Source organism: Leptosomus discolor, chromosome 13, assembly GCF_034619465.1.
Source record: "Leptosomus discolor isolate bLepDis1 chromosome 13, bLepDis1.hap2, whole genome shotgun sequence".
Lineage (NCBI taxonomy): Eukaryota > Metazoa > Chordata > Aves > Leptosomiformes > Leptosomidae > Leptosomus > Leptosomus discolor.
This window is the reverse complement of record NC_141403.1, coordinates 8,737,960-8,880,915: the sequence shown is the minus strand read 5'-3', so window position 1 is coordinate 8,880,915 and position 142,956 is coordinate 8,737,960. Positions and strand designations below refer to the sequence as shown.

Genomic DNA, 142,956 nt, shown 5'->3' with positions numbered 1-142,956 from the left:
ATACGGATGTGTTTTACACTGATATTGGACAATTTGGCTTCAGATCACATGTGGTTTAAAGCATCCTAAGTAACAGCAGTGTTGTGCTTTTCACTGGATCAGGAGGTAGTGCAACATATAGAAAGCTGATTGATAGCTTGAGACAACTGGAATGGTCCCTTTTGATCACTTTGTAGACACTCTTCTCAGAGGTAAAGCAAGTGTTACTCATCTCTGGCCCGAGACTGTGCGATTTCTTTTAACATAATTTGGTATTTGAACTATTAAATTATACTAACTATCTGATATGTCTGTAATTTTATCACTGTGGGCCATGCATTCACCACTTATGTGTGAGCTCAGAATTACCCGATAATTAAATTGGTTCACTGTATCTTTGTTAAAGAGGTGTGTGGCAGCGTCTTTGTAGTCACAAATGAAATATAAGGATGTATCAGTATGTCACAAATAGTGCCGCAAGGGCTTTTTGATACCTCCTCGTCAGGAGGAATTGTTTAACTGATCTGCCTTTAGACACTTGAGGAGCAATTATCCCTGCTTGGACCAGACAGAGCCTGCCAGCTCCATCGCAGAAAGGCAAGCTGCTTTCAGGAGGGGGTCCTGTTCTCAGTAAAACTTCACATTTCTTGAGAAAGAACACAGCATCCACCTCCTTAATGTGCAAAGAGCCCAGGACACTCAAGAGAAGGGTCCTGACCGTGCTGCTAAACTAGGAAATCTTCTTCTGAATCTGAACTTTCGGCAAACCTGCCAGTCTGTGCTCCCATCCTCACGAGAGTGTCCTAAAAACACAACTGGGAAGAAAGGGGGGGGAATATTTCTCGTGTTGTCATGAACATTAGTGCAGTGTTCTAAAAATAATACCAAAAAAACTGGCAGATTTTGCACCTACTTTCAGGTTTTATCATTTACTGTCTGTGGGGTTTTTATGTCTGTATCTGAATCCTGCAAACGTGCCTATCGTATGTACTGCACGTGTGTGCACCCAGACGTGAGCAGAGCCAGGCAGATCCACAGAGGCAGCGATTTGCATTCATTTTATCATATTCATTTAGTTGTCCATAGTTTACTGGAGAAAACAAGGGGGTTTTGCTAATGGAGCTGCAGTTGTGCTTGGGGAAAATGAAGTGATCTTGCTCATCTTTATCATGGCATATAAGGAAGCAATTTCAGTAACGCGGGTGTCAGCAGATTGTTGGTGATGGTACATCCTTCAGAAGGAATACAAATAGACTTCACTGACCCTGGAGTGCTGAGAGTAACATGAAACTTACTCTGACTTGTAAACTGAGCAGACATGACATGGAGGTCACAGGATAAGGGCATATATGCATCTTTCAGCCCTTGTTTTGACAAAGTGACTTCTTTCTCCGGAGGGACATTTCTGCCATTTTTTTCCAGCATGTTTCACCTTTTACTGACTATTAATCCCAGTCTGACTTAACTGCAAATTATGGTTCCCACCTATAAGCTCATGGGAGTTAATTCTTGAATTTTTGTCATCATTTATTTGAGCACACAGGGTTAGCACTCAGAAGATGTAAGAAAATAAAGGAATGGAAAACAACAAATTGAGCTTAAATCAGATGTAACAAGCTATAAATATTAGACTGAAGAGTATTGTTAAAATTCACATTCATTAATGAAAAGGTTTTATTACTAGCAGCTTTAAGAAATCAGGGTAGACCATAATGGTTTTGAAAATCTGTGCATTTTCTAATATTCTATACAGTGTTCTTCCAGCTTCAGTAAGATAGCTTCCCTGTGTCTGATGCAGTCTAACATTTATATAGACATCAGTTTTAAACAGAGTTTTCAGAACTTCATGAACAGGATTAACAAAGGAAGTTTTGCTAAAAGTGAAGTTATTCAGAATATTCTTATTTTTGTGAATGCATGGCTCATGAAACATGTTTGATACAGGCATGGATAGCATCCCACTGCGAAATAAAGGTATTAACGCAGCAACTAGCATGTTTATTCAATGCAGCAGAACAGCTGTGGGTGGGGTTTAGCCTCTTCACCATGTGCTAACTGATGTAGCACTATTAGCAGTTATCAACGTGTACAGTAAAGGACACTGGAATTCTTATCCCTGGTTTGCAGATGGGAAAACGAGGCATGTCAAAGATCACTGCAGACTTTTGCTGGAACACACCCTCCTGAACCTTTGTGCCGTTAGGCCATCAAGTTTGAGGACAACAGTAGCGGCTGCTTATGTGAATAGACGTGACAGGCTTGGTTGTCTTTGCTGTGTAGGTTATTGGCTCAGTGATGCCAGTTCCAAGTTTGGACAAAGCGAAATGTCAGGCTAGACCAGGAAGCAGAGGAGCTAACTTCTTGTTTCACAATGTTGAAGAGAAAAGCTAAGGTAAAAGGGATTAATTCTTTTTCTAGTGTAATAACCAAACTCCATTTCAAGGACAATTTGATGGTCCAGAGAGGCATTTTCCCATGGTGTGACTCTTAAACAGTCTTCAGGGGGTAGAACAGCAGCATTTTATAGCTTCTAAGTATAATCTGGTTTTTGTTTTTCTCAACAGAGCTACAGTGAACCTGTTGACGTTAAAGCCTCCCCACAACCCCAGATGATGAATTCAAAGCAGTCGGTGTTTCATGGGCCCGCCCAGGCTCACTCTGCACTGTACCTCAGTTCCCACTACCACCAACAACCGGGAATGAATCCTCACATCACTGCCATGCATGCCAATATCCCCAGGAACATCGCGCCCAAGCCCAACAGCCAAATGCCAGTGACTGTTTCCATAGCCAACATGGCTGTGTCCCCGCCGCCGCCTCTTCAGATCAGCCCCCCTCTGCACCAGCATCTCAACATCCAGCAACACCAGCCAATTTCAATGCAGCAGTCCATTGGAAACCAGTTACCGATGCAGGTCCAGTCTGCTTTACATTCACCTACAATGCAGCAAGTAAGTTTGAGCTTTTCAGTTGTCTGGGGAATTTTTTTGGGGGAGTGGGGGGAAGTCATCCAGAAGTTAACATAGTGAGGGAGATTTAGAACTATGGATTATCTTTAATTGTGCAGAGTTCCAAAACCGCAGTGGTATTGTCTGAGGGCTTAGTCTTTCAGAGGCAAGAACAAGAGAATGACTTTACCTGCATGATGGGGAGCTTCAGCAGAACTGTTTGTGCTAGCGCCGGTGTTCATCCCATTCTTCTGGAAGCAACACAGGTTGTGTTAAACATGCTAGATGAAGTGGACATGAGTGTGTCAGTTTATGCTGCATTCATAACTTCATTTTGCTAGATGTACTCTTTTTTTTTTTACTAGAAATAAGTGGGCTGTCCCCCGTATCCCAGTGTGGTGGCTTTTTTTTTATTTTATTCTCAGTTTTTTAGGTAGTTGATTCTCAATCCAGTTCCTAGATCTGAATGAATGCAGGACAACCATGGTATTGCGAATTTGAGCCCAGGCCTACGGAGGGTTAGAGCAGATTAACTGCCGATTTCGTGAGAGAAAACTTCCTTTTATGTCGGATGAGATGTGACTATCAATAATAAGATCTTGCTTTGCAAAGAGGGAATAGAATGAAACTTTTTTTGGATGGACTTGCAAGAATCTACAAAATTTGCATACACAAAACTTGTCAGTTCTGGTTGTTAATACATAGTCGTGAACTCGCCGCATGTTTTGAATATCTCTATAAATTCACCTTTGCTAACAAGGCATTTGCATTTGCTTTCCAAGCTGGAAACATTTCATCTCAAGATTGGTCTGTAGAGATGGGAATACCTGAACACAAAACATTGCTTGTAGCTGGGAGATCAATTTGACAGGGAAAGACATTTTCCAAAGCAGGAGGAAAAAGAAAAAGAAAAAAAAAAAAGAACAAAAGAGTCAAAAGCAATCCGGACTGATAAATTTAGTTGTTCAGAAGGTAAACCAAGGTGTGCTCGGGATGGTCTGGATTTTTTCAGAGACTGATCATAGTCTCAAGAGTGATTTGGAGTAATAAGACAAGAAAGAAAATCTGTAAAGTGTTTACAAACTTTTCCTAGTCCAGTTTATTTTTCATGACCAGAGTAAACAAACTCAACAGGCTTATGACCACACAAATTTGCTGCCATATATTCCTGAAGGTTTTCCTGTTGGTTAGAAACCCAGTGTCCTGGTGTGAGTGTCCTGGGAGAGCCCATGCTCAAGTCTCAGAGAAACTCAGGAGTTAACCCCAAGCCTGGGCAGCTAGAATTAGCTGGGGGAAATCCCGGACAGTGAGCCAGGAGGGTCTGTCTGGAGATGCTAAGCCTGATGCAATCCTGGTTGAACCTGAAGGCTCAGAGCAAGGAGACAAAGCAATGGACAGAGGCCCAATGCAATACCCTGGTTCATTTACCAGACAAGAAAAACGACATCTGTGACAGCAGCCGGTTGAGATTATATAGTTATATTTCAGCGAGTTTTTATTGCAAAGTGATTCAGTTTTCTAAGATCAAATTGTTTGCCAAGTTCAGTGTCACTGGTACATTACTTGTCCAATGCAGAACCAGAGAAGATCAAACCCCTTATGTCTTTTCCAGAATCATTATTAGGCATAATTTACTGAACAGATTTGAAAATCTGGCTTTATTTATTGAATTAATAGTACGGTAGGGGCTAGCAAAAGATGTAATGCAGATGTTGGGTACTTACATAAGTTTACATGCAACATCGTCATTATTGTATGAATCCCAGCACTTGGGCATTATTCCAAACCATAACATACTACAAAAAAGGTAAGATAATATGAATATTCTGATGTTTTATTTTATCGAGGTGCACACTCGTGGGATATGGTGTGCATGTCAATGGCTTGAGAGTACTTTCACTCACCTGTGAGATGTGTAGTTGAGTTATTTCTAGCTTAAGAGAGAACAGAAGACACTAGGTTGTAGAAAACACGTCTCTAGAAGTCAGTACGTAGACCTGTACCATGGGGAGTCTTCTGCTTTACTAAGTACAAGTACTGAGTGAAGTAAAAAATGCTGCACCTCTGTGTTCCTGCTCGCCATTGTTAACCTCATGGAAGGTTAGGTTAAATACTTTTTACCAACTCATATTCCTTAGTCAGAAAGGCAGATACTTATAATGAAGATCCTATGGTGAGATATTTGTGAGCTTCACTTGGTGTGACAGGTGCTCACTACCATCGAAATGCTACACTGCCAATCTTAACTACATTTCTGTTTAAGCACTGCAGAACATCTGCAAGCCAGTTCATATTTCTTACACTTCTGCTTTTGGTTCAAACTTTTGAGCTCTGGAAAATCTATGTAATTTCTCTTTGGAATATTTGTAATTTTTTTTTTTTTTTTTTTTTTTGGCCTACAGCAGTTTACAGAGTTTGTGAATTGAGACTAAATATAGAATCCATTTCTTTTAAAGAGTGATGTTGGCAAAGACAAAGCAAGAAGTATGTTAAATATTAGGGCAACAGGTGTACTAAAGTGTTGAAGTTTTACTTTGTTAAAGTTTGTTTTTCTTCCATCCACTTTTGACACACTGGAAGAATCACAGTAGATTAGAAGAGTGTGATTTTTCTTTCGTGACAGGCTCATGTGAGCATCTTATCACTGTATTATTTTTTAACTGAATCAGATTTGCTTCTCTCCGGTCTCTTAGGTTTGACGGGATGTTTAATTTTCACTTTAGTTGGAATCAGATGATCTGAATCTTAACCCTTGTCATTTAAATCAGCATGATTTCTCCAAAGTTTGGGCTAAAACGGCATCTGAAGCTGCAACCTGTTTTCTCTTGCGAAGTTGTTCTGTCCTTTCTCTACTCACACAGACATTAGGGCTTCTTTCTGAGCATACCCCGCTCCCCAGCCTGTTGTACTCTGCTGGTTTGTGTGGAAATACCAAGGATTCACTCCCTCCCAAACATGCCCAGTGCTTGTTAAGGAACCCGTTTAAGGAGCCCTGCTGGAAGCATCTCCTTCTCTGCTCAGAATCCTTCACTCAAGCAATGGGTGGGGAGTGAGCCCCATGACAATCTCCATCCCACTTAGGTTCGCAGGTAGAGCAAGCAAAGCTAGGTTCTTAACATCTAGCATCCACGGCTGCAGTTGCATGCATAACAAAGAAGCAGAAGATTAATGTATGTCACGTTTTGGTTTTTGAAATAGTAACTCGTTTCAGTCTACTTTTACGTATTTCTTTCCTTTGGAAAATAAATGTATACAGCAAGATGATTGCATAGCCTGCCAAAAATAATAGCCTCATTTTTTCTGGTATATATTATATACAGTAAACTCAGGGACCTGCTGTATTTGTCCAGATTTCTTCCTCTTTTTTGTTAAGCTTTGTCTTCGAATGAGGTCAAGAGAAAAAAAAAATCATTAATATCTGTCAACTTCCTTTATAACCTTAAGGAAAAATCTTTGTATGATATCACACAGACAGATTTTCAATTTCCTTGTGTAATAAACAGATGCTTTAGGATTTGGATGTAATTTAAAGGTTTAAAATATCACATTGAGATTGATGAATAAATCAGTTGTGAAGACAAAAACATTGATGCCTGTTGAAAATACCTCTCCAGACAGGCAGGAAATGAAATTAGTTCCCAGTAAAGTGTGGAGATGAGGATCACTGTTTAGTTCTGCTGCAGGCTTTTTAGGACTTGCTACAGTGGCACAACGAAACTGCTAGGGCTACAGAAATCTAATTAAAGAGCAAATGTCCCTCCTGACATCGAATTAATCTTTATCAAGTTCCCCATTTTTATTTCAATCTGGAACAAGAAAATGAAATTTAAAATTCTAGGCATGTTTCAAAACAGTTGGTGATTTTCTCTTGAGCATTACAATGCAAAAACATTCGGCATTGTTTAATTAGACCTCGAAGCACTTGTTTTCTGAGCACTTTTTATTTCATCGTTGTTTGTCATCACATAAATAATACACAAATATTTACTACAAGCCTGGTGCAAGGCTGTCTCCCTCTGTTGTACAGATCTATATTTCCAGAGCTTTCTCTGTTGATGAAAAAGCTGAAGTAATTACATCTTAAACATCACCATACTTTGTCAGTCCTTCATATTGAGTTTAGGTTTCTTAAATTACTCTGCCTTAACAAGCATGCCTTCCAACACCCACGTCGCTGGTATTCTGGTAGCTCTCAACCCCAGCGAGACCACTGAGCTGCTTCTGGAGCTGGAGCCTGGCTCAGGTGCCTCTGCACCACGTTGAAATTTATCGTGTGAGCATGTCTTAAGAAACAGACCCCAATCCCAGTCAGTTACCCGCTAAACAAGACTGGCCAGGTACAAGATGAAAGCGTTGTTCCCCCTTATTTTGCAGACAGGAGAATTAAGTTTGGATCCATGGTCACGACCTTGACAGGAGAGGTGTCGATGCGGCCCAAGCCAAGTGCACGCATGCTTTGCTGGAGGAGAACCAAAGCAGTTTGATTGTGGTCACACAGAAAACCTGACAAAATATGAGAATAAGTCCCCACCCACTTCCAAGCTGGCACTCAACCCACAGGACCATCCTCCGACATCTAAGCCTGAGGATTTGGCCTAAGTCCAGAAGAAACAGGACAGATATTGCACTGATGGTCTCATGCTCTGATTTGGGGGAACTGTCCCTTCTTGCTGCATGAGTGCCTGTGTCTCTGTGCCTGCTCACTTGCATGCTCCGCTGCAGCACTGCTGGAGCTGCTGGCCCCGATGGCCCCATGTAGCCTTTTTCTCCTATGTGTGATTGTTTCATGAAGACTGATAAGAGATAACTCAGGGGCTTTGCTACCAAAGGAAAACCTGAGTGCCTGAGGGTAGGATGTGTTTCTCTGCTTTGTTTCCTCTTACAGCTAAATTAGAAAGGCCTGATGGGTGATGTTTTGTATAACAATGATGACGGTGATACACAAAACCAATTTTACAAAACCTCCTAATTGCAAAAAACTCCAATTAAAGTCATTGGGGTGTCTGCTCAATTCCAGTTCCCTTTGGATCCGTTGCAGGCGTAGGGGTTGTTTGTGCAGCCTGATGTGCGGGTTTAGAGCCTGGTAAGAAGGCAGTGTACAGAGCAGGGGGGGTTGCAGTCACCACGGCGGGTTTTATTTTACCTTATTAGCAGGGCAGTATGTAAGTTACGTGACAAGTAGATGCAGAATTCAACTGTGAACTTGCCCACTACTAATAATCTGTCTCTTGGAGTCATCAGGGACAAAGTGAAGCTTCAAAGAGCATTTGAGGTACTTGGGATATTCTCCATGTGGAAGAGATTATGGAGGAAAATTGCACTTATTTATGGCCTAGGCTAAAATCCGTGGTCAGGATGAGTGGAGTGAGGTGATGGTATACGCAAGAAGCACGACAGGGCAGAACACCCACGGGACCTCTGGGAGGGACGCGGTATAATGCACCAGGAAAGAGGGATGTGAAGAAGGAAGTGACATGTTCTGTCTGAAGGAAGATCGTTTCTGTGGATAGAGGGGGCCAGGCAAAAAGAAAATACTCATTTATCTTGATTAATGGTAGCATGGCTGACTTGTTTAACCTGCAGAAAAAAGCAGTCACACATAATGCACTAGAATTTAAAACTAAAAGCAATGAGCTTTAATTCTGTCTGTTCTGTATGTGGACCTTGGCCAGGAGTGGGTTTTCAAACTAGGTATCTTGGTTCAAGTTCGGTTTCTGATTTAGCAGGTACACATCCAGTTAGCTTGCGTGGGAGCTGTCTGCCTTTGCCCCAGGAAGGAGTCTGGTCTGGTTTTTTGTCAGCAGTATCAACTGCTTTCATACAGCATTCCCATACTTTTACCCAATGTAGTTCTAACTTTACAGGAACATGATGTCCATTTATAGAGGGTGAACCAGATACACTGGCCTTGAACTTTCAATTGTTCTCCTGGTTTTGAAACACAACATTTAAACATCCTCATGTATCAAAAGAGCTAAAAATTATTGTGACTTTTCATATGACAGATATTTCAGGGAGCAGGTTAGATGTCTCTTTGTAACTTCCACTTTTTTTTTTTTCTTATCTTCTTGGTTTCAAAAAGCAAGTTATTCTGTGCTACTTTCACTACATTAGTCCAACAACTGTTAAAAAGCTTTGGTTGAATTTCTGTTTAGTTGAGAGAGAAGTACAAATAAAAGAAGCAGCAGATGGTCCCTTTGTGACTGCATGAAGAAAAAGGGTTTTGAGAACAATATGTGAATAGGTGTAGTCTAATAAAACAGTCAGCCACCTGCTGCCTACATCCTTCAGAAAGATTCTGTTGCATATTCTCGGAATTAACGACTATGTGTATCCTTACGTTTAATCTAAATGGAAGCTCTAAGGAGCAAACAGACCTTTTTGCCCCAGTGCTGATTGAGTTGTTCTCTTGGTTTTGAATTGTTTCTGCTCTGTCCCTTTTAGTTCCATCCTGTGACTGTGTAATAGTGAACGACGATTTGTCAGTGTTTCATTTCTCGAACCAAAGCAAGATTTTAAAGCTTAAGAAGCACCTACACATTTTTTTTCCTATTTTAATTTTGATAACCTAAAGTACACCTGGAAAAGAAGTATTCTACCATTTCACGGTACCCACTGGGGGATTTTTAATCCACCCAACCTGTTGCTTGGTTTCTGTACGTTGTAATGTACTTGCTTTCTCCTCTAGGGATTTACTCTTCAGCCTGATTATCAGAATATCATCAATCCAACATCAACAGCTGCACAAGTTGTTACCCAGGCAATGGAGTATGTTCGTTCAGGGTGCAGAAATCCTCCAGCACAGACTGTGGACTGGAATAACGACTACTGCAGTAATGGGTAAGCAGCCAGTGAATGCCACCTTGTGTTGAACAACATTCACGACACAAGGATCTGATGGAGAATTTGGAAACGGCTCGGTTGCCTGTTTCCCTACGGTATTTCAGAAGTGCATCTGTGATGGCACAGCAGTTAGGCTGTTGCGGGAGAACGAGTTTTTGATGCATACGGTTATTAGACATTGTTGTCACCTTATCACAGCCCATACACTTTGGTCTTAGAGAACTTCCATTCCTTAGAAAATCAAGACTGAAATCTTAGGGAGAAGGTGTAGGAAAGAAGTTTGAAGACCACTGCCTCCTGCTTGAGAGGCAAATGGCATGAACTATTTTCTCCAAAGACTCCACTGAGGAGCAGAGCTTGCTGCCAGTGAAAACAACTAGCTTGGGTCATGAGATGCTGGGGTGATGCATGGAATACGCGATCCAAGGCAGGGAATGGCACGGGGATCACATGACTGTAACCAGAAATGAACCGCCGTACCTGCAGGAGCTCTCAGCCCCTGCCATAAGGTTAGTAGCCCCTTCAAGCCATCGACTCCTCTGTGGCGTGTTTTTTATGGAGCCATGTTACTGTCCCAGGAACTGCCTGGAAACATTTAAGACCCTGGACAGAAGGTATCTTTTGAGTTTTAAGTGATAGATGTTGTGCCTTGTGAACATGCCCACCAGTCTGACCTCCCCTGCACCTTGGCATGAATCCCCAAGGTAGAGGCAGATAAAAGCTTTTGGTTGCTGACAAAGTGTCAGATCTAGCCCAGACGAATGAACGGAAAGCAGAATTAAAGACCAGTTTCACCCATTACATTTACTCAAACTGAGAATTTCACTTGCATTATTGTTTTAAAGTGTTTCTGGAACTCGAACTAGAACTGAACACAAATCTTTTTCCGGTTACAAGTTCAGAATAACACCTTGACTAGAACCTGCTGATGCTGAGGCAGGCTTTAACCAGTCTGCACAGCAGCATCACTTTCCCCCGTACCTATCAGCTCTGCCCCGTCCATGACTTGCCCACTTGTTCAGCAGAAAGGTCTCGCTTCTGTGCCGTACCACCACCAGGTCTTGATCTGTGCTGCAGCCCCTTGCAGGAGCCTACCCAACCTGCTGACTTTATAGCCACTTACACTGAGCTCTGAAGAGCCTGTCCTCTGTCAAACAGGCCACAGCCACCTGTGGCTTTGATTCCCAGCCTTTTCTGGAAGAAGCAACGTGTGATCATTCCCAGCAGTGTCCTCTAGGTGCCCACTGGGCATGACTTTGTGGCAGCAGAAGCTTTCTCTCAGCACACCCTGTATATACCCTGCGTAGACACCTCTTTGTGAACCTGTGCGCGTGGACTTCACCTGTCTTTGCTGTAGCATTGGCCTAAACTGTCCATGCAGTGTCACTTGCTCTGTGCTGCTCTTGGACTCCAAACCAAGTAAGCTGTGGAAGAACAGAACTGGTGCCTGGGTTTTGGCAAGGAAGCAGAAGATGGAGAGTAAAGCCTCTCTCCCAGAAAATCTCTGCAGTGCGAACCAAGCCCTATCAGTGATGCTGCTTCTGCTTTAAATGATGTATTTTTTTCTGACTTCTACAGACTGTTCCACATAGAAACTGGACTCCTTTTTGCTCTGAACTGGTATGCTTCAGTTGAAGCTAAAACCCAGCCAGAACTGAATGTAGAAGTGTGAGGCATTGGTGGAAGGTCTCCTGTAGAGCCTGGTCTCTAGTAGAGAGTTGGTCTAGTTGGCTCTGCCAGAAGCTTCTGGTGTTCCCTTGCACGTGCTCACCCGAACCTGCCAACCCAACACATTCTGGCTGTGTCTGTACTTGTAAATCAGACAGGCCAGAGACATCAGCGGTTGGCACCCACGTTCACGTAACTGAGCTCTCCTGCCCTCTGAGGAAGTGGCCACACCGTACGGGGAGCTGATGGAGCACCGTCCCCAGAGCTGTGCTAAACCTGGAGCTGTACCTCTGCGGTGAGAGAAGAGGGATCGTCAGTGCCACCAGCCCCCTAGGGCAGGTGATCCCAAGCCAGAGCTCAAGCCCACGTCCCAGTCCTGTGTGGTTTAGAGCCAGGCAGGGTCTCCAGGTTGCTACACACCGCTACGGCACTGGGATTTTTCTGGTTGTTAGCATGGAAATGTCGCCGTACATCACTGATATGCTTGGAATTAATGGCATGCAGTAGGGTTGTGGGGGGTTCTTTCGGAGAATAGGACTAGAAATTTGACAATTTCTTTAAAAAATCACATTTGTTCTTTTTCTCTTTGAACAGGGGCATGCAGAGGGACAAAGCGCTCTACCTTACCTGAAAATCTGAAACACCTCTCCTTTCCACTGAGGAATGCAGGGAAGTCTTTTCATCATGGATTGCTTTATGCAGTCAAGGCAGTTCTGCATTTTGTTAGGAAATACAAGTTGCTAAGCACTTAGGACTATTCGAGCTTGTGGGTCACCCACTCTGGAAAAAATAGTCTTGCTTCTTTCTTTTTCTTTTTTTTTTTCCCCCCCATTTTTTTCTCTTTCTTTCTCCTTTCCACCCCTACCCTGAGATCCTTTAACGGACATTGCTTTTCTTCTTCCCTGAAGGAAACTTGGACCATTCAGATTTTATGTTGGTTTTTGCTGTGAAGTGCTGCGATAGTAACTGCCTTAGCAACTGTAGATGTCTCGGATAAAAGTCCTGGATTTTCCATTGGTTTTTCATAATGGGTGTTTATATGAAACTACTAAAGACTTTTTAAATGGCTTGATGTAGCAGTCATAGCAAGTTTGTAAATAGCATCTATGTTACACTCTCCTAGAGTATAAAATGTGAATGTTTTTGTAGCTAATTGTAATTGAAACTGGCTCATTCCAGTTTATTGATTTCACAATAAGGGTTAAATTGGCAAACATTCATATTTTTACTTCGTTTTTAAACAACTGACTAATAGTTCTATATTTTCAAAGTATCTGGAGAAAAAAAAATAAACTATTCCCAAATGATAGTAATTAAAAATATTGGCTTTGTCTGATGAAATGAACACAAAAAGCTAGGAAAAAAACTAATGTTGATAAAGAGCAAACACATTTATTTTGTACTGCCTAAAAAATGCTTCTTTTTTTTTAAAGAAAATCACTTTATGTGTACTGGTTAGTAAATGTCATTTAAGTCCGTTTATGTATAAAACTGCCAAATGCTTACCTGATATTTTATTAGATGCAGAAACAGATTGGAGACAGCTAAATTATAACCTTTACATATGCCTATGTATTATTGTTTCTTCATACTGTGTCTGTATTTAATCTTTTTTATGGAACCTGTTGCGCCTATTTATGAAATAATAAATATAGGTGTTTGTAAGTAAATTTGTTAGCATTTTAAAGAGGTTTCTTTGACGCTTTAACTTTTGCTGGCACAAATTGTTCACAACTGATGTGAATACTTTATTTAGTTTCTACAGTGATATATTATAACACCAAACCTGCTTTACTGGCAGAAAATGAAGGTAATCAATACTTATTTCTGTATGTCTTTGGTTGTTAAGAGGAAAAAAAAAAAAGGTATTTTAAATCATTCCCTTTTCAAAGCATTGTAGCAGGAAGTTGCCCAAAACTAAGACTTGATCCAACAAAGCTTACTGAATAGAACTCCATAATGCTGCTTCTTGAAACTTCATCACTTTTGGTTAATTAATCAGCTGGAATAAAAATATTACCAAATATGCTTCAGCCATTTTATTATACATGTGAAAGGTCCTACAGAGTTTGAGGGCGTGTATCACAAATACATCCTCAAGTGCAAGGTAAGTTCAAGAGCCACAGGGAAAGAGATTAAAAAAAAAAAAATCCAAAAGAAGATATTTCGTCAATGTTTTGGGTCAGGGATAGCTCTGAAAATATATTTCTGGAGGATTTCATCCTGGATGCTTGTCCAGCTAGTGGCAAATACCACTGATTTGTATTTTCTATGTGAAATAAAGAAAACAACTCGGATAAAATACACGTTATGCAACGCCATTGATTTTTCTTTAAAAACCAAACAGAAACAAAGGCATGCTTGCTTTGGAATGATTTCAGGCAATGTACAATCGGAATCACTTGGCATGTAATAACTAATAAATAATGCAGATCAGATGTGATTACTTAAATGACTGTAGCTGAGAGCTCTAATTTTCCTGTCTTGAAACTGTATGAGAACTCATGATTAAATTCACAGTTTATTGTTTGCCTGTTTAGTACTTTAGAAATATACCAGCACTAGTAATTACCCAATGTCTTCTATTTATTATATTATAGTAAACTACATTTTCCACTCATATTAATTCTAAAGTGAGAAGATAATTACTGGGGATGAGAAAAATCAACTTTGATTTTGACAGGCAGTTTTCCTTTTTCTTTTACGGGGCAGAACTGTGTTATCTTCATTTCTTTTAGAGCAGGTGCGCAGTCACATGAAGTTGTTGATTTCGGTATCCAAGCAGAGTTCAAAAAACAAGAAAACTTTAATGTAAATAAAAGAAAAAGTACATCATGAATAAAATACTTATTCTGTATGAACCTCTGGCTAGTTGGTGTCTCTCGGTCTGTAAGAAGGAAACCTGCGGAGCGTTGGCCGCGCAGCCCCTTGCCCATTGAGTGCTTTGGGTGCGGTTCTGTGCCTGGGCGCTGTTTGGGCGGGACAGCTATGCTGAAAGAGCAGCAGTTTTGGCCAAGGTTGTGCTGAAGCCCAAGGAAAGCTCCAACTTCAATGCATAAATGTCAGTTCTGGGTGTTCGGCCGTGGGAAAAAGCACTGGTTGCTTTTTTTTGTGTGTGTGTGTCTTGGCAGATACAAATTGTCAATAGATGGAGCCCAGACGGCTGAGTTCCTTTCGTAAACAGGTGAAACTCCCCTGGAGTTCCTGAAGGTGTGCCCCATCCTTCGCTGAAGCTCTGTGGCTTAGGCACCACGGTAACACATGCATGGGTTCTAAGTCCCCATCTGTCCTAACGGTGATAACGAGAGAGCACACGGGAACGAAACAACCAGCACGTTGAAGCAACACAACAGCAGCAAGTAAATATGATAACAACATCTGTCAAAGTGATAGAAACCAACGGAAATAATGTCTTCCATGAATTGAAATTAATATTTTTTTTCATTATTTTTATAAACTGGTAGGCAAAATGCAAGGTTAGCCACATACATGCTCTGCAAGGTGTAAATCCCATTTGCTTGCACCCAGGTAAGCAGAGGTTTTGAAAAGGAAAGGCTCTTCGAATTTACTGCTGCTCTTGGTATGTCCCGTTCTGGTGATGTGTCCCGGTCTTTCCATCACCAAACTCTGACAGACATTCAAGCAGAAATCCTGCCCGCCTGCCACCTCTGACCCAAAGGAGCTCTTCCCCTGCTGTGGGATTTTTCCCCCCACGTGCACCCACAGGCAGCAAGTACTGCATTCACAGAGGGCCCCAGCCGTGCACAGTGAGATGTAATGTATTCGTGCCCACTTCTCTCTCTCACCAAATACCAGTTCCTGATTCCAGTGGCGTCTCTGCCAAATATTCCCTGCGAGGCTCCTCTGGAAACAGGAAACCTGACAATAAAAGAGCTCATTATGGAAGGTAAAACATGCTCTTCCCACCTTCCTCAACCTTCTGAGACTTCATCTCAACTTGCACCACCCTCTCCAGGACTGTATCTGCCTATTTCTTACCCGCTCCTGTAAACATGGCAGATCCACGGAGATCTCCTCCTCTGCTCTGGGGAAAGGGAGTAGGTAAAAATCCTTATTTTGCAGACACGGTGAGAAGTAGCTAAAGAGCTGTATGTAACCCCTACAGGAGTTACTCCCCAGAACTCCCCTTGGTAGGTAGGTATAGATACAGATAGAGAGATAGATGATATAGATATATAGATATACATCGATCTAGATACAGGTATAGACAGATAGACAGGTATACAGCCATTGCCCTGTCAATTATTTATCTGGTGTCTTCAAGGGGTTTTTTGCATTCAAGTAAAATATTACTTAGTGCGCATATGCAGGAGGTGCTTCGAGCCAGGTCTTGCGCTTTCCTTTGCAGAGTCATGTATTTTATTATTACCCAGCAGCACATTAAATCACAACTCAAATGGAGTTCTTATTCCACCGACAAGAGGACAAGTGAGAACAATGACTTGTAGCATTTCAGAGTCTGTCACAGTTGCTGCCTAATTAGAAAAACCCAGTAGCAAATGTGCATCTGCATGGATCCTGCGACTGTCATCATTTCACATTCTATCAAGGGCTTGCTGCGAGAGACGCTTTACAAAGAAATTTTGTTCAGGCTAATACCAAGCTGGCAAACATGTAATTGGCTAGAAAATAAAACAGGAGGGGAAAAAAAAAAAAAAAAAAAAAAAAAAGAGAGGAAGGGGAAAAGAAAAGGAAACCTTCCTATTTGGAAAACAAGCTGTGTGCAAAAAATGCACAGTATACTGCGGAGAAGATCCTTACCCTCTGACAATTGTGTGTTTACAACGAGCCTGAGCATAATTGCTCTGATGGGCTGTCAAGGAAAAGATTAATTTGGCAAAGATTAGTATTGACTTGCTGTTTATTAAGGCTTTTAAACAGCTGTATCTGGCAACATTCCTGTAAGTGCCTGTCATGTCTGAAATCAGGCTCACACCCGGGTGCTTGCCAGCTGTTGCTAAACAATCTTACCACTTCAAGTATCTTTCTCCGGGCCAAACAGCAAAAGCAAAGGATTGCCAAATGAGTCTCTCTCGTCCTGCCACTTTTCAGGGGATGCGAGCGCTCAAATGTCAGTCGATGGCTCGATGGCTGAGCCGATAGCAGCTGCCGGGAGCCCGCGGGGCGGCCAGAGAGGTGCTACATCAACCTGGCCCCTGTGCTGAGGGGTGGCTGCTGCTGTTTGTCACCTCCCCAACCCAGAAAGCCACAGCTTGCCACTGCTGCCATGCGAAGGGGTTCTGAACCCCTCGACACCTGAGAGCAAAGTCAGACAGGAGGCAGAACTCCAGAGCGAGGGGTTCATCCCCCTGGGCCCTGATGGGTAAAGCCAACAGGCTAGGAGGGGTTTGAAAGTACAGTAGGCACCATTAAGCCTTATAAAATGAGCCAACTTTTTCTTCTATGATTCTTTTTTTTCCCCAGACTGCTGATAAACAAAAGTCGTAAAAGCCATGCACACAAACTACCCTGGGTCAATGGAAACCTGTAAAAGGAAAGATGTCAGCGGCTATTTTTGTTACGTTACTTAGAACATTTCAGCTTGCTTTGTAGGCTTTAGTAGTGAGCTCAGAAACAAATAATACCAATGGAAAGAAGGATAAACGGCTGCGGCTAAACGCCAATACAAATAGCCATGTGTTACAATTAAAGTTGATTTGGCCTTTCCAATAGAAGTCTGATTTTCTGGGATTAATCTCGACCTTTTCAAGTTGCATCAGGCTGAAATAAGTTGTCAGAACAGATGTGGATTTCGTTTGCAGAGAACAATTGTAATCCAGTAACCCTTAGACCATCGGCGTTTTCCAGCCAGCTGAACAGAGAGGATGCGGGCAGCAGATACCGAGCACACAGCAGGCAGAACCAGAGGACTCATCGCCATGTCCAGGGGCTGGAAGTTTAGGTCAGAAAATTTCAAACTGGAAGCAAAGTACTTTTCCTTTTAACTCTGAATTTACCAAGCGGCATGGTGGATGCACAACCCCTTGAAAAAAAAAAAGTTAGATCAAGGATGGGTGCCTTTGTAAAACGCATGTCCTTTAGCTAAATCAAACATAGAAGTAGGTGATATCCCACGCGCCACTGTTTCACAGAAGGCTGGGCACACATTTTGTAATACAGAAGTCTATGAAAGCTCCAGGAATCACACATTTCAGATGCTGCTCTAAAGTAGCTTTCTAAGAAGTTTTGCCTTACAATCTGCACAGCTCCAGTATAAAGAAAAGTGAAAAGAAAAGTGAAAAGTGAAACGTGAAAAGTGAAAAGAAAAGTGAAAAGTGAAAAGTGAAAAGAAAAGTGAAGAGAAGAGAGAAAAGAAAAGAAAAAACAAAAAGAAAAGAAAAGAAAAGAAAAGAAAAGAAAAGAAAAGAAAAGAAAAGAAAAGAAAAGAAAAGAAAAGAAAAGAAAAGAAAAGAAAAGAAAAGAAAAGAAAAGAAAAGAAAAAAGAAAAGAAAAGAAGAAAAGAAAAGAAAAGAAAAGAAAAGAAAAGAAAAGAAAAGAAAAGAAAAGAAAAGAAAAGAAAAGAAAAGAAAAGAAAAGAAAAGAAAAGAAAAGAAAAGAAAAGAAAAGAAAAGAAAAGAAAAGAAAAGAAAAGAAAAGAAAAGAAAAGAAAAGAAAAGAAAAGAAAAGAAAAGAAAAGAAAAGAAATAAAAATAAAACCTCCAGTGAATATTCAGTCTTCTCACACTTGGATCGATAGAGTCAAAAACTTCCCCCCCAGCTCTATGCGCAGCATCTGTGCTGACCTTGGTGCTCCCAAAAAGCCAAGTTTCAGCAGAATCAAAGAAGTCCAAAGCCCTTTCAATAGGGGTTAGGGGTGGGGGGCGGAGGGGCTATTCCCCTTACCATGCTAGCTCAGGAAGATGTAAGCCCTCTGCAGACACAAAGCCTGCAGGTTGCTTTTGTGACGCCAGATTTCTTCGCCATGAAACACCTGGATCTGTGTTTACGCCGTCCCTGCAGTCGTGTTGTTAAATATTGAAGGTGCAGGAGAGCTTTTTCCTGCTGTCTGTAGAGCACAGCTTAGATGGCAACATGAAGTTCCAAGGTTCATTCAAAAGCATGTCATCACTTGAATTAATAAGGCTACCTGATGCCCTAATTAGTAGAGTAAGCCTTCATGTTTTGGTACCTACTTCTGCTCAGAGTTCTGAAATAATGAGCTGAGCCTCTCCACTCCTCTGGCACACAAGCTTGTGTTACAGGGTTTTGTTAAAGATGAATATGAAAGAAGGTAAGTGATGTGCCCAGGGACACAGAGTAATTTAGAGGAAGAGTAGCTGAGATCTGAGAGTCTTCAAAAAACAGTCTTCTGCTTTAGTCATAACTGAGTTCAACAACCACAAAGCAGTGCTTAGAGCCACGAGGACAGCTGGGACTCAGGTGAGATTTTACAAATAATAAACAGGAGCGGGTTTCCAGGTTTTATTTGTCTTCAGTGGGTTTCCACTTTTAAGTCATTTGTGTACAGCTCAGTGCTGTTTTCAAACTTAACTGTAAACTAACTTTGAAAAGATTAAAACAACAAGCGAAAGAGGTCTGAATAACCTCTGGTCTCATGTTGCTGGAATTTTGGATTAGAATTTCACAACTCATATTAGACTGGAATTTTGACTATACTGTTCATATCCCTCAAACATCTTCATTTCTTTCTTTTTTTTTCTTTTTTTTTTTTTTTTTTCCCAGAATTTCTCCCTGGAACCCAGCAAAGTCCTTTACCTGTCAGACTGTGTCAGATCTAACAAAGCCCCATACACACACGTGTATCTGCACACCATGGAGGCTCACAGGACCTACAAGGAGAGAGTCACGACAGCTGAATGGGACTGTCCTGCGTCTGAGTTGCCAGCAGAAGCTGCCCTCTGCCAAGAGGCTGGAAGCAGTTGCCCCATGAGGTCCTCCAGGAAGGTCGTGCTTCTGCAGTACGTCAGTGATGGCTTTTCAAGGCCGAGCCTTTCTAAACTCTCCAGATATAATTTTTTTGAGAACAATTTGATCAAAAGCCAGAAACAGGCTATCCTGTCTTCTTGCACTGTTGTCACCTTTGGACTGGTGGGAGACGTTCCAAAAGTGACCCCAGTATAAGGAAACCATTGACATACTGGACTGAATCCAGTGGGGACCACCATGATGGTCGGAGCTGGAGCACAGGGCGCAGGTGGGGAGTGCTGGGTCTGGTTAGTGTCAAGGAGAGGGGGCCAAGGGGAGCTCTTACTGCAGTCTGTAACTGCCTAATGGGTCTTTATAGAGAAGAGAGAGCCCAAATCTTTCTGGAAGTGCACATGAAGGACAAGAGACAACAGACACAAGTTGCAGTGATGAAATTCTGATTACATATTAATTAAAAAAAAAAAAAAATCACCAGGAGGGAGGTTGGAAACACTGAGCAGGAGCCCAGAGAGGCTGTGGGATCTCTGTCCTTGGAAATATTCCAAACTTGACCACACAGCCCTGAACAGGCCCATCTAAGTTGCCCCAGCTTTGGCCGTGAGGACAGGGTAGACCAGAAAAACCTCCAGAGATCCTTCCCAATCTAGGCTGGTCTGTGATTCTGTTTCCCACCAAATCCCCTACAGGTGGGGTGGAAAGTAAGCCCAGCAGATCATGATTGTTTGGCCTCAAATTGGGAAAGGGAGTGTGAAAGTCTTTGTTAGTTACGTCCTGTTATACGCCTCATGAGCTACAGTAAATGGTGTTATTTTAAACTGAGGTTTCACAGTCTGATTTTACATGTACAGAAACAGCAAAAGTGAACGTCATTTGTATCTGAGTTTCCTGTAGAGGTTTATTTAAGTAAAAAAAAAAAACAAAAACCAACCCTTCCAAGCAAAATCATAAACCCTAACCCACTGATCGCTTTCCTGAAATGACTTGAGGTTGCATTATTTGGAGCGCAACCTTCATGCAAAGACAAGCAGGAGTGTATTGGTTGCCAAAGCAAAGCTGACTGGGTAAAGCTTGGACTCTGGGGAGCAAAGCCTCAGATAAATGGAGAAAAAGATACAGAGTTTTCCTCTTTTTTATTTTTTTTTTTGACATATAGCACTCAAAAGAAGTCTCTGGGGGCTTCAGTACGTGACTTTACATTTCAATGCTTTTCCTCCACCAGATGGTTTAGATAAAAACCTATTAGTTTCATTTGTGCAAAAGGTTTCATACCAAAAAATGTCTATTTTTAACATTTTTGCCTCAAGGCTTGGATTTAACATTTTTTTTGCAGAAGTGGAGAAGTTTCACTAGTGTCTAATACTTTAATCATCATCATTCTTACTATCAAAAAAGATTCATACCAGAATGTAGTTGATGAGCCCTCTAAAAGAAGTTACATCCAAAAAGGTGTACTGAAATTACTTCATAAACTTGATTTATGCATCTTTTCGTACAACTTTTACGTGTTTGCAGTTTTCCATGAGCTTAGTTACAATTATTTCAGTCTCTGCAAAAGTAGTGTGTATGTTCTGTCAAACATAATGATGCAGGTTCTTTATCATCCTTTTTTTGTCTTGATGTCATTTCTTTGGAGAATACATTCAGTGTGTGAAAACTGGAGAGGGTTCACTACTGGAAACCCTATACAGGCAAATCCACTCACATTTCTGGAGGTAGGGAATTCCCCCTAGCAATGAAATCAATGTGGCTCTGCTAGGCACATGCTGAGGGGATTGTAGGAGGGCGTACATGAGTAATTTTAATTCTGTGAGGTCTTTCTTTATCATCACAGAGCTCGTTTGGAACCAAGCGGAGCAGGACACGGGAAACACCAGAATCTCTTCATTAACATGATCATCACAGTTGAACCAGAACAGACACTATTTGCCATTTTCTCTCATTTCAGCAGAGCTCTCTGGGTGCTCAGGCGTGTCTGGCACCCAGCCCATCGGCTGTGCAGAGCACCAGGACCTAACTCTAGCACCCAATGGAGGCCCAGCGTTAGGAACCCGATGGCACTGGCCTCCCTCTGCAGCCAGAGGAGAAGGAACAGCACCTCCAAGGTGTGTACTATGTAGGACAAAACTCTTCTCTCCTTTGCCTACTTCTCTACAGCACTTGTCGAGCCTAAAAACCAGTGTCTACACTATGTGAGGAAGCAATTCCACCCATTAAGAGCTGATCAGCTGATTGAAGAAACGCAGGGGACCGAAGCTCCTACACCTGCACGAAGTCCAGGGGTTTCACTTACGACGATGTTTGCAGTCTTGCCCTGCACTGCACCTCATCGCCAGCAATTCAGCAATTCAGATGCCAGAAGTTAGGTGGCAGAACTCATATTTAGACCCTGACAGGTATTTAGGAAGTTAAATGCATCAGCTGTTAACACAGAGATGTAAAACAAACAAATAAACCTTATACATGTTTTCCTGTTGGGTACTTCAGCTGTTTTGCTAGTAAAAGCCTTGGCAAGAAGCTATGGGAAGAACGAAGGGAAGGGAAGGTTCAAAAGCAAGAAAAGAAAGTGGAAAAGAAAGGAAATTACATCCCCACGTGACTTCAAGTGCAGGTTTGTGCACTATCGCATTCTGTTGGACATTCAGAGAACCAGAGCATGTGTAAATAGAAACCACTCCAAAGATCAAAACCCTCCATGCAATAAGGAGATTCCAGTCATGAGTATATTGCTTGCAGGATTTACACCACAGGGGCAATACGTTGACAGACCGTGACTTCATATATACATCACTGTATTATTATAGCTGTTAGGATGTTCAGGAGGTTGTAATTAGTGAGCATCAGGGTGTGTAAGCCCCCTGCGTGGTGCTGCCAAGGCTAATCCATGTCAGTGCCTGCAGGCAATGGTGGAAAATAAAACATTTCAATGAACAGCACCAGGAAAATCTAAGCCAGGCCAAGACAGCCACAAGGCCCTGTGATACGAAACAAAAGCAACCATAATTCAACCATAACCCATGGGTCAGAGATAACTGCTGATCCAAGGCGCTTTTTTTGTGGTGCACCTCCTGCATCAAGAGAAAAGTTTGGACAGGAAAATGGCAAATGGGTGTGTTGTGTTGTCGGGTTTTTTTTCCTCCCGAAAATTATCCAAACAGGTATCAGCACATCACTTACAGCCATGGGCTGTAGCTGGGGCACAGGTTTTTTACATCCATGGGCACCGAGGGCTGGATGAGGGATCTCCCCACGGAGTGGCTGTTACGCCAGCGGCGGGTAATGGTCCCATCTGATGCTCCTCACTGGACTGTGAGATGTGAATCCGTTTGCCCAGATCAGAAGTCAGTGAACTGCTTTTGTGATTGATGACACCTTCAGCTTTCCATTTGACAGCAGCAAAAGGTTGCTCTTTATTTCCTTTCAGGTCCGTGCCCGTCCCTTCCTCAGTGCCTCCACTCCACCAAAATACCTTGGATGTCCTCCTTGCTCTCCCAGAGACCAGTTCCAGGAGCACAGCAAACACCTGCACTATGGGAGACACCTCTCACAGGCTGATAAGGAGTCTAATAGTTGCCTTTTGGGGGATTTCCACACCCTTCATCTTCCCCAGCATTTTTCTGCTCTTATCTCCACTCCCCTCTATGTGCTTTGAAGTCAACTGAAGCTGGGTCATCAGCCGTTGCCAAGTCTTTCAATCCCACCTAAAAACCTGACCATTGTATGACATGCAAAATGTCTGAGGTGGAGTAAGAACCATCTACATGGCTAGGGTTGTATAGAATTGTATTCCAAGTGTACAGAAGTTGTTCAGCACATTGCTTTGGGTGAGTGTACCTTCCCCCCATGCTCTAAGAAAAGGAACTCTCATCATAGCAGCAAATAATCATGACTATGATTTTGTCATAATGAATATTTGTACCAGATTCTAAAAGAATAATGGGCATCCAGTGAGGGGAAATGAACCCAAAGCATGACCTGTGTGCCCTCAAAAGAGCTATGACTTGAATTACAATGAACAGTTCATGAATAAGCTGCATATCAAGAAACAGGTAGTTCATCTCACTAAACATCAGACTAGCGGTGCATATTCGCAAAGAGAAAAAAAATGAATTTCATCGTATGAATAATTTGTTGCAACTGATTTGCCTACATTGGTTACTTTCCAAATGGTTCTTTATATCTTTTTTTGGGAGAAGGAATTTATCTCAAGATTTTTATGCCTTTCCCAAAATGAATCAGAAAATTTCCTCTTGAGAGACACATGCAAGTCAAAAAGCCTAAGGAGTTATTCCTCCAGCAAGACCTGATCTTCTGTCATTAAGACTAGAGGGACTTTTGCCATTGTTTTGAATACAACTGAATTAAAAAGTAGAAAACCAATTTAGACTGTAGAAATATATGAGTGAATCCAAGCACAGAATAGTGGTGAATGAACGCCTTAATTCCATGCTACGCTTTCTTTCAAAAGAGAAAACAGATAAAATAGGTAAAGGCAGAGAAGCAAACACTTAAAATGGATTAAGCTGTGTTTCAAGAGACGGCTGAAATTCCCCTTTGTCTTCAAACCAGAAACTTCTTTCCTTGTCTTCAAACAAGCTAGAGATTTAATTTGCGTCCCCCAAAGGAACAAGCATCCCATTTGCAATAGGACATGTCAATGCTCCACCTGTCTTGGGCTGTGCAGGGAACCCGCCTTTCTCCCAAGGACTCTGCTGCAGCAACATCTCCATGGGGATTTAAAAAATTACACCCTATGATGACTTCTGGATATGAGCAAGTTTGGCCTGATCAGTGGTAAAAAAAACCCACCACAGATAAAGAAACTTCATCACATCTTTGGGATTTTATCAGCACTGCCAAATAACTTAGTTCACCACATCACTCTTGGCCCTGATACCTGTTTTGCTTAAGTGGTAACTCACTCCTGGGCTCTCTCTTGGAGTGAAGTTCCTCTTCACTCCAGCCCTGTGTGGTTTCAAGCCCATTTCTCTATGGAGACCCCTTAGTTTTGACCTTGAGGATGGACAGGATGGCACCAGCCCTACGTGGCACTCCAGCACTCTCCCCACACGACCAGCACCCCTAAGGAACCCGCTGCCATGCCCATGCACAGCCTCCCTCTCCTGCCCTGTGCTTCACGGAGCTACAAAACCTTCATCATAGGCTTTGAGGAAAAAAACCCAACACAATCCTTCATGCAAACCGATCTGTGCGTCGCGGCTCCAGGGTAGCGTGGGAGTGTCCAGGGCCCTGGGCCAAGGGCTGATGCTTGGTCCGGCGGCCCAGGGTGTCTCCTCGTGGTGCGTGCCTTCAGCCACAGCCACAGCCCAGCTAGAGAGACGCACCCGTCCCTTGCAGCTTTTCTGTGCCTCACGCAGGGAATCAGTGGGACGCACTGGCCAGCACCGTGAGCGAGGCATCAGCAGCGCTGGTCTTTGCATACTACGCAGGAAAGACTACTGAAATTATTCTCACTCCTTCAGGTCCCTGTCTATTCTGGAGTTGTATGAGGGGTATGTATGAGAGTACACGAGGGGAAAGGAGGTTTAATTGCGATTTTGAGTTTGCAAGCTATCTCTCTGAGACAGTAAAAATCATTTTGCAAATGCAATAGCACTTTTTTTAATGTAGCTTGTGCCGAACATATTGTACGAGCTAAAGCAAACTCTAGATGGAATAAAATAAAACAGCTAATGGGAGAATATAACAGATAAACAGTGAGGCTAAGCATTTGACAGTTTCCCACTGCTGAGTATTATTATTAGTAGCACTATATTCAGCCATGTGAATTATCATCACGAGTCACACTTCATCTTATAATATGAGAAAGGCCACGTTAAAAAACTCTGATCAACATAAATTATGCAGCTTATAAGTAATTTCTAATTCATGTTTTGTTTCATTTTGTGACTCACGGCTATAGTGATATCCTGCTCCCAAAGCACTGAAGAGTCTGCTGTATGCCAACCAGGACCGCAGCAATTCTGCAAGCAGCAAATGGAGTGAGGTGGGCAAGGAGGACACTCCAGCACCCTGCTGTGCTGGCTCATATCACTGGAGCCAGAGCTGGAGCTGACTGGGAGGTGAAGAGGTTTGCTGGCTAAGTCATAATCCTGTGGTTACCCATGGATGTTTGAATAAAAGCAGAGTTCATACTCTCTGGGGATGGAGCACGTTAGCTGGACACCAGATGGGCCTGGATGGGGTGATCTGAGAAGATGATCGCTTGGGAGCAGTGACCATCACTCACTCTGGGGTGAAACCAGTGGCTTCGCTGTTGCTCGCAGCCGAGCATCACAGCATGCAGCCCTGAGTGATACTCTCCTGATGGTGGGTGTCTTTTCGGCCTCCGCACGTAGGCCAGGTGGCACTACCACAGGCCTTTTCTATCTTCAAGCCGTGGAGACTTAACCCAAAGCCAGCGAGTAGTCTTTTCCACTACCGAACGAGCCAGAGAAGCAGCTGCACAGTGACCTACTGTCACGGAGCGAGACATTACCATAATAGCAGCCAGATGGTCAGGCTTTGCCTTTATTACTGGAATTATTATTCATATCACAGGAGCACTGAGATTCTCCAGCCAAGATTGGCACTCGACAGACACATGATCAAATGCATCCTTCGCCTACAGAGGTGCCTCTCTAAAACACCAGGACAGGTAAAAAGGCAGGAGAAAGAGGTGCACAGACAAGTTAATGTCTTGTGCAGCACAGGTGGGTGCAGGCATCAGGCTATCCCCGGTGCTGTGCTGCCCTCCTGGCCACCCCACTGCTGCAAGGGCTCACAGCTATCCCACCTGCTTGAGACCTGCCCAGGTCCCACTGTAAAAGGTCCCAGTCTCTGCCCAGGCACTCCTGCTATGCGATAACACTGGTGTGGTAGTACCTGGGTGCAAAGTGAAGTTCGTTGCTGGAAACCATCCTATCCTGGCCACCCTGGATCAAATACGATGACACAGTAATTTCACCAGCATCCCCTTGCTATGTTACTGAAACAAAGTGGTTGGTTTTATCTCACATTAGACGAAAAATATCTCAGTAGTTAGTAAGTGTGTAGAGAAAGATCTACCATCAGATAACGTGTGCGTTCTGGCTTTGCTTATTGTAAACCCACAAGGAGTCACACGCCACTTTGTTTTTAATTTTTCAGAGATCAGAAAGATCAGTTGAACAGAAACAACAAGAACTTACCCACAAAGGTAAAAGCCCTGGGGCAAGTGATAACCATACAGGCTATTATCAAGGTAGGTCACATTTTTCTCTAAAGTTGAGTAAACTCTTAGAACTGATAAAATCTTGCAGCAAGACTTCATTTGATACGAGAAAGCATTTGTGGGAGGGAAGCATCTGTTCATTATCACTCATGGGCTTAATTGTATGTTTCTTATCACCCAGTGGTGTTTTCATACTTACCGCATGCACTACCGTATGTCCAACTTCAAAGCAAGAGAAGAATATTGCAGTGCTGAGTGGCTTGTTTCAAATAACCTGGTTTTCTTCTGAGAAAAAGGAAAGGGGCAGAATCTGGGGAGTGGTGTCTCCTATAGGAGTTAAACTGATACCATGGAGAACAGCAGACTGTTTTGAAAGACCATACGGCTCCAATGAGTCCGTTATCACTTTGCCTAGTGCTCACAGGAGCTAGTGTGATTCATTTCTCCCTGGAGAGGAAGACTTACCCTTTTGCCTCACTCAAAAATAAATAAGCAAAACAAAATAAAACAATTTGCTATTTCTCTTAAAAAAGCTTATTGCAGCTCAGAAACAAAAGTATATTAAGGATGAGAGGCAAAAAGCAGCAGGAATACAGAAAAGAAACAAGAAAGGAGAACAAATTGGTGTGAGGGGTGATGGTATTCGAGCGATTTTGTCCATTCTTTCCTGCAGTACTGCTCTCCCTTCCATGCCCATCACCTCTCACCTCGTGCTCTGCTCCCAGACTTGGGTCTGTGGTTTGAGCTCCGCTTTCCACTCAAAGCCTTCAACATCAGAAAATGAAAAAAAGGCTCACCAAATTCTTTTCAAATGGCTTTTCCTACTTTCCCATGAAAAAAAAAAAAAAGAAATAATCATTTCAGGGCTGAAGTAGTCCTCTCGGTGTGAGTTTAATTAATTGAAGCAAGAGAATCCCTAGGAACCCTGTCATAATTCCCATCAAAAACACTGTAGTAAGTAACCCCATAGCTATAGATGAGGGACTTTTTCATTACTGTTTCAATCTCAGCCCTTCAGAAATCCTTTTTCTATTTCAGCCATGACTCAGCTGGTTTAGGTACTTTAATTCCTCCTTTCTTCCTTCATGCTTTCCATATTGTTCTGTATTTCCTAACAATACGGACATGAAATTCATGCTGTGAAAGATGAGAGTTAATCTCTGATAGCTACTTGAAAGCTCAAGTTAAAAATAATCTTGTGGCACAAAGAGCTGCCTTTTCTTGCTCTGTAGATTTATACTCAATACTGGTCACATGCCAAGGAGTTTACCAAGATGTTTATTTCCCCACCTATGGCCATCTCAGGGCGCCAGTCAAGAGTAGTCACCCGCTGCACTCCCATGACATATTGCATTAAAAAAAAAATAAGCGGGCACTCTACAGTGACATCTGAGGATTTCTTCTCCCTAATGCTCTAAGAAGCTTAAATTCCAAAAACTGTTTGTTTATCCACAACTCATTATCACAGACACTGAGAATTAGGTGGTTCAATCCCTCTTATTTTTCTTTTTTTTTTTTCTTTTTTTTTTTTTTAAAATTGGAAACCCCTGGATTTGACTGGCTGTGGTCAAGGCAGTAAGACAGAGAGGTTTGAACGTTCGGCTCCTTTTGGCTTGCCCCCCTCTGGCACCTCTCCTGGGCTCACAGTCCTGCTGTTTCCAGCCGATCCCAGAGGAGGTTTTATTTTTGCTGCCTTGCAGGAAGGCTTACTTGAGGGCTCCCCATCTCCCTTTCAGCCCCTGCTGCAGGCAGTGAGCCAGGCAGAGTACACACAAGCTGCTCCCAGGAACTTTTTTCTCCTCTTCCCTTTCCAGAGTTAGTCCGCCCCTGAGCTCACCTTGTTGATCAACTTTTGAGCTGCCCTGACTGAAGTTACTACAAATCCATTAGATTTTGAATCCAAGGAAGAAAGTCTCTAAAATCTACTGGAGTATCCACTGTAATCAACACCTTCTTGTTGAGAAATTCAAGGAGCTGGAGCACCTCCCCTATGAGGAAAGGCTGAGAGAGACGAGGATGTGGAGAAGAAAAGGCTCTGAGGAAACCTCACTGTGGCCTTTTAGTACTTAAAGGGGCTTATAAGAGATGGAGACAGACCTTTTAGTAGGGCCTGTTCTGACAGGACAAGGGGTAATGATTTTAAACTAAAAGAGGGCAGATTTAGACTAGATAGAAGGAAGAAATGTTTTACGATGAGGGTGGTGAGGCACTGGCACAGGCTGCCCAGAGAGGTGGTAGAAGCCCCATCCCTGGGAGCAACCTGACCCAGCTAAAGGTGTCCCTGCTTACTGCAATGGGGTTGGACTAGATGGCCTTTAAAGGTCCCTTCCAGCCCAAACTATCCTATGAGATACTACCTTCATTTTCCTTTTTTCTGTCCTCTGAGTACAACAGGACAGTGTGCCTGCATACGCTGTGCCCTCTCCTCTCCCACACCCTATTCCCACCAACCATAATTTCTTGCTGCTGGAACTATCAGAGGTGAGTATCCTTTAGGGTAGGGCAAACCCTCCATTTGTCCAGGGCTGTTTGTAAGCTCACAATTAAGCTAACCTCCCCAACCTGGGATTTTACAATCCCATGCTCCCCCACTTCTTCACATTTCCTTTGTCTGTAAACTAGACCAGCATCATGTGTTATTTCAGATCTTTATTAAATCCAAGCAGCTGTAGTAATATTATGCTACGTTTCCACAGCTCAAATTAAAAAAAAAAATAATCAGGAAATGTAAAAATGAAGCTTTCAATAGTAGCTTTTAGTGGGCTGCAATATTGTTGAAGTGTGTTTTCCCATAGCTGTTGACCACGCAAAAACAACACAGCATATCAAGATACTCATTCCACCAGAAAAAGTGAACACAGAAGAGTTTGTAAAATTCCCCTACAACCAAGGCACCGTTTTTGTAGGAAATTTAATTTTCGCTTCCTTTGAATTTGTAATTTTTTTCCTACTCAGATTTTGTGGGTTTGCATTTCATTTCCTGTTTTCGGTTACCTTTTTTTTTAAAAAAAAAAATAAAATAAAAAAATATGCCCAGTTATTTGATTTGAGAAAGTTATTGATTCCTTGGACATGGAGTCCTAACTTACGGGGCATTTTTATGATGCCCATTTTCCAGAGTACCCTTTCCTTACCTCATCTAAACACTGCCCTTAGCTATCATCAGCAAACCAGAAAATATTTTCTTCCAGGTTTTTTCATATGTAGTCTGCCACTTTCTTTCATAGCCTCAGAATTTAAACATTTTTCAGAGTGCTTTTTCTACCTTCCACAGTTCCTCGAAGGGTAGGTATTTATGTGGTCCCTTTCTTACAGTTCTCAGTTCCCAAAGAAAGAGGGTGAAAGTTTTGCTCAGGAAACTTTTAATCTACTTCCCCTCAAAGGGCAAAACCCGATGGTCATGAACCAATGGTCATCCAAATGATGGATTTCATTTGCTTCAGGGACCATGCAGCCCGGCGGGCAGTGCCTCCACTCCATCTGAAAACATCTCTCCTGGCAGAATAAAGAGGACTTTCACTCCCCATTGCTGGTGTTTTGACAGGGGATAAATCCCCACATCTACCACACAAATCTGTTTCTTTATGCTTTTCCAAAACATCATGCAAGTGAGAAAGCAGTCCCCCCGACAGCTCCTTACAAGCACTCACTGGAAGCATGGAGAAGCAGTGCTCCTCCCAACATTTAAAGCCACTTTCAGCACTGAGAACGCACAGCAGGGGGGTGGCAGTTGACACTGCTGTTATACAGCCAAGGTACCAATGCCCCCACCAAGGGTATTAGTAATTGCATTCTTCTGAATTAAAAGAATAGTAAGAATTATCAAATCAAATGATGAAGGTAAACACGGAGCTAATCACGAAGGAGATTGGGGAGTTACAATATAATTCCCCTCAAAGCCCCCAGCCTAATTAGTGAAGCAGATAAACTGTTTGACAGATTGCACAGCTAGAAAAACATAAAGCAAAGAAGGTTATAATATTTATTATTACTGTATAAGACAGCGATTAGACCCCCAGCCTACGTACAGATCTAATCACCATCCCCTGGAAAGGATAGCAGCCAGCCCTGCAAGTCTGCTTTGACAAATTAATCCAAGCCTGATCCAAATAAAGAGATTTGTAGTTTTCAATGAAAAATTAACTCCCTGGCTGTGCAGTGGGGACATCGCGACATGCACTAATGGCATTGTTACCAAGAGACAGTGCTGCACCATGTCTGTGCTCGAGGGTCTGTCACACAACACGTTGGTCGCTGTTGCAGCAAAGGCAAAGAATTAATGTAGAAAAGTGTGTATTTGTGAAGCGTTAGTCATCACCAGACATAAACCCCAATCCCAGGATGTAGACGGTAGTCTACAAAGGGGAAGGTGAAGCTGGTTATTCTCTCACCCTTGGCTTTCTTGAAGGACATCCATATCTCTCAGAAAGGTTAGGGTGAGGAAATTGCTCACACTGAGTATCCCACAGTGCAGAAAAAAATCACATAAACCAGATTTCATTACATATTTCTACTATGGTGTGGCAAGCTGATAGCAAGGTGAGAAAGAAGCAACATGATTAGCAGGTGAGACATCATACAGACACCCATGCTTTGTCCATAAACAGAAAGAGTGTACAGAGCTTGGGGAATGTGGGAAACCTCAGAGAACTGCTGAAACAAAAAGAAAAATTGGAGCAAAGGATCTACCCAGCAAAACAATAGTGAGGAAAGGGCAGGCTTGAATCTTTTTCCATGTAATGAGTTTGGGTTGCTGGTTGTGTTCTACAAGAGTTCTAAGCATTTCAAGACCTTCTGTGTATTTGAGGAAATGTCATAGCCGTTCACGTCAGGGCCATGGTCAGCATGGCATTCCCTCACGGAATATTAACAAATGTTGTCCGTATTATAGGCTTTATTTTATTCACCAGAACAGCACAAAAACTACATGCTGATATATCAAGCAAGCACAATTTCTGCTACAGCACTTTTAATGAGGTATAGAGGGAGACTGAGGCTACAAAGCTCAGCAGTTTGCCAAAGCAGGTTCCTACTACTTTTTATGTGTCTAGACTCCTGAAATGAAAGCCTTCGTGTGGAGTTAGGCAAGCACTCAGTGTGACTGCAGGGCAAGTTAGGTGTCTCTGAAGAGCTTTCGCAGCAGTTAGCAACCTGAGAGAGTTCGGGTAGTTACTAGGAGAAGCTGAGGACAGAGGTAGGTCTGAAGTCCTGCCCATCTCCTGCCCTGTGGCACGTGGTTCTGTGCTGCCAGGAGACACTCACTGACTTCCCTCGGTTTTCTCCAAACTGCTTTCTAAAAGCATTCAGGAGAGACCAACCCCTCTTCTCAGGTGACCACAGCAGCAGCAGTTTTCTGCCAGAAAGCAGAAAACCTGAGTTCATGTTCTGCCGTTTCCCAAAGAGGACACCAGCCCATTGTCCCACCCTACGGCACAATGTCCCAACCACAGGACTAAAAGATTTCCCACGGCAGAAGTAGTGGAGACGATGCCCCTGAAGCGAAGCTCTAGCTCTAAAGAACCATTTGTGTAAAACGTGCAGGTGCCTGTGGGATTAGGCGGTATTATTACCGTATTTGACTGCTGCCTTTAACTTGGAAATTAGGCTCAACTGGGAATCTAACCCAATTTGCTACCTACATCTAATCTTCCCTTCCCAAATTGTGCAGAATTCAGTGTAATCTTCCTTTTCAATTTTCATTCTGAATGCTTTTTCCAGTTTTGGCCAAAGAGCAGAACTTTTCGAGACATCCTTTCCCACCCTTCTGAGATGAAAGCATTTACTAAAGCAAGGCGGTGTGTTTGCCATCCTTTGTGCCTGTATCTGAGTGATTCAGAGAAGCAACACTATGTTATTGTCCAGCTATCTTTTGAACAGCTGGGCTTCACAACAGTACAGATAAATAGCTGAGGAGAATACAGGCTTTTATAGTCTTGTGAACACAATATTCAGAAAACAGAAATTATGAAAGAATCTTCTTTTATTCCAACAGCTAAGTGTTTAGCTGAAATTCATATTTGATGGGACTAGATAACTACACCAAGTTCTTAATCTAACTGCCCAAAACACTGTTGTGCTTGTGCTATATAAAGATTACATGTGGTGATAACCAGATACAGTGAGAGAGGAAAATAAATTCTCATAAAACACTTCCTGGAACTAGTAAATAAAGAAAAATACAACAGAAATATAAAGATAAAAGTGAAGGAGATTTAAAGGTGGGGTTTTTTTTCCCAGAAAGGGTTTGTCCACTGAATCTAAATCATCTCCCAAGCTAAGGAAAAGTTATCAGGAAAAATATTGTTGGGGCACAAAGTCTGTTGGGGGCATCTAAGGCCCATTGGGGCACTCCAATAGACGTGAAGTAAGTGTCTCGTTGTGTGCAAGGCTGTTCTGCTCTTAGGCTGTCTAAATAAGACTGCCTCTGGTGCCACTAACTACACAGACCTTGGCCATCCACAGTCCTGCTGAACAGTGACACCGAACAAAGTCATGCAGTCTTGTTTAACTACACTCAGAGATTCTGTAGGGAGAAGATACCGCTGTGATCGCTCCACCTGCTTGGCTGCCTGCACTGTACAAGCCCATCTGATCTACACTGCAGTGCAGGCGCAGGCGCAGGCGCAGTCCTGCGTGCTGAGCCATGAGCAGATGGCACAGGAGAGCTGACTCCACCACTAATTGCTTATCCCATGCCAGTATAACAGGTCCTGGCTCTAAGAGGCTCAATGTGTGTGGGAAAAGGTACCAAAATGGTGAGTTTTCATCTCCTGCCAGGCAGGGAAATGAATACGCTGGACTGGAAGGAAGACTGTGGTGGGGCAGGATTTGACGCAGAGATCAGCATTCAGATGGTGGCCCTAGGACTTCACTGTGTTGGCTCCTGCCTGTAATGAAAAACACTTTAAAGGACACGTGATCTTAACTGAGATATTTCCAGATGACTTCACCGCAGATTTCGGTAAACAATTAAAGTGTTTATCTGCCACGGGGTGGGTGTGTGTCCTCAACTTCTCGACGCTGGATCTTTTCACTCATTTACATCCAGACAGAAGCACCCTCTATTCTGACCTATTTTCCCCTGCAGTCAGCTGGAGGCTGTGACCAAAGGCATCCTCCTATCTGCTGCTCGTTGGGCTAAACAGGCAGAGCTCTTGCACCCCCCCTCTCTCTCTCCAAGGTATGTTTACTTGTCCTTTTGTATCTGTCATGACTGTTCCCTGAATCCTCTCCAAACTGTAAACATTTTCCTCAGGCTACAGGGAAAACAGTAACACAGGATTGCAGTAACAGCCAGCTTCCTGCCAAATGAGGAGGGAATATCATTTTTCAGCTCTTAAGATCACCCTGTTTGCAGCCCGAGGATCACGGCAGCACCGCAGCCCACTGCCACACAATAAGCACTTGTACTGAGCTGAGCTATTTCTTCACAACTCTGTGACTCCCTTTGCATGAAGAGGGTCAACTTGAGTGACGTTCTATGTGAAAGTTTGCTTACGCTGAGCAGCTCACCCCTTCCTCTTCATCACTCGCCTTTCCCACAGTCGCCCTATCAGCTGCGAACCAAATCAGCAGTGACAGAGGTATGAAATGGTTCCAGATCTGCTCCCAGTGGGAAGAAATAACTCTGCCCAATACGTTTCCCACATTTGCAAGGACTGGTTAGTAAGTTTTCTATCAGTTGCATGTGCCACACCATCTTTTATCATTCCAGCTTTCACCCCAATGGCTGTGCTGAGCCCTGACAAAAACTTCGAAGAGTCAAGCGTCATCCCATTTATCACCCAGCTTCACCGAAAAAGCCCATTAGGGTGGTCAGACAGGATCTGTTTTCTGTCTGTGCATGTTAGTTGCCATTAACTACATTAGTACTCTATTAGCACTTCCAAGGAACTGAAGCACAGAACTGTGTTAGCACTTTGGTTTGCTTTTTCTATGATGGCAGTTGTTTATAATTTGACCAGGAAGGCCCACAACTGCCTAGACTATTCCTCTAACCTATTAGAATGCAATGGTAACTTTCAAAAATGTCTAATGGAATTTCTTTAGTGCTCCAAGACTGACTAAATTTCAGCATTAATGTTCATTGAGTTCCTTCGCCAGCTCTTTTAAAACTCATGCATACGGGATGACCAGATCGCTGATCTGAGAATATCTTCTTCCACAGCTGTTCTCTAACATATCCTTTAGCTGCAACTGGAGAGTATTTGTTTGGCAGTGACATATTCTACACTATATGCTGTACATACACACAAATAGAATGTTTCTGGTTTTTTACAGTGCTATTGGACTGACATAACTCACCATTTTTGCATTAATAAACTTCTGAAAGAATCGTATTATTCTTTAATTTGTGGTTGCTTCAAAAATTCTCAGTTATGAGTCACATTTATTACTAGCAACTTCTCCTTTCTCCCAACAAATAGAAGGACCATTTTAATCCTTTCTTTAAGCAAGTTTGAGTGAGTTAGGCTTCTCTTTTTCACTTGGGAAATGTGGCTTCTGGGCTATTTCATTCAAAGTTCATAAACATTTGCAATTAATAATTCACATCAATTATTTACTGCAACTTTTTAATACATTTTTGGAAATGACTTAGTTCTGTATTTCTGGCTTCCTCAAACTGTACATTTACACACATCGGTGACATAACACATCCACAATGTGCAATATAACAAATTATTGGCATTGGGATCAGTTTATTGATGACCTTAAAATGAAGAGAATTTGGAGGGAGTCGTGCAGGGAAGTAGAAGTATCTTATGTTCAACATAATAAAAACAAAGTGGAGTCAGTGCAGCTGTGCAAGAGGGGTGTCATTTGAAATGCTCTGTAAAGAAAGCAATTTTTGCTCTCTGACTAGGTATTAGTTGATCAGAAGTAGCTTCAGCAACAGAAATTCTGAACGAAGCTGAATGCCTCTTCAGAACTGAAAATGATCTTCAGTAAAACTCTCCAGAGTAACTCCCAACTCAGTACCGAGGCTGCCTGCGGGAAGAGGTTGTGCAGTCATTGCATGGTCACACTGTTAGTGCGGAAGATTCGCTCCCTGTAGAGAAGGCGTTCTGGTCATCTCATCACCATTTGTGGTGGGATACACATGGGATGCAAGATTTTTAAAGGGATTACAATTTCTTCATGCTGTAAACCCTTGCAGGGTCGCTGACGCTGTTCCCAGATGTTCCTAGATGCCATACGCTGGCCAAGGAAAGACTATCTGAAAGAATGCTCAGAAATTCCATATTTTTCCGAGTACTAAAAATGGCAATTTTTGATCACAAAATCTGTTAATATTTACAGTTACACTACCATTTCCAGTTACACTTTGCCAGTGTTCCCTGCTTCACCCCAGCCATGATAGCTGCCAAGCTTTATCAGTGACCACATCAAGAAGTGTGGAAGCAGCAGGGGAATGAACACACGGCAGTTTCTACGAGACCAAATAGGGCCATGGACTGCAATGCAACGTGAGCTCTTCCACTTAGCTGGGGATCTGGCCCATCGTCCCTGCCAATGGAAGTACTCATCAGCATGACAGCAACGACGTTGTTCATCAGTGATATGTTTTATAGCTTCTGGTGGTGTTTATTTGACATTGCTTAGTCCAGTTTTAATCACTTAACTTGCGGTTTTCATAGTGGAATAATGTCTATAAGCAAATCCTTTCTTTTTAGCTCACATAACTGTTCTGCAATCTGTTTGACATCAGAAGAAGAAAGGCTATTTTTTTCCTTGTGCTACTCAAAGCACAGAAATGAAATTGTTTCTCTTGCTTGTTACTGTTTTCAATGTTTATTTGGTTCAACATTTGCAGCTGGGCAGATGTTTGTGTTTTTTCCGTGTTTTTGTGTTCAGGGGAACATCGCCTTTTTTGCGAAGAAAGGAAGAAAGCAGTAAAATCGGCTTTGCCAGTACTTTTCACGTGTACACAAAGGAAACACCTTTTATATGTGTATATGTATGTATGTATGTGCCCACACACAAATATGCCTACATATTTCTGTGAATGCATGCGTATATTTATATATACAGGCATGCACACATACACACACACATAAGCCTTACTTATGTGTTACAACTTTTCCTGACAGCAAACAAAATAACAATCAGGTTCTTCTTCAGACAGGTGCTTCGGGATCTATAGCCGGCACCATGAACCACGTGCAAACACTCTCTCATATTAGAAACAGTGGTACACAATCATAAATGAAATCTGGGATAAAATATTTTGTCTCTTGGATTTAAGTTAAGCTTTTGCATCCAGATGGCTCAGGGGCTGTGGACTTGAAAACGTGATCTCTCTTTCTAGAAGACAGGCGAGCAGAGCAGAGAGAAGGCATTTAAAACCCAGCTGGGCATAGTCTTGGGCAACCTGTTCTAGTTGATGCTGCTTGAGCAGGGGGGTTTGGACTAGACAGTCTCCAGAGGTGCCTTCCAAACACAACTAAACTTGTGATTATCTGCAGCGTCATCTTTTCTTCCCTAAGCAGAAAAATTGCACATCTCAGGTAAGTTTTAGGGGATTTCAGTCATTCAGGCTCCAGCAAGCCACCAGAAGGGATGGGTGAGTGAAGGTCCAGAAAAGTCAGAGAATAAGAAAGATTGTGGCGTATCACATTTTTTTAAAATATAACTGTGACTCCAGTGACTGAATATGAGAAGAGCAGATAACAAGGGAGAAAATAAAGGATTCAAAACATAGGATCCTCCTGAAATGTAATGTAACTCCTAGCTAGTTGCAGGACTACTGAGCCTTTATCCTCTGATAGCCTTTTCTAAACAGCTAAAGATCCTTGACTTCTTTTTGCCAAGAACTAGTCTTGATGATAAAATCATTGCTCGTATTTGCTTTGTTCAGGCAATATAGCAAGCAGCAAAATTGCGTGATACTGCCTAAAATCAAAATGGGCCATTTTCTCTGTGCCTGAAACCTGCAGAGTGCTGACCACACTTTCCTTTGTACTCAAATTACTGCTGATAGTTTGCATCACACTGCAGATCGCTGATGTGCCTGAGCCACACACTCACAGCAGTCTGTCTCCTGATCCTGTGCCGGACCAGCGCATCCTTGCTTTCAGCTAAACTACTGTTATTCAGTTCCATTTGTCAGGACTGCCATTAATCCTTCTGTAGGACCTATAGGCTATAGTTTTATTAATTGTCACATGTCATTTTTACCAATGCTTAGGCTTGTGGTGCACAGCTTGAATTTGTATTAATGGGTGCTCTCATTAACTTCAGTGGTGCAGGGTTAGATGCCAGCATGAGACAAGACAATGAAGAGCACTGGAGCGCCTGTGAAACTTTAAATACGGGCTTAGGCCTCTGCCTAAGCAGCAAAGCCTTGCAGCACACACCAGCGCCGCTGACTTCATTCAACGAGTGGTGGAATACGAGTACGAACCCTCCAAAAGATGCTGGAGGTGACATTTTGTCAAGGAGATCTGGTTCGCACTGTGGACGAGGCAAGGACTGAGCATGCTGAAGAATGAAGAGACAGGAAGCCTGTTTGCAGACACGTACAAAGGCAGGAGAGAGGAGATGACCGCTGAGGTCGTTGTGAGGAGCGGAGATCAGGGACAGCACTCGCAGGCTGGAAAAAACAAAGATCGCAGGACAGTGAGGAGAATTCCCGGCTCTGCCTGGTGCAGGAGCGTTACTCCCCATATTGCTAATTCAGGAAAAGAGAGCCCATGGTGGGCTTTACAGTAAGATTCTGAGTGAAAAATGTAACTACTTTAATGACCTGTGAATATGGACTGGAATGAAGTGGTGACAGCAGCAGCGAGGCATCCTGAGGGCGAAGGGCTGGTCTAAGTCCAGCACTCGCCAGCATCAATGGCAACACCCTCTTATCTGCAATGGTGCAAGAGCAGGGCTGTCCAGAATTGAAACATTAAAATGAAGGGGGTGAGTAAAAAAAGTGCTGATTATCCATCTGTGATTATGAAGCCTTTTAACTGGTCTGGGGTCCTGGGGTCTGTGAGACCTGTCTGAGTTTCAAATTAGGCAGGACTTCTCTCTGGTGCCTTTTGCAACATGGGATTATCGTACAGTCCTGAAGTCTGGGTTCATCTCCTCGGTATTCACATACTACCTCAGTATTCTACATACTTTGACTTTGGATTGGGTGCAGACCTGACACATTTTAGAACAGGACTGCTTGTGTGATGGTTTAAGGTAGTGGTTGTAGTTGTGCTTATAAGGCTTTTTATTTTCTATGATTGTCACCGACCCATTCATTAGGATTTTATGTATTTTTTATGGCTTTAACTTACAAAATGAGCACTGAAATGTAGGGATATTAATATAGAACTATGACAAGCACCCAGTCTTCCTCTATGCCAAAATGTGAAAAGAGGCTATATGGTGTAATTAAAGGCAGTTAAATGAAGAACAAATTCAAGGAAATATTATTTCATGCAAAATATGGGATTTACAGCCCCAAGAGGCCTTTTGAGTGAAATAGTGAGTTGAGTGATTGGATTTTAAAAAGATCTAGATAATTATGTGGCCATTAGCATTTATAATTATGCTAAGATAATTAAGTATAATGAGACCTCATGCTTCTTGGTATAAACGGATTACTTACAGAAGTCAGGAAGGAATATGTTTTAGGAAATCAGCATTTCACAACTGGTCAGGTGTATTTCAGTTTTGTTGTGCAGACTCTTTTTTTTAAACTTTTCCATCAGACAACGAACACATCTGTAGGCAGAATGACAGATTGAATGGGTTAGCTATCTATTTTACTCCAGAATACCCTATCTCCTTACCAGTTGAAGATAATAAAGTTTCACTGTCTATTTGTGAAACTCTTTATAAGTGTTCAAAATTGACTATTCAAAATTGCCGCAGAGGAAATCCTATTTGGAGACATGTCAGTAACCTTATCTGCTATACCACGTTCTTGTTGCTCTTTCACAACCACGAATTTCACCGACGGACACTGTAGACTCAGAAGCCAGATGCATTTTTCAAAGGAAATATCATCGATCTAATAGAGGGCAAGCTTTTGGTAGAAGACAAAAAGTTGCTGTGTGAATATTTTTAACCGAGACAGCATTTAAAAGGTTTTTTTCATAAAAATAAGTCTGAATCAGAGATTTGTCACTGTTGTTTACAAAATCGAAAATCTGTGTTAATGTATTGCACAGTCTGGTTCTTATTTATTCATTCATTTTAAATAAGACAGTTACGACACTTTGCTGCTGAATACCTTTGCTTACAAGTTGCATGCCTGATTTATATACCCCTGGATGTTGCACAGATATTTAGAGTACCACAGAGTGAATGTGGTTTGACTGCAATACCATTCTATTTTGTCTGTGTTTGTCATTTGCTTTCACATCATACGGTCACAAAGAACAAACTTGACATAGCCTCAGTACTTCTTGCCCATTAGCTGATGAGCAATGCTATTTTGCACAGGTTGAGGTACAGATCTATAACCATCTGTTGTTCTGAAAGAGTATTTAAACTACTGAAGAGAAGTTTAAAAATTAGCTGGAAGTCAATAGACATGACATATATTCCTGGTTCAAACAAAGACTTCCTTTGTTGGCAAGTTATGCAATACTTCAGTGTGTGGCTTTCCCCAGCTGTAAAACAACGGTAGCAGCATTTATTTCAACCACTCTGGAATGGCAAAGATTTATAAAGCTTCTTGAGACCCATCTGTCAAATGTTTAAAGGATAACACTCAGACATTCATAACTGTGGACACTTGCAGAAATTATTTTAAAAAACAAACCAAAACAACTCCAGCAGCACACCTCGTGCACTCCAGTCACTGCAGGCATTCAGCCTAGATGACCAGAATAGAATTAGCCCAAGGTAACACATTCTGAAATGCAGATGATACGAACAGCTGCAGAGCCACTCCTATTCATCTGCACGTTTGCTAATGTAGGCAGAGCCAAAGAGCTTTTCAGGCCAAAGGACAATCTGAGTTATTTAAAAAAAGAACTAAATGCATTATAATACTTGCTAGGTGAAGTTTCTGCTTAGACTTTTTTTTCCAAGCAGAGGCTGACAGAGAACACGTTGATATATATTATATATACGTGCATATATGTACATATATGTATGGGCATAACAAACTGTTCTAAGAGCTGGAAGGAAAAGTTACATTCCCATGACAATGGACCACCATAGCAGTTTAATCCTGTAACTAGAGCTAAGGTACCAGCAACTGGACAGATTTCCCACTTCATTTGCAATAGCTACAGAAAACCACAGCTCAGATTTCACCTCCCTTGTGCCCTTCAGGAATTGCTCCCATCCAGTGAACACCCGGCAGCTCTGTTAGTCGAGCCTCACCCAAGCAATCCCTTACCCAGACCACAGCCTGAGGAGACATTCACCAACATCAAATGGATGTCATACGCATACTGGTGGCATTAACTTTCGAAGGTCTTGCTTAGCTTCTGAGAACATTCCTGTGTTTATCTGCCTGCATAGCCATCTATCAGACTCGCACAGCCCCTATCACTGTAGTACCTGTAACTTTGTAATACACGAGCAAACCTTCAAATCTAATTTCTCTGTACTCTTGAAGAAAAGGAAATCTGCAGCCATTTTAATAGGCCAAATGATCAGTGGTGTCAGAGCAGCTGATGGGCCAGAATCGACAGAGATGGACTTCCCTTGCTCCTAAGGAAAAAATCTGTTATTCTGCAGCCATGAAATAGCGCTTTCTAGTCCTCATAAAGTCCCTTGGAAGTTTCAGAAAAGTGACATACTGCTGAAGTATCAACACACAGGATCTTTAAAGACTCATTTCTTGTTAAGCTGTCTCAGCTTCAGCCTGCCAACCGAGTCAGCCCAGCTTGGGTTATATTTCACTCACTTTTCCAAAATCCACTACTGCTGAGTCCTGGATTATCCCTGTCTAAAAATTCAGTCCCCCTGTGTCTGAAGGTGAAATTTGGTTTAGCAGCAGGAAGGTGTTAACACAACCGCATTGTGGAGATTAACGTTACAGCGAATCATCAAAAGGACCAGAAATATCCAACACTCAAGATAGCTATTTTTGATGAAAGCGTCAAGAAAGTAATAAGAGAATAGGGTTTTATAGTAGGTCAGTTATTAATTTTTCTTGGAGCACCAACAAGAGCTTGGCAAGAAGCAATATGTCTGCAATATAATTTTTTACTTTTTATTCAATAAGAAGTTGCAGATACCATTTAACTTTCTCTGCTCAAAGGAAGTATTTATTGTTTCACCAGCTTTGAACTAGGAACTGTGATCTCATGAATAAAAGGTTAGAAATAGTGTTTTGTTTCATTGTTGTTCCCGTAAGTATCACCGTGTTTGTGCTGAAGAAGGAGCATGTGATACCCAGCAGCAGCGTTTGTCATGATTCACAACCCATGTTCCTCCCGTGCCAAGAGCTTTACAACTACCCGTACACACACAAGAGGGAGAAAGAGCGGAGGGGCTCTCCCTTTTCTGTGCTCAGGTCCTAACAGGGGACACAGCTGCTGCCTTGGCACCTTCGAGGAGTTAAGATGCTCCTGCTTGTACTTGCTAACCTGCAAAGAGAGGAAGAGAGGCGCAGAAGGTGGTAGCACCATCCTCTTCCTGGCCAGGCTCCCCAAGAGAATGGCCACCGTGCCAAAAAAGTTGTTGTGCCCCCTGCGCAGGGCTAAAGTGCGCCAGCTCTTGCGGTGTGACAGCATGGCCACGACAGCACAGTCATAGGACTAGCCTTACCCATATTGGCTTCAATGGCATAAAAGCGAAGATAAAAAGGCCAGGGATACCTTACAAGGGTTTGCAACAAGGATAACTCGGCAAAGCAAGAGCTTATTTCAGACGAGAGTCTATGTCACACCTCAGGAAGTGTGGTGCCCCTTGTTCTGCTAACGTGTCCCGTGCTGCCACTCCACCTCAGCTCTGTCTGCTCAGCCTCCTGGCGATACCCAGTTCTCATAAAGCATGCAGAGCCCTTCACTGTGCTAACAACAACGTACGCTGTTTCAGTGCACACTGCAGCCCCTGGGGAGTTGGGGTGCGTGAAGTCCCACTTCACTAATGGTCATTCTGGAAGTGTTTTGGGGGGGAGTCTGAAATCTTTTAAAGAACCAGTGGCTCCATCATCTTTCCAGTCATTTGAAACAATCCCATTTAAAATCCAGTTGTTTAAAACAAAATCATCAGAAGTACACATTGGATGTGAATGGATATAATGCTGGGAAAAGCAGGGAGCAACTGACACTTTCAGACATGACTTCATAGGGGATTGCCAGCTACGATGTCTGTTACACTAATCTTTGATCCATGTGGTTAAAACAGAACAAAACATTCATATCTGTCAACTACAGGCTGCTTAGCTCACATTGGCCACACTTAGAGAAGTGCATGTTGTAGAACCTTCTCTGTTTAACCTGTCAGATCTACATGAAGTAGATTGGAGAGGAAAAGATTGTGCATTGAGTGCTAGACAGCAGCCCAAATGTCTGTGCAAGGTGAAGTGGACTTGCTCATCGAAGGTTTCAGACACATATTTCACTGGTATCTAAACTTCACCAGCCTATGAATACACAGCCATTGAGTTTGAAAATTTTCCCATCTGAGCTCAAAGCTTTCACACTAATACTTCTGTTATTGTAAGGAATCAAAGCAGCAAAGAAAAAAACCCCAACTTTTCCCTAAAGCCTCTCACAGAGCTATCATTCCTGCTTCAGACACAGCAACAAAACAAACTAAGACGTGTTCGGAACTACTGCCTTAAACTCTGCAGTATGTGCACTCGAGTATGGGTGCAGGTCATGCATGTGCATAATCACGTTAAAACTGCGACCCCATGAGCCTAAGCTCAGACTTAAATCACAGTTCTCTGAAATGACTCGGACAACACAGGGAAGAGCTTTCCCTGAGTAGCTTCTAGCTCTTCTACATCATATCCTCATATGCTGTGTTGGGGGATGAAGAAGAGAAATATGATTAAGGCATTTCAAGCCTGACATGAATATTTTTCCAGTGGAGAGGCTTTTGATAATGTAGGCTTGTGGACTGAATTTGGAATTTGCTTTGCTTCTATAACTGGGCTTCTAATGCCAGCAGAAGAATCAAGGCCTGAGAAGCAAACTTAAAATATATTTCCAGGGAATGCACACATCTGTGCTACGGTAAAACTATTAGGCTGCTGAATGCCTGTTTTGAATTACATCAAATCACCTGAAGACCATATGGCAAATGGAAATTTTTAAGTTAACATTTACTGCCTTGTGCAGTATCAAGAAAGATTTTTTTGTTATTTTAGCTAAACCTATATATGTAAACTCATATGCTTTCAGCTTTCTGTAATCAATAACTGAAGGCCAAATGCAACCTGCCACAAATGCATAATCTGCAGAAGAGTGAGCCGTCTTCCAGTAGAAAAGCATGTCTGTCTTTTTAAAAATGGAGTGAATAAAGGACCAGTCCCTCATCCTTAGACACTATCATCAATATTTCTCAAATTCACTGGGGGAACCAGGACTAAGAATCTTAAAATTCGATGCTGAACTGGGGACTCAGGTGCCTAACTTTAGCAGCCAATATTTGAAAACATTGACCTATTTGTCTGTCCCTAAGAGGAGAAAGTGTTCCAGCAAGTTTAATTTCCCTATGCACTTTCCCACGTACATCCCACCCTGTCTGTGGGTTGCAGCTGGAGAGAGCAGACAGCAGTCTCAAGAACAGTTTCCTTGCAACATGGTGAAAGATCTTTAATAAAATGTCAAAAAATGTTGTCGTTTTCTAAGCATATTTCTGCATACATATGCAGCAATTAGCCAAATTATTGCCCAAACCAGTTGTCTAACACAGCTTGTGAGCCTTTGCCTTTGTCCTTACACTGGCAGAATGTGACTTTGGCTCTGTATTAATGCCAACACCATTTCATCACACTTCCACCATGGGGAGCAGTCCCACAGTCTCAGGTTGTTTCCCGATTCCTAAGAAAATCTGACCCTTTTAGGCTAGAATGTCCATCACAATAAAAACTAATTTAAAGTTTGCATCGTATCTTAAGGCCATTCTGAATATGTATTTCTCATTGCTGAGATGTTTTGCGTCTCTTCTGGCCCAGGATTTGTAATGTTTGTTCAGCTATGCTTGAGGTGGGTTTTCTGTAGTGAGTCTTGAGCAGTCTGTCTCAAGAGTTTTTACTCTCAGTAACCGAACGTGAATATGTAAGTGTTGTAGTGTGCAGATCAGCACTAAACACACATTTAAGGCAACAGGAATTGCGTGAGCGTAGCTGAGTAATGGCTATCTGGACTTAAATGTCCTCGTACCTCATGTTTCCAAAAATTGCCATCTCTCACTTGCAAGATGCTTTTCCTGTTTTCTTTCTAACTTCCACAAGAGAGAAAGAGCACTGGTCTCTTAGAGCTACCACTTGGTTTATCATTGATATTCTTACTTCATCCCCGTGAGAAAAGAGGAACCTCTCTAGATGGAGAAGGTTGCATTATGCATGCTGTCCAATAAAACATGGGGCTTTATTATTGCTGTGTTCTGGTTTGCTAGGGCATAATACAGCATATCAATGAGTTGCACTCATTGAAAAATCGAGGACATTTTTTTAAAGGAATATTATTTAAAAGAAACGCTGTAATGAAAAACACATGCCAGACTGATTCATACTTTGATATTTTAGTTTATTTTTACATCCTTACATTAATGTGCTTACCTAAAGCACATACAGGATAAAGGCCTTTCCTATGCTTGTCCCCTCTGTGAGACGGCATTTCAGTGCACAGGAGTTCCTCTGCAGCACTAACATTTGCTATTTGAACTCGACGCCACAGTCACCGTTGCTGTGGCTCTACAGCCAAATAACGCCTGTTCAGGGACAATTCGCTGGCCATGAAGCACAGTGGCCTGGCCCAATCCTGTCTGCATTAGGCACCAGCTGTCCTTCAGGTGTCCTTCAGGCCCAGCGTGCTACCCCTGGGGCTCCAGCATGTAATCGTCGTTGTACGTGCATGTGCTGAAAACGTTCCCAGTAATAGCAAACGTGCATCGCAGCTTTCCAAAACAGTGCTTTTGCAGCATGAAAATAAAATCAGAAAATAAAACCATTCGCGCCTTGGGTTTGATATCCTGACATGTTTGAGGTACAAAAGCCGCTAGTACAGTTTTGGAGAACTGAGAAGGGTGGAGGGAGCCCAAGTCTCGTCATTGTTGTTCATGCTGCCCATTTCGGGGAATGGTCCTTAACGCCTCCAAACCCCAAATCCGAATCTGGCCATTACAGCAGAGCACGCTACTTGGCACAGGACAAAATCAGCAGGCTACTGAGTAATCCAGTGGCACGGACGATCAGAGTACGAGTTTCCCCCATGCCTCCTGTTATGTAGCCAGGCAGATGTGTTTTAACACTTCCATGGCTTCCAGTGGTTGAAGAGCGCAGGATTCGGGCATGTATGTTTATCTGGGTACATAAACCCTCTGTTCAGTTTTCCACCTGAGACCATTAATTATTCCTGATTTCCACTGCTGACTGAAAAGTCAAAACTCCCACTTCATCATGCTTAACCCATGATGACAGGAAAACCACCCCTTTTTTCAGCTCTGAGTTACGGGGCTGTGCGTGGCCTCATAGACATGCCCAATCTGTGGTCCATGGCCTGGCAGGTCAGTTCATCTCACCCCTACAACAGTCCCAAGGATATGTTCTTTAGAAACATTTTGTGTCTGTCCACCCTCAGCTGTGGTCTCTGCCAGGCCCCCACGCTGCAAAGGCAGAGGGGATCTTAACATCGAGGTCCTGCGCCGTCAACACTCACAACTGCAATTTCACTTCGTTAAAGACTACGTTTTTCCAAAATTTCACACATTATTCGGGACTGGAATGAAGAGATTAAAAGGAAAATGAACAGCTAGCAAAGAGGGGAAAGAAAGTCTTCGCTACTGTTACTGCACAATTGCTGAGGGAAGACAGCTAAATTCAGTCTGATTCTTGAGCAGATCTTCATGCACACAGCTCTTAATTTGGGATGAAGGAATGCACTTTGTGTGAACTCCATAGCCTTCTTTATTTTAATTATTTTTTAAAAGACTTTTCTATTAATTTTTCTTTCAAATTCACAACATATTTCTATTTCTCTCAAGGAGAATATGAGCACTTTCCAGTGGCCAAAAATAATATGTCTAAATTCCAGTGGATTTTAACCAAAGACTGCACAGACCCATGGATAAAGTGTCTGCTTTATGTTTCAAAGTACAAAGTTCAAATTTAGTAGGTACTTGTAGTTTTATTTTTCAATTTTAACAGGCCAGATTCTCAGTTTAGGGAAATCAGGAGAGCTCCACCGATGTTAAGGGAACTATGCCAAGCTGCATTAGCTTAGTATCTGGCTTCACAAATTTTCCTCTCCTTGTATTGGATTCAGCCTTCAGTACTCATGCACTAATAATCTGTTTGAAGTCTGTAACTAAGTGGGTTTTTCTTTCACTGTAAGCAAAAATATAGTCTGTGAATATGTGAAAATGAGTAGGCTCTGTGAAGGGGAAGGTTGTAAGCACAAAAAGATATTAAAGCTGGACTTCCCCAGTTTAGACTTCTTCTGAAGCTGGTGGAAATGTTGATGGAGTAGAGAATGAACAACATCATAGGGAGAGAGTCTCTTTGGGCCCTGCAAAGCAGAAGAGGATGCAATGATTTCCTTCCTTCCCTTACACTCAGACACAAGGCTGTTCGGAATTAGGTGACAGTGACGTGATTTTTGCCATCAACGTCAACGCCTACCTCTTTCAAGAACCTGAGGCCACACCAAACTCCCCGGTCTGTCATTCCCTAACTGTTGACACCCATGGATTGCTTTCCCTGCTGATCTCTTTGCCATTCACTTCCTTCCATTTATGATTGATTAAATCCTGGTATTTAATTGTATTTAATGTTTGCATCTAACAAGCAACCAGGTATTACACAAGGTCCTGTGTATTCTGCAGGAGCCACTGCTGGGGCCAGGTTTGCTGGATGGATGAGCTGCAAACTTGAGCCTTGCTAGGGCTGTCCCTCAAGAATCAATATGAACCTAGCCACTGAGAGCAAGGTTTTCTCTTTTAGTTTTATCATGAAGCTCTGATGAGCACATTCTCCAACTAGGAAGAAGGCCTACAACTCCAATTGTTTGCAATGAAGAGTTAGGTAGGCCAAGCATCTGTCAGAGGCATAAATCTCAGCATCTCGAGTACATAATTGCAAGAGAGAAGACAGAACTGAACACAGCAGAGCTGTGGGTCTGCCCTGTTAGGTAGCTAACGGCTGATCAGCGCTAAAACAGATGAGCAGTGGAGTGACTGGACACGAGAGGTCTCCCTAGGAGTCTTCAGGAGTGTTTCTGGTTGAGTCATAGTCATCTCTGCATTTTATCCCATTTTATTCAGGTAGAAATGCAACACAAATCTGTTTGCATAAGGATCATGAGGTTCCATGAAGACACAGAGGGGCAAGGCAGCAGTGCCCATGCCATTCAGGCAGCAAACTCACCCCTCAGCCAGGCAGACCCACTAAGTCCCCCTCCGTCCCTCTTCCTGAAAGTCCCTCTTAGTAACTCTTTCAGCAAATGCTAGTTTTGTAATTCAAATCTTTACGGACTGATTACTTTTACGATGTTTTTAAAACCCTTGAGAAGTTTATAAAAGAAGACATAATTTATGCTGTATGACCAAAAAACAATCTGCAAAATTATCACAGTTCAGCAGCATAAGGAGAGGGCCATTTCCAAGATACCTACATACAACCACAATGAAACCTTCACCTGTAATTAAAATGATCATTTTTTACCAGGCCTATAAAAATTAGGCTTTGTGCCATGTGATTCCAGACTAAGACATGTAATAGTGGAAAAATTCTATGACACTGTGTGATATTGAGAGGAGGATATCTTGAGCTTTTCCTCATTTCTTTTCTTCGCTTCTCTGGCAGTGAGTTTGCAAGTTTGAATTTAGGGTTGAGATCCTATGCTTTTATGTATCAATGTAAAAACTAGATCTGCATTTAAAAAGTGGACCTGCATCTATTATTTTTGAGAAGATTTTATACAAATTTCTGTATTTCCAGATATTTTTCAAATACCATTTGACTGGTAAAGCATAGAACAGTGTGATTTTTCACATGGTTTATATTAGCTTAGCTCACATTTATCCAACTTCATGAACAGATTCAGTTTGTTGTAGTTGGATTAACTTTAGTGAGTACATCATCAGATAGCCATGAAAACAAGGTATTTTTAAGCCAAGAAAGCCAAATTTGTCCTCATTTACCTCCTGTGGAAAGCCATTAACTTCCATGAGTAGAAAGTAGGGCAGAAATTGGCTTTGCATGCTGTGGAAATCACTGCAATGCTTTGGCCAGCTCCTTTCCTCAAAGGACATAGGAGATTACAACCAAAATTTTGACAATGGGCTCACTAGCTGGCAACTTGCATATGTACCACTTAACCGAAGCCACTGTAAAGTCCACAAAACTCCCAGAAAGCAGCACCATACTTCTCTATGATTGCAAAATCATTGAAGATTGGAAAGTGTGAGGATATGAAAAAGCAAAGTTCATCATGACCCTCTCTCTGCAGAAGTTAAGACGATGACAGCACGAAAAAAACTGCAGATAAATGTCCTGATGGTTCAGAAGTGGTGACGTCATGGAGGTTTTTTCCCATCAGGATGAGTACCATCCAAGTCTCCCATACTACGTGCAGAAAAAAAGTGTAACAGGTAATAAAAGAAGAATGAAAACACATTTAAAAAGGCTCCAACTGTAAAAATTAACGAAAGAAAAAACAGTGTTTTAAGATACAATGACCACATTTCCTTCCCCTTAAGCTAGGACAGGCACACATGACATCATGGGACTTCCCATCCTCAGCTCTATGAAAGTCCCTCTGTGCAAGCGCAGCTCCCTCCCTCCCAACAGCGCTTTCAGGAGAAAGAGGGAGAGCAGCTGAGATCTGCAGCATCATTTCTAGAGCTGTCTGGGAATTTTGTGCCACAAAATGTTGTGCTTATTGATTCATTAAAACCTATTTATGGTAAAGGCTTGAATGTAATCCTCATTTGAAAAAGAAAAAAAAAAAACAAACGCTCCTCACCTTTTCAACTTGCTGAAATAGCCTGCCTTAGGTTTCCAAAATAAGAGGTTGTAAAAAAATCTTTCAAAACTTCTGGAGGTTTTGAAATCTAAGTAACTTCCCGTTGAAAAAGAAGTTAAAAACAACCAGAGAAAAGGCATTATCGGAATAAAATATGTTCTTTGACCCGACAAAAGTATTTTTGATTGCTGACCTGTGAAAATTTTCAAAAAATTTTGTTTTTCCTCCCTTTGTAGGAGGGGAAAATATTTTGAAAGCTCAGAACAACTGACAAAGAAAAAAGTTCCCTTACTACTCTAATCACATCCTGAAAACTCCTGAAAAAGGTTCCGTTTAGCTGAGGATTTCTCAGTTCTCAGATTTTAAGTATAAATAAAGATAATACAGACATTTTGCTGGACGGTCTTTGAGGAGGGGCCTTTACTGGGAGACACAGTGTGCTGCAATCCCTTCTTCAGCCATCTACCACACCGGGAGCTTCCTGTTACATGACTCAGACTGTCCAAGCAAAGCTCTCCCTGCTTCACCTCTGCATTCACATGATGAACCCAATGTTTAGCCTTGAAATCTTGGCAGTTTCCCTGTAGATACTGAGCCATGGAAAAGGCCAGGACGTCCACGTGCTCTGCCTCGTGTAGGTGGCCACCTGATGACCACACATTTTGGTGCAAACATCACTGTCCAAACTTTGTAGATATTTCTCCCAGATTTTACGCTGGAAGGTTTGGTTTGGCCTTCAGTGTGTTATGTTGCAAAACCGGCATTTGCTTTGCTCAGAAATGTTATGTCACAGAATCACAGAAGGGTTTGGGCTGGAAGGGACCTTAAAGCTCACCCAGTGCCACCCCCCTGCCATGGGCAGGGACACCTTCCACCAGACCAGGTTGCTCCCAGCCCCATCCAGCCTGGCCTTGAGCACTGCCAGGGAGGGGGCAGCCACAGCTGCTCTGGGCAGCCTGTGCCAGGGCCTCACCGCCCTCACAGGGAAGAATTTCTGCCTCAGATCTCATCTCACTCTCCCCTCTTTCAGCCTGAACCTGTTACCCCTCGTCCCGTCACCACACCCCTGACCAAGAGTCCCCCCCACTTCCCTGCAGCCCCCTTTCAGCACTGAAGGCCGCTCTAAGGTCTCCCCGGAGCCTTCTCTTCCCCAGGCTGAACCACCCCAACTCCCCCAGCCTGTCCTCACAGGGAGCTGCTCCAGCCCCTGAGCATCTTCGTGGCCTCCTCTGGCCCCGCTCGAGCAGGTCCGTGTCTGTCTTGTGCTGGGTCCCCCAGAGCTGGACGCAGCGCTGCAGGGGGGTCTCACAACTCCAGGCGGGATCTCACAATGTATTCCATTACGTCGTGGTATTTGTAGTATGTCACAAACTTTAACAAGACAGAGGGAACACAGTCAGCCAGATTTCTCAACCGTTTCTTGGGTTTATGTTTGTTTATTTTTTAATCTTTTATGTCTGAAATCTGCCCTCAACAAAACAAAGCACTTTCATCAAGCCAAGCCTTACAAAAAATACACTGGCACAGAAATATTCCTTTGCTATTGGTGATTAATATGTATACAGTGTTAGTTTAGTGCCATCAAGTGACCAAAAATGTGAAACAGCACTTCTATTTTCTTTTTTTTTTTCCCAGACTTCTTTTTCAACGTAAGGAAAGCTGACTTGTTATCCTTTTGATATAAGTACAGGGAAACAGCTTCACAGGCTTTTGATGGTCTACTTCTAGGGCATTTCTATCAAGAGTCCCAAAGTTAGCTTCAAAATTTCTTGCATGCACTGATAAATCGAGGCCTCCTCTGTTTTCTCAGTTGATAAGGTTTGAAGAACTTCACTCATCTCTCTGGCTGAAATCTTTGCTGTGTAGAACTCAATAGGAGGTCTCACCTAGGTGAAAACTCATACAATTTTTGTTGTGTGGTGGTATCCTAAGGGTCTGATAGAGGGTGGTTTAATGAAGGACATCATAAACTGGGTGTATAAATCCTCATTTTGTTTTCTGAAATGCAGAAGCTAGCTCTGTCAGAAACAAGCATCCTAAATGGATTAAAATGGATACATCAAGGAAAATGTTTAGGTTTTAGTATGTCCACTTATTATACGATCAAACATTGCATAAACAAGCATAGATACTGTAAACATCTAAGAAAACCTTTCTACAAATTATTTTTCCAGATTTTATCTAAGATATATGTAAATTAATTTCAAACACACATTAGTGTAGTAGATAAATATGTATTAAGTTTCTGATTTGTTAGGGTGGAACCAATCTCAGAAGCGTCATTCTCTGAGGTGGAATGAGCGTGTTTTCTCCTGAGTCTGTCGCACTGATTTCCCACCAGCAGGCCGAGGAGCTGTGTACCAGTAATCAGAAGCCCTAGAGCTGGCAGAAAAGCAATACCAACACTCCACAACACACACTTGAGAGCAAAGGGAGAAGCTGACAAGAGCTGAGCATCCACGGACGGGACACTAAATACAAGTGTTTTAATAATCCCAGGTCATGCCTTGGCGAGTAATAAACAAGCTTCAAGAATGCTGCTCTGCCGGGGCTTGCTGTGGTCGCGAGCAGAGTGGCGTGTCACTACAAACCATGCTTGTCACCTGATAGTCCCCAAAAGCAGAAATAATACCCTAGGTGATTTTGCAAAAGTCTCTTCTTGATAGTTCACCACATCTCTCCCTTCACAAATGAATTCCTGTACCGTGCGCAGACAGTTAGCACTTGTGGTTATAGTTTCTGACGAAATACACGGAAGAACAAACCTTTGTGGTGTTGCTATTTCACAAGAGCCTGCGGTTTACAGTTGGATCTATTTTGTGAAAAGCCTGTGAGAACTGAAAGCTCTGCTTTTAAAAGCTCCCTAGCTTTTAAAGTGGTTTCATGTGTTGGCTGGGAGTGTCCTAAGTGCACTGGGAGCTGTATATTCAGTATTCATATATTTAGACCCTATCTACATTTTAAATGCCTATTTAAATGTGTGGTAACTTCCTGTCTTTTCATTATACTTCCTCCTGCTTTGTTTCTCACTTTCCTATGAAGTTATAAAATTTTATAACTTAAAAGCCGCTTGCTTCTTAATAAAGTTTCTCTAGGAAGAGGTTGTGCAGAAAAGAGCTGTTACATTATATTTTGAGACATGTGACAGTGCCAAGAGCACAGCTAGCAGCAGAGATCACCTAGAGAAACCTCTGTGCCAGTTGCAGAGACATGCATTTGCTGGCAAAAATTGAAAACTATTTTTGAAGAGACAAATTCACGTAAACATCACCCATAAATTACAAGGTTTCACATTCTGGAAGGGTTTGGAAACTGCTCTAGTGATTGACTGAGAAGCAGTGGTCAGAGGAAAACTTGAACGTCAACCAAATGCTGTCAGTAATTTACAGGCAGAATTTTACCTTGTCCATCATAACATTTCCTTTTGCTACTGGCATCTGCTTATGGTCTCACAACTTAATTTAGACATATGGGGTCTTGCTAGTTTCCTTGACTTTCTTATGGTCCAGTTGCCATCATCATCAACAACTAATGACATGAATTACCGTCATGGACCACAATATCCTGTTACATATACAAATGCAACCAAAAAGTGCTCCCTTTCCTAAAGAATTTACTGTTTACTTACATAAAGAGGTAACCAATCCTTACAGTCAGAGGAAGGAAAATAACCAGAGTCAAAACCATCCAACTCACCAGTTGTACAACTGGCTAGAAGAACGTGTCCCACTTGGACACAGATGTGGTGATCCATGTAGTGATGATAAACCATCCTCGTGGCTTTTTCCTCTGCTTCCTTCTGCCCAAGCCACCACAGCTCATTGCTTAAGTTGTCAACCAAAGTGCTGCATCCTGTAACGCCTGATCTTTAGAGGTGCTGAGCACACAGGCTCCTTGGAAGCAATGGATTTGGGGTTCAAAATCTCAGAAGAAGAGTAGGTGCCTTTTGCTTTAGACTGTTACAAATTCTCAGTTAGTTAAAGTACGCCATTGCAGCACACGAACTCTTTAATCTTTACTACTCAAGAAGGATAAATCAAATACTGCTTCAGTGTCTAAACCATCTTTCCAGTATCTTTTTGAAAGAAGTGATCAGGTATCTTCGAGTTGAACAGCTTCTTCCATTAATGGTCTTTCCCTTTAGGAATTTTTTTAAATGTTTAAATATTAGAAGGCATACAGCACGAGGAGCTGTTCAATTTATTTTCTGCATATTTTCGAGTGATGCAGTCCTGAGTAGCTTCTCACACCCTATTCTGTCCCAATTCTTTGAACAGAAGGCTATTGAAGTCAGGCTATTATAATGAGGCAGCGATTTCAAATACTGAATTTTTCTCTTTCATATCACACCAAGTGGGAACTCTGTATGTGATACCGTAAAAATTACCATATGCTTATGAGAACTGAGCAGAAGCGCTGGCTTGGTTTTGGACATTTTTCAGAGCACACAAGATCCTAGAATTTCACCTCTACTCCTGAATTAAAAGCAGTCCTCTTAAAATGCACAGGACTGCTTTTCCTCCCTCCTTCTAACCAGTCAGCTGATAGGGGCTGTGCTTCCACCACAATTAAAACACAAAGCAGCTGTAAGAGCAGTGTGCTTTATGTCTGGTGAACTTTCCCACTCAAATTTAAGACAGTCATCTGGACTCCCTCCATAGTGAACGGAGATCCTATAGGAAGCAATTCATCATCCTCAGGTGTGATGTCTGAGATAGGAGCAGCGAATCACCCACCTCTCTCCTGGACATACAGTAGAAATCTATCTCAGACTAGAGGCTTAACTTACATCTGGCTGAATTTAGGTGAGGGAATCCACCCTTAGTGCCTCAAGCACAATTATTTCATGAAGAAATTCTGTTCTAAACAACTGCACTGAATAGAAGAGTTGTTTGTATTAATTTGTCACTTCTCCAGCTCCTCTGAAATAAAACATAGCTCTATCGACTGGTGACAGAGGAGACAGCACTTTCCAGTTAAGAAAAAATCTGGTCTTGCATTCAAAAATACATTCAGAGGACATCTGTATTAGACGTCTTACAAAACCTGTCTAGTTTTCTAGATGGGAATTAAGAAGGAAGGGCCTTTACACATTCGGTGTGTGTTCTGCAATATAGGGAAAGCAGTCTAACTTGTTTATTCAAGCTTTGGCTGAGCTGATCTTGTATCTCCCCAGTTCATCACACAGTATTCACTTTTATACAGAACTTATCATAGATTTACTCTTTTATCTTTGCTGAACTGGATTCTAATTTATGGAAAGCAGATACAGTCAACCAATAATTCAGAATATATATCAAAGAAATATTACATGCTTGCACATATGTTTGAAAATTAATCTAACTTATGCATTTGTTTTACTGAACTAAAATGGAAGCATGAATATTATTCTGTCACTGCTCTTCTTTGCAGAAAGAGTGCTGTTGGATACAGAGTAGAAGCAGTTAATAAATAAGAGGTCTAACATACCTAGGACTATTACCTGTGCAAAAAAAAATAGGCATTTAACATACTCTTAGCTGAAAACTTTCAAAAGTTTAAAGGCAACCTACCTAAGCAAATGAAACAGTTTAGTCCTGCATGTCAGTTGTTCTTTCACTTTCTTTTCTGTCTCCCACATCCAAGCAAACCACCCCCTGCCAGGCAAGGTACTTCCTAGCAAAACACTGAACCTGTTGACCAAAAAAGGGGGACTTGTGATTTTAGCATTTACAGAGTGGGATTTAAACTTCCCTTTGACATAGAGTTTTATACATAGATATTCTTAAACATATAGTCACATGCACTTGCCGACAAGGAAAGAAACAAAACAATGTATTAATCTGCAAACAAGTGTTCTGCCACAAATCCAGTTTGCCCATACAAAAACAGGGAAAACCCAACAACATTACAAGCGACTTTTAAAATTTCCATTTAAGCGCTATATTATGGTGGTGGATAAAATGGAACCCAGACTTTAATCTATATTTGCATAATGCATCTGTCCTCAACAGACGGTCCCTCCCTCCCTGTGACTTTTTGCATCTTCTCTCACCACCACTATCCTTATCTAATTTCATTACTACTACGTGAAATACAGATCCATTGTCCTAGTATCGTTGTATTCCCCAGCAGTGCAGATACATAAACGTGTACGGGATTATTTCGGGGTTACCACAGACTCTGCACTACTTTACGAGCCCATGGTGAAGCGCAGAGATCCGTCTGAGCAGTGCGTACCAAACCAGAGGCTGAGATTCCAGCCCTCAAATTCTACATGGCTTAACCCATGGAAAAGAGCTGTCAGCAACGTTAGCGAAGGAATGTAGAGACCTAAAGGAGATGTATTAACTCCCTAATCCTTCAATGAGTACTAAAATCAAAACAGTTTATAGTCAGCTACTCCATTTAATCATGGGTGTGGTTCAGGGGGATTTGACTGGAAACGTTATTTTTACAAAAAATCGTCAATCTAAATCACTGTGTAAAATAACGGTACAAAGTTCTCTCTTCCTTGTCTTCCCGGTTTTACTTACAGAACACCTTTAAATGCTGACACTGTAAATCTGCCTTTAGGATTGTTTTGCTCCAGGTAAAATGGTAAATTATGCACATGTTCATTGACAAAAATTGGTTTAATTAGAATTGATTTTAAATCAGTTAAACTCCAACTTATTTGTGTACACATATAAATTGATTTACCACTAGCTCAAAAAAAACTTAGCAGAATTTAGTACGAACAAGCTGATTACAAACTAGTTTAAATGCGTTCGCACTGGAGCTTGCAGTGGTACGATCAGGGTAAACTTTATATGATTATTTTTAAATTAGTGGAATTTCTGCCTGTACCTGCAAGTCATCATTCAGATCAGGGCAACATGGAAGCCACAGCACAGCCGATTGTTGTTGCTGGAGCTGATTCTATCATTGTCACTGTGGTACAAGCAAGATGTACCAGTTAAGGCTCTATTATTCCAGGCTGTGAGCACACAATGAAAAGATAGCGTACGCCACAAAGAACTCAGAGCCAGCTTCTGCTTTGCAGAATTTAGCCTGCCCTAAACTTTTGCTGAAAGCAAACCGATTCATTTGTATCTTTAAAAAATTGTTACCTTTACAAAACTGCAAACTTATTTTAAATAGTTTAAACAGCATTGAAAAACAGTGAGAGGTGATTGTTATTTTCCATGAAAAAAATGTGCTCCTGTTGTCTGACTAGCATAAGCTGAAGTATTCTTTACTAGCTTTGCTTTTGATTAATGTGTCACGGGTTAGCCATTGACATACCTCGAAGAATAAATATATTATTGGATGAATTCTTGAAATACACTCAGGAGTCTTTTATGCTCCCAACAATTCAGTGGGAACTTCACCACTGGCTTCAATGGTTGAGGTTAAGCTATTCTGAACATGTCTAAAAATTCTCAGTATAATAGAAGGGATTGACATGGAACACTTGAGCACTGTATTTCACGAAGCTTTTTAGGTACCTGAAAGGCAAAGCTTTACCAGATAAAGAGCCTGAAAAATATCTCCCAGAAACCCACCGTTGTAAAAACCTTCCCTCTTGGCATGGTGAGTAGAGTACGACACCTGAGACATGAATCTTGTCTTCACAATGACATTAATGCATATAACGGGCTATATACATCCATATGTACCCCCCGACTCCCGAAAGAAAAATCTATGTACATCTTTAAGCTCGTGCTGATATGTGGGCATTGCCTGAATTGAACCCTTTGTTTATTTATTGCAGGTGGCACTACCAGTGTGAAAATACAATGGTTCTAGGTCTTGTCATTCTGATTCTTTCAATTATTTGCTCTCTACCAGTTCCTTCAGAAAAAGGTAAATGAGCAGGGGTGCTTTCCTGGAAAATACAAGGACATCATTAGCAAGGTGCTGGCACAAATCTGGAACCAAGGAAACTCGCCAGACTGACAGGATTGTAACCACACTTCGACAGTGGTTAAGACTAACCTCTATGGGGAGGACTGAGTCTTGGCCACTCTGTGACAAATTAACGGGTTAACAGCACAGTTAGTTTTGTGGATGGTTTGGCAGAGGGTCTGAGCTGCTTGACCACGGGGAGTTGCTCCGTAACTCTATTGGGAAGAAATTATGTCCATTCAACAAGGACAGGAAAGAGCATTTGAGGAGGGTGACTCACAGACGTGGGGAGGTGACCTTTTAACAACATTGGGAAGGGACTTTGAAAAAGGCCAGTTACAAAGAGCTAGAAATAAGGAATCTTAGAGAGGAAGAAAGAAGCAGGCGCTAAGACAGAAAAGAAAATCATGAAAAACATCTTGGGGTATTTGAAGTCAAATGCCAGGGATCTAGTGAACTCACGGTAAAACCAAGGTTTTAGTAGCATCCCAGAGATATGGTGGCACATTTCAGTGCCAGCTGTATATAAGAACGCTATGGAGAATGGGCACAGGAAATCAGGGGAGGATGATTCATTTGGGGTTGAATCCAGGAAGAGACACAAGATGCTGTTCTTGGGGAAAATGAAAAGAAGGAAGTAAAAGTATGTCGTGATTGGGGTCTATTTTCATAACAGACTATAACTGTATTCAAAAGGAGGAAGTTGATGTTTTTTTCTGACTTATTCTGAGCAACTAATAAAGGTATTTGAAAAGTTTGCCCATGAGAGAACAGTGAATTTCACCTACTTGAGTGCCAGTTAGAAAAACAATATGGCAGGACATAAAAGGTCCATCAAATTCTTGTAATATCTTAGGGACGATCTTTTGCTTCACGGGGCAGAGGAAGTTATAAGAGGCGCTACCACCTCAAATTGCATGACGAGGAGGGAGGAGCTCATTTTGATTTTAAAGGCAGAAGGTCAACTGGGTGAAAGTGATCATGACACACGTTACCAAAACAGGCTTCCCCACTGCAACAGGAAAAGGAAGAAAAAGCACACCCACACTGGCAACTGGGGATTGCATTGTTATGTAGAAATAGTAAAGCCAGCTTTAATCAAGCTAGGCTAGGTACTAAAAGCAGGCTCATCGTAACAGCATGAGTTAATTAACCTCCTTTCTGTATGGTCTAGGCCTGAGCTCAGTGATTTAAAGCTAACCTAGATTTTCTACAGAGAACAATAGACTCATTTTTAATTAAACATACAACAGCAACAGCCAGCTATCTTGATGTGAACGAAAGGAAGCAGGGGAAGCCTAAGTAGCCTGTGTTAACATCACAGTAAGAGCTCTTTGAGGATTTGGAAAAAAAAAGTCACAATAAGGGGACATAACCGAAGAGTAACATAAAAGAATACAAATAAAAGTATAAAATCACAAAGCCTACAGTACAAAATGAGTGACAGGTAAAAAGGGGTATAAAGGGCAACAAGAAAATGTTCTGGAAATACATTAGAAGTGCCCAGATACTTAGTTAAATTTATCTTACTACAGAACATAGAGAAGGAATGAGTTAAAAGCTATTTAAAGTGTATGTATTCAAGCTCATAGGGCCTGAAGATTTACTTAATGATACAGCAAAAATAACCTCTGAGTTGCTAAAAGCCTGTATAGGTTCAAGGAGACCAGAAAAGGATGAAGTGTGTCTATCTAAGGAAAGTGGGTCCAAAGCTATCCAGATTAATTTTGATCCCAAGGGATGCTCTAGAAGAAATTCCATGATGAATAGGTTAGCATAAGTTTGTCAGGAACAGATGCTGTCACACTAGTCTAATGCCCTTTTTTACAATCAATTTCACTGATTTAGTAGAAAAAGAGAAACAGTAAATATCATAGATCCTCAATTTAGTATAATTTAGAGACTGTTCCATGACAGTTTCATTAAAAGGAAACAACTCGTCATTTTCATGAAACCACCAACCAATTGGCATGCTGCTTGGAAAGATCAAACCTGGGGAGCATTTGCAGTGAGGACCCGTAGGGATCTGTTGTTGTTTCGGTTCTATTCAGTATTTCCACTGGTGCTCTGCAAGATGCAACAGAACAGAAGATATATTAAAAAAATCCCTTTTTCACCAACCTGAGAGCTAGAAGAGAGTCAGATTTCAAAACTAGTTTCATAACTCGGATAAATACCTAAAGTTAATAGGATGAAATCATCAGGGCTACCTGAGAAGAACTTAAAACGTACAGCATAAAATGGGGAGAACCAGATGGCAATATGTTAGAAAAGGTTCTGAGTGGAAGTTTGTGTCAGAATAGGAAAAGCAAGCTATTTCTGGGGTGTATTTATAGGTGTTCCTCTCATGTGTAAATGCACGGGACACAGCACTCTAGTTGGCATTGACGCCTCAGCTGGACTGCTCTAAGGGGCCATGTACCTCAAGATAAAGACAAAAGCCATACTGGAAAGAAGTCAGAGTAAAGAATACATCCTTTACGAGTGCAGTCTATGAGGAAAGTGAACAAAATTGCTTAGTCTATGAGAAGACAGTATACATATCTACACATATAAACAATCATATAAATATATATATAAACTTACACACACATATTTGTTAAAACATATGTGAGCAACGTAAAAAAATATTGTCCATTTCCACTGAGAGTACGACAACAAGCAGTGCAGTAAAGAAAATTCAGGTTGGATATTGGACAAATACATATTCATAAATGCTGTCAGACACTTGTACAAGCTACATGCAAGCGTTGCAGATTTCCTTCAAAAAGGTGCTTTTACAAATCGATTAGACAAACAGTTCTTGCGATGCTATCGCTGGTTTTCAAACTGTGTGATCTGTCGCCTCCTTAGATTCTGTGAACTGCTCCTAAGAGGTCCCTGAAAGACAATCAGCCAAAGCAAACCTCTTCTCAGTATACACAATGCCTCTCACATTCATGTTTATGGGTCCACAAATTAAGAATGTTTGAGTAACACTGATCAGCATACACCTGACTCAGCCTCAGCGCCGAGGTTACATTAGACAATCTCTTGAGGCCCACAAGCCCATAATTCTTTTTATTCCTATGTGAAAAATTACATCCCCTCTGCGAATCAATTTTTTTTACTTATAAAAATGCAAACAGCAGTCTCACAAGAGATCGTGTCAGTAAACACATTATAAATTGTTCAGATACAATAGCAGTTATATGAACTAAGGGATTTTATTTACCTCCCCCTTCCATAGAGGTTTTTTTAGGTTTTGAACACCTGGAGGAACTTTACCCCCTGCCTGGGCAGCATCTGTCACACTTGTTAGGGGCAGAAGGAATCTCACTGCAGAGGCACCATATTTACAATTTTTACTTAAATACAAGTAAATAAATGCTTTCGCTATGTAATAAACCGTGCGTTCTGCCCCGTCTGCACACGAAGACCACCTTCAGCCCCGGCACTAGGGCCGGGCCCACCGTCACCCCGGGCCCCGAGGGGCCGCGTTCCACACCCAGGCCCGCCGCCGTGAGCCGCGGACACGGGCGGCACCTCCGTGACACCAACAATAAAAATGAAGGGATGGAGGGAGGGCTGCGGGTGGGCGGCTGCGTTCCCGCCGTGAGGCCCCCCTCGCCGCCGAGGCAGCCCGGCGGCCGCGGCCCGGCCCAGGGCCCCTCGGCCCCGCAGGGCCGCAGAGACGCCTCAGCCCGGGCGAGGGCGCAGAGCCCTCGGTGCCGACGCGCTCCCTTTCTCCCGCTGCTTGTGCCACCTTCCCCCGCCTCTCCTGCGGTATAAACGGGGCGGGCGCCCCCGACCGGGCCCGCCAGACCGCCTGCCTGCCTGCCTGCCTGCCTGCGGCCGCGGGCCGGCCCGCTCTCCCCGCCTCTCCGAGGCCTGCCGCGGCCCGGCCTGGCCTGGCCTGGCCTGCTGTGGCGGCGGCGGCAGCAGCACCTAGGCCCGGCGGCTCCATGGCTTTCATCCGCAAGCGGCGGCTGGAGCGGGAGCTGTACTCCAAGGAGAGGTGAGCGGCCCTGCCCCACCGGCCCCGGCCACCCCCGCCTCGGCCTCCGCGGGGAGTGGGGGCGCCTCCCGCGGGGAAGCGCCGGCCTCGCCCGCCCCCTCGCCGGCGAGAGGGGCCCGGGGCCGCGGTGTCCCGGCCTAACCGCCCCCCCCCCCCGCTCCTCGCTCCCCGGTCTGCCCCCTCCGCCGGGGAGGGGGCGGTGGGGCCGCCCGGGGCGGGGAGGCGGGGGGAGCGGTGGGATCTATCCGCCGTGCTGGGCTTCGCCCTCGTTGTTGTTATTGCTGTTTTAGTCAGGTGCTGATGGTTGCTGAGAGTTGAGGGTGGGCAGGCTGTGGAGCAGACCTGGGCAAACAGGAATGCCGCTCGTCTTGCGTGGAAAACAGCGTCTGTAGATTTCTGTTCGTTTGTGCTCCGTCGTGTTAGTGGCGTCGAGTTACAGCTCTGCTTCGTATAGATGGAGTTTATTATTTCTTTTTTTCCTGAATATTATCATCAGTGTATTGTCAGCCTTTAAATTACAGACTCTGTGCTGGCTCTTTAAAGTGTTAAACTCAATTAGCCCGTTCCCGTCTTTTGACTGTAATCTCTATTTTGTGTTCCTGTGGCTAACTGAACATACAAAAAAGGCTTATCACACGTGCTTGAGTATATCCTTAGTTTACTCTTATTTTTAGCTCGTGTCTGCTTCCTTTCACGTGGTTTATCTGCATCTGGCTTGTCACAGAATTTCAATCTTCATACTGCTATGTAGGAAATCTTTATAAGGTGACAGCAATAGGTCAGTGTGGGTCGTACAGTGGGTGTCTTCCCGGGGGGAGCAGGGCTCCCCAGCTGCCTTCCCGGTGGGGCTGCAGTGCAAACTGTTGATGCGCCTGATGCTGCTGGTTACGTAGGGCTGGTTGTTGGTGGTGAGAGAACCACATGACAAAGAGCTGGGCTCGCTTTGTCCGTATAAATTCTGATTCATAGCTATTCAGCCTGTAAAGCTACTGCAGCTTTTGAAGTGCTTTCGAAGTCCAGATGTAGTCTGGGTCACTTTTTGTCTCCTTGTGTACCTTCTCCTTGTTGCTTTTGGGGGCTGCTGTGGTTTCAGTTGTGTATGAGGGGCCACAGGGAGAATGGACAAACCTCCTGTGCTGAAGGAAAAGAGAAGGATTTTTAGTTTTGAAGTGAAACATCTTGAGTATAGGTAAAGCTGGAAGAATGGCTATATTAGCTCTGTTAAGGATTTAGTGTTAATAGTCCTTTTTTTTTTTTTTTTTAAGAAGCTGAGAAAAAGGCTAAAACTCATCAAAGAACCCAAGTGGGACCTAATCTCTTCTAAAAGGCCTTGAAAACAAACCCAGCTTATTGATGTCTGTCAGCATTACTGATCTGCAGTTATTGAAAGTCTCTAATGAGAAATAGTTTTCTTTGCTTGTATTTGGAAGCGTTTCAGGGTCTTATTATTTGAGTTCGTAATTTGAGCACTTCATGAAAGACAAGTCTTGTTCTCATTTGCACGAGTAGCTTTTCCTGTCTATATATCTACAAACTCATTTCTCTTGTTTCTTCCCTGTGCCTAACACTTGATATCTGTGTAAAATAAATTTGTATATCTTTCATACCCTGTATTGGGTCTTTCCCCCTCCCTCTCTTCTTGTGCTTTTCTGAATTAGGAAATCTTACAAACATTTAAGTGATTTAAAAGATTTGGGGCTCCAAAATATCAAATGAGAAATATTGAATTTTGTCTCCTACTATCCTTCTAGTCCTGCCTTAAAACAGCAGCAAAAGAACCAGCTCTTTGTCACGGAATTGCAGGGAGAGCCTCTGAGCGCTTCTCTTTTCTCCTCCTTGCTGGGTAATTGTTACAGAGACACCAACTCCTGCTTCGAAGTTTCTCTTGTTTTACCTAATCCTGGTGTAGATATTTCCGAGTGAGATGACCATGACTTTTTGAAACTCTGTGGCAACTGCATTCCATATGTGGTTTGGCTTTTTGTTTGTTTGGGGTTTGTTGTTGTTATTTGTACATTGCTTTCCCTGAGAATGTAAGCCTTAAAAGTTCTGGTTAAGAGTTCTGTGAAACTAAAAAGTTAATCTTCTTACGCAGTTGCTTTGGGAGGAAGGAAGATCTGGTTTGGTTTAGGTAATCTGAAAAAATTATTTCCTCTTAACTAATTAGTTGGACGGCTTTAATGTCTGCTTACATAAACCTACTTCTCTGACTGCATGCAGTTTTCTAGAAAAAACAAGAAAATACTGAAATGTCCCGTGTGTGCACACCGAGAACCAGGAGCGGGGTTTTACTTCGCATTTGATTACACAAACCCATGTCCTTACTGACGGGGGGGGGGGTCATTCTGGCAGGAGATTTCCCTTCAGATTCCTGTGTTGTATCTCAGTTGCATCTGTGTTCACCTCTGTTTTCGTGGTGCCCAGGTGTTCAGGTTGAAGAAGCTGTGATGCCAGGCTGACACTCGATACAGAGGCTCTGTCTGACATAGTTCTGCTGGTTTGTCTGGCACGCCGCTCGCCTTCCTGTTCGAGGGGCTCGCCTCTGCTGCTGGGAGCACCGCTCGCGTGAAGCGACCTACGGGTGGCTTGTGGGTCCTGCGGGTGGATCTTTAGTGTGTGACGCTTCCTTGGGCACTGGGTATCTTTCCTGTGAAATCTCGTCTGCCTCTCTTGGGACAAAATATACATAATGAAGGGTTTTGTTCAAACACCAGCAAATGAGTCCCACAGCTGGCCTACAGATATTTTGCGCGTGTTAGGAGGAGGTTTGCTTTTAGAATTGGTTTTACATAGGTGTGGGGAGCTGCTGATTTGGGCTGGCCTGCTTTTTCATCCCCGGCAGCGTCCTTCAGTTGTCAGGATTGTACTTCCAGGGTCAAGTCAAGTGATTGTGCAAGGTGTGTCGGATCAACCAGCTGAAACCCTTGTGTCCCAGTGGATTTCCAGCATGTACTTTTCTGATGAAGTGATGGAAATAACAAAAATTCAGTCACAGATTAAGAACATAAAGCAGGATCAATGGGGTACCTCCTCCTCTGAATGGTATAAATGGGATTTTGCCGAGACGCTGGTCCCTGCACAGTCATTCCCGTGTCTTTGATCAAGTCCTGTGCTTCAGTTGGTAGGTGACATATAAAATAAACTGTGAGTTTGTTGGGGTTTTATTTTTTTTTTCCCCATGTTGTTGGATCTCAGATGAGATCTTTTCAAACTGAGTTACAGAGGGACATGCACATCAAGCAAAATAAAAGTAAGATTCTCAAGTAGCCTGAGCCTGATACCATGCGCTCTTTATTTGCAGGATATTTTACAGCATCTTGGCAGGACTTAAAACCCCAGGTTGTAGTTTGTGAAGTGTGATTCACTTCTTTGTTGCCTACTCTGAACAATGCCAGGAATGTTGGGTTCCCAAACCTTGGGTATAGGGAATGACATCAGATGAGCTGAAGTTTTTGCAAGTGTTTTCCTGCTACTTAGCGTCGTGGCTGGTTTTCCTATGCGTCTTGGGTGTGTTCTTGACTCATATTCCTCAGCCCTTTTCTGAGTGGCAATTAAATGGGACCTGTTTGGAAAAGGCAAAAATAAACAGGACGCTTTCAACTTTGTATTTAGAAAGGAGCAAGCAGAGTTCTTCACTGCTTTGTTCATTTACCAGCCTTACCTGCGGTAAACATATCTTTCTGCTGCTGTAGGTTACGTTCTGTTTTTCTTGGCAAGGTGCCTGGGGGGTTCTTTTTTCTTTTTTTTTTTTTTAATTATTTTATTTTTTCTTCCTGAAGCTGCTTCTCAAACCAATACTGGTTCCCTTTACAAGAAAATACCTTCCACATCACTTCCATATGAATTTTTCGGGTTTTCCTAATAGCGTTTTTCTGGGCCGATACAAAGACAAGAATTTGAAATAGGTCTTCCAGCAAAATTATATTAGCATTGTGTAATTTACCTCGCCCCTTAAGTGTAGGTGCTTGCCTTTTAAGCTCAAACAGCTCCGTCATGCACCATTAAAAGATTAGCTCTTTACTCCACCAGGTCCTGTATACATCGGACACTCTGGGAACTGAAGATGTTGCAACACAGAAGCTTTTAGGCCCTTTGTTAAATTTATCGGAGGGTGGTGATGTGACTCCATTATACTGATTATCCGCAGCCTCCCCCCTGCCTCCCAACATACACCCCCATACAGACCACACAATGTGGCTGAACAATCTTCCCTCTCTTTCAGACCTGGGAAAGTCCTTGTGTTCTTCGAGTTGTCTGTTTTTTTTTTCCAGTTCCCTTACCTAGCGTGTTTTTCTCCCTCTACCTGTCCAGGCTGCTTCTGCTGTTGGTTTCAGGTACATGGTTTGCATTAAATCTGAGCTGTAACAGCTTAAGTGTCCTTCCCCCAGCCCAAAGCTCAAGGCTTTGACCTGGTGGCCGTGGTGCTGCTGGTTCCCTTCATCCCGGGAAGTAGAACTGCCTCTTTCTCGGCGCCTCTGGCAGCAGAGCTGCTGGGCAGGCTTGCTGCCCTCCAAGGGGTAAGGCCTCGTGCTTGGCCATCTCGTACTTGCCCCCGACCCCTTCACGTTGCACCATCTCTGGTACTTCTTATTGCCTTCCATGGACTGATTCAGGTTACTGAGTCTGTGCAGAACTGCCCTGGGGAAACTCAGCAGCTCTGAACGGAAGCTCGTGGTCTGATCTGTCTGCTAACAGGATGGCTTCTTCAGGCCGAAGTGGGTTGTCTTCACAGCTGTAAGTAGACTTTGAGGCATTACAACTTGGTAGGCTAGGTTGGACCAGTGAAGTTACTGAAGCTTTTTTTGTTTTCCCCTGAAGTTCCATTTTTCATATGATCACATATATTAAAAAAATATCATCTCAGAAGTTTTCTGAAAGCTTGTTTGTTGTTGGTGAGACTTTGAGGATAAAGACCGGGGCTGTTATGAAGCTGTAATATAAGGCATTGAATATCTTTTGAACTCTTGCCCCTTATTGGTACTTTCATGGGGTTTGAGCTTTCTTTGAAAATCTTGTCCAATTTGTCTCTCTTTGTCATTTTCAAAATATGTTGGTTTTCTTAAAATAGTCTAGTATGTCAAGTTCAGTATACCAGAGAAAATGGTAAATGATCCCTGAAGACATAACTGTGGATTACAGACTTCATTGGCCTGTTGCTAGCTGTTAAATAGCATGGTGACCACCAAATTTGTGAACATAAACCTGTGAAATATGTCTTTATTAGGAAGCCAGCATAAAAATACCCTGTAATACACTTAAAGGTGTGAGTTTTATTGCTTGATTTCAAAGGATTTTACATCAACAGATGTCTGAGTTGCTTGCCAAGAGAAGATACAGCATTGCCCTTCTCTAAGTAGATTTTTAATAAATGCTGATTAAATCATTTATACTTGGGAAGTTTCAAGTAACAATTGGATTATACATTTTGAAAATTGATTAAAATGAACCGCTTGCTGATGCTAAGAAAAATATCTTCAACTTGATCCTTTTCTGTTTGCCTGAAACAGAACAGTTTCTGATATTTGATTATTACTGTATTACAGGAATACAAAGTTTGAGAACAGCAGGCACATGTAGACGAACCCGTTGCTTTTTTTATTAAAAACCACAATTGGAACCAGAGCTGTTTTTTCAGATACTTGTTCTTGCTGATAATTTAAAAGGACTGTCTCATTTTAGATATGGTAGTATTTTTGTACACTTCCCAGCTAATAATTATGGTTTGCTTTTTTAGGGAAAAAAAGGATATATATTTTTAAATAGGTTTCTTTTATTTTTTTTGGAAGGGAGCCACTTGCATTATTGAAGTTTTCCGGTCCTTCTCACTGGACGACCAGTTTGTCTGACCAATTGCTGAGAGTTTTTCATGTCTTGGGGCAAGGGAGGGTGGGCTGGGAACAGACTTGCTTAGCCTTACTTGACGTTGGCTTTGTGATCCAGGTTCTTCTTCCTGGGCACTGTGGCAAGTCGCAGGCTTACAGCTGGAGACCAAAATGCAGTTCTCAACTGGTACACATTTAACCCGTTTCTTGCACAGGCTGTCATGCATTCCCTTCCTACTCTTATTTGTTGGTTCTGTTTTTTTTTTTTTTTCCTCTTGTCATGTGCAGAAGAATTAAATTACTATTTTACATCTGTACTAAGTGTGCGTACAAATTCCTGTCATAGGACTACAGTTGATAGTATACAGGTTTTGTGTGTCAGTCATCTAGATATTGCAAGTGTCTTTGGGCTGCCTTCTTTACCTCTTTGCAAGCCAGTCAGCCTGAAGCCCAGCTGCTGAGTGGCACATTGAAGACCCCCATTGCTTTAATTGTCTAGCTGTTGTGATTGATTTCCTATTTTGTCAGGCCTTCTCAACACTGTTTGCCTGCTCCTACAGCTTACCAGAGGCTGATCTGTTCCCTTGCCATCTGTAAATCCTTGGTAAGCCTCCTGGCCAGCCTGAAGTATCATCCTGTGCAGTGATAATTCTCAAGAGGGACCCTGTTGATACAATAACTCTCAGTAGCTCTACTTATTTACATGGAAAAAGCCTGTTCTGTGACAATAAAAAGGTCTAACTGTACTCTAGCAACATCTGATGAAACTTGACTTTTCCTTTTTTTGACAGCCCTATGGATCACTAACACAGAGAAATGAAATTTAAGTACTTAAGCTGTAAGGACTGAGATGAGTTGAGAAATTCCAGAAGGTTATTCCAGAGATCATGCTTCAAAGTCTCTGAAGTTCGTAACTAGCAGTGACTTGAACTGGTCTAGATTTGTTTGCCAGTAATTGAGATGCAAGTCTGAAAATTTTGGTTCAACTTACGGTGTCGTAACTAGAACTCGAATACATGTTTGTAGAAAAGAAGTAAGAGTGGCTATCGTCAGGAGCGATTGAAAGAGAACAGCAAGAGAAAAGGAGACATGAAAAGCTCCAGGGAACTGGAACACAATGGCAGTATCACAAAAAAAAAAGAGTTAAGGATAGACTTGACATGTGTACGCAAGCAGTTGGACTCGAGGAAAAAGAATAGCAATATTTCTTCTTAGCTAATGATGTCTTAAATCATACGTTCTTTTGTGCTGGTGAAGAAGCAGACAGTGAAATCCTGTGGTTTGAGGGATACTTTATGGCCACAAAAGCTGGATATTTTGAAAGGTGCCGTTTTTATGACAGAATCTTTGGACAGGCTGGCAGTTCATCCCTATTGCAATGGGTGCTTGAGAAGAGACTGGTGATTGTGGTTGTGGAGACTTGACGTCTGGCTCTGCCTGCCTGCAGAAGCGACTCACAGCAGCCTGAAAATACAGGAAAATGCAGTTAAGAGTAAATGGACTTGAAAGTAGGAGAGCAGCAACAAGCACAGAAATGCTTGGAAGAGACTGCAGAACCACCTGGGAGACTTTGTGGAGAGCATGGGGGGAAAATGTGGAAGATGCACTTGGCCTTTAGAACATAGAGTGTTTGGAGAAAAATGCTTTAACAGCTGCTGGCAGCACAGCCCTTCCTCAAGACAGCGAAGGCGAGGTCAGAACGTGAGCATGAGGTTACGGCACAGGAGGTCGCTGGTCTCCAGCAAGGAGCTCTGCAGCGATGCTGTCTCTGTAAAACTGGATTGTGAGTAGTTGTGTGGAAGAGACACAGAGAGACTAACAGCGAAAGGGTAAACTGGTTGCTGCCAATAAATATTGTATTTAAAAAGGAAGAAACCTCCCATTTCCCACGGTGCCCAGGTAGCCTATATGAAGAGTTTATCTTGAGTTTTTGTGCCTACCTTGTGCGTTAATTTTTTTCCACGAAATCATCTGATTAAGCAGGAGTGAGGGTGATGCCTGGGAAAGCGTACCTCAAATCCTTCCCAGTAGCCCACAGCTGCTGATTTTGGGAAGGTGAATTTACGCAGAAGGTGTGGAGTATAAAGATACAACAGTGTCACAGGGATGGTTATTGTGAAAAATTTGAAGGAGAGCTCTCTTAGTTTATGTATTTTGGCTTCTGTAAGCATGCTGTAGTTACTGTGAATAACAGAGCCACTGTTTTGATGTAAAATCATGCCTTATCTTGAATATATGAAGGATTTTTGCATTTACCAAAGACTTAAAAGGGAAGTCTAGTGATTACCAGTGCTGCCAACAGGTGAATTTGGAAAGAGTATAAAAATGTGGGGAGTTTGTCAAAAGAATAGGTGGAAACAAAGGAAAGAGCCCAAGAATGAAGAATTTCAGAAAATATTTCTATCGACCAGGTGTTAACAGTTTTCTTGGAAGAAAAATTATGGGACCATGGATATCCTTGCTGTGAAGCTGCTTGTTACCTGTGTCAATAGTGGCTTTCCCTGATGAAAGGGAGTAGAAGATTTTTTTTCAAACAAATCGGGCTATTACCTTTGTTCTTAACTTTTTTATTTAAATATTTGGGCTTGTGGATAATAAGCTGAATGTGTGGGTTTGTACATACTAGCAAGAAAAACACTCTGGTGGTGAATTGCTCCTTGTATATCCTAATGTAGCTTTCTTAAAAAGCTTTCAATCAAAATGGGATAGGACTTGCTAGGTCTGAGTTTGCAAAATCCCCAAAATTATAAGTTTGTCCCAGATGATTTCAACTGGATGATGTGTTGAAAATGGGGTTTAATGGTAACTGTGTGGAAGCTGCTATGGTTTTGTGTTCCTCTTCCCCCTTAGCTTGTAGTGTTCCTAGTGAAGCTTTTTTTTCCTCAAAAATGCAGAGCTAGACCTTTTATTTTAGCTTCCTGAAGGTGAGTGATCAAAATAAAGAGGAAAAGAATTATTTGACCCCTTCAAAGGCCCAAGGCCTCAAACTTGGGAATTCAGTTTACACCTGCTGACAGTACATGCTTTCGTAGGTGGCAGTAAGTTTGAAGAACAGACTTCTAAGAGAAACAGAAGGCAACTGAAGTTATGCCTTCCGAGTAAGGATACGTGAAGGCAAAGCCCCTAAAACCCCATCAGAAACTAGAGATTCTCCGGAGCCATACAGTAATGGCAACGGGGGTAGAGGCTGAAGAGACTTTTTGAGATTTGTGTTGAATTTTCTTAAGGGGCTTTGTATGGTGTGTAGTGTTCCAACTCCTATGTTTTCTAACATGTTAACATCAGGTGTTTCTTAATGGCCTCACGATGTATCTGTTCTCAAGAAAGAAGAGGTAAAGATAATGCTGTTTTGAAAAAGCAGCAGAGCATTAGGACAAAGCATCTTGGAGACATGAGCAGTTTCGGGTATATGGACCCACTGCTAGTTGTAGTTACAGTATGCCTTTATTGTTGCGGTCTGTTTAATATAACAGATCAGCATAAATCTTATGTGAACGAGATGTATTTTCCAATAATGCTGCTCTGTTGTGAGATATGCTTCTTACCGAGCAGGCTATTCGGTACATCCAGTTCATTTTGTGGACTCTCGACGTGTTTACTGCTATTTGAATCCTGCCCTAGGGACACTTGGCGTTTATTAGCATTGTCACGGGTGTTTCTCGTGAAGCACATCATGAACACAGTACAAAAAGCTTGAAGCGTGGATGCGAATAGAGACAGAGTACTTCTGCAGGTCAGACCAGCGCACACACAAGCTGTGAGATAAGATGTTTCTGCTCCTCCTGCTGTGCAAATGCCCACTGGCACTCCCCACAGCTGAAACACGGAGGTGACCGAGTGGTCACCCTGTTAGTAGAGTTGGGAGTTCTAAAAACTTGCAGCAGGTTTTGAAGTTAAGTTGTTAATGCAGTTTCATGTTCTGTCTAATCTAGCCCATTTGCATTTACCTCGTACCAGCACTGGCATTACTATGATCCTGCAATTAAATACTTCAGAAGGCTTAAATTTTTTATTTATCTGTTTGTTGTCTGTTGGATTAGTCCATAAAAAGGCTTTCTGTGGGGTCGAGCAGGCACTGGTACCAAGGAAGCGCAGGAGTGTGGCTGGAGAGGGAGTCAGTGCTTCCTCGGAGGACATCCCTCGAGTGCTCAGCCACGTTGCGAAAACTGTGGCTGAATTTTCTCTTAATGCTTTAGACCAAAAGAATTAAATTACTGGTGCTGCTTCAGAAAGATCTAATCTCTTTTCCAAGCAATTCGTTCCTGCCCCTTCTTTCGTGCCATTGCGTATTTTGCCTGGCAAGCGCTGATCAGGACTAAACTAACCTTGGCTGGGGGAAAGCCTGGCGACGTTAGGATCGTTCCCACCTGAGACATTTGACCAGAATCTGGTATCTAACCTTATGTATGTCGAAAGAGCATCGCTTGATCTTCTTCATGTGTACACAAATTTTCCATATGGGTCTGTGCTTTTAAAAAGTTAATTTAAATTAATTCATTCTTGGGGTGTGGGGCATGGCACAGAAATCAGTGAAGACTTCCCAAACAGTTGATATTAAGAATACTAGATCTTATGGTGTTTTCTTTTTGAATACATAATTTTTATTTATTTGTAGGTTTTCCCTGCTTCTTCTTAACCTGGAAGAATATTACTTTGAACAGCACACAGCTAATCATATTGTCAGTAAAGGCTGCAGAGGTGAAAGGTACAAAACTCTTATATACATTCGTTTACTGAAGTCGTTCTAGTCTTGTTTATCTCTAACACATACATAACTACTTTCTTTTTTATTGTTCCTCTTAGAAAATTCAGAGGCTCTCTGAAAATCTGTTCAAAGTCAATCATTTTTGAACCTGATGACAATATCCAACCCATTATCAAGGTAAGCAGTGCAAACTTACAATTTCTTGGTAACTTAAGATTCTCTTTAAAAAGCTTTTAAGAAGGAATATGTATTTTTGTAACTTGCTGCAGATACCACTGAGAGACTGTATTAGTATAAAAGCCCCAGAAGACAATGAAGCAAATAACCCTTTCACACGGTATGTGTGTTTGAGTTACTGTGTCTGTGTGTTTAACTCCTTTTAAAGCTGAAAGCCCATCTCCTCAAATCTCTTATTTACATTTTAGGTGTACATCTGGAGGGATTTCAGTTGTATGTAACCAGGTAAGACCTGCATATACCAGATTCTCAATGTATAAATGAGTGAGGTTACATTCTTTGATGGTGTTGTTCTGGAAGTTGAAGTCTTAAGGTCGGGGGTTAACTGGAAACAAAACTAATTAGTGTCAGAAACTTAGCAGTAATGTGAAGCTGTTGAAGCTGGAAATTGCAAACTGTTAATGACTTCATTAAGTCATTAATTTGATAAAGTGAGCTTTTTTTGCACTGTGCATTTTAAAATGAAGCTTAGGGCAATTAGAATTGAATGAAAAAGGAGAATACACTGAAATTAAACTGGTTATTAATCATCTTTGTTTTGGTCTTGCAATGTTGCTTTCTCCTCCTTTCTGCGGCACGTAGGGGTAATGGCAAAGCCATCTTGGTCCTTGCAGTTCAGCTGCGTGAAAACACTGGACTGTGCTGCCAAATAATTTTCGGTAGCTGTCCCGAAATACTGGGCTCAAGTTTTAGTCATGAGTTGTGATTAACTTGGATATGTTCATAATTAATGTTAACTAAGGGAATATACCTCAAGCTTTGACAAATTGCAGCTGACAGGTGTTCGAAAGATGTTCACGTTTTCAGGAAAGAGCAGAGATGAGGTGGGAAATACACTTCTAAACATTCTAATGTCTTTGTAAAAATCTGTCTTTAGCAATACCTAAAACTGATAGACTTTCTCGGTTAGATACTGCTGCAGTTGGAACCGAACTCGAGCATTTAACGTTGTCTGTGTTAAAGTAACCAGTGCATTTACTCTCATCTTGAAACTGCGAGTGTTGTGTAGTCAAGGCTTCTCGTCTTGGGAGGTCTCTTTGTGTATTGAGTGTTTCTAAAGAAAGGTATTACTAATTGTTCCGTGCAGTTGTTCCAGCATACGTTGTTTGTGTATGTTCTGAAGAACAAATGATTATAAAAACATCTCATAGGAAAGGGGAATTAACTTTTAAAATGGCAAGTGTGGTTAGCACCCCCACTCACCGCCCCTCCCATGTGTAGCTTACCAGTCATCCTCCTGTCTCTGGGGAGATGTTCGGAGATAGTTGGGTGGCATGAAAAATGCTGGTGTTTTGGGTAAAAGGCGTAGGGACTTTTGAGTGTGAAGTACTCGTTAGTTGTACTTGTGACAAATCATGATCTAAATATAATTTTCTAAGAATTTCTGCCTTGTAGGAAACTGCACGTAGCAAATAATTGGAACATCTTGAACATCTTTGCCTTTTCAAGCTCAGAAAAAAATGCATAGTGGATAAGAAGCTTTGCTTTATGTAACGGAGAACTTAGAAACTAATGGCTATGAAGTACAACAAATACAATAATAATTGGAGATTATTTAAGTATTTTTCCTCAAGGTAAAACTGGGGGGGAAATCCTCCAAAACAGGAAATTAATACAGTATACAAAAGGTTTTGCTCTGTTTACATATTTATTTTTTTAACTTGTCTGCTTTTTCATGTAATTTGGGGCTCTCAGTGCAGAAAAATGTTCAGTTATCCTGCAGAAGAGCGAGCTGAGCGTAAAGCAGGTGTCTCTGGTTCTTACTCTCCAATGGCCTGGTTCAGGTCGGTCCCTGCCGATGTCAGAGGAAAGGCACTAATTGCCGTTACTTTTCAGTGCAGCACGCAGAGGTGTGCTGAGCTTGTGAGCTTCTGAGCACACAGCTCGCTTTCCTCGGGCTGGGTGGTGCTGTGAGCCGTGTGTGGTGAAGGCTGGCCCTGTGGTCAGCCGGGGGGAGGCTGTACGTGCCAGCCAGAAGGGTTCTGGCTAGAGAATGGTACAGCGGCTGTTCTCGCAAGGTTAATGTTTGCTCTTGGTTTGAGGCTGCTGCCATGATGGCTTGGAGTGCAGCACCAGAGGGTGCGAGCTGTAGAAACCAAACCGAGGAGCTGGAAAAAGGCCCCTTGATCAGCCAAATCTCTCGGGCCATGGAGTAGAAGACAGTCAGTCATGCAGTCTGGTGCATTTTGTGCAGTTCAGAACCAATCCCGAGGCTTACACTCAGGCCTGAGATTTAGCAAGTTTGACTCTTCCCTACAAACAGAGCAAAACCACGACTTATTTCTGGCTTGCCTCAGACGGCAGATAGCAAGTTGATATCTACAAACCAACATGCTGGCAGTCAAGTCTTTCTATAGAAGAATGTTCTGAAGAAGGAGAGTAGTTTCATGTGGGTTTTGGGGAGGGAAGATCCTTTCAGACACGACAATAACATCAGAGAAACAAAACTGTTCAAAACCGTGCTGTTGGATAAGAGAGGAAATCTGGTGTTCGTGGCGGTTGGAACTGGAAGCGAAATGTTTGGCAGTGGAAGAAGGGGTTCATCTGAGAAGGTTTACGCAGTTGTTTGTGTTGTGAGTTGCCCCTGTGGGGTAATTCCCATCAGGATGGACCCCTGAGGGCATGAGCCACCAGAAGAGAGGGGGAGGATCCTTCCGTTGAATGGGATTAGACTGGTGGCTGCGGGTGTTGGCTTTAATGTTGCTACTCCTTGAAGGTCATATGATTGGACTAAAACCCCACTAATAAACTGCATAAATAAGTAAGCCTCTGAACTAAGTTGGACACTTGCCCCTTTTGCAATTGGCTGATATAAAAGGTGATTGTTTTTCTACAGTTTATCTGGGGTGGCTACAGCAGGATATTGCAACGCAGTGTTTTGCTTGCTTAAGCAGCATTCTTAGCTTTGCCTTTATCAGGACGATTTATTTTGGTTGTTTTTTTTTTTAAGGACTGAAACTGTAACATCTCTTACTCTTTCAGGTTTTTCTCATTAAAGAAAGAAACATTATTGCACCCTATAAAACAGTAAGAGTAAGTACATATTTTTTCACTATTCTTAACAAACTAATGTTTTGCAAGGATTTACATTCTCGTTTCTGAAGGAGTAAGATAATTATAATTTGAGGAATATGACAATAAAGTTAAAAAAAAAAAAAAAGGTAATTGCGCATATTGATAAAACAAGTGTCTGAGTTCTTCCGTAATGGGTTTGTAGTATTTCTTGGAGGACATACTGCAGACTTGGCACTTGCTGTTTGCCTTGGTGGGCAGCTCTGTGGGCTCAACAGTCAGAGCTGTCGCCTGACTGCTAGTATTCAGTGGATGCTGCCTCCTGGTTACAGGGCTGCTCCTCAGTCCTGCTCGCACCTGAGAGGAGAGGTTGCTGATCGACATTTCCCAGCCGAATGCTTCGCAGCTCAAAGAAATGGCAGATAAAGCTGCTCACAGCAGGGGTCAGAGCTTACTTCTGGTTGCTTTCTGCTCATGGGGTGGGGCTGCTCTGATTCTGAGCCCAGAGGCTTCAAGACATAGGAGCAAGGGGTTTTCACCTGGAATAATGTGAGATGAGTTAGGACACAAACACAAAATGAAAATGCAGAGTCATTAAACGCCATGTTTGCCCAGGAACTGAAACAGGCAGAATTGTTTTTCTCAACATATTTGTTCAAGGAGAACATTGCCACAATGATGGAGTCCACAGATTTGCGCTACTCTAATGAACAGCAAAGAGGCGAGAGATGATCTCTCTTCTCTTGACAACTGCTTTGGCTTGGTTATGCGATTAGGCCTGTCTCTAAACGACGGGGTTTTTATTTTCTTTGTTTTATGTGTTGAACCCGTTTTCTCTTCTAGACCTTCTATTTTCTGTTTTGCCTCTATGTGCAAGATTTATTAAGTACTAGACAAATATCTTGTCACGTTGCCAACACAGTGAAAAAGATAAGAATCAAAACGGCCGCTTGGAAGGCTTTTCCCCTAATTTACTACTAAGTCAAGATTCATTCATACCTAAAGCATTCTCCACAGTTAACCATTACAATTTACTTCACAAAAGTGCAGCTATGTTTCTGCACATTAAAACAAGAAATCTAGTTTGACTTCGGTCTTTTCAGATTTTTTTTCTGTTGCTGCTAAATACCTTCTACTTGAATCATGCGTCACCATGTGCTGGATCTTGGTAGTGCATTTTATCTTCCGTGTCTTGCGTTGATTGTTTCAGATCAATTACAAAATACTGAGCTATTGGCTTTGCATATGGCTGGAGAGCTGCAGAGAGAACTACTCACAAAAGCTTTTATATTGGTGGCTGTGAGCAGTCCTTGTAGACCATCTACCAGGACTTCTAAGAGCCGTACTTTCCCTGTTGAAAAAAAAATGGTGCTCTGGGTGAAATGTTAAAAGGCACTTATCTAAATCGCTGCTGAATTTCTTGTCTCCCATTACTCCAGCTCTATTTGCTTCCTGAAGCATGCTTTCCTCTTGCATCGCTGTCCCTTCAGCTCAGATCACATACGCTACACTGAAGGTCATCTAGATTTCCATGTCGTCTTTTTCTTCAGTTTCAAATCAATCCAGTTGTAACCCCTGATCAATATCTTGATGTAGTCTTACCGACCACTTTTTTAAAGTCTAGCCTGAGAAATTACAAACCCCTGTGTAAATGGATAATACAGTTTTATACCACATTCAGGGGTCACGAAGGGATCCCACCACCTTTGCTAGATATGAGTTATGTGTAAGAGTTACTATCAGTTGATCCGTGCACATACTATTAATACACTTACGTCAAAACCAGAAATACGTGCTACGAAACGACACGTAAGGAAGCTGGGAAAACTTTGCAGGGAAAAAACGAGTATGCTGCATCTGCTAGGTGATGTGTTAGCGTTTTATAAATGACTAGTCAAAACAGGTTGTGATTGGATTTGGTGTGTTTTCAGCTCAGAACTATTGATTGCAGGAGAACGATAACTTTTAGAGCCTAGTCTTTAAAGATTTGATGGGCTGGTAACTTTTGTCTAAAAGATACGCAGTACCTGTTTAAATGTAGCATGTAATTTGCTTGTTCTATGTGTGTTTACCTGATGTTCAAATGGACAGAGCAGGTGCTAGTTCTGCATTTACTGATGTTTACACTGTGATAATTTGTTTGCTTCAAAACTATTATGTTGCACTGTATTAAATAAAGGACTAAATACTGCACAAAGAGCTTACCACAGGGAAGATGTATTTGTAAAGGAAAAAAAAAAATCAGGTTTAACATCTGCCTTTGGAACAGTTCAGGTATGCCACAACCTTTGCTACAATACTTTGACCAGGTTTTAGAGTATTTTGATTTTAAGTTTTTTATTTGTTTGTTCGTTTTCACTGAGCCTTTTTTAAAAAAAAACAAAAACAAAAACAAAAAAACAAAAAACCCACCTCATTTCTAGCAAATGTGCTTTTGGTTTTAGGGTAGAACAGAACACCTATTCCAACTGGATGTTGCTGGGAAACTAGGAGATGTTGTGCAAACTCTGCATCAGGTATGTGGTTAAGTATGTAGTGACACCAATCACAGCATGGTTTTTGATATTTAATGGAGAGCTTTCTTTAAATATTTATTCTCAAGGTGAAATTCTTGGAGTATCTATTTTTAAAATGTAGCTGTTGAACACAGCATCTACTCCTGACAGCTGTCATGAGCTCCCCATATTAGCTTTTCGTATGCAGGGTGCTAGTATACAGGCAAAGTAATAACATGACAGTAGCAATGAACAAACATGTCCTCCTTTAAAAAGAAATAATAATGGCTCTTGTAGTACTGTGTCACCAAGAATGCTGAAGGCTTCCCAGTTTCTATTGACTTCGGAGCTGTGTGGGAGGTCTCTGTGCTACTTTGCTTAAAGCTCATTGTTCTTCAGCTTTACAGGGCTTCTTGTCTGGATAAGATGGGAGATCAAGCTGCCATGGTAAGTATCTGATTATTGCTGATGTCACTGTTTAATAATGAAATTCTGGTTGCATTTGAATCATAGACCATATCAACTTTTCTTTTTTTCCCTCCACATTAGATAACCGCTATATTGCAATCGCGCTTGGCTAGAACTTCATTTGATAAAAACAGGTATCTTTCTAATCACTTTCTACTGGGGAAATGATTTTTCAGCTTGTTGGTTGATTAGTCTACTGCATCAGTACTTAATAGGTGCTTCTTTAGGGCAGCATAAGCTCTCTGGTTCGGAGAGTTATCTTTGTATTCTGAACTGTCTGGAATAGAGATGGGAAATTCTGTGTTGTGAAAATGAACAGGTTACTTTTTTATTTCTCCAAACTGTTGTGTTTATCTGTGAATTTGTTGCAAATTGGGCATCAGTATATGCCAAATAAAGCTCTGCATAGAAAAGTCAACTGGCTTACTGTTCTGGTGCAGAACGTAGCAACGTTCCTTTCTGGAGTTCCTGTTAAAGTAGAGGTCTCGACAAAGAACTTTCTTCACATCTGAAATAGGCTTAGCGACGTCCCCGTTCTGATGTCCTGAGGTTATAAGCTAACCTAAAACCTTTCTAAAGAATTTAAGGGTAGCTCTACCTAAGTAAGAACTGGAGGTAAACTTACTCCCTTTCTTCACTTGTAGATTTCAAAGCATTTCTGAAACGCTGCATATGGAATGTAAAGCAGAAATGGTGACACCACTGGTGACTAATCCAGGGCATGTGTGTGTTACTGATGCTAACTTGTACTTCCAGCCTCTTAATGGATATCCTGTAAGTGCCTCATAGATGGTCTTGCATACAGTGTGAGCACGCTGCCCCTCTAGTGGACAGTTGTCATTTTCTGTATTATTCCTCTTAAATGCACGTGGAGCACATCTCCAAGAAGAATCTATTTCAGTTGTAATCAGAAGCTCCTTAGTCTGCCTTTTGGTATGTGCTGCTCTGCTGCATTCAGCGTATCTCTACTTCTGAGGCTTATTCTGTGCTGACTTGCTTAAAGCTGACCTGCTGACAAAGCACTAAATGTCCTTTGCTCATTCTCTATTGATATTTAAAGAACAGTTTTTGTAACATTTAAATTAAGGTAAATTTCTTAATCTTACTCCATGACGTTGTTCCTACCTAGTGAGAGCTTTATATCCTTGGATCATGGGAGATCTTAGCTAGGTTTTCTACTAAACTAACCATTTCATTCTCCAGAGGAAAACTGAGTGCATGTTGCAGACAGATTACTGCTTTGGAACTCTGTCACAGAAATAGCAGGGATAGTCTTAGCAGGCCACTGATATACTAAAAGAATGTCCAGGCAAGGAAAATGTGTTTTGCAGCTGAAGGTGAACTGCCGTTCAGTTTCCCTCCACCAGCTGGCACCATTGGCAAACAGTTTGCCCAGCAGCCCAATGGCTTCCTTATTTTTACCACAGTTTATTGTGTTCTGCTCCTCTCTTGCATGATTACTATACCTGGCGATGGACTCGGGTGATAATACGCTGTTCTTTATTCTTAAACTGCTTTGCTACTCGAGCAAGAACCAACAGCAAAGACAAGCTTCCTCTCTTTAACGTGACTGCTTAGCACCACTGTTCCTCTACTAACATGGCATGGATGGATATTGTTTTCATGTTGCTAGTATCTCTAGTCAAGAGAAACTTCAGATTGACTGGAGAGGTTAATGTAGAAGAACAGACACCTTCTAGAACATCTCCTTCTTTTCTTCCCCCTCCCTTGCCCCCCACAGAAACCAGTAGTACAGATAACACTGCAAAATGTGCGTCGCATCTATAAAAGAAGACATGGGCTAATGCCACTGGTAAGCTCAGATATTTATTTTCTTTAATGTCTTGCTGTATATATTGTTTCTTAAAATGACCAGCTGAAACTGTGCATCATTAGGTAAAAGCAACACGTTTTTAAAACTCAGGATTAAGTACTGAACAGCACTCAAAGATCTTCTCTAGTTTTTAAGTGTTTTCATTCCCTGTGTTGTCAAATAGATGAAAACAGGAAGAGTGAACTCTGTCAGGGATGAAAAATTTCTTTCATAAGCAGTCAGCATAGGGGGAGGGAGACGGGGGGACCTCCCGGGAGCAATTCATTCCGTTTATCTCAAACACCTATCTTGGGAGAGAATGAATTGCTCTCTCGTGGTGTGTTTTCTCTCTGGATTGATTCATGGAGGGAGCTTGATCACTGGTTCAGATTGAGACTAATGGGGAGTGGTGAGTCCTGCTGTACACGACTGAGGGATGATGAGGGTGCTGCAGTGGAGCCTCCGCTGGATGCTTTCACTGTTTGCACTGAAACTTCAGCCTCGAACAAAATTTTTGTCTCGGAACACATTTAAACTAAACAGACATTTAACTCTTTGCCTCGCTCGGCTCACTTGGGACAAAGAAGTGGATTACCTGTGCTGACTCAGTCCAGCCAGAGCCAGTCCATGGCCAGCTGTAAAGCCTTTTGCTCAGTTGGATGTAAACAGAATGCTTTTATCACTGGAAATATAGAAGATCAAGATGTTAGATTTTGTGGGCAAAACCGCTACCCAGTTTAGAGTCTCAAGTTTTAGATATTAGTAACTGAAATATTCTGTTAAAAAACATGAATTTTACAGCTTGTCAGTAATTGCTCTCATTTACTCTCCCCCTCTTTATCTTTTAAGGGACTCGAAGTATTTTGCACAGAAAATGATCTGTGTTCTGACATCTACTTGAAATTCTACAACTATCAAGATCGAGACGAGCTCTATTTCCTTATTGCGACGTACATAGGTTTGCAGTATTTGTTTGCTAATGGGGTCTGTGGTACCTTGTGAGGGGAAATTTGTCTGGATTTCGCTCTGTTGATTTGTGGGAAGAATGAGAAGAATAAACGGATGTATTAGCCCTAAAAACCTTTGATAGAAGTAAGCAAAGTTCAGAATGAACGTTGCGAAGTTGCTTACGTTCTGTTTGTGTTTGAAGAGCTGAGTATGAAAGCTGAGACAACATTGTTAGGGCAAAATTAATGCTTTTGATTTGCAACTTGATACACACCGTTGGTTAACATTCCCACCCCCCCAAAAAAACCAACCAAGCAAACAAAAACCCCCACAAAACACTTCATCTTCAAAGCAAGGGGTATATAGACCCACTCGGCTAAATTGTGTTTTGCTGGAAGAATATAGACTGACTTGTGGGTGGATTGCCCTGGCCCCCAGTTAAGCCCAAGTAAAATGTCCTGTTGGGAAGGTGATGGATGGATTTCCAGTGCACACATAAATACCTGAGCTTTCCTCAGCCTTAGCAGTGGCTGATGAAAGTTACCATTCTGAAACAGTTACATTCTCATTTCTATTAAATCTGCATTAATTCCTAGAAAATGCTATGTATCTTTTGCAGATCATGAGCAGAAACTTTCTAAAAGGCCAGCATGTGTCCTGGAAAAATGAGGAGAAAAAGCTGATAGCTTTTCTGTAATGCTACCACAACTGAAATGTTGAAACTCGCTTTACTGCCAGTACGGAAAGTGTTCATGTAAATTTTGTGTCCTGTTTTGTTATTGTACCAGAGCTCTCGTTTGTTTTAATGAATTTGCCTAAATATTGGTTGACGTTTTCCCCACTTCACAAAACAAAGTGGAAAGGCCACAAAGGAACCATCACATCCCCTGAGAATTGTTTTAGTGTTTTACGTTTTCCTTTTCAAAAGGAAAGTGTTCTGACATGATTTTCTCTGTTATTGAAATAACCGCATAATACCCTGCTTCAGACCTGGATCACTTTCAAAGACGAAATGTCAAGGCGCAGATGAAGGTGATCATGTTGTTGTTGGAGCTTAGAAATAAAAAAAAAAGGGTGAGGCCTTTCTCTAGAGGTGTTTGTAGCACCTCAGTAGCTGTCTCTGACAGCAGAAGATCCTCTCTTTGAAGCTGCTGATGCTTTTTACTTTTAGAATTTAAGGTACTAAAATGAAAGGAAGGTTGGAGTATGTTTTTCCAGCCTATGCTAAGCTAAAATAGAGGCCTGCAATATCCTAATCTGAATTCCTTTCCTTCTAGTTAATGACTGTAGTGATAATGTTTGGGTAATTTGATGTTCCATAGAAACCCTAATTCTTCAGCTTTGTGTTGTAGCCTTCGGCAGCAACTGGTGGGAAAAGGTATTTAAAGACTTTTGAGTACAAGGAGGAGCAGCCTGTAACACGGATGCAGTAACACAAGGATGCACAATAGTGCTTTGGGTGGCAGGGATGTGGTTTCACTGTGATTTCTTGAGGACTCGATGGTTTCTTGCCATGGTTGCAGTCCTTCAGTTCTGCTATTTCAGGCACTTGCCAAGGTGCTGGAAACTGAATCCATGGAAGGAACAACTAAAAAGAAAAAAACCAACCAAACAAAACAAAACCAATGTGCAAAACTACCCCTGTCCCAAGGTTTCTCTTGATAAACCTGCCCCACACAGGACAGACTAAGACGATTTAAGGTGGAGGGACAGAATGAAATCAATATTCCCAGGTCATTTTGTTGTCCAGCAGCATGCCTTTGTGTCACAGCTGTTGAGTAGAGAGTAGTGCAGTTTTGAATGTCTTGAGCCGCTGCCTACTGCTTCAAACAGAAGCTCCAGGTGCATAATTCCTCCTTGCTCAGGTGGTGGCTGAGTTTTATCTTCCTCTAGTCTCTCTGTCTCAGTGGTTCTGAAACGGAATCCTATTTACCTACGTACAGGATTTCTTTCTGCAAGTCCTTGCAGTGGGCATCCTTAGAGGTCCAGTAGGAAAACATATTTTATTGTCTTCTTGAATTCAGCAGAACTGCTTCTAGAAATTGGAAATCTTAAAGGTTACCTGTACCAAGAGAGCTGTTCATGGTCTGCAAATACTTTTCTATGCCTCCAGAAATGTTCAAGGTCTTTCCCATCCATTGGTTTCAGCACTCCTTCTGTGTGAATTTTTGTTGTTGAATGCAATGCAGGCCTGTTTGAACAGATATTACAAGTGTGTGAAGTATGGTAGCTATTGAAACATGAAGTCACCCCTTAATTCTGACTTGTTCTTTTAAACAACTATGCCCTTAATTATTTCAGAGTACCTTGCCTAAAGTTTATCGCAGTATAATGTGGGGGTGGAACTCCAAATGTCAAAACTCTTAATGTTTTCTTTTATTTTAGAAAATCATATTACAGAGCATACAGCTGAAAGTTATATGTTGCAGTGGCAGCGAGGACATATATCGAATTACCAGTATCTTCTTCATCTCAACAACCTGGCTGATAGAAGCTGCAATGATCTCTCCCAGTATCCTGTATTTCCCTGGATCATAGCAGACTACTCTAGTTCAGTATTAGGTATGGATGTACAAAAAGGTGTGTCAGTGCATCCTGTCCAACCTGAAGTGTCTCGGGGGGTTTGACACCATGTAAAGGTCATGGTACATCAAAATGAACGTGGCCTTGGTGATCTTGGGTGTTTTCTTTTGCACTTACCCATCCTCTGGAGTTTAGTGGACAAAATACCTCACCTTTTTCCGTTCACATGCAGAGTATGTACCAAGTATCTGCTTGGTCGCTTTGAAAATCAGCAGTACTGAGCGTTCAGAGACTCTCTGTGATTCTAATAAATGCAAAAGAAACCAGTAAGTTGGCTCTTTGTGGAAGGAGTTGGATGCATTGCAATGTACGGACTCCAGGTGTTCTTTAGCAGCTCGTTGCAAGTCGAGAGGAGGAGGCTGACAAGGCTTGAGCCTAAATAGGCTCCTTGATTAAGGGTCTTAGCGCAGTTTGTGTTGGAAGTTTGTCCTTTCAAGGATTGTGTCTCGACAAGCAGCAGAGCAGGGGAATCTCACGGTGTTCATCAGCGCCCGCTCCAGCCCTTCAGTGTGATGTTTGGTGGGACCTGTACTGACCAGGTGACGTTAGTTGCAATAGCTGTCACCTACGTGTAACTGCTGGCTCTTAAGCGAGAGATGTGAGAGCATGTCTGCTTGGAAGGAAGAAAATGAGAAGCCATTCGGAGTCAGACTTCATTCTTTTGCAGTTAGGGAGCAGAGTAAATTTCTGGAGGGGCTCTGTGTTGGGTTTTGTTTGTTTTGTTGCTGTTTGGGGGTTTTTTTGGTTTGCTTTTTTAAGTATTGATTAGAGTACATTCCTGTCTGGTAGAATAAGTAGAGTCTAACTATGGGTTTTTTTAGATCTGACAAAGCCTGAGACATTCCGTGACCTTAGTAAACCAGTTGGTGCCCTGAATAAGGAGCGGCTGGACAGACTGTTGGTATGTATGTCTTGGCTTTCAGGTGCTGCACGTTTTGGGCCTTGTACATATTGGCAATTAGAGGAGCTTTGTCAAGCAAGCTTTGGGAATTATGTAGATACCTAAAGCTAACTAGAAACCTTATCAGAAGGAAACTTACCTATAAGTAAGCATAGCCACATGTATTTTTGGGTTGAGTTCATCACTACTGATTTTGTCAGAACTGATTTAAAGTGATTTGAATCTGTTTCCTCTCTCTTACTACTGTTTCATATGCGTATGCTTTTAAATGTCTTAGCTCACTTTTAAAATGAAATCCCCAAATCCCTTTAACTATTATAGCTGTGTTTGTATGGCAAGCACGGAGATGCTATAAACATATATGGAAATGAAAAGCTTCAAGGACAATGGTCTTAAATGCGTAATGTAAAACACGTATGTGAATTAAACAAGACAAAGCAGTAGACATCTTAAGTACTTCCATTTAAGAAAAATGCTGAATCTGAGGGAGAATACTTCAACAGGAGGAAATCTGGGCCAATTTGAAATTTCCACGTGCAGATAATAGTGCGCAAACTTTTTCTCAAAGCAGGCAGGCTCTCTGTTCCTAACAGGCACACACATAGTCACAGGCTTAGAAGGTCCTCAGCTTCTTGGCTTTTAGTTCTTTGGATAAAATCGTCTCCTATGATAGTTAATTATTCCAAAATCAGTTACAGAACATAACTATATTTAATGTTTTGGAACCTCTATTAGTTCTTCATGAAGCATTAGAGAAAAAAAATATTGCCAGACTAACTGCAGTATATTGACAAAAAAGATTAAATATTTCAAAATCATAAAGCTTCCTAATGTTGGGGAGGGTAAGAACATGATCAATATTAATTTTTCAAGAACAGTAAATAAAGTTTTATTTCGAAGGTCCAACTGTTTCCTCAAGCTGTAAGCTGCCTCGTGCTTAGTGGCAGTAAAAGTCGTTTTATTTAATTATGATAGGTTTTAGGGGTAACGCCTAGGAGCTTCAGACAGAAGGGAGTCTTCCAGGTTGAATTAAGTCAGGATGTTCTTCCATACTCTCATTAAACTTTGTGTAAAGACAGAAAGGAAGTATTTGTTCAGGCTCCTTGGAAGCTGAGTCATTGCAGTTATGTGTGAGAGAGGAAAAAAAGCTGGGAACCTGATAATCCTGGATGATTAGTTATAACAACTCTTTTGCCTTATTGATTTACTGATCTGATGAAAGCTGCACTGTTATTAGAACTTAGAGTTTGTTTTATCGTTAGAAAAAAAAATTTGAGAATGGTCCTAATCTCTGTCTTTAAAAAAGCCATAAAACAGTGTATGAGTTCGATACTGGGGGAAAGCAGGAGTGCTGATGTTAGACCTCTCTCTCTTCTTCGTGTGTTGCAGACGCGTTACCAGGAAATGCCAGAGCCCAAGTTCATGTATGGGAGCCATTATTCATCCCCGGGTTACGTTTTGTTTTATCTCGTTAGAGTTGGTGAGACAGCTTTTACATGCTCTCTGAGCAGACAGTTACTGCCAAAGTGGACAAGGTTTGGAGCAAGCTGATGATTTTTTTCCTCTCTCCTTAGCCCCAGAATACATGCTCTGTCTGCAGAATGGGAAGTTTGATCACGCTGACAGAATGTTCAACAGGTTTGTTGACACTTTCTCTGTAACTGGGTTGGGTTTGTTTTCAAATATGCATCGAGGGAGTGCAAAGCCTTAAAAAAATACTTGTTTTTTTTAAACAAATGTGTGATTGCTATGTGTTATCTAGTCTTGCAGAAACCTGGAAAAACTGTTTGGATGGTGCAACAGATTTCAAAGAGGTAAATGGCTGGAAAATGATTCAAGTGCTTCTTGGTGTCTGTGCAAAGCTTTCTGTTCCTAGATGTGTCCTGCTGATTTGGGAGTCTGGGGCGTGGGGGGTTGCTTGGGGTTTCTGTGGTTTTCAGTTGTGGGGGAGTTTAAGGCTGTCGACTGCATTTTATGAATCCTTGAATGTTTTTTATCTTCTTCCTTCTCTGTAATTCCATGATTGCTTGTCTGTCTGCTTTCTGGCTTTTAGTTTAACAGAAGTATCATTGTGAATGTTATTGGAATAAGTGGGAATTGCCAGAGTGGATTAAGGCTGAAAAGATGCAATTTTATGTACCGACTCCTGGAATCTTGTAAGGATTTGGCTGTCTTACGATGGTACATCTGGAGAGGCTAAACTATAGTATATATCTTATAGTTTTATCTTAAGATATAGTTTTATCTTAGTTTTTTGAGCCTCATAGAAACCGTAACTTGTAGAGTATGTTGAGAATGCTTAACTGTCAAATAGTGGGTACTGTTAAATAGTGTTTCTTTGCTAAAGGAGTTTAATACAGTGATACTTTAAGAAAAAAACAACCTATCATTAATGGTTAGCTATGGTGGTCTTTAAATAACTGACAGCCTCTGAAATTTTTGTCAGCATTCTAGTTTTATTCTAGATTTTTGTCTTGACTCTTACCTGATGTCTTAAAAATGACAAGGTAGCTATGCAATGAGAGTTCCGAAGAGACTCTTAGATATTACAGATTTGTATGTCACACATTGCGTATTAAAAATATTTATACCGCTCTGAATTTACCTCAGAGAATTGCCTCGTTGGTAGTCAAGAAGCCTAAAAGTGGTTGGAAGGATGATAGGAGGAAGTTTCCAGTGCTGCTTTACTGACAGAGAGGAAAGCCTGGAAAAATTACTACCCAATTTTAGGGCTTGACACATGAACTTTGATAACTTTCAGGTTTTACTGACTCTATTCTACATCGATGATCAAAGCTAAGCTAATATCAAAACTTCCTTTTTTTTTTTTTTTTTCTTCCAGTTGATTCCAGAATTTTATGAAAATGATTCTAGTTTTTTAGTAAACAGTTTGAAGTTGGACTTGGGAAAAAGGCAGGGTGGAAAGATGGTTGAAGATGTAGAGCTTCCCCCTTGGGCATCAGGTAACAATAGTCAAACTTCTCGAGTTATGAATTAATTCAAGATTATCTAGATACCTGGGACGGTGGTTCTTCTCTCAAAAATGCCCATTCTGTTTTCTTCAGAAGGAATTTTTGCTTTAAAACATTGACATAATTAACACTTGCATTTTTGTAGCGAATTTCAGGTTTGGTGTGGGGTGTTGGGGCTTTTTGTTTGGTTGCTTTTTCAAGAAGGAAGAGGAACAGAGATGGATACCAATACTGAATGGGGTATCTTCTCCTTTCATTAACCTTTCTCTTGCCAGGTCCTGATGACTTTCTCCAGAAGAGCCAAGAGGCTTTAGAAAGTCAGTATGTATCAGAACATCTTCATGAATGGATTGACATAGTATTTGGCTACAAGCAGAAAGGAAGTGAAGCAGTTGCAGCTCACAATGGTAAATATACACTTTATAGAAATAAAAAAAAAAGGGGCTGCTTTAATTAGGCAGGAGTGGTGAATAACAGCGTATCTGTAGTGCCTCACTTGTTCTGAGCGTTCATAACTATGCTTTGAATGCTCGATCCTTAAAGGAAATGCAGTTCTTTGTTACTGGAAATAGCATCTTATCTTGTAAAATCTATTCCCTTCATGGTGATTTGATCTTGGGAGAGGTACTTAAGATGGTAGGCAAGGAGTTTCCACAGCACAGTGTGGCAATGTAGTCTGGAATTAGTGTTTCCCAATTAACTGAGATTGCTGTGTTGATGTGTTTAATTTATCTAGACCTAATAGTAATACCAAAGATTAACTTATTCAGCAGTCTGATGTGTAGCTATGTATGTTACTGCCCATTAAGGAGATGTCCTCTTGGCAAAGCAAGATTAGCAGATGAGATTTTTAGGTGTTCATTGCAGAAGCCCTAATCCTCTTGACAGGTAACAGGCAGCACTGAGATAGTTTGCACTTAAAAAGACAGAATAAGTTTCAAAAGAAAACCTTCCTGCCACAGCAGGAAGGGAAGGAGTAAGCAACTCTTCGTTTTGGTAGTCAGTGCTTTCCACTTCCAGGGTAAGATAATGTGATTTGTTTTGTGGTGAGGTTTCCTTGTTGGTTTTCTTCTGGTTGTTGTTGTTGCTGGGTTTTTAAATATGCTTCCCCACGTGTCCTTAAATCATGATTGGCTATATTTTAGGCTTGCAGGGTTTGGCATCTGATCATAGTGTGACCATAAGTGTCAGTCACAGTGTGCCTGAGGCTTTCAACATGGTAAATGAGCATTTCAATGACGGCACCTGTACATTTTCCTCTCAAACGAGGGCACTTTTTGTGCACAATGTGCTGCTTCTGCTGCAGTGGATTTTTACTGGCGTAATGAATTGCAGACACTTGCGTAGACAAGAGGGACAGAAGGGATCTGTGTATGAATGACCTTACGTTGAAAGATGAAGTGTTCTTATGCAGAGGCCCCCAAGTAGTTCGCGGTGTCACTGCTATCCTCATAGCAAACGAGCAGGAGAAGAGGCAGGCCTGCATGGTCATTCTTTACCACATTTTGTGGCCTGTCTAGAAGATCACCAGGGATCCCGTTGTGTAACTGTGCTGATTTTTCTTTCTGTATGGAGTGTGTGTAAGAGGTATTTAATGAAGCTTAAATAAGTCAACCTTCCCTTACGAAAGGACTGGTTTTTTCTGAAACGTCCTTTGACTCTCTTGGAAATCCTAAGCGTTTTTCAGGTAAGAAAACCAGGGTTAAAACGCAAGATCTTAACCTCTGTAGCCTGCTGAAATAGCTTAATTGCTTAAATATGACCAAGTTGAGTAAAAAATACAACTTTTGGTTTTTTTATAGTAGGTATGCAAGACAAAAAAGATGAGCCTTGTGTATCTACATTGAACAAATAAACTTTTTTTTTTCCCCCTAGTGTTTCACCCGTTAACTTACGAAGGAGGAGTGGATTTAAACAGGTAATTAACAAGAATCAGAATGTTTTCGTTAAATTTAGCTAAATTTCTCACTGTCCCTCCAGGTTCTCTGCTCTGTGTATGAATGGTATAGCTCTCCCATCCTCCATGCCCAAACATGCAGAGAACCAGCATCAGGTTCTCAGTTTTAGCATGCATTGAAAGATTATTACTTGAATGTTTCTCAGCCTGGCTTTCGTGAAATTGCTTTATTTTTTTAATTGATGAGCGTACTGTCATTGTACATAAACGAAATCATGAAGCTGTTGTATGATTGTCTGTCACATCTGTGGTAAATCAGTTCCGTAAGAATCTGTCGTGGCCTGTCATGCTGCAGTAACTGCACACACAGGCGTTCAGGGGAGGGGAGGAAAAGAAAAGGACTTGCCTACTTGGCTTAATTAAATATCTTGTTTTTGTAAAGTATTATGGACCCCAATGAAAAAGTAGCTCTGCTGACACAAATCTTGGAGTTTGGGCAGACGCCAAAACAGTTGTTTACAATTCCTCATCCTCGAAGGATAATACCGAAGGTGAAAAGCTTGTCTCGAACATCTAGTCACAGTGTTTCCATAACTGAGTCTCCAGGTAAATGCTTAACAGATAGACTGATGATGTAACGGATTGGTAATTTTGAGAAGTTCTGTGTCTTTCTCCCACAGGATCTCATTACACAGCTCTCTTGGCCGCTTTCCCCGTAAGCCAGCTCCAAATAAATCCACGCACTAACTGTTAAACTGCCCAGAGCAGTTCCAAATATGAAAATACAGGCGTTGTCCTGCGTTTTGCCTTCTGTTCCAGCGGTCTCCCCTGGGACTGCTTGGGCTCTGCTTTGGGAGCTGTGGGAGGGCCGTCCTCCCTGGCCTTCCATGACGCTTCCAAATCAAGCTGACATGACAGCAGCTTCGATGACTGTATCTGCAGGCGTTCTAAACACTGTAAAGATTTGGTCAGTTTTTAAGCAGGGATGCCTTTGGGGTGATCAATTGGCTTGGTCTAAATAAACCGTAAGAACTTAAATTAAGCCCATGAATTTTTTTTTCCTTTTCCATGACTTGAGTGAAAATCTGTGAAGCAATTACTTTGTTTTCCCTACATACTGTAGGGACAATGTTGATTGAATCATTTTTTTCAAGAAAAGGCTATGTCATGCCATCACAGGCTTCTGTTCAGCATGGAACTTTCACCGTTTCTCTGAAACTAAGACGCTGCGGTCCTCGTCGTATGTATAGTGGTTTAACTATAAATTGGACTGAAACTTCAGCCCAGGTATCACATGGGAAGGTTTTGCTCAGTGAGTTGTCTTCAGTTCACTTACCATTTGCTGACTTTCGTTTTTAAGCAGAGCAGTGGAGATCAGTGCCACTTAGCGTGGCAACCTGCAGCATCCAAGAGTGGCTTTGAAAGCTGTATATGGTGAGGATAATATTCGTATGTTAAAGAGATAGGGCAGTATGCTGCCCAAGTCATTAATTTACAGATCAACAGTTCCTCTTGGGTTTGACCTTCTTGTAGTAATTGAGATCTAATTGTCTCAATTTTCTTGCATTTTTTATCCCTTAACTTTTGCAACAGTGCAGTGAAATGAAGTTGTAACAAAAGCACACGCTGTGTTGTGGCAGCAGGTGCTTTCCTGGTGCTTTTCTGTTTGGAAAGCTCTTGACATCTCAATGGAACTACCAAACCTTTTTTTTTTCCCCCCAGTTTGGAAATGTATTCTGTAAACTCTCTAGTTTAAAAGCCCAGGTTTTGGGAGAAAAATCATATTTTTGACGGTGTAAGCCTCTGCATTCAGCAAGAGATTTGGAAGAAAGTTAGTGATCTTGTCACCCTGTGCGTTAGCCAAAAATCCTTATTCCTGGAGCTCTGCATGATTTCTGTACTTTCATATTTATGTTTGTAACTTCAGCTACCTAGTTATCTGAACTCTTTATTTTCTATTTGTGATAAAACTCTTTTGTGGCATTTTATTGCAGTTTCTCCAAATGAAGAATCATTTGAGGATTTGACAGAAGAAAGTATAACGCTTGCTTGGAACAATATTGCCAAACTAAAAGTAGATGAGCAATATAAAATTCACAAAGAGTAGGTACTATTCTTTTCTTTTCACAGTCAAAATTTTCACTGGCAGGAGGGGGGGTGGTATCGGCGTGTCAATCGGAATGATGGGTTAGGGCTGAAGGTAAAAACTGTCCCTTATGAGACAGCTCAGTGGTTTGATTGCGTGAGGTGAGCTGGAGCATATGGTGGGTTATCAGTCCAGAAAGGGTATTTGTCAGCCTGATTTTTTTGTTGTGGGTTTTGTTGTTCCTTGCACAGATCTAGAGCCACGTTCATTACCATTTCAGTACCCGAAGCAGATACAGGCTACCCTTCTCTAAAACTGTGATAGCAGCAGCCAGACAAAACTTCTGTTTAGTCACCTGTGACCCCAGGAGGACCTAACTCTGTCCCATTTGATTGGAAAGGTTAAACCACTTTACTGTACACCTCGAGCCACTGCTGTAGGAGCGGTTTGCCAAGACTCCAGTTACAGGTTTTCTGTTCATCCAGGTCCCAAACTGCAGTTCTGGTGGATCCTAGGGAGCCAGAGCCAGCAGGGGCACTTCAGGTGAACTTTGAAATGCCTGACAATGAACAGCGGCCGCTGTTTGTTTTAAGGACTGGTTTTCCTTTGGCCCCATCCTTTGTCCCAGTGGCTGGACTAGTGGGAGGTTTTCTTACTACCTTGAGTGCAACTACTTTGTTGGGGGCTGTAACTCAAGTCTAGAAAAGAAACCTCCTCTTGTCCAGAAAGTAAAGTAGCATTTGTAGTGAGAAAGGGCCTCTGCTACCAGATCGTTAGGATTGGGGAAATCCTGATCCTGAAAAGAGACTTGAATTTCAGCTTCTGATGCTTTTTCTTCTTTTCTTCTGAAGACTGCTGAGAAAAAAATAGAAGCAGGTCTGTGTAATAGAATTTTGGCTGTGCAGAATGCTCTGTGCCTCCAAACAGCAAACACCCTGACAGGAGCTGTATGTCTAAATTTCTAGACTGTAGTGACTTTGCTATTGTCAAATTTGAGGAGAAAATACATGCAGGTTCTGATGCCTGACGCTTGAGGTATTCAGTATCTGCTTGTAGGCAGGTTCCTGGCTCTCTTTGTAGCTAATCCCAAATTGGAAAGCCTGGATGTGCAACTATTTGTCCTCTCGCATGGGCGTGTCCTTTCTGTGGAGGATGAAGTTCTCACAGGACAATATGGGGCACCTCTGTTGGTGTTTGACGTATTGCATCAAGGTATATTTTTGTCTCTAGCCACACACCACACCACTGCAGTGCTTTTAGTCTCCTTGGATGTCTTGGCTCTTACAGAGATCAAATAACAAATTTCAGCTGTAGTCAACTTATGGGATGGTGGTTAAGTTTCAAAACCTATGACATCACCTTTAAGCTTATTTATATTAAACAGGGCAATCACTGGAATCGCAGTCACTTACAATGGGTCTTCTGTGTTCACTACGTCCCAGGGTAAGTATTGTTGGGGAAGTATTTACTGGCATCCGCAACATAAATGCGGGTTAACGTTTTGTGAACAAAATAGCGTGAAACTCTGAAATGCAGTTATGATGGAGTCCCGTGAATACCTTCACTGAGAGCAAAACGCAGACAGCATTAAACGGGGTATTCCTGGAATCACAGAGTTCTGCTTTTTTTACAGCCATGGAAGGAGTGGCCCTAATCTTCTGCCAAATGCTAGGTTCTTGTTTCCACTTCGTGCTCAGGTCCTTCTCATTGTTTGAGAGAATTTCAGTATTCACTTGTGAAGGCCACTTCTGTTTGGCTTCTGGATTGTCAGCTTTGCAAGTCACCTATTACAGAAATTAAATACAGTTTAAGTGAATGAATTTAAGTTGTATGTTACTTTGACTCAAGGATTTCAATATTATTGATGTTTAGGCTTTAGGTAGTTTCTCCCTTTGGATACCTGAGTTCTCTCAGAGTTTGGTGGTCAGGCAGGAGTCCATCTGTAACTGGTGCAAAACAGGCGAGTTCCAGGCTCAAGTCACAAGCTTTATAAAGAGTTTCTCAAAGATGATGAGAAACCTAGACCTGCTTTTCCTAGTAAGATACTTGAATATTTAAACAGGAGGAAAATTACGAGCTTCTATAATATAAACCAATCCTTTATCTTCTGTCTGTCTTGTCCCTTATCCCCAGATTCAACTTTGAAGATGTTTTCCAAAGAATCAAAAACAATCCAGAGAAGCATGTCCTTTTCAAACATGGTGAGTTGCTGTCAAAATAAAAACGAGATCATTGGGAGTCTTCTGAGAGCTGCTCAGAGGAATGGCTCTTAGCATCCGTCAAGGCCTCTTTCCTTCCCCTGCCTACTCAATTGTACTGTGTGTGAATAATTTAGCGAAGTAAATTGAGGCTCTGTCAGGCCCCCGGGGAGGCAGAGCGCGTTCTGCCAACTCGGGAAGGGAGCATTGTCTGGTCGTGCTTTACTTCTGTCCAGCTCTGGGTCTTGTTGCTACCCAGGAAAGGGCTTGTGGTAGACAAGGATAGTCTGGCGTGAGGAGAGGAGTCTTCCCGAACAACCTTCAACTGCCCCTGGGACCAGCATCGCAAAGCTTAAATCCCACCACCCACGTGCTCGCATCCAGCATTCCCTTGCTGCTCCCGAGTGCCCGAAGGCTGTGAGGCAGCAGTGGAGGAAAACCAAGCCCAGGGAGGGGGATCTCTGCTGGGTGAATTTGAGCCATCCTTCCTCAATGAACAGCAATCTCAGCAACCTCTGAACGTTTGTACCCCGCTTCTGAAACAGAACTTGGAAAGAGAGTCTGTGTTCGACTTTCTGTGGCCAGACCTGGGTCATAGCGATTCGCTCCCAATAGTCGTGTTGGGAGTCCTTTATTGAGGCAAGACACTAGGATATAGCAGCCTTCTCTGCACCCCCATCTCCGGGGGGACAATAAAAGGCAAATAGGTTGCCCAGGCAGAAGCCATAGCGTGCTCTAACAGGTCCCCAAAGGAGTTGCAGGATCAAGACCCTGTGGCCTGCCATGGCACACACTAGAAGGGGAGTCCAGCTACAGCCATTCCCAACGCTTTAGCCGAGGCAAACGTAGGAATGTCACTTCTCAGTGCTGTAAAAAGGGAGCTCTTTGCTGAATCCTAGGCCAAAAGTCAGTTTTTCATGAGGGGGCCTCGTATACTCCTTTTTTCCTTCTTCTCCTCTCTGTGGTTTTCATGCTGCCCTGTTGCAGCAGCGCTGGAAGCAGCAGCAGTCTTTTTACAGCCCAGCAGCTCGCTCTTTGCTAGAACAGATCTAAAGCATCACCAGTGATGGTACTAGTAGAAGCACTGGGCTGAGTTTTTGTTGTGGTTTTTTTTTTTTCCCTTGCTGTTTCCAGTGATGGTAATGCAGCCAAGCAGCTCTCTGTAAGGCACGTTTCTTGTTGAGAATAGTAGAAGTTGCATAGTCACGGTGGTTGTTTGAAAGAGCTGAGCTCCCTAGGGTTAGGGCTAGGGTTAGCTGTCTTGGAAAACACACGTCAAAGGAAACCATCATTTTTGGCTTCTGCTAGCTCTAGAACTGACAGAACTTACATGAGAAGAGCTGACCTCGTTTCTCCTGGGCGTAAGCAGCTCCATACCATGGCCTTGACACACTGGCACTCTGCAAAAGGAGACCCACAGTTCTGCTCGGGTTCCTGAGCTGCAGTGCTGCTCTTGGGTTTACCAGGCCTTAAGTATTTGTGAAGCTCTGTGTCCAGCCTGGGAGGGTTTCCCTGAGCAGTGCTTGTGTGACACCTGTGTGTTGTGTGTACAGAAGATTAAAATGCTTCTTGTTCTCCAAAAGCACGTTAACATACTGCTTTGTGATGGGGGTAAGAAATTGAACACTTACTTTTCTTTCTTTATTTTTTTTCCTTTTTTTTTTTTTACAGGCTTTGTCATCCTGTCTGATCTTACCAGGAGATACCACTGTGATAAGCTCTTCATGGGACAATCATATGTGTGTATTTACTTCCTGTTGACTATTGAATTACACTGAGTGCCTTGGTCATTTTTTTTATTGTTTTAGATGATGACACAGACATTTATTGTTTAAACACAATGTCTATATTTCTACTTTATTTTTTGGTAGATTTCTGTTAGAAACTGTAGAAGCAAAGTGCCTTTCCTCTATGTAGAAAAAAAAAACCATTTTACGTTTCCTGACAATGTAATGCTTTTGTAACATTTTCCTGTTAGATATTTTTATTCAGTTGCATTTGGAAGACAGCAAGACATCCTAATGGGGCACGATGATGCAGTCAGTAAGATCTGTTGGCGTGATGGGCGTTTATATTCTGCGTCTTGGGATTCCACTGTGAAGGTTTGTGTGTGCGTTTGTTATATTTTAATCGCTATTTTTAGCCAGCGCTTTTTAATATTCAGCCAGCCAGATGCTTTGGAGCGGATGTACCTGTTCCATCAGGATAATAACTTAGTGTCACAGTATTCTTCTATCCCTAGTGTGTTCTGTTTCTAGAATATCTTCTTCATTTGGCTTCATCTCAACTGCTTCAAAGCTAGTGTTGCTTTAAACAAATTTCACTCCTCCTAACTTACTCTAAACGTGGGGGTTTTGGAGACAAACTGTGTTTGTTGGAGGAACTAGAATGTTTTGTGACCTTGACTAGTGATTCTGTTCGCTGAGCGCAATAGGCTTCTGAAAACGTTCAGTAGTTTTGTAGCTGATGTTCCTCAGCTGAGCGGACCAGGACCTTGCTAATCGTGCCTACAGCTAGGTGGAAAGATAATCTGGAAGTTAGAAACAGGAAAGAAGTTCCCCAAACCTTCCCTGTACGGCTTTTGGGTAAGGGTACGCCCAGCGCAGGGGGACGCCGTACTTGGGCAGGCTCCTGCGAGCTGCCTGGAGTCACACGGTCACGTTTCCCGCGGCTCTGCTTGGGGTAGAGGAGCTCAGGTGCCGCTGGGGTCGCCGTATCCGGCCACGTCGGCGAGGCAGGCGGTCAACACGAGCGGCCCTCTGCGCCGGGAGGGTTCGGTACAGAAGAGACTCGCTCCAGAGTGACACCAATCCTGGAGTGAACGTAACCCTGTGTGTTGCAGGTGTGGCACTGTGCTCCCGGAGAGACCCTGGGCCCCAGGAAACACCGCTGCGAGCTGCTGGCGGAGCTGGAGCACGATGTCAGCGTAAGTGTGCGGGCAGAGACGCGGGGAGATCAGTTGCTCGTTCCAACCGAAGTCAAGAGCTAGCGGTGAAGCCCAAGGGCTGAGTGAGGGGCCGAGTTGTTTTGGGAAGTGTGTGTGTGTTGGGGGGTTTTGTTTCCTCTGGGGTTGTCCGAGATGCGTCCTGCGCTGGTGTCCCCCGAGGGGCCCGCTCCTGGGGACTGGAGCACCAGTATAAACAGAGGTTCTGTAATTCGTCCTGCTTGGCTTGTGTGCACGAAGTCCCGGGGGGGACTGGGGGACTTTTGTTGGCTGCTTTGGTTTTGAAAAGAGAGTAGTGTTTTTCAAGTATTTTCATTGTTGCAGCTGCTTCTTAATGTATCTCTGCCAAAGGCAAGCAAATGAAAAAGCATTTGTCTTGGTTGTTTACCATGCTATAAAATATATATTATGGAATTTCACTGTAAATCTGTAACACATTGTGGGCACTGAATCATAAATGTGTGACTGTACACTCTTATTTATAGCCTCTAATGTCACCTTAGTAGGATTTTAGAATTACTGTGTTTTAAAACTTCTTAACAGTTAAGTTTTTTTAACAGGTCACAATATAGACATTTACTGAAACGGTTCTGATCCCGTTCAAGAACTGTGCCTAAGAAAATAAAACCAACTGGTGACTAGGAAGTTCTTTAAAGAAGAATTTCACCCTTAAGGGTAAAGTCTTGCACTTAGGTGGAGAGTGTGTGTCCTAAAAGCAGCCTGAAATGATGTGCATTTCTGATTCTGCAAAGAAAAGGCATTTTAAAATATCATCAAAGGGACCTATCTCTTACTTTTTATAGGCAAGGTTTTTAATAATTGTACTTAAAGATGCTGCAGAATTAAAAGCTTTTTGTAAATACCAGCTTGGGGATAACGGGCTGGCTTTGTGCGTGTTTAAAGTCTGTCTCGAAAGAACAGGAAAAGCGTGGGCTGTTTAACTTCCCAGGTAAATACAATCGACCTTAACGCCTCAAACACTGTACTCGCGTCCGGAACCAAGGAGGGCACCGTCAGTGTTTGGGATGTGGCTGCAGCCACGGTGTTGCACCAGTTGCCGTGTCACTCTGGGACTGTGTTCGACGCTGCTTTTAGTCCTGGTACGTTGGATTTCAGTTTTTAGTATGTGCTGTTGGGAGTTTCAAAGGGAATCTTAGCGCTGGTTTCATGTCACAGGCCCCCGTTATTGGATGTACTGCTTTAAGGAGGGCAGCGAGATGTTTTGGATTGACACGCAGCTGCATCATAAAGAATATATTAATTGTACACAAGGCCGTGCTGGACTGCCGAGCAGCGGTCCAGGCTCTAAACCAATCTTGCTTATCATTGCTTGCGTGGAGACTTCCTTTGCAGGCGTTATCTCTGAATAAGTAGGTTGGGCAGCGTCACATCTGACGTGCCGTATCGCAGGCGGCTGTGGTAGCTGGAACTGAAGGCCTAAATGTGCTTTTTTTGTTGTTGTTTCTTTGCTTTTTGGTTGTGCAGACAGCAGACACCTGCTCAGCACAGGAGAGGACTGTTGTTTTAAAGTACTGGATGTACAGACTGGAATGCTGATATCTTCTGTAACTGCGGATGAGCCACAGAGGTAATCCTGAGAAGACCCAGTCCGTGACGCTGCAAGCCCAGTTCAGCTGCTGTGGGGGTGCTCGAGGGTTGGTGACAGCAGAGCAGAGAGGGCAGCAGGGCCGGCAGCTTTGATGGCATCACTTTCTAAAGCGCAAAGGCCGCCACGCTAGCATGAGGCGTGCCTTACGACCAAGCTTTCCAAACTGGGACAAAACAAGTATCTACGTAACTAACTCATGGGTTTTTTCAACAACTTCAGCGTCCATAAGTGCTGGGAGCTGTAGCCAAGCAGCTTTTCCTGCAGCTGAGCTACTGAAGTTCCTAACAAGGAGACAGTTCTCTTCCTTCAGTCATCTCTGTCAATAATCTTGACTTTCTTTTTTTTTTTTTTTTAAATGCTTTCTTTTTGTTTCCATGATCTGGGTAAAGATTGGCCATTAGAATTAAGAGTGGTCACTTCTTTTTCTCCCAAACCAAAATGCATACAGCTCTTTATGGTTTATCAGGCAGAGGGAATGCTTCTCAGCTCCTAGGGTAAAAAGATGGCAGCCACACGTGGAGTATGCTTCTTGTGTTCTTGTGCATGTGTATACATAAATATATAGATATATGCAGGTGTATATTTTTTTTTTCTTCAGTTATTTCCCCCAAAGTCATCTTTGCACTGTTGGAGGAATGTGAGTGAGGGAAGTGAAGGTGGTGGCTCCCGAGAGCCCTTGGTACCGCACACGCGTACAGCTGGCGGGGCCCGTGGCTGTCGTGGGAATACATTCCATCCCTCTGCCAGGGGAAGGTCTGGCTGGGCCCAGGGCAGTCAGAGCAGCGAGTTTGGGTTGTGACCCTTCAAAATAGTTTGGGAATAACCTTTCCAGAAAGACACTGTTAAAGGGGGGAGTGTCCTTCAGTTTAACTTTAATTCTTTTTAGCTTAGTCAGGTTGGAAATGTTGGGCTCTCCTTGTACAAAAGCCTGAACTGATTTCAGACTTACCTGCAGGTGCTTCAGGTGGGATGGAAATACCATCTTATCAGGAAGCCAGTCTGGTGACTTACTGGTTTGGGACCTTCTCGGAGGAAAAGTTGTTGAAAGAATCAAAGGACATACAGGTAAGCCCGAGCTACTCCTGTTCTCAAACTGAATGGAAGATTCCTTTTTTCCAGCTGTGTTAGTATTGAAAAGTTTGAGTCCCACCTGCTCAGTCAGGGGCTGTTGTTTGTGTGAGTGGTGCCTGGAACACCAGAGCTAAAAGTGGGTCTACGGGGGCCTCGCAGGAGTGTCAGTAACCGTGGAGGAGTATTGCTGTTCACAAGACTGGCCTCGGGTAAATGACTTGGGGTTTTTCCAATTCACACACCACCACAACCGTCAGGGGGTTTTTACTTCGTAGCCCTAATCGAGTGTGGTATAGACTGCACTGGTACTTCATCAAAGTCCATCCAGACTGTGAGTCTAACAACACACCAAGTATAAAGTTGACTAGGGAAAGTGGTTTGGATGAGGAGTTATAGGCTGCTGAAGTGTGTCTGTGTAGTCTTTGGTACATTAACGAGCAGGCGGGGTGGAGGAGGAAAAACTACCTCAGTTTTACTCGGTTTGGGTTCTAAGGCTGCCGGCATGAGCAGTTGTTTCAAACTTCCCCACTACAAGCTTGTGCTCTGGAACTCAGCCTGTACAGACGTTCAGGACCTCAGGGAACCTTTAGCAGGGGGCTTCTGGCTGTGGGCTGGAAGATGGGCACGTGTTAACAAACAGAAGTCCAAATGGCAGAGAGACAAATCTCACCTTCTAGAGAAACCTCCTCCCCTTAGCAGCACCCTGGCAAAGGGATTCGTGGGGATAAGTGCTCTGCACTGCAAGGGCCATTGTCCCTCTAGCAGCCAACGTTGGCTGGGGCAGTGAGCTTGGGCTTATAACTGTGAGCAAGAGCAGCCACCCAGAAGCTGCTGAAATTCTTCTTAGCGGGTGTGGTGTCAGTGTAATCCAAACTGATGACAAGCTGATCCTAAACTCTCTTAAAAAAGATCTGTTCTGTGACTCGAGTTCCATGTGTATCTGCATTTGGATTTACTCGTTGGGGTTTTTTGTTGCCAGGTGCTGTAACAGCCATGTGGATGAACGACCAGTGCAACAGCGTTGTGACAGGAGGGGAGGACAAACAAATCGTGTTCTGGAAGCTGCAGTACTAAGTGCCTTTCCCTCCTGGCGTTTAAACGAACTCTTGTTTTAAACCAAACCTTTTAAAGGAACTTAACTGTGTGCAATGATGGCTGCTGAAGTTCAACCTGCCAGGAAGCTTCATTCAGCTACACCTTTCTATGTCATGGTGACTCCACTGAGCTCTTAACTTCCAGACTGTCATACTGAAAGTGCTTGGCTGAAGTGCTATCCAAGAGTAAATTAAAGACCTATTTTTCTGTAATTAAAGAGCTCTTAACTTGCAGTCATTGCTTGATTTACACAGAAGGCGCTGTTTACATGGTTTCAGAGCAGCAGCAGTTGCATTCTCAGCTCAGAAGCCTTTAAGGATGTGGGTTAGGGCTATGTCTCACATACTCCCTTACTTCTGCCTTTCATCCCATCTGTTACTCTCCTTCTCTCCATAATCTTTGCATGTTTTGTGTGGTGTTCTCGACTCTTTCAACTGAAGTCGTGTTTGAGATGGCATTTAAATACAGCATTTAAACAGAGCTCAGCTCCTGGGTTTAGCCTCTCGCTTGTTAACCCTGTGACAGAGCACTGGCATAGCCCCACGCTGCTGTTACCAGTCCTCATCTTGCAGCACTGGGGGCCCTGTCTCTTCACCTTTCATTGTATTTATATATTTCCCAAATATAGAAAATCACAATCTACACTTGCCTGGAGGTGTCTTGGGTGAATTCTAGAGTGTGTCGAACCTCCTGAGGTGTTGGTTTAAGGTGCCTATCACTGCTGCTCACTGCCACCCTCTCGCAGTGTGGCCCTGGCCCGTGAGGCTGTTGATTTTTAAATCCACTCTGTGCAAGGATTTACATACAGACCTGTATTTTCTTGCAGCTTAGAGTACTGCCTACATCCATTGAGCCCTCACTTCCTTTTCAATGCAGCTAGTTTCTGCATAAAACCAGGTTTTTTGATTAGTTCTTTCACTTCTGGTTTCCTTCCAGCTGTAGCATTTAGCAAACAAACACAAAGTACATGTCCTGAAGTTCTACCTGTCCCTTCTGGATCTCCCCTGCAGTTACCGCTATCTGTCCAGTAACAAACCAACCAGTGCATTCTTCCTCTGCAGGTATGTTCCTCCAACCTCTTTTTGTCTCAGTTTACTACTTTTTCTTTTCCCAAGTTTTAGCCAGACTTGCTCTTAGGTGGGGTTCACAAGGTTTAGGTCAAGCTGTAATATGGTCCCATTTTAAAAGAAGGAGTTTTAAAGATTGACCAGGGCTGGAACTGGCCCCTGCCAAAGGACCTGCTCCGAAGCAGACAGCGGTCAGAGGCAGAGATCAGCGTTTCAGTTGGTCTGGGCTCCAGGCACTTCACAGCCAAGCCCACAAGCCAGCCAGGGGATGCGGAGGTGACTGCTGCAGGCCCCACACCCTGTGCCACAGGGCTGCCTCAGACCGGTGCTACAGCAAGTCACCAGTTACTGCCAGTAAGGCCTGGCCCAGTGGTTCCAGAGCCATATCATTCAGTAACTGAACGACCCAATTACCGTGGCTCCCAGGAGGAACGTGATCCCTGCCTGCAGCAGTGACCTGGTCCTCCCTGCTACCATAACTGAGGAACAGGGAGCCACACGCCAGACTCCCCTTGAGTGGCCTGGCGAGGCGTACACTGCTACACTGACCGTGCTCCCGGGAGGAAGAGCAGCTCTGCAGCGCAGATCCACAGTCGGAGAGAATCAGGGCAAAAACCAGGAGAGCTCCTGGGTTGTGATCAAGACAGTTGATTACGTGGAGGGGGAAAAAAAAAAAGCCACATTGCAAAGGCACTCACTTGCCCCAGCCCCGCAGCAGGCTGACGCCCAGTCTCCAAGCAACAACTACTTTGGAAAGACTCCAAACCGTTGCTGAGCACGACGTCGGTATGAAGAGAGCCAAGCAGACCCCAGCTAAAGCCCCCCCGACCCACCCCTCACAACATTTCGGCGCTGCAGGCATGAGTGTGGTTAGAAAGCGGCTTTAAGCCGCATTTCCTATCTTGTCTCTGCTGCTGCTTGAAACCGGCCTCAACAGAATGCGCCTCAGCTCGCCTTAAGCACGCACCACACAGCGCCTACAGTTTCAGTCATTTATTTGGTTATTTCTGAATCCTTAAGAACATGGTTAAGGCGAGAGATAAGCATATTAGTTACAATTTGTATAACAAGGAATAAAAAGAGTTGAGTATCTGTACACTACTCTTGCTTAATGCGCTTACTTACCGAATGGTGCCTTTAGCTGCACTCAGCTGAGCTGGCATTCGGGTGTAAACAGTATTTACTGGAACAAAACGCTAACTAGCCCCAGCCCTACTTCTAACACGCTATGTCAAAGCTACTCTTGCAAACAGAAAGCAGTAAAAATACTCATTTGTCTTAGACATAAGAGAGCACAGCGTTGTCCTCGGTAACACCGCATAACTTGGCAAGTGATACCCGGTTCCTTTCGTTGCAATGGCTTATAGGAGGAGTAAACTACGAGAAGAGCTACGGAAGGAAGTGCTAACACCACTGGAATTTCACATTGGTCAAGCAGATAAGGCTACAAGTTTTACAGTTTGTGAATAACGGCGATATGTTGAGGTGTAACATTCCCAGCCATTACAGATGCAAATGCTCGATGCAGCATATCTTCTCCTGGCCTCCGGGAAGGCTCACGTGCAGAAGAAAGAAATCACTGAGTAGAATAGCCCGAGTTTAGTGGAATCATCATTACGCAGATGCAGGCGCACGTACGTGACGCAGGTTTAGACTTCAGGAACAGAGTGATCCATCAGGCTTTTCATAATGCTCGTTGCCATCCTAAGGAGAAGGAAGAGGCGGTCAGTGCTGCGAGACAGCTCCAGACCGCGAGAGCTGCCGCTTGCCCCACCCTTCTCCTTGCCGGCCCTCGCCTACGGTCTAAAAGTCGCCCTTCTACGCCACCGGTTTTGACCACAAGGGAGTTGCTATAGAGAGCTGCACCGAGCTGCACGCGCAGGAGAGCGGCCCGTGATGCTCAACGGCTTTATCAGTGACCGAGCTGTCACCAGCGCCTTTCAGGATGCGGGCACGTGTGCCAGCAGATGGCAAGAGTGAGGGAAGGAGGGCAGGGGCAAAGGCGGCTGTCAGACTGAAAACTGCTTTGCAGAAAGACCCTGCCACGTGGAGAAGTAAAGACTCCATTATACCTGAAGTATTATTAATTTCTAACAACTTCCAGAACATTTTTGCAGGAGAGCTTTAGCTGTACAAAGCCAGGGCTGCCAAAGAGTTAGAAAAAACCAATCGTATCCTGCCAAGAATTGTGTTTACGGCACTAGAATTAGTCGTACCAGAAACGACATTTTCATCAGGAGGTAACAAATACTTGTGTTATTCACGTACTTCAAAGTTCTTGGAAACACAAGTTTAGTCAAATCACATTTAAAAAGGGTTTTTGCAAAGAAAAGGCAAAAGGAGCATCACGGACATCCGAGTAGTTTAAAAACAGAACCAAAACACACTGCTTTGAGTAAAAAAAAAAAAAATATCAGATTAAGCAAATTTTCAGACTCCCCCCCCCCCCCCAGCCTTCGTGTTAAGACTAATTAGGTCTCACCCCAAGTGCATTCTATTTGATCTACAAAAAACAGTCACTGTCCACTCGACTAATTAACACCCTGGCTGCTTCGCTTCTCACCCACCTCTTTATTATGTACTCATAAATACTGGAAGGCATGACGGTGACGGTCACCACGTTCCCAGCCGTTGCCAAGATGTCTGCGATCTGGGGGTCCTGTTGTTGAACAAGGAGTCGTACGAGCCTCGTTACTCAAGCTGACCAACAGAGCAGCAGTTCCAGAGCTGCTCCCGGGCACGTTTCACACAGCTCGAGCGCCCCACGGCTCCTCGCGGCAGGCACGCAAGCAGCCCGGGGCTATCCCCACCCACCGCCCGTTCTTTTACCTTCAATCCGATGACGTTCTGGCCGTTAATTTCACAGATGTTGTGCTCGGTCAGAAGTCCGTTTCTCGCAGCAGAACTGTCTTTCACTATCGAGGTAATTTTTCCGTTCTTGAATATGAAACCAACGTGCCCTGTGCTGTCCTTGTGCATAGTAATAGTCCGTTCGAAAGGCCTGTCGGACATTTAAAGCACAAACCCACCCTTTCAGTCTGCTAAACAGCAGAAAGAACCACACTCTGCTGCAGCACCTTTTGACTCACAGAAAGTAATTGCACCCTAAAGGACTCACCCACCAACTACAATGAAAAGTGGTGAGCTTTAACTTCATTTTGTTAATGCTGGGATATGAATATATACGTGTTTATAACCCTTACATGTTTTCCCTGTTCTACAGACACTTCACCACCTGATTGTACAAAAATCCCACACAACATCCACCACCCCTCCAACACCAAAGTCCGTTACAAATCAAGTTCTCTCTACCAACATAACAAGGCAGATAAAGCACCACAGGCAGGTTTAACAACTGGAGGCAGACCTCAGGATTCTGGGGCTTCCCCAACAACATTTCTCCTGCTTTACAGAAAATAAACCTTTAAACTGTGTCCTAAAAAGCCAGTAAATCCAGGAAGGGCGTGGGGAGTTGGGCACAGAAGTGGCAGACAGAGCGGGGAACCTACGACCGTGGACTTTTGATGGAGTACGTGGCAGAAGCAGCATGCCCTCCGCCGGGTCAGGCTCGGTCCTTAACCAAGACTGAACATTGAAAAGCTTCAAGACTCACACCTAGGCACAGCTGTACCATCCGTCCCCTCACAGCTACAGACCCTGTGGCGAGTCTGACCTGTTACTACCACATACCCCCTAGCTACAAGCTCGTTATTTAATACAATTAAAAATCTGCATGGGCTCATCAAGCGTACTTTTAGTGAAACTGGCATTAATTCATATGTAAGCAGCAGAGCTCACAAGAAATGCTAAATAAAAATGCAAATATATTCATTAATACAGCAAATATTTGGGTACCCTCTTTTATTGTTTTTTCAATTAGTGTAAGGAAAAGTCAAGTCGTGCCCGAAAAAAGCACAGAACTCTTGAATTCAGAGTTTAAGTGTGACTTGTGCTCTCGCTCATCAGTTTACCTTGAAAACTGTGATGCCTCACCCCGCCCAGGCAAGCGTGCACTGGAAGTTCTCAAGTTAACAGCTATTTCGGCTGTTCCCCACAAAAGGGAACATTTCTGGGGATCGCCGCTGTTGACAACAAGCAGACTTTTGTTACGCCTGCAGTCCTACTCGACCCAAACCCCACGGAATTACTCCAAGATGGATAATGACAGCCCGTATCGGCAGCTGACTTTACCTGTCCCGAATGATCATGGAAATCCTTTCTCCAGAAGCCTGTTTCAGAACTTTATGCGCTTTATCAGAACTCCATCCTGCACAGTTTTCACCGTTGATCTGCAGAACTTGGTCCCCAAACCGCAGCCCAGCAAGGGATGCTGGAGAGTTTGCCTGAACTAACTGGACAAATATGCCCTACGAAAGAGAAAGAGGGGTGGGGGGGAGAAAGAGGACGTTCTTCCTTAAAGATGAAGACCTCTGACAGATCCAGACATTAAAAGAAAAGCAAAGAGACATAAGCACGACGTTAAGGGGTAAATACTACTCTGTTTTAACAAGAAATCTGAAACACTGGATCAAGACGGACTAGTGGTAGATTTGTGTACTTCCTTGTGCCTTTAACTACTAATTCCTTCGCCAGACACCAGAGTCTATCTATAGCTGGGGAAACAGAGCAGCAATGCCAGGAACTCCAGATTGGCAGATTTCTCCTTCTTTCACAACCCCCTTAGTTTTCAACTTTTTGTGGATTATAACTTGCTCGGGTGAAAAAAAACCCAAGGTGTTAAAAAAAACCAAAACAACCAACTATTTCTAGTCAAAGTACACCTAAAAACCAAGCAAAGCCTATCAAGGCAGACCGCAGGTAATACCTTCAGAGGGTGGGGGTTTAAAACAAACAAAAAACCCCGACCAAATGTGCTGCTCTAAGAAAACCCCAGCATTTCCTGGCTTAGATCTACAAAAGCACTTTAACCCTATGTGAAACCTTGAGCACAACATTTTTTTGGTAAACATTCAGATTAAATGGCCTTGCCAAGGAAAATAAATAAAAAGAACCAGAGTTATTTTCCACGTCGAGAATCGAAACATACTGAAACAGAGAAACTCCAGGTTTAAGTATCTCCTTGCAGCTATGTTCATGCAAGGGAAACTTGAGAAAGCCTACGCTGAAATTAGGCTTTACACAGAGGTAAGGTGATGCCCTCATACCTACTTTTCTCACCAGCAGCACACTGCAAGAATCTATAAAAGAAGAGCAACTTCCCCTGCACACTGCTCAGCTTCAAGTACTGCCCAGTGTTTCCACAGAGACAAGATACCTTGAAGTGCTAACGAGTCCCACAGCAGCTCTGCAAGGACAATTTCGTGCTCCAAAGTGGGAAAAAAATAAAATAAAAAAATTACAAGTATTTCTCAGGTGATCTAAACCACATGGAAGCAAATTGCTGCTGTAAATTTAGATCCTAGTCCAGACAGCTGGAAAGCTAGTTACTGACCTAACAAAGGGTTTTAAAATCCTGATAACGGATAAACAGGCACCATACAGAAGACAATTTTGTGACCATATGCTAACTTCACTTCTGGTTGAATCCAGCAGTAAGGTGTCCACAGGCAAAAGCAAGTTTCTGTACTTACATTGTCAACAGACTTAAGGCGAAGTCCAATTTTGCCATCTTGATCTTTACATAAAATTGCTTCACGGATGCCTTGCTTAATTTCTGCTCTGCGAATTCCAACATCATTTCCAGTCACTGGAGCTACCATGTAATTAGTAGAAGGTCGTGTTACCAGTTGCTGATTAAAACAAAATAGCCAGACAACTTAGGTTCAACTTTTTTAAATAGATACACAGCAGTTTATATGAAGTGATATTTAAAAAAACCCCAACAAACAACACAAATTAAGTCACAACACCAGCCCTTCCCCTCAACCAACACTGAAATACACTGCTTGGTTTAAGACCAGATTAAAACAGGCGCTGTTAATTAAAACAGTTCATTTATCAGTCAAGCACAGTACTTCAGAAAAGCAGTACTCTAGTCTCTAGAACGCTGGATATACATTGAGCCTTTATACTTTTGCTTTCTCAAACACGCTTGACTGGTACCTACCCCCTGGGGCTGAGTGGCTGCTGCCACGGGGAGGTTTCTCTGCACTTCTTCCTCGCTGAGGCTCAGGCCCATGTACTGAGAGAGTTCTGGATACAATCGGGGGTACAGGCCTACGAGAGAAAACCCAAACACAACCACCCGTCAACACTATGGCTGCTGTAACAGAAGGAGCGGTTACCGCTTTCACAGGTACGATTGCTTCAAGGACTCTTGTGCTATGGTCACGTATCTAACGGGACAATCACGACAGAAGACCCACCCGAAGCAGGACTGTTATTCTAGTCCGGTTTAGGAAAGCAACCCAACACCACTTGGGAGATACAGAGCTTACAGAGAACTTGTCGTTTCAGTTACTCCATTCCCCCGTTAGGCACAAATGACACTGGACACACGGTGCTAAGTTCCCAAAACCAAGGTTGTGCTGCAGTCCATGAAGACACACTCTTGCTCCAAAACTTTGGGGCAATTAGTGGGGAGCTGCCCTCCCACCCACCCTCAAATCAGGTGTGCTGGGGAACAAGCAGACACAGAGTGACCTCCCACCAGGTGCAAGACAGCACTCGCAAGAGGCATCCGTGCCCAGGATATTCCAGATCCCAGGCATGGTAAAGTTTCTGCAGAAGACAGCCTTCTGGCTGTAAGGTGCACAGTGCAGTCTGCTTTGTCTTTGTGAGAAAGTGGCTGTCATCTTCTCGGAGCTTCAAAACAAAGGGGGTTCAGACACGCTTCTCAACACGACAAAACAAACAGGGCCCTTAAAATACCCAGCAGGAGATTCCTCTACAGCCACCAGGAAGTTAAACTGACAGACTTGAGTCAAACCACTCTGGAAATAAGCTTGATATTGCTCTCGACGTTCCACAGATAACCAACTGCTGCCACCCAACAAGTGGCAGTTGTGAGAACCCCTATGAGTCCACCCGCTGTTCTCACCAGATCGGAAAGCGAGTGGTGCAAGGGGTGGCCTTGGAGGCAAGTGGGCTCCCCAAGTGACAAAGCTCAGGTTTCTAGTGTTCATCGATGGATACAGGTACAAACCCAGCTGTTACAGGAATCCACATTTGACCAGAAACAGAAAATAGCTTTTCTGAGAAGGAACAAAGGTCATTGCAAGGTGAATCCCAGTATAAACCAGAGACTTTTTTTTTTCTCCTTAATACTTTCAGCAGTCATGTTCGCAAGCTGCTTCACACGAAAGCTGTCTGATCTTATTTCTGGATTGATCTAGCAGCTTGTGCATTAATAAGCTTTTAATGAATATTTCTTCTATTTTTGCTCGCATTTTCAAGCCCCCAGGATTATACACAATTAACGCTGCACAAGACTTCTGCAGCTACTTCATTTTTTTCTTTCGTTCTTTGTCGAAGACCATGACACAAGATGCATCTTTGCTGGCTATGTTACATTCTCATTCAAAACAGGGAGATCCCCAAACAGCAGAACACATCCAAAGCTCTTGATGTTGTATATCCCCCTGCCTCTGCCAGGACAGAAGGATTCCCAGCAGGTTTGGCACATCCTACAGATGGTGCAGGCCTCCCTTCGTTTAGGAATTCTGAGCGATTCGTGGCTTTTCAGCCCCACACAGCTCCTGAGCAATCCAGGCACAAGCTGATGTCAAAATTATGTCATTTGGCCAGCAGGCACAAAAACTGCAGGAGAATTCAAACTCCGGACAGCAGAAAGAATGCTGCCAAGAAGGGATGGCCGAGGCAAACTCAAGTCTGGTCTGGTGAGGTTAGGCCAGGTAAGCATCTCTGCCAGAAAGGACCTACTGGTGAGCTGTGCAAACTCCGGCCTTAAAGCCAGCTTAGACACACCCGCGCCGAGAGGAGAACTGGGGGCAAGGCCACATCCACCAAGCGTTAATCTCTCCCCCACCAGCATTCTTGACAGCTGTTCCAGCACTGCTGCTGGTCACGCTGGTTAGAGGCGTTAGGCCTCTCAGACCCAGCCTAACGTACTAAACGTGGGCGCCTCCATGGCTGTATGTGTGCATGGGACAAAAGAAGGAGGAATGGGTCCAAGTCCTTCAGCTTTAGGTCTGATGGATTTCCCACCAGCCATTTGACCCCAAAATCTGCTGGAAGCTTGGTGTTGATAGCGTGACAAGATGAAGTTCCACCTTCCTGGGCACTTCTCTGTTGACAGAGATTTGTCTTTGCCTGTTCCTAAGCAAGCTCATATGGAGAGGAAAGACGCTCAGACTCCTGCTGCCCTCCCAATCTTACAAATATACATGTGATAAATAAGGACAAGTAAACGTTTGAGGTAAGAGTTAAAGAGCTCAAATGGCACCAACAGCAAATCTTGTTACGCTGGGCTCACTCGAAAAAGGTTTTGAAAAGTCAAGAGAAGGGTTAGTGTTTGCCACAACTTCCTTTTATAAGCAAACACTGTTTTTTGACTCCTATAGCCCCTTACCACGGTGGCTGTTGACATTTCTAGAAAGGCACGGTCTCCCCCTTCATAAATAGGGTTACAGATTTATAGGTGGTTTTGGCTGTACTGTTAACTTTAGGATTTCATAACTGGTTTCCACAACATTAGGATACTATACAGCGCGTGATCTTACCTCCATCACGAGGAATAGGAGCAGAAGCTTCAGACAAAATTGCTGGGTTGGCTGGATTTGAAGAAAAGGCAGTCTGAGCCTAAAAGCAAAGAAACTCACAGACATTATCTTGTACAAGAAAAGAAGAAAAGTCTGTGAAATCTTTATTACGCAGGCAGGAGACTAACTATGTTCTTTTTTCTTGTACATGTTAGTTACCATTCCTCTTCAAGTTCTGAAACCTATCTTTTTCTTTGAAATAAATAATTTCAATGCAATATGCTGTAGGTAGTATCAAACTACTCCGGTAGATCAACTTGTATCTCCCTCAGAGACAAGGCTACAATTATAATGCAGAAAGGTTTTACTGTCAACCTGTTCTGGTTTTGTCATTAAGCAAGTTAAAGAGCCATAAAAGACACTTTAAACTCGGTCGACAAAGCTTTATAACTAAGTTTTAAGGTATGATCTTTGGCAGAGTGTTTTGTAATGACTTTTTTCAGCCAGATAGCAGCAGTTTCACCTCTTCACCATTTACAGACATTATTCATGAGTTCTATCAGCGTCCCTTGCAGGCTGTACATCCCACATAATCCAATGCCACTAGTTTAATACCTTCTGAAAGAAACGGACCTTCTAAGACGATTTTTCTACAGAAGTTACCACTACAGCGAACACACTAAGCTTAATTTCTATATTGCTTTCTGACCCACAAATACAAGAGATTGTAGTGAAGTCAGCCAGTTTCCTTCCTTCTCAAGACTTCAGCTACTCCTTTTTTTGGCCTTGTGTAATTGCGACCAGTGAAGAACACTGCCTCACAGGGGCTGTTAAGTGTGATGGAAATAGCTATCCCACCAGCTTTCCTGAGGGTGAATGTCAAGAGGTGGTGGTGGGGAAATTACTATATGTATAGTGAAACTTTATGCTGAACAGGATACATAAATCATCTAACACAACATGACGGGCAAATTACTTCATGTTTTTAAGGAAATCATGCTTAAAAATAGAAGACTTCATAGTCCTGTACTCTCCAGGAAGTTGTTTTTAGAAAAAAGTTTCAGAGCAAGAATGACTCATTATTTATCAATATCAGATGTATTTAGAAGAACAGCCTCCAACTCAAACGCTGGACAAAAAGAACAGGTTAGAATATTTAACGTAACAAGACTATCTGTTTTACCAGCAGTCATTTTAATCTCACTCACTTGTGGATACAGACTTTGCTTTTCACTACTCTGCCCCCTTTTTCCTGAGAGTGCTCTCCGATGCATTTAAAGAGACAGCATTTTTATAACGCCCTTTTGGGAGAGGCGAATAATTTCACCTTTGCTGCCTGCTGTGGCCAGACGGTCGAGGGAGGGGATTCTGCCCCTCTGCTCCGCTCGGGTGAGACCCCCCTGCAGCGCTGCGTCCTGCTCTGGGGGACCCAGCACAAGACAGACACGGACCTGCTCGAGTGGGGCCAGAGGAGGCCACGAAGATGCTCAGGGGCTGGAGCAGCTCCCTGTGAGGACAGGCTGGGGGAGTTGGGGTGGTTCAGCCTGGGGAAGAGAAGGCTCCGGGGAGACCTTAGAGCGGCCTTCAGTGCTGAAAGGGGGCTGCAGGAAAGGGGGGGAGGGACTCTTGGTTAGGATAGGATGAGGGGTGACAGTTTCAGGCTGAAAGAGGGGAGAGTGAGATGAGATCTGAGGCAGAAATTCTTCCCTGTGAGGACGGTGAGGCGCTGGCACAGGCTGCCCAGAGCAGCTGTGGCTGCCCCCTCCCTGGCAGTGCTCAAGGCCAGGCTGGATGGGGCTGGGAGCAACCTGGTCTGGTGGAAGGTGTCCCTGCCCATGGCAGAGGGTGGCACTGGGTAAGCTTTAAGGTCCCTTCCAGCCCAAACTGTTCTGTGATTCTATGAAAAAATATCAGTGAAAACTGAATGGCTTACTACATTTATTACAATTTGTAATTGTCATATATAAACTCTAGCAGCTGGTCATTAAAAGGCCAAAGAAGCACATTCTTGACTCCAGGCTACTCTTTCCCTCCCCCCCAGTTCAGCATTACCTGTCTGTAAATAAAGGACTTTGGTAAGATAAGAATGGGGCAGGGTGGGGTGGCTGGATGGGGCAAGGAGAACCACAGCCCCAAGAGCCCCACCCCCACACACAGAGGTGAGGCTGAGGCACTCTGGGACAGCACAGGAGAGTTAGTAAGTTCCGTGCAGTTTGCCTGACTGCTTCCCAATGAGAACGACAAGGACAGCAGCAACAGCCACCTCAAAATGCAGTATAGCTCACCACTGTTGTTTAAACTGGGAGGAAAGCCAGCTGAAGTTTAGGAAAGAAAAATGGAAGCCAAGTAAAATGCTGAAGAAAGCAAGGAAACTCCTCGTAAAACACAGTCACGTCACATTTCTCATCGAGTTTTATCCATTAAAGTGCTTTCCATTTTTTTGTTTCACAGATATTTTTTTTTTTTTTTCAATTGATAAAGATATGAATATTCTTACACATAAAGAGTTTTAGACAAATGTGATAATCTTGGACGTATGGAGAGAACTGATCACCACCATGACACAGCCAGAGGACAACTCTGTGATTCCAAGTGACGTCAAGAGTCAGTGCTCTGGTTTTGTGCCCAGCTGACCATGAAAGCTTTCTGCCGCAGGTTTGGACACTGGGAGCGAGACAGGGCAGGTTTATTTGTTCAGCCAACACCTATTCACCACGTCAGAGCTGACGTATGAGAAGAGGTTTGTCTATTTAAGACCAAGTATCTATACTTCAAAAAACCCAAACATATCAACACATTAAAGACAAACTACTACAAAGGAATATATAAAACAAAATAAATGTCCCTGAGAATGGTAAAATAAGCAATAAACATATTATATCAAGCTACAAAGTAAACACTTTGTCTTTCCCCTTTTAGAGAGTGATGGTAAAACAAACTCTCACCTATAATAAAAGTCTCCCCTTCCCTGGATTAAATATCATCAGATAGATTAGTGTCTTCACAACTCATCTTATGAAAGCCCACCATACCTGAATAACTTTGTCCACCTTCAGATCTTCCAGGGAAGGATAGAGAGACATCTTGAGGCAGTCTCACTGGGCAGAGGGAAGACTGAAAAACAAAGGGAAAGCAAACAAACAACAGGGTTCACTGTCAGAAATATTTACTTAGCATTACAGCTTCAAAAAGAAAAAGAAAGCAGACAAAGTGTTAAATAAGTGATCCGTGACCTGCAAGTCTTAGCACTACAGATAAATTCCATTAAGACTACCCATTTAACCTATTATCAATAATAGCCTTTGTGTAATAGGCTTTGTTTAATACACTTAGCATTGTCAAAGTTTAAGGTCTCAACAATGAGAAAGCCCATACAGAGCAAACCACTTCACATGAAGTATTGCGAAGACAGACTTTAGGAGGTCAGGATGCACTGATGATGTTGGTTAAAGAGGAAAAAAAAAAACCCTAATCACCCTCCTCCTACTCCTCCTCCCAACTGGGACAGTATTTTATGTACAACTGTGGAAGGTTTCACTCTGTTAGCCAAAGTATCTGAACACTTTCATCAGTTCTGACGCTCCAGTAAGAACCCACCGAATAGAACAGGCTTCCCGTGTCTGTCTGTAACACATTAATTGCAGCAAGAGACCATAAACCAGGAAGATCCAGTCAGTGGCAAGTTTCGAAACACACAGAGGCTTCAGCCTGGCTCTCATGTGATCTTGGGAGAGCCCTGTGACAACTTATCAGGAAGTAACACAACAAGAGAAGACCAGGGAAAAACCCCAAACAAAACTAAAAAAAAAAACCAAGCAAACCACTTCACATGATCCTCCAAGGCACCAGGCTGACACTCAGCCCTGCTTAGAGCTGGGCACCTGACGCCTTGGGAAATCTCATTTTCCAGAGCTCCTTCACTCACATTCTCACTGAGGTCAGCTGAACTTTCCAAAACCGTAATAAAACGCTTCACACCAACACATGGGAACATTTTAATGAGGTGGGGGAAAGAGAGACAGAAACAGAAGACAACAAAATGTGATACCGTTTTGCAAGTTACACAAGGCACTGAGGACACTGTTAATGAGGCAGCTCTATTAAAAGCTTTCAGTTTGGGGATTCATTTTCTCATCGAAAGGACAAGAGGTCCTTATGTGTGTAGCAATTCAGCAAAAATTCCAGACTAAGAGTGACCACTGCATAAATCCTTCAGCTACTGCTTCTCTAAGTGCAGATACTAAGCTGATTTTTAAAAAAGCCACACGTTGATGCCTAATTGATACTGCCGTAACACAGCAGCCATCTCTTCCTATTACACTAAGCTCATTGGCAGCTTTTCTATTTGCTCAGCAGAGTGCCCAACAGCTCCAGCATCATGTCAGACCCCAATTAAAACTCCAAAAAAGCATGCCCTAAATGTAACCGATCTAAACGGTGAACACGTGGCCAGTTGTGTTGCAATAATTAATTGCCACTGGCATTTTTGTCCAACTTCTGCAGCTAAACCAAATACAGTTGAAGCCTGGAAGCTTTATAAATCGAATGTACACATTTAAAACCCGTTTAAAATTCTGCTTTAATGCAGCATTGACTGGAAACAATCAAGTGCTTCTGCTCATCCCAAACAGGCAATAGCAAACACAGGCCCAGCAGGCGCCTCGCTCAGGTAAGCGGTGCCCGGACGCTGTGTTCTGCTGCTAACACCAGCCAGGTCACATGCAGCATCAGACTCACCACCTACTTCTACCCCACAGCTGCCCCAGTACATTCCAGTGCACAGGTTCAAAGCCAGCACGCCCCCAGCGGCACACAGGCAGGAAAAGAGGGCAGGCCCAGGATGGTGCGTCCTCAAAGGAGTTGCCCCGTTTCAAGGTGATGAGGGGCACAGGAGAAGCATTTTGCAGATGGTGATCTCTGGTATTTGCACAGCACAAGGTCTGCTGGGTCCCTGGCCCCAGCGACCAACTTCCACGCCGCAAACCCCAGCGTGTTCACACCTTGGCCAGCTTTATTTCTCCTCCATGGACCAGTCTCAGTCTGCACGCGATTACTGGTGACGTTTGTCATAGACAGGCAGCCTCAGCCTTCCTCTAGTTTACCAAGAGGAGCACAGTGCTTTCTGTACGAAAGCTAAACATACATTAGTTCTCAGGTCACGCAAGATCTCAGATCCAGCAGCTCATCCTGCCACTTTACAACCCACCCAGCCACGGGCTCACAAACTCGAGTGTTTGTCACCACTACCAAGGAGCTGCCCGGCTAGCTCCTTCATCGTGATCACACCAGTTACTATTTTTGGTTTTCCCACTCAAAAGCCAGAATAACTGTCACCACTGTGACTGCACTCAGTGAGCTCCTGACTTTGCATACAGCATTTTCAATTTCTGCACAGGTAGTTGTAGCAAATAATTCTCATTAGCTAAAGCAAGATCTGCAAAAATACTGTATTTAGTTTAAAAGTTTATATTTTAATAACAATTGCCACTGTCAGGGACCACCAGTAATTGCAGGAAAAACTGTCCACGACTTCTGTGTAACGTTATCCACAAGATAAACAAAGAGTTTCAGCAGGCGCTGAGTTTCAGCAGGCGCTGTAACGGCTTTAGGCACTGGGGAGTGGCTACCACAAAACGTGAGTCACTGTAACCTTCTTTTCTCTCCTAAAAATCTACACTGACACCAGAATCATTTTCCTTGATCATTTCCATATTGCCACATCTTGTGAGGAGCACAAGTGCTTAGGAAAGTAAAAATGAAAACGAAAGGAAGGGCATGGGGCAGAAGGGACAGCCACAACTCTGCCAGCCACCTGCAAAACCCAGCGCTGCAGACCTCTCCCTGTTTCTCAGTGTCTTTAGCTGGGATGACCAACAAGTGGTGGCCGGAGACCAACGGAAAGGAGTCACTCGTGACACCCTGGGGCTGCCCCACAGGTGGGAGTGATCCCAAACTGCCCTCAGTGGCATGGCTGAGAGGAGATGGGCTTCCCAACATGCTCTCCAGGATGGAAAGCATGGAGCTGAAGGCAGGGCAGGATCGAGCTGAACCCCAGCTCCGGCCAGTTTTAGTGACTGAAAGCATCAGCAGCCAATACTGGGGGAGGGAAAAAACCAAACCAACCAAACCCACTCACAAGTGTTTTCTGCCTGTGTCCCACACAGAGATTACAGCAGGCCACAAAGCCAGCACCTATACTGAAAGACTGGTTTCCACTTCCAGAAGGTAGAAGCTTTATAAACCAAAAAATTCATCTTTAAAGCAGATCCAGGACAAAACCTCCTGAAGGTCAGGCTGAGACATCAGGAACCGAGCAACTGTTTTGCAAGACACATTCTCCATTAAGAACTCAGTGTTTCCCTTCTGATACACATCCAATTAGCCTCTGAGCAATTCCTCTCATTACGCATTTAGCTCTGGAATCTGCTGCCTCCATTTCAGACCTGAAGCAGGGCTCACTTGCCCGAAAAGGCACGTCACATCACTCCACCCCTGCAGCAATATTTACCCGTCTAAGAAGTTGTTACCGGTGTCCGAGTCTCCTTTCCGGCACTGGCCGGGAAGTACGGCCCTTATGCAACGACCCCGGAGCCCGAACGAGAGGCCGGAACACACCCCCCCCCCCCCCCCCCCCCGAACTCAGCCCTGCGGGACGACACGGGCCCAGACAGACACACAGGCGTTTATTTCCTCCCTGTTTTCTTTGGCCGAGGACCGATGAGCCCCTCGGGGAGGCAGCACCCCTCGCCCGGCCGCGCCGCCCCCCGCCCCGGCAAGCGGCCTCCCCGCCACGCACCACCCGAGCCGGCCCCACAGGAGGACGACATGGCTCCGCGGCGGGAGCGGGGACGAACGCTGCCCTTCCAAACGGCACTGCGAAACCGGCTCGGCTCCGGCCCCCTCCCCGCTCCGCCATGCCATGCCCCCCGCCCCCGTCCCTCCCTTCCCCACCGAGCGACGGGCCGCCGCCCCGGGCCCGCGCACAAAGGGCCGCGGCGGAGCGTGCCTCGCCAGTCAGCCCCAGCCCCTCCTTTACCTCCGGCCCAGGCGGCGGCTGCCGTTCGTCGGGACCCTCAGCGCGGAGACGGGCGGCGACGGCGGCTTCGTGAGTCCCGGCAGCGCCGCTCTGAGGGGAGCGGGGGCGGAACTGGCCCGGCCCCGCGCATGCGCCGGCGGCGGCGGGAGTGGGACGGAGCGGCGGGCGGGCAGGGGGCGCCGGGGCCGGGGCCGGGGCCGGGGCCGGGAGCATGGCACGGCACGGCACGGCACCGGGACCATGGCACCGGCCCCGGGGCTGGGACCCTCCGCCTGCGGCCGTGGGGCAGAGGGGCGGGAAGCCGGGTGGCGGTGGCCCATCTCCGTTAGAAAGGGCCCCGCGGCCGGCCGCGCTGCCCTCTGGTCGCTTGTTTTACTTACCGGGTGGCTGAGCGCTGGCATTCCTCGTTTGTGTGCTGCCTCTGCATCAGTCGTCTGCCTTTACTGGTTCGCAGCTGCCGTTTTCTTGGAGGAAAAAGTGTAATTTTCTATTAATTTTCTAACTTTTCTGTTTTTTTCCCCCTGTAACAAGGCACGCTCTGCCAACCGCCTCGTACCTGCTTTGTTTCCTAGTGAGTTGCGACAGGCGGGAGCTGGGGTGGCCACATCACCTGGCCTGTGGTCCAGCGCCTGCCTGGGCCTTCCCCCACGGGTGTGCGTTCGGAGCAGAGCATGGATCCTGGAGAAACTGTGATGAGGAGTGCACCAGCGACAGGGAAATCCCAAAACATGTTTGAAAAGAGGCTTTTGTACTCAGTTACCGTCATTATTCCGCATTTGCCTTATTTATAGCATGAACTTCTCCAGCATCCATTTTCAGTCTTTAAGATCTAGGATGCTTTGCCACCTTCTGTGGCTGTCAAACCTTGTTCGTCATATAGATAATTCAATGTGCTGCATGCACTAAAGCTCTCCTCAGCTAAGAAACCAGAGTGTTCAGTAAAGGAGTTTTAATGGTTCACCAGCACCGGGGAAGGAGGTCTGCTCCCACCTCCAGCCTCTTTCTCCTGTCCTCAGCCAGTCCCAGGAGTTGTCAGGATCTTCTGTGGGACAGCTGAACTCACTGCTCCAGCAGAAATCAAATCCACCAAAAAAAGTTGAATGTTTTTCTGCTGGATTAGTGAGCCAAACCAGCACCAAAATGATCTCGTAAGCACCAGCACCAGCCAGAGCAAGGGGAGGGAGGGTGTGCCTGGAAACAGGAGAAAGGAGAAACATGAATGAGAGGGAAGGATGATTCCCTTCCTTCTGGCACTAACAGGCTGTTTCACTATTTGAATTTGTAATTGCACAATTACAACCTTAGTTAAGCTAATTGGAGGCCTTGTTGCAACGTACATTTTCCAATCCTTATAAGTCTCTTGATCCTCTCCAGCTGCGAGCAGCTTTGGTGAGCGCCAGAGGGGCACGTGGGATTGGGGCAGCAGCCACAGCAGTGCTGAACGAAGAGGAACAGCCTCTCTCTGGCAGCTCAGAAGGCTCCTGTTTCTGTACCCAACGATCACCTTCCTGCGTGCCAGCGCCTGAACCATCGGCTACTGGTCATTCAATAGATAGAGAATGCAATTTTGGGCTTAGGGTATGAGTTCACAAAAATCCAGTGTTCGGTGCCTTCTGGGCCAGGAGGGAGGGAATCTAGCCCTGCTTTCATAATGATGGGTGATTACTGCTTTTGAAGTGCTGAATTTTCTGCATTCCCAAAAGTGGTTTTTAATGTAAGTGCAGTGAGAGGTTCAAAAATTTGTACGCTTGGACCAAGCGTGTGGCTCTTCATCCTACAATGAGCTCAGTGCAGTGGGAGAACCCAGAAGCAAGAGCACTGTGATGTCCATGTAGCGTGGAAGTTGCAAGCGTGTGATTGATAGTTGTCCAGATCACAGAATCACGGAACGGCAGGAGTTGGAAGGGACCTCTGGAGATCATCTAGTCCAACCCCCTGCTGAAGCAGGTTCACCCAGAGCAGGTCACGCAGGATCACATCCAGGCAGGTTTTGAATATCCCCAGAGTAGGAGACCCCTCTCCAGGCAGCCTGTGGAATTCAGCTGGGCGCCGCTGCTGACAACTGAAGGGCGATGTTTTCTTTTGGTTTGACATTGAATGCCCCTCTCATTGCAAAGACCTTTTTTTTTCTCCAGAAAGCGAGGTTGTTATTTGCTGTTTTCTACATTATCTCTTGTTGTGGTCTTTCGAGACAGCCAATTATCAGGATAGCACCCTTGGTCGGTGGGTGTCAGACCTGCCCTGTCAATGCACACTGCCTGATTTTACCTACGAGACTGTAATGGACGTTCATTTTCTTTATGATGATGTCCTAGCCCAAATGCTTGGCCCCATGTCGTCTATGACTTGTTGGGCCTACTGTGTGTGTGCTGTTACCAATCGAAGAACAATCAAAGTCCAGGTGACAGGCAGTAGCTCTGGCACCAAGTCCACCTGGGGGACGTCCACCTTGGTAACAAAAGTGAATCTTACCATCCTTGTCTCCAAAGGTATCGTGAAACACAAAATAAAGGTTTTGAAGAACAGTGTGAGGCTCCTTCTTGCCTAAGAACAGGATTTCGACACATAAAGATTAACCTCATTGTACTGAAAAGCTTTCTCAAAAGTATTGTTCATTTAAATATAGGAAAAAAACAACAGTAAAACAGAAAAATAATTGCTGGACAATGGCTATGCCTAATCTCTGCAACCAGTGCAGCTTGACGTGTCTCTGGGTCCTCGTCCTTCAAACACACAGACCAAAGGCAAGGCCAGCTACTGTTCTAGTCTTGTTTCCTTCCCGGGGGAAATGAAAGCTTGGAAGGGGATGGCACACACCTCAGCCGCTCTGTGACGTGACCTGAGGACCTGGGATGAGGGAGGTACTGCTGTGCCCCAGGGCTTGGAGGGGGACAGCAGAAGGGCCTGGCCGTATCTTTCCAAGAACTGGACCAAGACTGGGGAGATCTGAGGAGTCAGAGGTGAATCAAAGCCCAAACAAATGGCTCTTGGTTAGCTCCTGAGGTATTTGCAAAAAGATTATCTATTATTTGAGAGAGGGGGATCAAATGGCCAAGTTATCAGATTGTGCTTGCTGAAGTTAGAATGCCCCTGGGCAACAGGGTGGTGATTTTCCATTGTCAATACACTGTTCATGGTTTTTTCACTAGTCTTGTGCCAACTTTCAAAGAATAATAGAAACCACCTACTGATCGGTATCACTTTCAGCTGTTGCAAAAATCTTAAAATAATACATGGTTCTTACCCAAAAATTCCCATTTCTCCTCTGAAGCTGGCAACAAGTTGTGCTTTTGTTCGTTAGGAAATTCTCCACCCATTCACCGATGAGACGTTATCAGTGGTCACTCACAACACCCACAAACTGTGCAAGAGAGCACCCTGCCAGTCCTGGAGACAGAATAATTGCATTAAAGCCATTCTGTGCCTGGGTGGTTACGAGGGAGTTAACGGGTCCCACTCTAAGCCAGGTGCAGGAGTGTTGTGACGTATTGTTTGTATTTCTAGAACAAACCCGCCCCAAAGCAGCTTCAGTCACTGTGCTGCATCGCACTGAGCTGTGCCATACACCTCTGGGCTTTGTACACCAGAATTTTTGGGGTTTGCATATAGAAACAAGAATCTCAGCCTAAAGCCCTGCTGTAGAGAAGGAATTACATGAGCTTCGCTCCAGTAAGGTACTTAACATCGGAAACTGCTGGAATTAAACTTACCGGGGTCTCTTGTATCTGACTCTCTGTTCTTGTATGTTTGATCCTGTCTTTTAAGGGCAATATAACGTAATACTTTCACGGTCCACTCCTCAGCCCACAGGGTGGATGGTGCTCAGTGTAATTTTCCACTGTTCAGTTGGCAGTTTCATGCCTGATTTCCTGTCTGCTATTCAAACTCCACTCTGAAGATGGAAATACTAATGTTGTCACCATCTTTTCTAAGTAACACTCTAGTGTCCGAGTGCTGTGCAAACAATCACTCATTTATTCTCGATCGTAATTCCCAGGGTAGAGACAGGGAATTCAGGCACTTAAGCTGGACATGCTCGTAACGCACTGTTCTGAGCTCTCAGTTCCACAAACTTGCGTCTTGTGTTTGTGAGGATACAGAAGATATTTTGTTAAATCACCGCCTTCCTGACTTCACTCACGGTTGCGTGCGCCCAACACTTCTGCAAATTAGACTCTAGGGCCTCTGCGGGGCAACTGGAAAATGAGGCAAACAGGAACTGCTTGTGGAGAGCCTGGCGAGAGGACTTGGGGGTCACCGCAGGAGAGCTCTGCGGCAGAGGTGGGAGCAGCGTCCGACTCTGCAGCCTGCCGGTCCAGGGCACAAGCAGTGAGATGTTCCTCTTTCTCTCCTCCTCGTTCATTAGACACCTTCCAACCCCTACAACAGATGAAGCAGAGGTCCTGCAGACAACAGGCTCCTTCATGAGTCCATCCTAGGAGAGAGGTGACAGGAAAGAGAGCCAAGGAAGGGGTGGGGTTGAGCTCCACACGGGCAAGCGGGAGGGGTGACTGTGCTCTTCCTGCCCCTAATCCACAAGTGGGACTTTGCTGGAAAGGACTTAAACAGACTGAACAGCTCTTTGCTATCTCTGACATATATGTTTCAGTGTTTAAAAATCTGTACTCTTTGTTTTCATGTTGTAAAGACTAGAAAGAGAACGTAGGCATAGTAGATATGAGGCGTACGTTTCACAGCAACAGTAATTTTTACAGTTGAGCTGCTTCCCCAGGGATTCAATGTTTTTTTCCTTTCTCCCTGTGCCTCTAAATCAACATTTTATACATTCACATTAGATATGGTCGGGTTCAGGCTGAGGTTATGGTCTGTGATTTAGGTGACATTCTGTGGTCTAGACAGAGCACGAAGCCAGACTGGAGGACTACAGACAGATCCCTCTGCCCTCAAAGTATGTAAATAACGTAGCCTGGTGGAGCGTACCTCTGTGTTCTGCCCTTACTGGGTTGCAGTGATACACTGGAGTCAGCTGAATGTGAAAACGTGGCAGGAATGTAGAGGGGATTGAGTGCCACTGCCTAAGAAGCTCCACCAAGATCGTTCAGCAAACGTCGTGGTAGCTGCCAGCACGCACAGGGAGGACACCCTCTCCCTCACGCATTGTGAACACAGGGCACAAGTGCTCATGGCAAGTGCGGGATGAGGAAACGTGAGCTCCAATGCCTCCGTAGGAGCCTTATACCCATTTGCACCAGCACCAATCCCCAGAGCCGTTGTGTGGGGTCAGCTGTGGGTCCCAGCCCAGTTCTGCTGCCCAAAGGTGGCCCCTGAGCTTGGATCCCTGAGCGCTCCCCTTCCAGGATGGCTACAAGGCAATGCTGAGGCTGTTCCATATATCTTCACCAAGGGAACCTTCAGCCCCTTGGGGAGGAGTCTGTTCTGTCTCTGGCATCCCTGCTTCCAGCCCGTTTAACCCCTTCCTGCAGTTGACCCTCCTTGCCCTCTGTGTCAGATCATTCCTCAGACAAAAGTTACCACAGTTATAATTAGAATTTCCCTTTCACGTCTGTCACCACCGGGAGTCTTTAGACCAACCTGAAAATGTGGGGGGAGACTGTCGTGGGAGCTGGAATTGCCATGAGCCGTCAGGAGGCGGCTGGTCGGAAGGCACGTATCGGTGTGGGCACAGCACCCTTGCTGTGCTGGGGAGCTGCCTCTGCGCTGACTCAGCAGGTCAAATGCTTTCCATAGCTCACGAGTGGTTTTTTTGGAAGTCTGCCACCACATTTCTGACTACACTAAACCTGTTTAGCTTCTGAGATCAGAGTCTTGAGTCATATGGCTCCGGGAGCACCGATATTTGTCAATTTGTTAAGAAAATTCCCATCTGTAAACTTCCCAGCTAATTCAGTGCTTCTGTCTTTTGCCTTGTTTTGTCTTTATCTTCCTCAGCTCCTGTTCTCTGCAACATCTGCCTGTCACCCCTCATCCATCAGTTTTTTCTTCCTACATTACCATGTTCATTTTGTGTATTTCTTCTTATAATTTTTGTCTTCCTACTTGTGGGTTTAAGTCTTTTCATCAGCAAAGCAAAGCTGTAAGAGGTAGATCTTTGGTCTTTGCCTGTTTAAGAAATAATATAAAAACACATAGAAAGAAATGGGTAAAATGCAATATTACAACAGTTCTGGTAGTGGAAAATCAGAATTACTTGTTAAACATCAGCACGGATAGATAGTTTTTCAAATTAGCCATCTGCATTCAGTTGCAATTCAATTTTCTCAGGCCAGAAGGCTGATTCACATGTAAAGCTAGTGGGCTGTGCTTGGGACAGCTTGTTTATGTAGTCCCATATTCATCTCTTTTTAATCTAATCTGGACCGTTGGGCAGCCTCACGCTTTGAAGTTGCTTTCATGTTATGTCTGTTGCAACACTGTGCCTTATTTTTCCTTTCTTCTGCACAACGAAGACATTGTTCATTTCCCAAGTTCCCTTTAGCAATTAAAAAAAAAAAAAGCTTTGGCTGCATAGAAATGTGATCATGAAGCGGAACGTGTCACAGAAAAGGATGGAAGCCATGACTGGCAGATTTCTGCTGATATATAGAAAGGCACTCACTCTTCAATCCTTCACTTATAACCTCCAGTAAATGCTGTCATATAAAAAGCAGCACATAGAGATGGGGAAAATAGAATATTCAAGGAATTCTGGTAGTAGAAGGACATGTGAGTAAAATGTGGCTCTGTCGCATAGCTGAGTGCCCCACGCTTCATCTAGTTCTTCGCGTTGTGCACAGTCCAGTGAAGCTCCCATCTACATGAAAAGACACATTTATGTACGACTGTTCTAGGCAAACTTTCCCGTACCTAGGGAACAGGCTAGCAGCAAGCCACCAAGGATGCTCACAGAGAACAATCCCTGTGTTTGTATATAGATCCAGGGAAAAATTATAGAGGATCCCGAAACAAGAGAGAAACAGAGGTAAGCTGTGATGATAACTTCTCCCTGCCCACCAGGCAGCACCAGGCTGCAGATCCTTTCCAGCTGGCATTGTTAATCCAGCTTCCCCATTTCCCCCAAGCTTCTGGAGACTTCTCCAATCCCAAAGCGGCCTCAACAGCCACTGAAATCACCATCGAGGGGAACTCACTGATGGTTTTCAGCTACTGGTTTCCTGTTGGCCTTGGTCTCCCCTTAGATCTGCAGTGGAAGAGTCCCCGCTGTGACTACAGGTCCCAGACTGGCTCCCAGATGAAATGCCATCCTGACAGTAAGGTGGTGGACCTTTGGGTTTCCTTCTATAGTGCAGTGATGGAGGATGCCACTGCACAGGGTGATCACTATAGGAGCGGACAGAGCGTGTAGCCAGCCTCCGAGCAGCCTGATGCAAGGTTTGCTGAGCTGGCACAAGCCCAAGCTGCAGGACCAGATGGATACCAGCACCTGCTGAGAGAAGATGGAAATAGCTGTAAACAACAGAGTAGTTCTGAAGATGCCATCCCTCTCACAGAATAAGCACTGGTGTCACTGGTTATTCTTCATATTTTCTTACATGCCTGCCCGGTGCCTTACAAACTGGCCAGCCAGTCTCTGCCTTCTCCTATTATGTTTCCAAAGCCTTGCAGCTATCTTCCAGGCTGTTAAAGCTAAAGCCAGATTGCTTTCATCTAGATGGCTGCCTTGGAGGGGAGAACAGCAAAGCAGCTCTTCCTGTCCTTCGGTCTCCATTGAAGGTGTCTGCTAAGCCATCAGCCAAGGTATTTCGGTGTTTCTTGGTGGTGGTCAAGCCTCTTTGCTGATTTGGATCCTTTGTTCTGACTTGCTTGGCCAGGTTTTTATCTTTTCCCTGACAATTGTGAGATTTAGATGTCCAGCAAGACACATGCAATAGTGTCTTACTTGGATATGCAATTAAAAAGGGGGAAGGTCTCATGTATGTTTGTGGAAGTAAACTTGGGCATACATATTTTAGCGTTTTAGTTTGGATCAGGAGGGCAACGCAAACCTTCCAGATGTCCTCTCTTACAATGCTTTTTAGTTTGCATGTTGCGAGGCAGACTTGGACTTCACAAAGTGCATTTTTTTATTATTTTAGATGAATGTAAACCTTTGCAATACAGAAGGACCTCTAGTCTGTTCTGCTGGGGAGTATTCAGTCCATTGGCCACACAGGTAGTGTGAAGATGGAAGAAAAAAAAAACAAACAAAAAATACAGATAGAGGGGCCATCGGGTCTTCAGCACCATTTCACTACACATATCCACTCCTGTTGTCTCACACCACTTGCTACTGCTGACATAAACCTGCATGTATAGGGACCTTCCAACATTTTAGTCTCCGTGGCTTCTAAATGACAAAGTAATGGAAGTGATGAAGTAGGGGACATGAATTCAGAGCGACACTTAATGGATGGCTAACTCAGGCAGGTGAATCCGTGCAACAAGTTGCAAAAGAGCAACTAGGAAGATCCGGTGGTATATGGGAGACAGGATGGTGCACTTCTTTTCGAAAAAAGAAGGAAAAAAGAAAAAGAAGAAAGAAAAAGTAACAGCATAAACAAAGCAAAGCAAAGCGAGGCAGAAGGTGCTGTTAACGTTCCCTGCTCCATCTGCTGGGGCAGCCCAGAATAGCTGGTCATGTGCATCCAGGCACTTGACCTGCACTAGTCCTCTACCGGCGTGTTACCCAACTACCCTTCTCCAAGTACTTATTTGCCAGTAGTGAGCTGCGTCATTTTTGTAATCACATCTGAGCTTTCATTTCTCCCTGTTCAGTGTTTTGAGTGCCTGCAATTAGGCTTTTAGGTGCAATGGGATAATACAGAAGCTGCTGTTTCCTTATCAAGTAATATGATGCAACGGCAGAGTTTAAAAAAAAATAATATTGCTTTAAGAAGATGCGGTTTGCTGCACTGAGCAAGTGGTAATAACTCCTCGTGGTTTATTTTGCATCCATTTCCTTTCCCTGCTTGGGTTCCCATCTCAGTTCTCTTTTGTCTCCACTTTCATAATTGCTCTCTCTTTACAGTTTCTTCTCCGTGGTACCTAGAAAAAAAGTAACTTACTTAAATCTTTATAATCTCAGTTGTTACCAGCACCCGTAGCTTTAGTAGTTCTCTTTTCTACAGTTTTAAGGAAAACTGTTGTGCCAGAATGCAACATATTATTAACATACTCTCATTCAAATGAAAGGATGGTGTTTGTTAAGGAGATTCAGTTCATAATGCTTGGTATTAAAGGGAAGACAGTGGCATTGTAAGTTCTAGGTTTGGATGGAAAGGATACTGAATTTTGAATTGGCATTCCAAAAAATCAAAGAAAATCCCAAAGAGAAAATGAACTGATATGGTGTAAGCAAGGAAAGTTCGTTATTTGATATATGAGCACATTCAGAGGTACTCTGAGATAAATATGTAAATATTAACTTGGTCATTAGAGGAAACATACTGTCCATACTGTTATTTAAATGCTCAGGGGCAACAGTCCTGAAATGGGATGCAAATAAACCCTGTTCCTAAGCCTGTCCAACTTTATAACCCACCAATGTTGATTATCCTAATGCAAAAACAAGGCACTGTATATGCAGAGTGCTTCGTGATGAAAAAAAAAAAATTACAGGGTCAGAGATATCACAAAGATATCAAATTACAAAAGAGTTGTATCTCTACCATACTACAATCTACAGAAAGATAAATAATAATTAAAAAAAAAAAAAAAAAAAAAGCAAGCTGAGCACACTGTTTCCCTGGAGCCAGATGACTCACAAATTTTGCAGAAGGCAGAGTGCAATGTAGACAGAACTCTGCCCTTTGAACAACCACGACAGTTGCTAAAGTAGAGCTGTAAACACCATTTTTGTGCTATAGAAACAAGTCCTGGCTCGCACAGTGCAGTGACTGCTGTAGAAGACAAGTGCCATTCAGAGAGGCTTACCGGTAGGTGGTGACACGGAATTATTTATTAGCAATTTCCCGGCTGCAAAACGTTCTGAGCTACAGGCAGATATACTGTGCGACTGTTTAGGCTTTCCTTTCATATTGCTCCACCTTTCTGAGATCTTTTACACGTTTCGCAGCTGCAGAAGTGTCTCAGAGCGGCAGTTCTGTCTCTTGGCTGTAGAGTGCCAGCCTGCTCCTGCTCCGTGAACTGCGGGGCTGCCTTCACACCACTGAGCTGTCTTTTTTTTTTGCGCAGTTTCGGTGGTTTTCATCTGTTGATGGAAGATATTAACACTGTTCTCGACACACATGCAAGAGAAAAAAGGTCAATCATATCTTTATAGGGTGTACCTTGTATTTACATCCAGTGAATAAAGAGGTTTTATGGTTAGCTGTGTGCAAATCTGCTGCCAGAGGGGATCAGCAGCCTCCCATAACTCCATCGCACCCTTCTGCGCACACTGCATGGCTCCCGAGGTACGAAGCCATCAGTGATGCTGCGAAAAAGTGATTCACCTCAGCTTGGCCTATCTGTGATCGTCTATTTAAACACCACGTGTGGGCCGTGACTAATGACAGCCATAGAGCTCCAACAGATGAGGTGAAGCTGGGGTTTGGGTGGTTCGTGAGCTGTTTCCCAGCAGTGTACGAAGCAAGCCAGAAGGCTTCTCTTCAGCCCCAGGAATCACCGCAGAAGTGAGCTGGGTCTGTTTGCTTTATGGGAACAGTATTGGCTCCATGGAGGCCACAACAAAACATCCTTCAGTGGCTGGAGCAGAGGTGATAGATAAGAGTGCTCCTGGCAGCCCCTGCCCACAGCCCGTGGGCATATCTAGGTGAAAAATGGCTCGGTGCCCTTTTGGTGCAAGGTAGCCAGGCATCTCGACACGGGTCCTGGCCCTGGAGGAGCAAGCAGAGCCGTTCCTTTGCTGACCTCGCAGCCAGTGTGGGCAGCCAGGCCAAGGTGGAAGCGGGTGCTAAACACATCGTACTGGGCACAGTGTCGGTGCGCTGCTTCACCTGCGTCCACGTTCTCTTGAGCTGCTCTTTTTGGACAGGTTCTAGCTCAGTATGCACTAGGGCTTAACCAAGAGATCAAATGACAGTTGTTAGAAGGTTTTGCAATTTCTAGCTACCATCCAGTGTGTTGCTGAGCCTCTCCACTGTTCTTAAGGGATGAACGCCCATATTCAAACCTACAATGACAAAGGCTTATACATTCAAACATATGTAATGCTTTATTCCTGCTGGTGTCATTGGCCTGAGGTGAGTCTTGAGCCCAAGTCGTGTCAGTTCTTCTGACCATTTATGCCAAGAGTCTGCTTGACAAAGCCAAGGCGAAATGAATCCGTATGTTTTTTCCAGCTGCATTGATAATTCCTGTGGGTTGCCCTTTTGGGCTGGAGCAAGAGAGCCGACTTCATCCACAAGACACAATGTGCTGCAGAAAATGTAATATCTATCAGTCAGTGGGACAACACGGTGCCTTCAAGCCCTGCAGAGAGAGAATGGTTATTTAAGGTAGGCTGCTGAGCAGCTCCTGTTCACTGCCTACACCTGGTTACACTTTTAGTACGATCATATATGTACAAATCAGAAAGAGAAAGAAGGTGGGCAGCTTTAGAGACTCCTGTTGTGGCAGCAGGATGGTGTTAATAAATGTTATCATCACACTGCAGTACAACTACCCAAAGCAGGTGTGACTGGCAGCTCTACCTGGTGCAACACATGGTGGTGTGAGGAGCCACAGGTATCCGTTGCTGGTTAAACGTCGTTCCTGTGTGTCAGACACAAAACCGACAGAAGCGTCCAACTTCCTTGTTCAGTGTTGTTTGGACATAAAAAGGTTGAGACCTACGCGTGCAGCAAGAATTAGACACAAACATTATCATTTTACAGACTGCCCAGGGAAGCAGTGGAGTCACCATCCCTGGAGGTGTTCAAAAAATGTGTGGATGTGGTGCTTCAGGACATGGTTTAGTGGGCGTGGTGGGGTTGGGTTGACTTGATGGTCTTAGAGGTCTCTTCCAGCCTTAATGATTCTATGATCATACTTGTTTAGGACAAAGAAGTGACAGGACATAATCAAAGATGACCCCCAGAACTGAAATTTCCTGTAACGGAAACAAGCAGGAATTGGGAAAGCAAGGCTTTTGTAAAGCAATTCTTTATAACATGCTAAATTCAGTTGATGAAAAAGCAGTTTTTCTAGGAAAAGAAAGGAAACGCCTGTGCTCGAATGGAAATGGGGTGGGGGACTGGATCTTGAGCTCACACACAAAAGGAGTTGGCTTTTAGATTAAGCAAGGGCACCCCTCAATGCTGTAAAAAGAGTTTATTTCTTCAGTGTAGCAACTTAGAAACTGCCTCAAAGGTAATGGCATGTGCACAGCTACCCTGTGCCTCACTGCCTTCCTGGGTCTGAAGCTGGGACAATATTCCCATCTGCCAGCTTTGCAGCTCAATGCCTTCAGCCTAGTGTTCCATTTGGCCAGCAAAAGGTCCCAGTCTTCACCGGTTTATCACACAGCTGTAGGGACACCAACAAAAACTGGTAGAAAAGCGAGCCTGAAAAAGTGACCGAAACCCATCAGTTTGTCTCTTAGGAACAAATGAGGCCCTGAACGACTAACGAGCCATCGCTGAGTGCTACCTGAGCGGGCTCCATGAAGGCCCGCCGTTCCCTCACGCGGTGGCACACCAGAGCCAGGGCAGGCCACGAGAAGGAGAAGGGAGGGGTGAGCAGGCCAGCAGCTGAAGGCCAACACAAACTGCAGCCACCATTTAGCCCCGTCTGAGCCCTCTGGACGCCTGTCAGTAGCCATGTCAGATATTGCTAAACTTGAACTATAAACTGCAATTGGTAAATCTGCAGGATAGGCCAAAACATACCTGATGGACCTTCAAATTATCAGCTATTACAGCTGTTTGATTACTTTGGAACCACTGCTCATAGGCAACATCAGCTCAAGGCCACGTCTGCAACTGTCTACATCAATCCAGCGAAGATCTCTGTAGATAGATGTCAGAGCAGAGACAGAACGGGCTCTCTCCAGAAATGGTTAATCAATAGCTTGCTGGGTTGACTGAGTGCCATTAGATACAGTGGTGACCTACTGTATATAAATCACGACCTGCCTTCTCCATCAGTCTCAGACACTGCTCTTGCCGTACTGGTGGTTACCAGTTTTCCTCTTGGAAATTTCGGGGCATTACCAGAAATGGTTGTAGCATCGTGGATCTGGGGAACTGTGATACTGCTCTGTTGGGGGGTTTGGTTTCTTCTAGGGGGGAGGAGGAGGTAAGGAAACTATTTGTGAATGCATCTCAGTGTACCTAGCCTTTATTGCTGTCAGACACACTGTGTACATAGCTGTAACCGAAAGAAGTGTAGTCTTGAGCCTGTCAGGTGGACAGGTGCAGGCGGGCACGGGCAGCACTGCAGTCTGGTCTTTCGAGACATTTGTGTTACAGTAGAATTTCTGTGTATGGGCTTTTTAATAATAGTGAGGAAATAGCTAGATAGAGCTGTAGATAGAAATCTGTGCGTAAAGGAGGTAATTAGAATGTGAATATACATGTTCTGATTTCCTAAAGTACTGGGCTATAGTTTTACCTGCATTGTAATCACAGCTAATACCTACCTATATCTAATTATAGTTTAATACCAACTTACAAACATTTTCATATTATCACTCCATCATATCTAGTAGCACAGTTTAATACAGATGATATTTATGTACCTTACTATGTCAAATACATATTCCTACTGGCACATTTACGTAAGGCGCAAGTAATTTGCTTACCTATTGTAATTTTGTATTTTTCAGCAGTCATTTCTTGTTTTACTTTGAGTAAGTTTAATAAAAAAAGGTGAAAATAGTTAACAAAACAAAGTAGTCAACTTCAGATAATAACTGATAGGAATTTATTAGAAAAGCTAAAGTATTATCTGAAAGTTATTTTAGCAGCCATGCGGGAAAGTAGTTTTCTGACTTGAAATAAAAAATATCATTTAAGCATACGCTTCATTTTAAGCCTATGCTTAACTTAAAGCATGTGCTTAATGACACTTTGCCTGAAAGACTAACTCTTGTGCTGACTGAAGTTCATGGCAAAATTCCCACTGTTTTCAGCAGGATCTGGTCCAAATGGGATTATGCCAATAATAACAACCTTTCTACACCAAAAGACTAACCCCCGCTTAGTATTCAAATTAAACCGTGGATAGCATTGCCCAAGAATGTATCAGACAGTATTAAGTGGGATGGATTATTCATTTATGGGACAATGATGTAACCATGCATGCTAGCTAATGGCACCAATTCTGCATTTAAACAGGTGGAAAATACACTCCTGATCTAGGGAAAAGAAAGATGACATCATCGAACTGTGGTTTATTATGTTTATTATAATGCAGGCTGTTAAAGTTATTCTTTCTTACGTACCATAGACCTCACAATAGGCTTAGTCCTTAAAGTTGAGAAAATTATTTGTCAATATACTATTTGGTTGAGGGAATTTTTTTGCATTTTTTCACGTTACAAAAAGGCTAGCACCAGTATTTGACTTACCTGGTATCCTGGAGGAGAGATCTTTGTACATACTTATAAATTCAGCTTTGGTTTCTGTTTTGCAGGCAACGAGGTGAGCCACCACTTGAAAACGGGTTCCTTCCGTACCTGGGCTGTGCCTTGCAGTTTGGTGCCAACCCCCTCGAATTCCTCAGAGAAAAGCAGAAGAAGCATGGCCACATCTTCACTTGCCGAGTAGCGGGGAAATACATTCATTTCCTCACTGACCCTTTTTCGTACCATGCATTGATACGCCAGGGAAAGCACTTGGACTGGAAAAAGTTCCATTTTGCTACTTCAGCCAAGGTACTGCTTTAAAAATGGTTTTAACGTCTAACATGCAAAGCATCTGCTGGCATGACAGATGTGCCCAGCTAATCCCTATAGCATAACTGTGCCTTTGAAATAGAATTGGTTTCACATTTCTGCGCTGTCATTGGTTTAAAACATTGAGGTCTTTTTTTGCCTTTCTTGAATGGAAAGGAAGTTTGCATCTGCAAAGTGGTAATACAGCTTGCTGAAGCTGAAACCTCCTTCAGGAGGTTCTCACTACTAAGATTCAGTCCTAATGCCTTAAAAAATGATGCAACACAGCAGGAGCTCAGCCCAACTCTGAAGTAAGCAAAAAGGCCCCTGTTGTCGTTAGTGGGAGTTGAATGAAGGTCTAGGTAACCACGGCCGTTTATTTGTGAGCATCTATTCAAATCTATTTTCATTTGCCTACTTAACTGCTGTGGTTCACTGAGAAAGTATCAGTTCTAGTATTAATAGCCCTTATGATGCTTCCCTCTAGTGAGCTATGAAAGTAAACTTCGGCTTTAGCTTCTGTTAAACTTTATCATCAAGGTTATGACAGGCCTTATTTATCATGCATACAATTTGTTTTGTGACAGGCTTTTGGGCACGGTAGCATTGACCCAGCAGAGGGAAACACCACTGAAAATTTTCACCAGACTTTCATTAGAACCCTTCAAGGTAACGCCCTAAATGCCCTCATTGAAGCAATGATGGAAAACCTACAGTACGTCATGCTGCAGTCAAGAACATCTAAACTTCAGCCTAATACCTGGGTGACAGAAGGACTTTATACGTTCTGTTGCCAGGTGATGTTCGAGTCTGGGTTTTTAACACTTTTTGGTAAAGAATTTAGTTCAAATAATGACAAAAATCTACCAGCAAAGCAGGAAACTGAGAGAGCTCATATCCTAAATGCCCTCGAGAACTTCAAGGAATTCGACAGGATCTTTCCAGCCCTCGTGGCGGGGCTGCCTATCCACCTCTTTAAGAGTGCCCACAGCGCCCGTGAGAAGCTGGGAGAGGCACTCCTCCACAAGAACCTCCGGAAGAGGGACAACCTCTCTGAGCTTGTCACCCTCCGCATGTTCCTGAATGACACTCTGTCAACCTTCGATGACATGGAAAAAGCAAAGACCCACGTGGCGGTGCTCTGGGCCTCACAAGCCAACACCATTCCCGCCACGTTTTGGAGCTTGTTCTATCTTCTTAAGTAAGTCCCAGTGCGTCTTGTTTCCAAACAAGAAAAATGTTGGTTATCTTCCAGAAACCAGTTCATTAATGCAGGCAAATTCCACTGCTTGATACCTCAGCAGTGTCAAAAATCTTACTGGTTACAACACAAGTGGTGTGTTGTTCTGTACTTCCACAGAAATCCCCTTCACTTGTCTGTGAACCACAGAGCAATTCTGTAGAAGTTTTTTTTTTTTAAAAAAAAAACAACAAACCACACTCCAGGGCAATGCTACACTTTGTCATGAAAACTTTGGAGTAAATCTACATCATATGACATTGAAAGTGCTGGTTGCAGTCAGAACATTAATTGTGTTGAAGGCTCCCAGTATGATCAGACATTTTTAGACCATCTCACTGGATCAGGCAAGACGAGCTTTAAGTTTCACAGATAATAGAAAATAGTTTATACGCTGATAGATCCTACTGAGGCTGCAGTGTAGCCTGCAGCTGCTGAGCTGGTTACTCATGAGAGGAGTCCACGGTTCAGACAGTACTATTAAGTGCCCATTTGAGAGTGGGCCTCTGGAGTATAATCTACCTCAGCATGACTAACTCTTAAGTAAGTATCTAAATTGCTGACGTTTTTCATTAGCCAGTGGCTTGCACCCTCATGTCTGCCTGCCAGTGCTGACATCTGAGGTTCTTTAGGACTTTTCACTCCAAGAACGCATTCATTGGCTTTAGGTCTTCTGGCCTTGGAGTCTTTTAACGCCCTGATTGATGATGCCTTCATCAAGACGCTGTTGCATCCTCTATTGTTATCCATATCCATTTTCCCATAGCTCATATATTCTGTGTCTGTAAGAAAGGCTAGACAGTGACAGGCACTATGTGGACTGTCAGTGTTAGGAAGATTCGTTTCAGCTAGACAGAACACTGCCACATAACAGGACATCACCCAGGATAAGCAATGTTATAAAACTGATCTATAATCCTGTTCCTAAACTTTCTGCCTGCAGTGGGGCCATTCCCAACCTACAACTGATTGTTGTATTTTTTATTCTTGCCATTGCTTTTCAGCGACATTACTGTTTCTTACCTGAGTCACGCACATCAAGTCTGTCCCACTTGTCACTGGAGACAGAATCAAATACTTGGGGTTCTTTTCCTTTTCTTGAAGTTATCGTACCTTTGCCAAGACATATGGAAAACGGCAATTGCAGCATTTTGCTGCGACATTTTCCTTTTAGAAGATTGTACCTGTCAGCTAACAAACTAAATTTTAGTCAGGAAGAAAGTTAATGGCAAACCCCCTTTTTAAAGCATTCTTAAGTGTAAAATTATGTTATAATTCTGCTCTTTTGATCTTAGGAGTCCAGAAGCAATGAGAGCTGCTACCAAAGAAGTGCAAAATATTTTGGAAGGTGCCGGAGAGAAGATCAGCTTAGATGGCAAACGTATCGCCTTGAACCGCAAACAGCTGGATAATATGCCTGTACTGGGTATGGTTATTTTAACAGAGAAATCACCCCACAATTTTCACCGTCTTCTATTTGTTGCCATATAAATTCTTGCTACAGAATTACTATGGAATCAGCCAACGAAGACTGGAACAAACCCCTGTATGTTCCTTAGCAATAGTCAACACAATCAGTCTTTCCCAGTGTCCCAGGTGGTCCTGAGAGTATCAAAATTCACATGAATAGCACTTTTTTGAGGGTGATGGCATGTCTCAATACTGTATGCAGCTATATAACATTGTATTGGAGACCCATGGATAATTCAGAGCAATACGGATAATTCAGAGCAATACTTTGTTTAGCAATGACTTCAGCTCAAATAAAAGGGTGTTGCCAAATTTGATATCCCAGGCTTATGAAGTGAAGCAATATCTTCTAATACCATCACTTTTAGTTTGTCTTAATATTTTTCAAATTACAGGCACATTTTTCAAAAGTCTCCAAGTTACAGAGAGTTTCGAAAATGTCTCCATTTAACTACTGTTGCTTTTTAAAAACAAATCAGCTTATACTGAAACAAAAACCCTCAAAGTTACTTTTCTGAGTACTGGTTTCTATGCACCACCTCTTAAAGTTTCAGAAAATCCTGATCACTGCACTGTTTCTTTTTCTTGTGATGTTTCCAGTTTTGACTGGTTTGTCCTTTATCTCAGAGTGAAAAATGTGTCTCACTTTTAAATATTCTATTGCATCAAGTATAAGTATTTTTCTAGCAAAAAGCAGATTATATTCTCGATGTTATCTGCAGAAGGGATAATGATGCTAAGAAGAAATGAGAAAGATACTTTCTTAGGCATTTAGGAAGTTATTATTAAAATATTTCTGCTAATAAATGCAGGGTTTGATAATGGGTCTGAAGTAGTTCAAAACGCATGACCTCCCCAAGGACACACACATCCTATTTCCATGGTAATCGTTCCTTTTCCTCTCCCGACAGACAGCATCATCAAGGAGGCGATGAGGCTATCGAGTGCCTCCATGACTTTGCGCGTTGCCAAGGAGGATTTCATTTTGCACTTAGAGAACGATTTTTACAACATTCGCCGTGATGACATTGTAGCTCTTTATCCTCAGCTGTTGCATTTTGATCCAGAAATCTACACCGATCCCTTGGTAAGTGTTAACCAAAGTGCATTAAACTGAGCTCTAGCAGAAGCCAACGTGCCTTTAAACAGGGCATTTGTCGGGGCGCCCCGCCGCTGGGTGTCTCTTGTACTCGACAGTCTGCCCTGGCACCTGGAGACGTAGTGATAGGCAAGACGAAGAAAAAAAGTCAGTGCAAGCACGACCTGCAAAACGTGTTTTAGTGTGAACAGAAAGTGTGCTGCCAGCCCAAGGCAGTCTCCTACTCCCTGGCTTCCTCCATCCACTGCCATTAGGGGGGGGTTGGAGGGCGGACAAGGATAAGGATAATATTTTCCCAACGGCACATAATGAGAAATCTTCCAGTTCTGCTGCTTGAGCAAGGATTCAGGTTAAAAATCCTTATTTTAAGAGGTCAGAAAAGAGAGGGAGAGTTATCAGCAAAAAACATGGGATCATGTCCCATGTACTGGAACTTCTCAGGGGCTACCCTCTCCAAACAGCCCTGTGGGGCCTGGCACTGCTGTACAACGCTTACTGCTAGAGGCTCTTCTTTCCCAGCCTGCATGTTGTGTCTTGATGGCATTGTCTAGTCTTTGGGGGTATTCAAATAGCGAGTAACTCTTGTGTGGGTTTCATTACAGGCGTTCAAATATGATCGCTTTCTTAATGAGAATGGAGAAGAAAAGACTGACTTCTACCGCAAGGGTCACAAGTTGAAGTATTACTATATGCCCTTTGGGACAGGCATAGCAAAATGCCCTGGCAGGTTATTTGCTGTCCATGAAATTAAACAATTCTTAGCTTTGATTTTTTCATATTTTGAGATAGAGCTTGTGGACAATAACGTGGAATGTCCTTCCTTAGATCAATCCCGTGCAGGACTGGGTATTCTGCAACCAGCCAATGACGTTGATTTCAGGTATAGACTGAAATGCCTATGAATATGTATTTTATATTACACATATAAACTCTGTACTATAGAAATACACTGTATAACATATACTTTATATATATTTTATGTATGTATGCAAATGAAATGTTGCAAGTCTTGGGGGAAAATCTATATGAAGATGCAAATCCATCAGTCTAATGAAAATGCATAACCTATTCCATTATGGTGCCAGCATGTCGCGGGTTTAATGCACTGTGTTGGTACAACCATTCTGAAATGCAAGTTGAGATTTTGACTTGTGTGTGTACAGTACTTCTCTTTTTTTTTTTTTCTGTCAACAAATACTTTCCCACAAGTTAGTTAGAATTTCATCACAAGTTAGTTAGAATTTCATCAGCTAAATCAAAATAATTGTCAAAATTCAACTACAGCTAAAGCTTATCCTTTCTGGTGGTTGAAATGTTGTGGGCGGTGGTTCTCCCCATAGGTGAAGGAAAATTTTTGTATAAAGGCAGCTTTGTGGTGGGGAGGGGAGAGTTTCCTGAGGAAGTACCTTTATGGTTTTATGAAAAACTAGAAAATTACTTGAAGAAAGCCTACAAAAATGTTCACGTTCTAGTGAAACTACAAAACTTATATTACATTAATTGTAATAAACTTCAGAAAGTTGTGACTGTATTAAAATAAATGATTTTTGGCTGAACCAAATGCATCTCTAGACTGTTTGTCGGTTTAATGTCTTAACATTACCCAAGATTTATGCACTCCTCTGAAGCCACCTAAGCCAGTTTTAAACTAGCCAGCTCCAACGCCAGTATGGAGTGATAAATAGCCACTGTGTATTCACCAGTGGTTCTGGCTGGATTTTGCACCACTGTTCCATAAGCCCCCCTTGGTCATACTCCTTAGTTCTTCCTAGAGCCGTTCAATTAAACTTATCACGAGTAGCATGCCCACGTATTTCATTTTTAGCAGTGGCATGTCCACAAGAGCAATCGTTCCAGGGATAATATAATTTGGCTGTCTGTAACAGCCCTGTCCTTTTCTGCTGCAAATGATGGATGGACAGATAAGTCACAAAAGTCCTTTTTTTAACGAAACATCTTCAGGCTGAAAGAGATGGTTTTCTTACCTTCTGCCAATGAAAAGAACAAGTGGACTTAAAATATTGTTTTCCTGGGTTTGTACATTTCTAAGGACTTAGGGTCTGGCTTTTTGTCCTTGACTCAAAAGTGAGTCTCATCACAGAAGACAACACTCAGGACTATTAGATATTTTCAAATTTCACATGCTGGCGAGATATCCGGCCTAGCTGACAGAGCTCTCCCTAAACATGGAATTTTGGATTGAGCCCTAGGACTGCTTCAAATTGTGCACTCATTTCTCTTCTCACTATCCCCTGTGCTAAACATTCAAAGGTAAATAAAAAGATTTTGTAGTGTGTGGTTATTTATTAGCTGTGTGTTTTCTTTGTAATTTTATGTAATCTTTTTTTTCATTTTCAAAGGAGAGCAGAGATCACCAATTTGTTACCATTTGCAATACATAAAATATTAAACTATTACATATAATGCAAGTGGTCTTGAATCGTTCCATTGGTTCTTTTGGGAAGGGAAGTATCCAGCCTTTATGTACAGCTTGTTTTCATACTTCTGTCAATTATATTTTTGTATGATTTATACACATTATAGCACATTCAATGTAAGCTGGCACTGACTCAGAGAACACACGAAAGCCTGACGTTATCATAATTACATGTGCCCTGGCACGTATTTTCACCGTTAGGGTGTTGGGGTAGTTACTCCCACTTTCTTAAACAAATCCTGCTTAAAACAACGGGTTTTGAGGGTAGCAAGGCTATGCAATGTTTTAAGCAAACTACCCTTCCTTGATGAAAAGCAGTTCAACACAGAATTACAGCAGCAGATAACAAAAGATAAGAAGACAGCCGCTAAACTAATTTTAGGTTCCCTGGAAAATTAAGCCACCTTTTGCATCCTCTCGTCTTCTTCAAACTGCCTGCTCCAGCTGGCTCTGGCTGTGCTTTAATGTTTCTTCCAGCTCCCTCGGTCTATAAGAAATCAAAGTATTCAGTAGCTCCTAGAGCTGCTCTGACTTTCAGCTACCCAAGTGTGGGAAAGCAGCAGGAGATCGGCGAGGAGGACTGGAAACACGCTCGGGTGATTTGTAGCTGTGGAAAACCACCTCTGTCGTACTGCTCGGTGCATAGCCTTGTGTGTTGGACACGCAGAACCTCTGTGTTGAGACAACACAGGCCTGTGGTAGACTCAGAGGCATCGTGTTGTGCTGGAGGCTCCTGCCCTGCCATGGGAAAGACCAAAGCACAGCAGTGACTACGCGCCCTGCCTGTGTCAGCTCACACACCGAGGGATTCCGACAGCAGAGAACTGAGGGGAAGGAAGAACACCACAGGATTCACCCTGCAGATTAAAATCGAGTCCTGAACACTGCGGGGAGGTGACCGACTCTGTCACCAAGTGTCGATGCTCTCAGAGACAGCACAGGAGATCAAAAGCCAGCGTCTCCGCTCTTGCCTTGTCTACTTGGTACTTTTCCCCCTTCCCCTGCCGTGTGATGATCCTGGCCCACTGGAACTACGTTCTCAGGGCTGTGCTTGGCTCCCCGATCTCACTACCCAGCCGTCCCCACCGTACCGAGAGCGTGGGCATTAGGTCAGATGCCTGTTTTCCTTCCCGGGACTCTGAGACCCACTCTTCCCTCAACAACTAATTCTTCCCCTTGTTGTATTCCTTCTTCGTTCCTTCTGGATACTTGCTGCATGGTCAGATCTACGGAGGTACCAGGAAAGATACTGCCGTGGGCTCTCTGGTCCTTCACTCCCTTCACAGGGACTTCAGCATTTTAAGCAGAAGTTCAGCCGGGGGAACCGTGCCCCAGTTTTCATTGCAGCAGAGATATAGGGAGGCGCTTCAGTTTCTGTTTGGGGTTTAATTTTTATATTGTTTTTTCAGTGAGGATTAGATCAGACGTTAATGTTTGGAATGTACCAGATAAATATGCTACAAACACGTTAGGTTTTGTCTATAGCCTTCAGTCAATTTTGCACCAAGAAGATGAAGAGCAAGCAAATAAAAATTGTGAAGTTCTGTCAGGCTGGACTGCTGTTTACAAATTTCTGTTTGGCTTTGAAGTCAGTGCTGAAATTGTTGACATTCTAGAGCAAAAAGTGCTTCATTGCAGCTTGCATTGACCTCTACGAATTTCTAATGGAAATAATCTAAACTGAGGGTCTTAAAAGCCTATTTGCAATCAAAATAACTGTAATTTTTTCAAAATGTGTAATACATATTGATACGTATGAAGAACATCTTTGCTTTAAAAATTACTTACTCCAATATGCAAAGGACAAAGCTTAACTTTCAAAGAAATCTTAATAGATCCAAGTGCAGTAGATAAGAGGTGTATTCCTGCTGGGGCAGGTATGACTAAGGAATGGCCAGAACCCCCAGATGCTCATGCAGTGCAACTATCTTGTAGTAACAACAACACAGGTCCGCATACTCTAAAATGGACATCCATGGACGGCTGGACCCATAACCTGCAGGTTGATCATCAGTGTATAACAGCACAGAGGTGACCAGCTCTTTCTGCCCGGTTTGGAACTCCCGCGACAGGAGGAGTTATCGCACGTCTTCAGAGGACTTGGTGGAGCAACACCACTTTTTGACGCTGATCAAGTGTTACGCAGCTGAAAAGATCCAGTCCCACCCCCTGAGGATGCTTCCACTCTGTGATAAAAGACGAACATCATCTGAACAGTTTGAACACTTTTGGATAGGGATTTCTTCTTTTTTTTGTGTGTGTATCGCGCTGTATAGAAGTATTTAGTTTGCTGGCACGGCTGCTAAATCTCTAACCTCAGTTAAACCCCTGCTACTGGGGTCACACCGATGCAAGCGAGGGGAGAAAAGGGTACAAAGTCTGTGGCTGCTGTGCCTCAGCTAATGTAATCAAGTACTTCTGCAATCGATAGTCATCTGCCTTGCCAGGGTCATGGACACCCTGAGGTTATAAGAGGGCAATTCTCTCTGCTGCCTCTCCTAATAGCAGGACTTTTCTTCAGCTGGGAGAGCAAAAATGTAAGACTAAAGACCATAAGAGCAATTAGAAAAATATCGGGCAGATCCAGGCTGGTGGGAAGGAGGCAGCCTCTGCCATGGGTTGTGTAAGCATTTCACATCATGTAAAATGCATAAGGAGGTATGGGCAGAAGGGGGGCAAAGACCTCGCCCCCAGGTGAGAACCCTAACCCTTAGGTTAGCTCAGGCACTCACGCCTTTGCTCGGGGAAGCTGTAGCCTGTTTTCTCTGAAAAGCCAAACAGATTCCACAGGACAATTTGCGCGACAGTACCCTTATAGCTAAAGTGCTCTCTTAGCTGAGAAAAGATTCAATTTCCACATGGGATGGAAGTCCCTGAGGTAGAGGAGGGCACTGCGGCCAGTCTCTACCACACCCCAGGGGACGACTCTAACCTTGTGCTGGTCCCGCCAAGGGAGTAAGAGTGAGGGGTACCTCCCGAGGGGGGCACAAGCCCATCTGAGATTAGGCACACCAAGGAGTTTAAGGGCTCAAGCTTTTTTGGGCCCGGATGAGCTCTGTGTTGGGCTAGCCAGGGGCCTCTGCACAGCGCTGTGGGGATTAGGAGCACGACAGAGAAGGCTGAGTGAGAGCGGGTGGCTCACAACCCGGCAGAAAGAGGCATGTTGGCTGAGCAGGTGGAATCTAAGGCAGTGAAAATGTTTTACAGTTTTCAGGCTAAAAGAAGTCTTTACCTCATCATGGAGTTCTTGGAGGTGACGTGATGACCTTACTAATGGAACAAGACACGTGATCAGAAAACAAGACAGTTTTACATTTCTGAAACCGTGCTGGCCGTAGCTGATGTTCACCAGCTGGGACTCATCCGCAGAGAGACTACCCCAGGTGAGCTTTTGCTGGGTGTAAAACTACCCTGGGCGGAGTCCCCTGCCTCCAGCAGGCTGAACCAGCTCCTTCCCAGCAACGTGAGCACGAAGCAGCAGCAGCAGCAGTAGCTGCCACACTCGGAGGCAGGTTTTGGAGTCATGGAGGGGCTCTCAGCGGCTGGGACCTGGCCCTTGTGAGCTGCAGCACACTTGGTTGTTGCAAATCTGCAGTGGTAAGAAAAACTCCTCTACACAAAGTTAGGTAAGCAGAGACGTCCTTTAATAACGATGCACACCGGGGACATGGGATCCTTCCCAAAGATAACCGTCTGCACATTGCAATCAACAAATATATATATATTAAATTCATACATATTCAGTCTATACAATGCATATTCATTTTCATTCGCTCGATGATTGATTCTTCTCGCTTCTGATGCAAATTAGCACACAGCCTCTGTCATAGTCTTCTATTGTTCCCTTTTGAGTAGGGGGTATAATGTGGGTAGGTGGTCCATGAGTCAGAAGTCTCGACCACTCCCCAAATTGACTGTGTATGGCCTAGGAACATGTCCTTGGCTCTCAGGCTCTTGGCTTGTACCTACTTTGGTCATGATTCAAAGATTATACACAATGGGTATCATCATAAATCCTGTCTAGCAGACATCTTGGACTATAACATATTATCCTTGTTTCTAACCACTAACAGATCATTGGTTAATGAATACCTTAGGTCTGGGACTTTACAGGGGTATGCTAGTAGCGTTGGCAATGCAGATTTTATTTTATATTTGATTATTTATTCCATTTGAGACTTATTTTCCCAAAATAATCATTAGTCTCTCCTACTAATATCCACTAATTAGAATTCTTGATATTCAAATCAAGATGGGAAAAGTAAGGGGATTTCTAAGCAGCATCCTAAAATCCTAAATCTGGTGATTTCTGCAACATGATGGTTTTCTCAGGGTTAAGGTTCAGCCTGGAACCGCTTGACAGGATGAAGGTAAAACCATCCCAGCCAAATTTTAAAGGGAAGATGCTGACGCTGTGCTGTGTGGGGACTTGATCTACGAGGTTTGATTTGAGGAGCTCCCTGGTGGCGGAGGGAGAGGATCTCCTGGTCCACAGATCCTGACGGGCTGAGGGTCAGAGCTGCGTGCAGAGTGCTGCTCTTCTCACTCAAAACTACAGCCCTTCTGGGCTCAGAGAGAACCAGAACTGCAGGCACCTGTGTAACAGAGCTGCCACTCCATTCAGGCAGTCGCTCTTCCACTTGCCAACAGTGTTTTTGGTGACTGTGGTTTTGAACAAAGGTTTTCAAGTCCTACCTGAAGCTCTTAAATTGTTTTTTGGATTTTCTGTAGAAATACCAGGATAAACTGGTGTTCACAGCAAGACCTTTCATGCAAGTTTCTGAAGGAAAAAAAAAAAAGAAAGAAAAAGAGGGGAAGTCATGGGCTATTTTTTCCTGGAAG

The 142,956-nt window shown here is 43.4% G+C and overlaps 4 protein-coding genes across 6 annotated transcripts in view; 3 read left to right on the top strand and 1 right to left on the bottom strand.

Moving 5' to 3' along the window:
- TOX (thymocyte selection associated high mobility group box) overlaps positions 1–12,069 on the top strand; it is a 212,409-nt gene extending 200,340 nt beyond the window's left edge. For both annotated transcript variants that reach the window (XM_086472678.1, XM_086472677.1), the window contains exons 7-9: positions 2,544–2,930; positions 9,616–9,767; positions 12,033–12,069. In XM_086472678.1, coding sequence (XP_086328804.1) covers positions 2,544–2,930; positions 9,616–9,767; positions 12,033–12,069 — 576 coding nt within the window. The remainder of the gene's footprint in view (positions 1–2,543; positions 2,931–9,615; positions 9,768–12,032) is intronic.
- Positions 12,070–61,416: 49,347 nt separating this feature from the next.
- Positions 61,417–100,629, top strand: NSMAF (neutral sphingomyelinase activation associated factor). Of its 2 annotated transcripts, XM_086472727.1 has the most exons (31): positions 61,417–61,512; positions 71,950–72,039; positions 72,138–72,216; positions 72,309–72,376; positions 72,465–72,501; positions 75,259–75,309; positions 77,733–77,804; positions 78,183–78,230; positions 78,333–78,385; positions 78,896–79,025; positions 79,993–80,064; positions 80,914–81,022; positions 83,398–83,574; positions 84,417–84,496; positions 85,886–85,976; positions 86,071–86,134; positions 86,259–86,310; positions 87,339–87,459; positions 87,744–87,875; positions 89,344–89,386; positions 89,808–89,971; positions 91,360–91,468; positions 92,836–92,894; positions 93,585–93,652; positions 95,321–95,388; positions 95,628–95,751; positions 96,492–96,575; positions 97,543–97,693; positions 98,079–98,181; positions 99,158–99,267; positions 100,253–100,629. In XM_086472727.1, the coding sequence occupies exons 1-31, from the start codon at positions 61,460–61,462 to the stop codon at positions 100,345–100,347; spliced, it is 2,757 nt and encodes a 918-aa protein (XP_086328853.1). In that variant the 5' UTR covers positions 61,417–61,459; the 3' UTR covers positions 100,348–100,629. The 2 variants fall into 2 exon arrangements, with proteins under 2 accessions (XP_086328853.1, XP_086328851.1); XM_086472725.1 differs by lacking the exons at positions 61,417–61,512; positions 71,950–72,039; positions 72,138–72,216; ... (16 more) ...; positions 89,344–89,386; positions 89,808–89,971 and having other exon boundaries at positions 91,375–91,468; positions 98,079–98,184; positions 99,152–99,267.
- A 1,784-nt stretch (positions 100,630–102,413) lies between these two features.
- On the bottom strand, positions 102,414–117,158 carry SDCBP (syndecan binding protein). The gene is made up of 9 exons (XM_086472524.1): positions 117,093–117,158; positions 113,089–113,170; positions 110,078–110,156; positions 107,503–107,612; positions 107,027–107,185; positions 105,627–105,802; positions 104,265–104,436; positions 104,003–104,094; positions 102,414–103,139 (listed from the first exon to the last, which is right to left on the bottom strand). Exons 2-9 carry the CDS (start codon positions 113,137–113,139, stop codon positions 103,085–103,087), a joined length of 894 nt encoding a protein of 297 aa, XP_086328650.1. The 5' UTR covers positions 113,140–113,170; positions 117,093–117,158; the 3' UTR covers positions 102,414–103,084.
- Positions 117,159–130,209: 13,051 nt separating this feature from the next.
- Positions 130,210–136,579, top strand: CYP7A1 (cytochrome P450 family 7 subfamily A member 1). The gene is made up of 6 exons (XM_009960554.2): positions 130,210–130,289; positions 131,628–131,868; positions 132,456–133,069; positions 134,404–134,534; positions 135,490–135,665; positions 136,280–136,579. Exons 1-6 carry the CDS (start codon positions 130,210–130,212, stop codon positions 136,577–136,579), a joined length of 1,542 nt encoding a protein of 513 aa, XP_009958856.1.
- Positions 136,580–142,956: the final 6,377 nt, after the last annotated feature.

Coding starts and splice junctions, on each gene's coding strand:
- NSMAF (XM_086472727.1), top strand. CDS start 61,460: ATGGCTTTCATCCGCAAGCGGCGGCTGGAGCGGGAGCTGTACTCCAAG. Junction 80,065..80,913: donor GACATGGGCTAATGCCACTG/GTAAGCTCAGAT, acceptor TTATCTTTTAAG/GGACTCGAAGTATTTTGCAC. Junction 85,977..86,070: donor GTTTTATCTCGTTAGAGTTG/GTGAGACAGCTT, acceptor CTCTCTCCTTAG/CCCCAGAATACATGCTCTGT.
- SDCBP (XM_086472524.1), bottom strand. CDS start 113,139: ATGTCTCTCTATCCTTCCCTGGAAGATCTGAAGGTGGACAAAGTTATT. Junction 107,186..107,502: donor CAGCCACTCAGCCCCAGGGG/GTAGGTACCAGT, acceptor TGTTTTAATCAG/CAACTGGTAACACGACCTTC. Junction 105,803..107,026: donor GCCTTAAGTCTGTTGACAAT/GTAAGTACAGAA, acceptor TCTCTTTCGTAG/GGCATATTTGTCCAGTTAGT.
- CYP7A1 (XM_009960554.2), top strand. CDS start 130,210: ATGGTTGTAGCATCGTGGATCTGGGGAACTGTGATACTGCTCTGTTGG. Junction 131,869..132,455: donor ATTTTGCTACTTCAGCCAAG/GTACTGCTTTAA, acceptor GTTTTGTGACAG/GCTTTTGGGCACGGTAGCAT. Junction 135,666..136,279: donor AAATCTACACCGATCCCTTG/GTAAGTGTTAAC, acceptor GTTTCATTACAG/GCGTTCAAATATGATCGCTT.